Source organism: Mauremys mutica, chromosome 7 (genome assembly GCF_020497125.1).
Source record: "Mauremys mutica isolate MM-2020 ecotype Southern chromosome 7, ASM2049712v1, whole genome shotgun sequence".
Taxonomy (NCBI): domain Eukaryota; kingdom Metazoa; phylum Chordata; order Testudines; family Geoemydidae; genus Mauremys; species Mauremys mutica.
The window spans coordinates 71,232,238-71,376,416 of NC_059078.1; the positions used below are offsets into that span (position 1 = coordinate 71,232,238).

Below are 144,179 nucleotides of genomic sequence, written 5' to 3' on the forward strand. Positions count from 1 at the left end.
AGGTCCTTGACTTTCACGCGGCACTGCATCGCATCCCGGCTGTATCCTTTCTGTGTCATGGCTTGGGGGACCTTCTCGAAGGTCTTTGCATTACGCTTGTTGGAGCGCAGCTCCGACAGCACAGACTCCTCGCCCCACACAGCGATCAGATCCTGGACTTCCCGGTCTGTCCATGCTGGGGATCTCTTTCTATTCTTGCATTGGGCTGACTCCTCTGCTGGAGAGCTCTGCATCGTTGCAGGTGCCGCGGAGCTCGCCCCGATGTTAAAGCAAGAAATGAGATTCTAACTGTCCAGACAGGAAAAGGATTTCAAATTTTCCCGGGTCATTTCCTGTGTGGCTGCTCAGAACATCCAAGCTCGGCCTGCTGTCCAGAGCGTCAACAGAGTGGTGCACTGTGGGATAGCTCCCGGAGCTACTAAGTTCGATTTGCATCCACACCTAGCCTAATTCGAGCTAGCAAGTGCGAATTTAGCATTACTCCACCTGTCGGGGTGGAGTACCAAATTCGAACTAAGGAGCCCCCTAGTTCGAATTAAATGGCTTCCTGGTGTGGACGGTTGAGCGATTAGTTCGAATTAACGCTGCTAAATTCGATTTAAGATCCTAGTGTAGACCAGGCCTAAGTGTGCTGCTGTTTGACTAGAAACATAACATGCTGCTTTAGAAATACTACATGCTTGAAACAGCACAAAAGTCAGTTGCAACCTTTCTTTTAAGGACCATCTATGTGCATAGGGAATATGAAAATGTTCTGTATGGTAGAACTGGATTGAATTAGTTTCCTCATTTTGAGATTAGGTACTTCATAGAAATGGATGTGAGCAGGGCTGGCTCCAGGGTTTTGCCACCCCAAGCAGCAAAAAAAAAAAAAAAAAAAAAAAAAAAAGAAAGGAAAAAAAAGCCACGATTGCGATCTGCAGCTCTACTGCCGCCACTTCAGTCTTCGGCAGCAATTCGACAGCTGGTTCTTAGCTCCGAGAGGGACGTGCTGCCCCTCACTGTTGGCTGCCCCAAGCACCTTCTTGCTGGGCTGGTGCCTGGAGTTGGCCCTGGATGTGAGTGCTTGGAACTGAGTATTTTTGGAATGTACATTTTAAAACAAAAATTCAAAAGCTATTTAAATATAGATCAGTGAGAGGTAATAGAATCAGGTGTAAGGTGAGGAAATGAATAGTTTTGAATTGACTGCCTCTGAGTAAATATTCTTAAATATTCTTAGATTTCAGTTGCTTTAAATTTCATTTATTTGTAGAATTGTGGGATACATGCATAATCTACTCTAACATGAAACTAAGATCATTTGGGAACCTATGTATTTCTTACGTTGATTTTATTTAAAGTCTTAGCAACTTTCTTTTGGTCACATTTTGTACTGTATTAAGGTTCCATTTATAAAGGATTAATAAATAAATGAAAGCTGTTTTAATATATGGTTAATTGCAATAGAGTCCAAAAAATCAACAGATAACTTTATAATCATGGTGCTTAACCAACTACTTGTAGCAATAACAACATACTCCTAACACTACAAATGAAAAAGTCAGAGGGAAGTAAACAAAAATAATGCACTTTTTAAAAAACAAAACTACCATTCATTATGATTTTAAACTTTTAAAAAATTCATTGTAAAACTGAAGTGAAATGTGGAAGGAAAAGAGAGCTGTTCACAATTTCCACCATTGCCAATTTCTACTATCTCTATTTTTATAGCCTTTATTCTATGTAGTCTTTTTTAAGTTTTGTCACTATAATATATGCTTCATCACTAATACAGCAAACTATACAAATTATTTTAAATATTCTCACCTGTGGCAAAGATTTTAAAAATAGCAATTGGAATGTTTTTCATTCTCTAAGTGAATTTAAAAAATCCAACACGTCTATACACCTCTGATCTAGCACTAAAAAGGCTCATTGTCTTATGTATGGAAATTAGAGGTTTCAGAGAGCAAATAGAAGTAATGCTTTCCAGCTATGTATTAAAGTCTTTACACCCTAGTTTATTCTCTTTTCTTCTTGACTTGGGCAGTCCTTTAGTTGACCGTAGACAACCTGGGTCAGATCAGTAGTGCAAAACAAATCTAAATGAAGATTATAGAAGAAAGGTAAGGGGATAAGCCTATTAAGAGTCCCACTAACCTTAAAGTGTTGAGTCTAATTAACTTATCAGGGCTCTTTCCTTAGCTGTGTAATGCAGAGACTGAGGCATCCTGGAGAGGAATGGCATGTATTCCAGAGAGTGGTGCATAGAAATATCTCTAAAGCTATTAAAATCCAATACTAGTTGAGTAATAAAACTCATCACTACTGAATAAAGATTCACAAACATTTAATATGCCAACAAATAATAGATTCATCTTCCTATTTATAATACGCATAATGTTCAGACTTACATTACACTAAAGCTGAATGAATACAGTGACAATTCAATTTGTTATACTCTTTCCATTTTGAGTATGCCCATAAGTAAATTTCAACTTTCCAACTCTAGAGCTTTCCAACAAGTGCTGCTATTTAGTTGTGACTGGTCAGATGAATGAAGGGCATGATATTGCTTCTGTTCTTTGAATAGAAGAGCGTAACTCATCAGGTTTCAAATGTGAAGCAAGTTACAAAATTGATTTCAGGGAGTCTTTGAATATGCAAACTTAAAATTCATCTGTGAGAGTGTTGATGTTAATAAAACTCAGTTGACGACTGTATGGAAAGCCAACATGAAACACATCAAAAGTACTAATTTACAAATTCAAACATATTTTCATAAGTTCTTTTTATTACTTGCCAAGCTCTAGTTTACAGAGAATCTTCACTTCTACTGATCTTTTCTTATCCATAATTACCACCTGATCTTGTAGTTATTTGCATATGCAACTCCTGCTAAAGCATTTTAATATAATTATTTGTCTAGTTTTAATATTTCCTACAAAGTAAACAGGTTAAATTGCTCTTAAGAGGGTTCTGTGCATATTATGACTAATATAATCATAACCAAAGAACCTAGCACTGAAAAATATTGATAATATGTGTATCTGCAGTTTGCCCTAAGAGACCTTTATCCCTTTTAAAGGACATTCCTCTCCAATGTTTCCATTTGTCTATATTCAACAAATGGGGTATCTGAGTTGCTACTTTTAAATTAAAATAGTCTTGGAGAAGGAGGTGGGAGAGAAGAGGCCCTGAAAAATATATATATTAAAAAAAAACCCTAAAACCTTGCTTACATTGACACCAGTCTAGACTCTGGTTCCTTGGTCCCCATGCTGTTTAATTTATTTTGGAATAACATTAAAAAAAACCCAACTTCTTGTTTTAAAGAGACAAGGTGGGATAGGTAATGTCTTTTATTGGTCCAACTTTGGTTGGTGAACAAGACAAGCTTTTGAGCTACACAACTCTTCCTCTTCTTGAGACCTGAAGAAGAGCTCAGTTGGTTCAATAAAAGAGATTACCTAGAATACCTTGTCTCTCTAATATACTGGTACCAACATGACTGCACAAACAACTTTGTGTTTTGTGAGATCTCTAGCAACAAAAGATGATGCTTCAAATAGATTTAAAATAAATTCAGTATAAATGCAATCTACCATCCAATGATACAGACTCTGTGAATGAGAAAATGCCCCTCTCTAGTCTATTTTAGTGATAGCTGGTTTGAGGTATTTTTGGTAAAAGGACATTGAGTTCCCTTATCAATCCTAATATCTTAAATAGAGATTAGCCAGTAGTATAATTCTACTTGTGGGAGAAGAAAGTCAGTGATAAAACACAGCAAAGATAACATTAATCATGAAACCATATGTGAATAGTTTAAATTGTAAGATAGCTAGACCTGACTACTCTCAAATTATATGTCTTGATTTAAGGATTCTGGACATTTTTGTTTTTTTTAAAGTTGTTAAAATGTTATCACCAGTGATAATAGGATAATATAATAGGATAATAGTGATAATAATGTGCTTCCCCTTGTGAATGAACCAGTATGTATTACAGTGAGCTACACAGTCCTCCACTGAGTGTGATCCAAAACATAGAATTTTGTTGTAAGAAATTTATTGGAAGCATGAAGGTAGCAAGCCCCTCATCACCAACAGAGTGAGCTTGGTACATGGAGAAGAGAGATTGATTGGAGGAGCACAAAATAAAACCTTTTGTAGTAAAAGGAAAATAGCCATGGATTTCAGCTTTCCAGAATCCTGGGGCAGATGGTCAGCTACTATAAAGCAGCACAACTTAATTGAGTTAATTGGTTTTACACTAATTTATACCAGCTGAGGATCTGATCCCTGGCATGCAGGCAGAATTTATGTCTTCCTCTCCCAGTGTTACATGGGTGCCTCATGACAAGTGGGGTTGCTTCCTTAGAGCAGGACCTCTGCTAATGAGATGCCTGTGTAAAGCTGTGAGAAGAAATCCCGATTCAGCCTGCACTCCTTGGGCCCCCACTTTGGTACACACCCACCACACCTGTAGCTATTTGCATTAATGAGGCTTGGGCTGGCTGATCACAGTGGTTGCGAGGTAGTTACTGATTGCTTCCACAGCCAGCTTTTCCTCTGGTTGAAATTGGCAAAAAGAAGCCACTTTTTCATCAGGTAAGGTAGAATCATTCCCTATGGTTAAAGATAAGTATCTGAGCAAAGTCTTTCTTATTTCATGTGGTGGGGATTATTAAAATAAGGAGATGGCTTTCAGAGTTCTTTGTGAGGTATTTGTTCCAAGCAGTCTAAGGGGACACCTTTTATTCACCTAAAACCATAATCATCTGTCTTGGCTTGTCCATGGTATATCTGTCAAAGCTGCACCTGTTTAACTTAAGGTGTGTTTTTTAAACTGAACTAATTCAACAGCTACAAAAGGCTGTGTGGACACTTCCATACCTGTTTAAATCTATTCTGGTTTATCTCTAATAATTTAGGAACAGGCTTAGATTAAATAGACATAAGCTACTCTTAGATCAAAAGGGGTCCACACAGGATTTCTTAGCAGTTTAAGCTAAACCAGTTTGCAAATTTGTGTGGAGACAAAACTATAGACCTATAATATGCGGCTGCTTTCAAAATGAGTATTTTTTAACCCTAGCAACATCTACGCTGCTCTTGGAAATAAGCGATCCCCTGGGGCATATATTTCCGTTAAACTTTTATTCTGGTTCCTATAAAATATCTCATTGCAGCAAATTTGTTTAAAAATTGTGAAAAAATATTTTGCAGAGATTTTCAGATCTGGTATATGAACTGTCACTTTTCACAGTCAGATCCTGATCAGCAAAATATATCCAAAGGCTTTGTGTGGAAAATGGGCTGTTACTCCACTGCTGCTGTCACTGAGCCCAGCTGTGCATCAAACTGTCTTTAGATACAATGATTCCTCTTGCTTGTTGTTGCAGAGCTGCTAGATATTTATTTTAATATTAAGATTTCTTTGTAGCCTCTGATCTTTGTTGTGGTTGTCCTGCTACTTCACGTGTCCACATGGTGGCATATGTGTTCTTTCCTACTTCATGTGCTCTTGCTTGTAATAAATGCCTCTTGTTAAATGTATATAGAGGAAGATAAATGAAAACCTCCAGTGGCTTAGCATAACTGCAGTTCAATAATCTTTATGTACCTAGGGTGAAATCCTACTTATTACCACTGAAACCAGCGATGAAGGTCCCTCTGGCTTCAGTGGAAGCAGGATCTTCTGTTTGTTGCTGTTCTGTACTTGGATGTAGAGCACCTAGGAAAAAACTGGGGACTTGACCCTGTGAACAGCAGCATATAGGGGGACCCCTGCACTCATGTGAAGCCTTGCTGAAGTCATCAGTGCTCTGCAACAATACAAGGGTTCCACAGAGTAGTGGAAGCATGATGCAGTGGTTCAGGCACTAGCCTGGGACAAGGTAGAGTTGGGTTCAACCATCTGCTTTGCCACAGAGTCCCTGTGTGCCCTTGGGCATGTCACTCAGTCTCTCCAGGCCTCAGTTTCCTCATCTATACAATAGGGATGGTAGCATTGCCTTACCTCACATGGAAGTTGTGAGGATAAATACATCGAAGAATGTGAGACACTCAGATACTGTGGTGATAAATCGGAACCTAGGCTTCTGTCAGCAAATTGCAGAGTCTCTTATGCTGTTTCATGTGGCATGTTAGGCAATCCCCCCAAATTGGGAAAGGACACATTCCTTGGGGAATTAAGTTGTTAGCTTGGTGTATGAATTCTCTGATTGTTGTTTATAATCCATGACAGAGAGTTACTTGGTTTAATGATTCCAGACTGGTGTATTGGATGCTGGATTCCTGTGAAATTCATTCAGAAAGCCTGTAAATGTGACAATGAGGATACTGGAAGCCTACAGGAGGAGTGAAGCAGGAAGAGAGAGGTACATCAAATAACTTTGCTTTTTTGGGTGTCGGTGGGTTCTGAAAAAATTCAGGAATGTTTTTCCAATTGTTCCAGACAAATCCTTGAAAGCTGAATGAGGGCCTCAATTGACTAGAATATTGAACTGTTATATTCTATTAAATCCTCCTACAGCCACAAATGGTCAAGGCTTTCACCAATTGCATTATTATGTCCTTTATTGTGGTAGGGCAAGAACTGATGCAGTGACCGCTGAATTCTGGTGTCTCAAGGTTAAATCCTGGCTACTAACATGTAGGTTATCAATGAATAGTGATTTGTTCTTAGCACAAAAGCACTTCTCAGCTGGCAGCTCCTGCTTGGACTAAGCTAATGGCGGATGTTCACAGTGCAAAAATGAAGCGTGGTCTCACTGTTTAGAAAGACTGCACAGCCTGCGCCAGACAGTGTTGTTTGTCCTCAAATTCACTTCCATTAAAAATGGAAAATAGCCTCTCTCCATTTCTGTGGTTTTGCAGCCTAGCTATTAAAAAACAGACCAACAAAACATCACCACAATGTTCAAGGTGTAAAGATCCTCTTCCAAACGGGGCTTCCTTTCTCCTTTCACCTCCCTATGATTTAACCACAATATCTCTCTGGCTGTGTCAGTGACAAAGGGTTTAAAAAGACAGACCCACCAGTGTGGTTTTAGTTGTGTGCTTGAAACTCAAAAATGGATTCAGTTCTTTCCGTGATGTTTTACAGCTAAATACATCTGGGCTGTCTTGGATTTAGGTACAAACCTGGAGGTCTCGTGTGAGGTCAATAGATGCACCTACTGCCTTCACCAAAGCTTTACTGGGTTTGGTGTTCATGAAAACCCTTTAACTGCTGGGACTTGAGTCTTCTATCACAGACAGTGCATCTCTTGGGGATCTCTAGCAGGGAGGAATTGGGTGAAGTCTAACAAATGTACCAAATATTTCCCAAAAATGTACCACACAGTATTGGCTCCAGCAGCGGAGTTTGAGCTCCTGGGTGGGACCTGCACAGTAAATAAGTTTTGGCAGTGGCAATGCTGTTCTCCATGCCATCGCTGCCCTCTCCCCGGGACCGGCACCCCCAGAGTTAGCTCCTCAGTATCTCCCTTCCCCATGGCATCTCAAAGCCAGCTCCTCAGCATCCCTCCTCCCGCACGGCATCCCCAGAGCCAGCTCTGAGTCTTCAGCAGTGTGTGGGGACCTCTGGAGAGATAGTGCTGCCCCTGCCAATTGACAGCAGAAGCAGCTTGCTCCTCAACCGTTGCCATTTTCTATGGGCAGAGGGAGGAGACTCACCAGCTTGGCATCAGGATTCCTCTGAGATCATAGAATCATAGATTTTAAGGTCAGAAGGGACCATTGTGATCATCTAGTCTGACATCCTGCACAATGCAGGATACAGAATCTCACCTACCCGCTCCTGTATCAAACCTGTGTCTGAGCTTTGATATCCTCAAATCATGGTTTAAAGACTTCAAGGTGCAGAAAACCTTCCACCAAGTGACCCATGCCCAAGGCTGCACAGGAAGGCGAACCCCACCCCCCAGGGCCTCTGCCAATCTGCCCTGGAGGAAAATTCCTTCCCGACCCCAAATATGGTGATCAGCTAAACCCTGAGCATGTGGGCAAGACTCATCAGCCAGACACCCTGGAAGGAATTCTCTGTAGTAACTCAGATCCCACCCCATCTAACATCCCATCACAAGCCATTGGGCATTGTTTCCGTTGGTAGCCAAAGATGAATTAATTGCCAAAATTAGGCTATCCCATTATACCATCCCCTCCAAAAACTTAGCTTTGATGCCAGATATGTCTTTTGCCCCCCACTATTCCCCTTGGAAGGCTGTTCCAGAACTTCACTCCTCTGATGGTTAGAAACCTTCATCTAATTTCAAGTCTAAACTTCCTGATAGCCAGTTTATATCCATTTGTTCTTGTCCACATTGGTACTGAGCTTAAATAATTCCTCTCCCTCCCTGTTATTTATCCTTCTGATATAATTATAGAGAGCAATCATATCTCCCCTCAATCTTCTTTTGGTTAGGCTAAACAAGCCAAGCTCTTTGAGTCTCCTTTCATAGGTTTTCCATTCCTCAAATGATCCTAGTAGCCTTTCTCTGAACCTGTTCCCGTTTGAATTCATCCTTCTTAAACATGGGAGACCAGAACTGCACACAGTATTCCAGATGAGGTTTCACCAGTGCCTTGTATATCAGTACTAACACTTCCTTATCTCTACTGGAAATACCTCGCCTGATGCATCCCAAAATCTCATTCGCTTTTTTCACAGCCATATCACATTGGTGGCTCATAGTCATCGTGTGATCAACCAATACTCTGAGGTCCTTCTCCTCCTCTGTTACTTCCAACTGATGCCTCCCCAGCTTATAATAATAGTTCTTGTTATTAATCCCTAAATGCCTGACCTTGTACTTTTCACTATTAAATTTCATCCTATTACTATTACTCCAGTTTACAAGGTCATCCAGATCTTCCTGTATGATATCCCGGTCCTTCTCTGTGTTAGCAATACCTCCCAGCTTTGTCTCATCCACAAACTTTATTAGCACATTCCCACTTTTTGTGCCAAGGTCAGTAATAAAAAGATTAAATGAGATTGGTCCCAAAACTGATCGCTCAGGAACTCCACTGGTAACTTCCCTCCAGCCTGACAATTCACCTTTCAGTACGACCCGTTTTAGTCTCCCCTTTAACCAGTTCCTTATCCACCTTTCAATTTTCATATTGATCCCCATCTTTTCCAATTTAGCTAATAATTCCCCGTGTGGAACCGTATCAAATGCCTTACTCAAAGTGAGGTAAATTAGATCCACTGCATTTCCTTTGTCTAAAAAAAATCTGTTTCCTTCTCAAAGTAGGAGATCAGGTTGGTTTGGCACTATCTACCTTTTGTAAACCATGTTGTATTTTGTCCCAATTACCATTGACCTCAATGTCCTTGAGTACTTTTTCCTTCACAACTTTTTCCAAGACCTTGCATACTACAGATGTCAAACTGACAGGCCTGTAGTTGCCCAGATCACGTTTTCCCCCCCTTTCTTAAAGCTAGGAACTAGGTTAGCAATTCTCCAGTCATACGATACAACCCCTGAGTTTACAGATTCATTAAAAATTCTTGCTAATGGGCTTGCAATTTCATGTGCCAGTTCCTTTAATATTCTTGGATGAAGATTATCTGGGCCCCCTGATTTCATCCCATTAAGCTGTTCAGGTTTGGCTTCTGCCTTGGATGTGGTAATATCTACCTCCATATCCTCATTCCTATTTGTCATCCTACCATTATCCCTAAGCTCCTCATTAACCTCATTAAAGACTGAGGCAAAGTAGATCACAGAGATCACAGCAGCAGTACTACCAGCCAGGGCCCAAAATTTTATTGAATGTGTTGGGTTTGGGGGCCTGCCCCCTTGTGGTGCCCTGATCGCAGAACGGTTGCAGCAGGGACACTGGAGATTTCCCCTACTTCCTTCAGTGCTTCCAACTCTTAGCTGTGAAATTTTGAATAACTTGAAATGAGCGTACTTTTTTCTCAGTCTCTTGGCCCAGCTTGTGCGTTGGTACTTAATGCTGCTGGTACGGCTAGAAAGAAACTCTTCTAGGATCTGATCCAAAGCCCACTGAAATCAGTTTCAATGGGCTTAGGACCAGGCATTTGAGCAGCAAAAATTGTACCTCTGCAGCTTACTCTCTCTCTCCCACTTCGGTCCTTGGCTGCTAACAAGGTACTAACTGTGGGGATAGTTTTTGTAATATGCTGGGCACTAGTCTGAGACTAGCAACACATTTCCCTCGTAAGGATTTTTATTGCTTGGATCAACCTGAGCATGGTAAGTGCATTGGCAGGACAGAATAGAACGATTCCAAAGGAATATTACCATCTGTCAGGCAAATATGGATTTTACTGTGCTTAATGGGCTACTGTGAGGGAATGATGCATATTTTAAGGAGAACTAATATGCAGTTTAAAGCTTGGCTGAATACTTGTTCTGTTAGCACAGAGAACTATGCAAATGAAAACAGGGCATTGAAGAATTTCTGGAAATGCACATGCAAAGAATGTCTGGAGAAATTGATAAAAGCCAGGAAATTTAGGGCTAAGCCTTAAATTGTAGTAGCTATAGACAAGGCATATGTCAGAACATTTTCTGAAATAGGACAGTCTGAGTGAAAAATCCTTCCATTTTCCACTGCAAAAAATGATCTATTGTCCAGTGGAAAACCTGTGGAATGCCATAGTTTGCCCACCACCCCAAACTCAGACCTAGTTCATGATTTCCTAGCGAGATATGAATATATTACGTAGCCTAAGTCGGGGTAGTCAATAGGCAGACCGTGGACCAAACCCGGACCACCTGATGCTTTTGAATAGACCCAGAAATCTTTTTATTTACTTATTTAGTATAATCTTTTTTACTATTATGTTTTCTGGAGTCTGGACCTTTACTATACCTTGATCAAGAAATTTGGACCTTGACCAAAAAATGATTGACTACCCCTGGTCTAAGTCATGGGTTTATTCCAAGAGCGGATTGAAAGACCTAGGGACTACAGTGCTCATCAAGCAAAGAAAGTGGTGCCTCTCCTTAATCATTTATAATTCTTTATTTTAAAAAAATGGTATAAAAAATTCAGTGTAATGGGAGTAGACCCTTCCTGTACAACTCCTGTTCTATGTATTAGCCTCATGTGAGGGGACTCTGTCCTTTTTTTTTTTTTTTTTTTTTTTTTTTTTTTATAATTCCACGGGAGGGGAATTGAACAATATTCATTGCAGTTCTTAGAGTGTGTGAATTTAATAAGAAAAGAGTTAATTGTGCCTCAGTATGTTCATATGGGCTAAACTACATTCCATGTAAGTTTCAATGTTCATGGGTGATACATTGTAGCAAATTCTTTTCCGGTTTTCAAGTGTGCAGGGACAGCAGTTTATGGTGAGAGGCTTTTCTGGAATCTGATGAGGCCATTCGTAGGATTTTTCTCGCTTCTGGGAGAATACTTGAACCATTATTAAGGAAACACAAGTGGATTCTCCTCATGAGTTACTATGTTTCTTAAATACTCATGCAATACTAACAGAAATAAACACACACTGATCATCTTTTGGCTGTGGGTGGATAATAAGATTAATCTGAGTTTACCTTTACTCCTACTGCTTTCCAGTTTTTTTTCAGTACCAGGCACAGATTCAGAACATGCATACATCTCACTGACTTCCAGCATCCACTTAAGTGGTTACCTGAAAAAGGCTCATGATACATAATGGGATCCTAATGGAAGACCACTGATAAATCTGACACATTTAATAAAAAATTCTAACCCAAAATAAAGATTAATATCTGAATAGCAAATAACCCAAAGTTCCAGGGGCATCTTGATCTAGGCCAATTTAGAAATATTGGGGCCTCCTTGTGAAGACTATATCTGAGTTCAAATCTCACCTCTTCTTCCTTGTCAAAAAAAAGGTAGGAGTTGTTTGGATCCAGAGTTTTGGTTTGAATTTGGCTCTATTGTATTTTATTATTTTTAATGCTGGAATATTTCCTTCAGATTCAGTAGTGTTGTAGAATCATGACAGGATTTCTCTTAATTTGCCAGTAAATGATGGAAAAAAACAGGTTTTGAATGGACCCCATTATGTAGTTTCAGATCTCCATAGATTTGTCTTGTGAAAGATTTTTTACAAAATTTAAGATGTATAGAATTGTGGTTTTGATTTTTTGATGTTAGTAACACAAGTAAGGAACAGATATTTAATGAAATATCTGATATGCATCTTAAGAACATCCTGGTAGATCAGACACACAAATATTTCCATCCGTTTAGTGTTTAGAAATCTGAAGTGCATGTCAAATATAGGGTGTTTCTCTAGCTTAAGGAAGGGAAGAAATTCACAATCTTTTGAATAGGGCACAAAAGAACTAACTGCAATTTGTATATTAATTGTAATTCACGTTTCCTGGTCTTATGAAAAGATACTTGAGAGCAGAGTATGTTGCATTGCAGTAAGTCATGGTGAGAAAACAAATCTGGTGTCGAGGTACTACTGCCATTAGAAATGCTTACACTGAATTTAGACAGGTTTCAGAGTAGCAGCCGTGTTAGTCTGTATCAGCAAAAAGAATGAGGAATCCTTGTGGCACCTTAGAGACTAACAAATTTATTTGGGCATAAGCTTTTGTGGGCTAAAACCCACTTCATAGCCCACGAAAGCTTATGCTCAAATAAATTTGTTAGTCTCTAAGGTGCCACAAGGACTCCTGTTCTTTTTGCTGAATTTAGACAGGTTTCTTTCCTTTAACGGATCTGAATCATCCCACGAGATAATTAGGTTTCTAACGGTGCCCTCAAAATTACTGCAAATCCTTTTCAGAAAGGTACCCAGAGATTTTATTTCTAACTGTTCTGAGCCTCTAGGCCCATCTCTGAGTGGCTGAGCGAATGAAGTGTCGAGAAGAGGCTCTCAACTTGGAAAGTTTTGTGAATTGCTTTTCCAAATATGATGCATTGTCAGGGCAGCAGTATAGGAGGTCTATTGAGATATGCAGAAACCTCAAAGCATAGCCAGTTATCTCTACCTTTGCAGTGATGCATGTGGGAGGAAGAATTTGAAAACAGCCATTGTTAGTCTGGCTGCTCACTGAGCTAGAAATTCTTCCTAGATAGCCTGCACTAATGGTTTCAGATTAACTATTTCTGCAATTTAATTGTATGGGCGTGATTATCTTGCTGTCCACACCGTCCTGTTTTATGGCTCTCTGCAGCACTAGCAACAGTAGGTTTCTAACCTCTGTGCACAGGCTTTTCTGATTATTTGGGCAGAGCGAGAACAGGCAATCCTGAAAAAATGGAGTAGCTCAGCTGTAGTTTGGATTGCTGAAAGGAAACATCTGTGTCTTAGTCTGTTCTAAACAATAATCAATCCCTCTGAAGAGGACATGAATATCAGTTGGGTTAGTTGACTAGCAAAGTGAATTTTGCTGTTTGGGGGTTGTTTGCTTGAAAATTTTACTCAGAGATTATGTTGATTTATCAAACTATCTTACTTGTATTGTTCAAAAACATCTTATTGGCATTGCATTATTGCTTGTCATATTCACATTGTGTTCAATGGAAGTAAGTGTCTGGAAGGCAATTCTATTGTTTATGCCCATGCCTGTGTTGAGTAAAATAGTAAATTTTATGTTAATGACTGGATGGGAGCATGATTAGAAGGGATTCTCCCGGTATGTAATATTCATGTTCATTTGTGAGGATGAACTGACCATCAGGAAAACACTTGCCAGTTGGTTCCTGTTATTTCTGGTAAACCTCATCTTCTCCAACAAGCTATAATGGGAACTGTTTGTGATGAAAGCTGTATTGCTCTGCTCTGTAAATCCACTATGAAAGTTTGGTTGCTAATACAATCCACTCTGAGTATTTGAGACTGCCACAAATCAACCCCATCAGTTAGTCAGCTCTCTTTTCAAGGATGGAATTGTGGGGTTATGACATTGGTAACTGGCTTGTGCACTTGGATAATGAGGCAGTATAGATAGGGGACGCGCCTGCAATCTAGGAGACTTGGATACACTTGCTTGATGTGTTGCGTGACCGTGGGCAGGTCACTTCTTTCTATCTAATTTGCCCTATCTGTAAAATAGGGCGATATAAAATAGAGTGCTTTGGCAATAGTCTCTGGGTAACAAGAAAATATTCAACAAATTCATTGGAAGCATGAGGAAGGTCAAGGATAAGGTAGGCATGTTACTCAATATGGGTGGCGGGAAACAATAACAGAAAATCTGGAAATGGCAGAAATGCTTAATGACTTTTTTGTTTTGGTTTTCACCAAAAATGTTAATAGCAATTGAACATCTAACATGGTGAATACCAGTGAAAATGAGGCAGGATCAGAGGCTAAAATAGGGAAAGAACAAGTTAAAAATTCCTTAGATGAGTTTGATGTCTTCAACTCACCAGGGCCTGGTGAAATACATTGTTAAGCCTGGTCTACACTAGGCATTTAAATCGGTTTTAGGAGCGTAAAACCGATTTAACGCCACAACCGTCCACACTAGGAGGCACCTTATATCGATTTTAATGGCTCTTTAAATCGGTTTCTGTACTCCTCCCTGACGAGAGGAGTAGCGCTAATATCGGGATTAACATATCGGAATAGGGTTAGTGTGGCCGCAAATCGACGGTATTGGCCTCCGGGCGGTATCCCACAGTGCACCAGTGACCGCTCTGGACAGCATTCTGAACTCGGATGCACTGGCCAGGTAGACAGGAAAAGCCCCGCGAAGTTTTGAAATTCATTTCCTGCTTCCCCAGCGTGGAGAGCTCATCAGCACAGGTGACCACGCACAGCTCATCAGCGCAGGTAACAATGCAGTCTCCTGAGAATCGAAAAAGATCCCCAGCATGGACTGCACGGGAGGTACTGGATCTGATCGCTATCTGGGGAGAGGATTCAGTGCTAACAGAACTGCGTTCCAAAAGACGAAATGAAAAAGTATTTGAAAGAATTTCTAAGGCTATGACGGATAAAGGCCACAGCAGGGACTCAGTGCAGTGCAGAGTGAAAGTTAAGGAGCTCAGACAAGCCTACCAGAAAACCAAAGAAGCAAACGGAAGGTCCGGGGCAGGTCGAAAAACATGCCGCTTCTATGCTGAGCTGCATGCAATTTTAGGGGGCTGTGCCACAAGTACCCCACCCCTGATCGTGGATTCCGAGGTGGGGGTTGTAATCTCTGCCATGGCTGAGGATTATGCAGACGGGGAAGATGAAGATGAAGAAGAGGAGGAAGACCTAGCAGAGAGCACACAGCACTCCGTGAGCCCCAGCAGCCAGGAGCTTTTTATCACCCTGACGGAATTACCCTCCTCCCAGCCCTCACAAGCAACTATCCCAGACAATGACGCCATGGAAGGGAGCTCTGGTGAGTGTACCTTTGCAAATAGCAAACATTGTTTTTTAAGCAAGCCTTTTTTAATGATTGATTTGCCCTGAGGACTTGGGATGCATTCGCAGACAGTATAGTTACTTAGAAAAGTTTAACATGTCCGGGGATTGAGAGGAAATCCTCCAGGGACATCTCGATGAAGCGCTCCTGTAGGTACTCCAGAAGCCTTTGCAGAAGGTTTCTGGGCAAGGCAGCCTTGTTCCGCCCACCATGGTAGGACACTTTACCACGCCATGCATGTAGCAAGTAATCAGGTATCATTGCGTGGCAAAGCATAGTAGCGTATGGTCCCGGTGACTGCTGGCATTCAAGAAGCATCCGCTCTTTATCTTGTTCTGTTATCCTCAGCAAAGTGATATCGTTCAGGATAACCTGGTTAAAAATCAGGAAATTAAGAAAGGGGGGTGGCCATTTTTCTACTGGGTTCATGGACTGCAGCAGCTTAAAAAAAAACCTTTCCTGCACGTAGCGAAGCGGGGGGAGGGGAGGAGTGAAATGCCGATGATCTTTTTTGTGTTTGGTCACCGGCGATCTTCCCCAAGCTACCAGCCACGCAGTGGGTGGGGGTGGGTGGGAAGGTTGTTGATTAGCAGGGAGCTAGCGTGGTATTAGCCATGCGTTGGGGGGGAGGGGTAAATCACTACAGAAGCCGAAAGACAGTGGTTTACCATGGCCGCATGCAAGCTGAATTCTGATGCCTGGACCTGTGTCTGTGAGATCTGTAACTCCAGAGCTGCAAGCACTCACTATTAAGATGAAAAATGAGACCTTGTAGGGAAATCACATGTGCTAGGTGAATAGTGCTGTTCACTGTGAAAGAGTATAACCATTGTTCTGTAAAATGTATCTTTCTAAATATTTATCTCCCTCATGCAGCTGCAAATTTTTCAACCATCCCTCCTCCATCCCAAAGGCTAGCACAGATAAGGCGGAGGAAAAAGAAGACGCGAGATGAGATGTTCTCGGATATTATGGAAGTTACACGCAATGAAAGAGCTCATCTGAATGAGTGGAAGGACGTGGTATCAAATTACAGGAAAGAGGCCAGTGAACGTGAGGACAGGAGGGATGAACGTGAGGACAGGAGGGACAACCGAGATGAGAGGTGGCGGCAGGAAGACCAGCAGGAAAATCAGCGGTGGCGGCAGGAAGATCAGCGGTGGCGGGATGCAACTCTGGGGCTGCTGCGTGATCAAACTGACATGCTCCGGCGTCTGGTGGAGCTTCAGGAATGGCAGCAGGATCACAGAGTGCCGCTGCAGCCCCTGTATAACCACCCTCAACCCGCACCATGTTCCACATCCTCCTCACCCAGACGTGTAAGAACGCGTCGGGGGAGGCTCCGTGCACCCGCCCACTCCACCCCCGTGGACAGCCCAACCAGAAGGCTGTCGTTACTGTGAATTTTTTTTAATGGCCTTCTCCATCCCTCCTATCCTCCTCCCAAACCACACCCTTACTTCTCTCCCTCTTTTTATAATGAATTAATAAAGACTTCATGCTTTTTAAATGAGAGTGACTTTATTTGCATAAGTAAGCTGTACTCGAAGGGGGAGGGGGAGTTGCTTACAGGGACTGAGTCAATCAAGGGGGTTGGGTGTTCATCAACAAACACAGCAGTCACACTGTACCCTGGCCATTGATGAAGCTCGTTTTCAAAGCTTCTCTGATGCACACCGCTTCCTGGTGTGCTCTTCTAATCTCCCTGGTGTCTGGCTGCGCGTAATCAGCGGCCAGGTGATTTGCCTCAGCCTCCCACCCCGCCATAAAGGTCTCCCCCTTACTCTCACAGAGATTGTGGAGAATACAGCAAGCAGCAATAACATAGGGGACATTGGTTTGGCTGAGGTCTGAGCGAGTCAGTAATGTCCGCCAGCGCGCCTTTAAACGGCCAAATGCACATTCCACCACCATTCTGCACTTGCTCAGCCTGTAATTGAACAGATCCTGACCACTGTCCAGGCTGCCTGTGTATGGCTTCATGAGCCATGGCATCAAGGGGTAGGCTGGGTCCCCCAGGATAACGACAGGCATTTCAACATCCCCAACTGTTATTTTCTGGTCTGGGAAGTAAGTCCCTTGCTGCAGCCGTTTAAACAGAGTAGTGCTTCTGAAGACGCGAGCGTCATGAACCCTCTCTGGCCATCCCACGTGGATGTTTGTGAAACGTCCCTTGTGATCTACCAGTGCTTGCAGCACCATTGAAAAGTACCCCTTGCGGTTTACGTACTGGGTGCCCTGGCGCTCCGGTGCCAAGATAGGGATATGGGTTCCATCTATCGCCCCCCCACAGTTAGGGAATCCCAGTGCAGCAAAGCCATCCACTATGGCCTGCACGTTTCCCAGAGTCACAACCTTTCGTAGCAGCAGCTTAGTGATTGCTTTGGCTACTTGCATCACAGCAGCCCCCACAGTAGATTTTCCAACTCCAAATTGATTCCCGACTGACCGGTAGCTGTCTGGCGTTGCAAGCTTCCACAGGGCTATCGCCACTCGCTTCTCTACTGTGAGGGCTGCTCTCATCTTGGTATTATGGCGTTTCAGGGCAGGGGCAAGCAAGTCACAAAGTTCCATGAAAGTGCCCTTACGCATGCGAAAGTTTCGCAGCCACTGGGAATCATCCCACACCTGCAACACAATGCGGTCCCACCAGTCAGTGCTTGTTTCCCGGGCCCAAAATCGGCGTTCAATGGATAGAATCTGCCCCATTACCATCAGGATCTCCAAAGCGCAGGGGCCCGCGGTTTGAGATAATTCTGTCTCTACGTCCTCATCACTGTCATCGCCGCGCTGCCGTATCCGCCTCCTCCTCGCCTCGGTGTGAAGGTCCTGGTTCACCATAGACTGCACGAGAGTGTGCGAGGTGTTTAAAACATTCACGATTGCGGTATTGAGCTGAGCAGGGTCCATGCTTGCTGTGTTATGGCGTCCGCACAGTTCACCAAGCAAAAAAGGCGCGAAACGCTTGTCTGCTGCTTTCAGGGAGGGAGGGGTGAGGCTGTACCAGAACCACCCGCGACAATGATTTTTGCCCCATCAGGCACTGGGATCACAACCTGGAAATTCCAAGGGGCGGGGGAGGCTGCGGGAACTATGGGATAGCTACGGGATAGCTACCCACAGTGCAACGCTCCAGAAATCGACGCTAGCCTTGGACCGTGGACGCAACCCACCGATTTAATGTGTTTAGTGTGGCCGCGCGCAATCGATTTTATACAATCTGTTTTGCTAAACCGGTTTATGTAAAATCGGAATAATCCCGTAGTGTAGACGTACCTTAAAACACACAAGGAGCTGACTGAGGAGATGGCTGAGCCATTAGCAATTATCTTTGACAAGTCATGGCAGACCGGAATAATTCCCGAGAACTGGCACTATATTTGCCCTTTTCTAATCTAGAAAAAAGGGAAATGAGGACAAGCTGGGGAATTACAGAGCAGTCATCTTAACTTCAGTATCCGGAAAGATAATGGAGCATATAATTAAACAATCAATTTACAAAAACCTAGAAGAAGATAAGGTGATAAGTAACTGTATGGATTTGCCAAGAACAAGTAGTGTCAAACCAACCTAATAGCTTTCTTTGACAAAGGATAACAAGCCTTGTGGATGGGAGGAGTGGTAGATTTGGTATATCTTGAATTTAGTAAGGCTTTTGATAATGTCTTGCATGACCTTCTCATAAATAAATGAGGGAAATACATTCTGGATGGAGCTACTACAAGGTGGGTGCAGAATTGGTTGGAAACCATCCCCAGAGAGTAGTTATCAGTGGTTCACAGTCAAGCTGGAAGGGCATATCGAGTGGGGTCCTGCAGGGATCAGTTGTGGGTCCAGTTCTGTTCAATATCTTCCTCAATGATTTAGCTAATGGCATAGAGATTACACTTATAAAGTTTGTGGATGATATCAAGCTGGGAGGGGTTGCACGTTCTTTGGAGGATAGGATTAAAATCCACAATGGTCTGGACAAAGTAGAGAAGTAAACAGGATGAAATTCAATAAGGACAAATGTAACGTACTCCACTTAGGAAGGAACAATCAATACCACACATACAAAATGGGAAATGACTGCCTAGGAAGGAGTACTGCGGAAAGGGATTGGGGGGTCATAGTGGATCACAAGCTAAATATGAATCAACAGTTTAACACTGTTGTGGTGTGTGTTTGTTTTTTAAAATCATTCTGGGATGTATTAGGAGGAGTGTTGTAAGCACGAGATGAGAAGTAATTCTTCCGCTCTAGTTCGTGCTGATTAAGCCTGAACTGGAGCACTGTGTCCAGTTTTGGATGCCACATTTCAGGAAAGATGTGGACAAATTGGAGAGAGTCCAGAAAAGAGCAACAAAATGAATAAACATCTAGAAAACATGACCTATGAGGGAAGATTGCAACAAATGGGTTTGTTTACTCTGAAGAAAGAAGTCTCAGGGGGGACATAACTTTTCAAGTATATAAAAGATTGTTACAAGGAGGAAGAAAAATTATTCTCCTGAACCTCTGAGGATAGGACAAGAAGCAATGGGCTTAAATTGCAGCAAGGGCAGTTTTAGTTGGACATTAAGAAAAACTTCTAGTGCCGCAGTCAGGGTGGTTAAGCACTGGAATAAATTGCCGCGGGAGATTGTGGAATCTCCATTGTTGGAGATTTCTAAGAGCAGGTAAAACACCTGTCATGGATGGTCTAGATAATACTTAGTCCTGCCATCAGTGCAGGGGACTGGAATAGATGGCCCCTTGAGGTCCCTTCCAGTCTTATGATTCTATTCTATTGCTGGAAAGCAATATCTAGGAATTATTGAGGTGCCAGGATTCCTCCTTGAGAGAAACTTTCTAGTGTGCTAAAGCTAGTGTACATCTTTTATGGCTGCCATATAAACAAGATAAAGGATATGGGTGAGAGGAGAAACTCTGGAACTTCACATTCAGGTTATGTGAAGTGTTTTAGGCAGCTAAACTGCCTATCTTCCTGCTTATGTTGGAGCAGCAGTATGCTATTATGTATAGGTATATTTGAATATATAGTTCAATGTGTGTGTAAAAAACATGCTTTGAGCTTAATGCTGCAGTAGATTTTCCTTGCGCATATATATTGAACTCTTCAGGGAGGCATAAGGTAAGATCAGATATCTATAAGCCCAGGCTGAAATTTCAGTCAGCCAGCCGATTCACAAAAAGCAACATTACCTGCCAACGTTGGATCACCTCATTCAGTCCTCAGTTGCAACTTCATCAGATTGCAAGAGAAAAATAACCACAGATAAAGTTTAGCCTGGTTGAAGCAACTTGGTTTTTATTAATGCAAGCACATCCAGTCAAACACAGAATATCCTGCTTTATGGTACAGCTTTATATGTAGCAATGCAGCTCCGAATAGCAGAACACAGTATTTAAGGAATGTATCAAATTGAAGGAGGAAAAAAATTAAAAACAAACCCATGTAGACACTGCACTGATTTCAAGTATATACTGGGACTGATAGACCAGTGAAGTGCACATTCATGTAAAAGCTTTTTTTAATACACATACAGAAAGTGTTCTAAAATTGCATTTCAAATATATACTTTCTTAAATTTTAAGCATCCCTTTTAAAATTTCAATTACATAAACAAAGCTGATATACAATCCCTTTTTATAGTGTCTGACTATATCACTAGCTAGAACTTCTCTGAAAGTGCAAAACACTGTAATAATACAGTATAAATATTCTTACTCTACCCCAGGGCTGAAAATCAGTGCTTCAGCACAGGAAAAATAGCAGCAGATCACAAGAAACAGAGCTATCCTCTCGCTTTCTCTGGGCCGTTGGTGTTCACAGCTAGCATTTGTACTTCCTCCTTCCACTTGAATCAGATTTGTTTGTTTAATGGCAACTATTTAACTTTTGTTTGTTGCTCTTTGATCTCAGTGCTATGAGAACAGCAAAAAGTCCATTCCTTCCCCCTGCAGCCTCCTCTCCTCACCTGATGTATTTACTTTTCATAAGAACAAATATCTAGGGGAAAAAAGCTCTTGTTGGAAACATATTAAGGGCTTAACACTGCAAACGCTTACTGTGGGTAAATGCAAGTGGGACTACTTAAGGTTGTAAACATTCAGTAGGAAGCGTTTGCAGGATTGGAACAGAGAAATTGCTTTAACAGCCCTGACCTGTGGTCCAGCTAGTCCAGCATTCTGTCTCCAACAGAGGTCAGCTCAAGATACATCAGAGGAAGGTACCTGCCCACCTACATGAGTGTACAGCACTAACTTGCTCATAGGCCAAGCTTCTTCCCAACCCCCTCAGTTAGAGATTGGTTAATGCCCTGATATATATGAGGGTTTGTATCCCTTCCAAGCTCTTGATGGCACTGAAACAATCTTTTCTAATGTAACTGTCTGGAGGTTCTCATTATCTAGATACATATCCAACCCTCAGCTCCTAAGAGAACAAGTGTTGGGAAGGAGAACTGACAGTCATGGGTAATAGTAGGTTCATTAAACAAAATCGGAGACTGATTTTTTGGTCTCCCTCCTGGTTCAGACATCATGGGGAACGGGGAGGAAAATCTTTAAATGATGATTAATTTTGTTCTGAAAATGGATAGCCTGAAGTGTAATATGAGCTGCTCAGACACACTGGTTATCATAGTCAAATTATCCTAAAATCAAGAACAGTTAAAAGGAGAAATGAGAAATTGGAAGCATCGTTAGTTTATAGATCATCCCTAATTTGGACCCTGATTTGGGGTTTAAAGGCCTGATCCAGTGCCATTGGATGTTTTTAACTTAACATTAACTTCACTGGGCTGAGGCCTGCAATGATAGCTTGAATATATGCCAGAATAATCAGATGCCATAGATTCTCTTAGTTTTAATTGGTTGTCTTGTCAATTCAGGCTAGCATTTTCAAAGGGACCTAGGGAATTAGATGCCCAAATTGAATGGAAATGGCATGTCTCGCTCCTTTAAGCTTCAAATTTGATGTCCCACTTCATGTCCTCCCTCCCCCTCTCATTTTAAAACTTTATTTTCCAAAAGACATATTACATTCATTTTGTAGAGATTATCTAGATTAGACACCCTTTTCTTTTTAAAATAAATCCCTGATAAAGAAAATGAAAAATATTCTGCACTGAAAACTCAAAGGATAGTTCCCAAAGTGTTAATACTTTTAAAAAAAAATCTAGCAGTTGTCCCGTTTCTTCTCTTCAAAGCACGTAACAAAAATATGTTTTGCTGCACCTTCATTGTTGTAGGCAGGCATACTCTAGTTCATGTGCCATATCTTCCAATTTATTTACAAAGTACGTTGTAGCTGGTTTTTAGACATCCATATTTTTATTTTGCTTGCTTCCAGCCCAGAATCATAGAAGGTACACTGGACAATTTCAGTACCTTGTAAGGCACTATTCTCCGATGTAAGAGAGGAACAGCCTCACTACAGATGTTTAAGGCCCTGGTCCTGCAGACACTGATGCACCTCCTTGACTTGAGCATGCGAGTTGTCCCAGGGATTTGAATGTGACTCTTCATTCCTTCCCTTCAACTCCTAACCTGCTTAAAGTTAAGGAGATGTGTCAGTGTTTGTAGGATTGGGACCTAATGGTGTTGAACCTGTGCAGTGTTTTGGTTGTATTTGGTGTTTGTTTGTATGTTTTGTTTGTTTGTTTAAGGTGGAAGTAATCAAAATAAAGATTTGTATGTCATTACTAAGACCTCACCATGGATACCATGTCCCATGATACACTTCATCTCTGAGAACAGGGCCCTGCCCTTGTGTTTTTAAAATAAAAACCAAAATCCTTCACTTTTAAGTGCCTTAAGGTTGACATGTGAAATATTTACCACATTTTTATTTCATAAAAGGTATTGTATATACAAAACAGACCTCAGCCAGTGAGGTCTTGTTTCTCAATCCAAGACATTAACTATTTAAAAACAAAGTTCTTCCTGTGTGCTTTAGATTCTGCAGGTCAGATCCAAAATCTCAGGCCCTATTAAGCAGAGTTGTCCTAGAAATGAAAAAAAAAATCACATGTATTATAGCAATTCTTCTTCCTACCACAATGAAAGAGGCATTCTTGTTCAAGGTAATGAAGTCGTGTCAGATTCCTTGTTTTTATTGTCAGAATTTTCTTTAAGGGCCAGATCCTAAACTGGTAGATGCTGATTGACACCAGCTGAGAATCTGGCTCTAAATCTTTCCTCCTATCTGATCAGAATGGCGAGTGTGTGAACGATGACTGTGCAGTCTAATGTCAATGCAATTGTAGGGCTTTCACAGGAATCTGAGCATTCAAAGCCCAAGTATAGTGAGCTCCATGGAGTAGTGGACAATGGAAGGAGTCCTCTCCCTGCCCTGACCCTCCACGGGCATCTGTACAGAAAGGGCAGCCATAATTTGGCTTCTTGCACTGTCAACAGTACTGCAGTCCCCAAAGGATGGGTGGGTTCAGGCAAATACTACACTCTTCCCAACACACTGGCTAGTGCTTGGAAGGTAGTGCTGGGTTTAGTGCATGCTACACCTCCTGTACGTAAGTAGCAACTACTGCTCTTGAGCAGGCTCCTCCAAGCATTCCTGGTGGCACTATGCCTTCCTCTGCATTACCCTGGCATAATGTCTCCAGCTATCATCCCAACCATACTTTAACTCTGAGAAATAACACCCTATTATTTCATCTCTCAGCCTCTTCAGGGTCTCCAACTAGGATTGTGGAGTCAAAACTAAATGTTCAAAGAGGTTGAAAATCACTTATAAATAGTCTTGGGACCTAAATTTTAATTTCAATGTGTGGTGTGCACAGCTGAGTAAATCAGTTATTTCTCTTTGTATGCAAATGAAAAGGGGAAATTTCAAAGCTATGTGTCCATCCACACAATACCATGGAACATGCAAATCTGACTGTGTATATGCTGAGTGCACGAAGTGAGTGCATTACAAAAGAGATTGTTTATGGATACAGAAAGGGGCTAGGATTTTGAAAAGATTTTATACCTGAGTGTCTTCCAGCTGTCTTTTTCCATGTGATTTTCTGGACCTTCACTTTCGAAGGATGCTATAAACAGAGCTAGATAATAAAACAAATAAGAGCGATCAAAAATGGATATGTCCAGTTTCCCTTTTCTTAAAGAATCATTAAAATAATCAATGAAATAATGATGTTGGTAGGTGCCAGATTAGTAAAATGTGGGCAGTGGTCGTACAAACTTATCTAAACTGCCATGTCATTTTTCTAATGTGACCTGGAGGGCCAGTTCAGGAAGATTAAAAAAAGTAGGAATGCCATCTTGTTGGGTTTTTTTTGGTTACACATTCCTTAATTTTTCCTTCTCTGGTGCTCTTCCCATGCCTATGCAACAATAGAAGGAAAGACCCACTATAAACGTAAATAAAAGACTGAGAGCTTTTACCTTCTTCACTGTAAATAGGTGCCGTGAGTAGATAACTCTGGATCTTCTTGTCCTTCTCAAAAGGACACTCTACTTGTTTCCATGTTATGAAATCATGAATTAGTCTTGAAATTTCCCAAAATTTCTGCATGAGGCAATAAAAATAACATAATATTAAATAAACATTTTCTTTGGTTTCCTATCAAATTCAGTCAGGCTCCTTGGCCTCAGGTTCAAGGCCCCTTAATCTTGCTCTGGCTGATGTCTCTGCTCATTTTCCTCTACTCCACCTTCTCACTCCCTATCCTGTCTCCTTACTGCTCCTTTTAACCTTCTTTCACTCCTGCTCTTCTGGGGTCCCCTAGACTTGGAACAGTCTGTCTCCATTTGCCAAACAACAAATAGTTCTCTCCTCCTTTATATCCCACGGTCCACCAGCAAGCCTTCCTCTTTCTCCTCTAGAATCACGAGCTGTTGACCCATTTCTTGTTTTGTGTGTGTGATCTCTCCATTGTACTAAAATTTTCAAAGCAGCCCTAAGTATAAGCTCTTCAGAAAAAGGGTCTTAGTTCATTTGTAAATCACACCATAAATTTAAACTATGCAATTTAATAATTTATGTAATCAACAGCTATTTTTTCCACTAAATATTTCCAGGAGCACATTTCTCATATTTGTTAGAATGAATGTGGTTGTGTATGTGGTGTTTCGTTTCTTTTTTAATCAAACATGCTTTTAGGAGTATATTCGGAATATCAGAATGTGTCTGCAATTATTATTCAGGGAGAGAATCCAAGTCTGGTCCAAATTCTGCTATGTAAATCAAATGTAGATTTAAAAAAAAACCTAATAGCAGCAGCCATGGACTGAAGTACTGTTTCTGTTTTGGTCAATGGGAGTTCTCATTGACTTCAAATAGAAGCAGGATTGGGCCCCAGGCCTGTACTGTAAATAAATTCTGTATTTCCTTATTGGATGCATTGTGCGTTGGACATTATTGATGTGAGATACTTGATATTTGAATGACAAGAGAGGAGAATGGTAACTGCTATTCCTAGGTATTAAGATGTATTCTTCATGTTTGCTGTGCAGACGAAATGAGGACTTGAGAATTAGCAGATTCCTTAAAAGGAGTGCATTGGGCTATAGCAATGAATCATTTTGGGCTAGAAAACATGTTTTAGGTGTTTTTGTTTTTTTTAAATCGTCCAAAGTGGGAATTCTAGACATTAGAGTAGGGGTTCTAAAGACAACCATTCTAGAGAGAACTCCACGCCCTACTCTGACTTTTCTCCCAATCTATCACTCCTTGTTAATTTTTTATTAGTGCAGGGCAAGATGGGAACTCCTGGTTCAAGCCCTTTTTTGTGTTAGTACACTGCTCTGAGAGAGTCAGCGTTCTCTCCTGGTGCCATTTAGCAGAGCTGCCGCTTTTGGACATTGTAATCTTTTCCATATATCTAGCAATTCTCTATAAAGACAAAATTCCTATAGGCTCTGACCTTTACTTAGCTTCTGTTCTCTGGAATCTGGATCTGACATTTGACAGATGTTAAAGTAGTGTTGTAACTACTATCCTTCACCACCCACCCTCAATCCTTTCAGGATTCTGAATGCCTTAATGTCACCTATTGCTGCAAGAATATAGACCTAGTGTTGTTAGCTTTTCTATTTAAGTTCTTTAAATAGTTCAGGCTGTCTCACACTATTCTTCCTCTGTAGCAATCTGGTTCCTGAGCAGTCAGCCAGAAATGTGCTTAGAATTCCAAATGTGTCCTCACTAGTCCTCCACATGTACTTGGGAAAGAGTATCTCATGGAAAAGAAAATAGGGTACCCAACTTATGTCATCATTGTTCAACTACTGGAAGTGTCTCTTGTGTGTTCCTTCAGTACATTTATTGGCTTTTTCTGAAGTACCGCTAAATACCATTTGGCTGCAGCATGTGGTTATTCAGCATAGCAGCTCCTACTGACCGTCACAGAATTTGTACAGCTAAACTTACATGTGCTGCTTTCAAGACTTAGGAATTTGTGTTTCTTTACATCTCTCCAGTGCCTTGTGACTCCAAGTTTGATCCCCTCTTTCTGTCTAGTCAGTTTTTTCCAGTGCTTGCTCCATTGCTGGAGCTAAGCTTGATAGACCTATGGTGCAACATCCTCAACCTTGCTTAGATTTGTTTTCAACTTTAGGTGTAACATCCACACTTCTAACCTATTGGTTACTTCTCCTATTTCTAATACCCTCTAAAGATCGTTCTGTTAGTGGTTCAGTACTTCTCTTGGCATTTGAGAAGGAACCATGTCAGGTCTAGCGAATCACCCATCTTCAATAGTCAAATTACTCAGTAGGAGAGAAACTTCAGTAACCTAGTTCTAGCCTATATGAAGCAACAGTGTCCATTAGATGTGTGGGATTTCTAAGGTGAACCAATGAGGTGCACACTAAACTAGCCTGTGTAGACCTTGTTTGAAACAGTACTATATTGATGAGCACTAGGGAACTTTTAGTTTGTGCTAGTAGGGTCTACATGGGCCAATTAGTGCACAACATGTTGATGTGCTTTAGAAATTGCACCCTACTAGTGATCAGTGCTGCTCTTTGTAAACAAGCCTTTAGTGTGAACTTGCTTGAATCGGGATCACTAGATTTGGCCCAGTGTCAACTAATCAACTGTTATCAGCCAAAATACTTTTCTTGTCCTACTCTAGAAAAAACACCTCATTTGTCACAAACTTCCATTTTCCCTTCAGAAGAATGAAACAAAGTTAATTTGTTTTCAGCTGCATCTACCCTTTTATAATCCAGCATGGCTTCTTTTGTGCTTGGAGATTATTTTTTTGTTTTCACAACTTCTGCTATCTTTTAATTTTTCTACACTGGCTCTTTAAAATCATCTTTTGTATACTCGCAATACTATTCTATAAATTCCTCCATCCACCTCCACGTGTGATCTCGTAATTTTTCTCTTTCATGACTTTTCAAGCCTCTTATTATCTGAGCTCCCTTGTTAAGTGTTGTTGAAGGATTTTCCCTTCTTTAAGCATCCTTCATACTAGTGTTTCATCACACTGTATTCTACCCAGCATTTCCCTCTTCTCTGCTGAAATCCTGTCTTCTTTCAATTTGATCTGTCTCATGTGTCACTTTGGTTAACAGAGCCAGTTGATTAAAGTCACCCCTGTTCGCATACTTTCTACATTTTCTTGTGCATTTTGCCTATTCTTTTATATTCAGCTTTTATATATGGTATCACTAGTGTTTTTCAATTGTATTGGAATGATCAGTTACCATAGCTGAATTAAATTTCTGCAGTTTAGATACGTTTGTGTGTGTGTGTGTGTTGTATTTGATCTGTAATCTAGATGTACTAAATCCAGTTCATGCTTTCCAGTGCATTATACTTATAGGAATTAGATATCTAAAGTTCACAGTCCTCCCCATGGAAAACTACTTGCCTCTGTGTATAGATTACAGGCAGGCTGAATAATTTAGGAGACATACTTATACTGGACTATAAGAATTCTCTCTTTACAAATATTTGGGAATTTAAAAATTAATATACAGCATTTGATTATGCTACTTCTATAATTGGAGAGACCTACCTTGAAGTTTATCTGTCCATTTGGCAAGCGGTTTGTGTGCATCTTGTGCAGAAAGTAGATATCTTTAATGAACAGGTTGAAAACGGGGATGACAATTTTTTCCCGATTGCTGTTGGCAGTCTGAGATCTCTGTGCTGCTCCTTGCAGGGCTGTCCGGTAATTACAAAAGTTGCTGGATGGGTCCATGTGATGCTGTTTTAAATACCCCCCCCCCCAAAATACTATTATTACGTTTCTCATAGATATGATCTAATCCAATTATTTTTTTTTAGCAGTTGATCTAATTATACAAAGAGTAACATCTGCTTTTCTTTATTTCTTTTCGGATCCATTCATAATCATTCAAGACAGACCAGTCAATGTATGTAGTTTGGATCTAAGCTTTGGATGCAAGGTACTGGATTGATATTACATTTAATAAACACCTTTTGGTGGCTTAGGGAACATTTTAGGGAAGCGCATTGTTCTCTTTAAAGACACTTAATCTACATTTTTATCTGTCTGTTGATTGTGTTTTGAGAAGTTTCTTAGTGAAAATTTTTTGGTCCCAGATCTCCACTAGATGGAGTACTTTAATTAGAGATCAGGGTAAAAAAGACACATCCATTTAGATCTAGAGGTGGGAAAAATGGTCACTGTTAAAGGAAGTACCTAGGAATATCTTTGGTTTGAGAATTCATTCCACTGTTAGAAAAGTGTCATCTGAAGGGAATTAAAAGAAGAAAATCTATATCAATCTTTTCCCCATGGCAGGGAGAGGACTTCAAGGTCAAGAGAAAGTGCCAACCATCCCCAACTTATATGCATCCACACCTATGCCTAAGGCATTAGTACCTGATTTTTATTAAACAGGGTGTAAATCTTGTATATACCTCTAAAACATCAAATTTTGCTGTTTTGACCTTGGACCAGGTTTTCTTTAGCCGTGCTACAGGACTCAGGTTCATGCCAGCTGAAATGTAAGGGAGAGAGAGATGATTAAAACAAAGTTTGAGTGTACTTTTTTAAAATGTCAGTGTTGCATTTTTACACTCTTGTGCATTTTATTCTCTGGAAGACACTTCACAGCTGAGACTTCCAGCTAACACCCATTGTATTAATCTGTCACAGGTGCATGATACCACAGCAGGGGGTATGCCTACAGATGGAGTCAGTGAAGCTGGAGAATATGTGACCATGTTAATGTTGCTTAGGCTGTCAAGTGTGGTGGTCTTGACTACAAGCCAGCAGCTATGCTGGAGATACTCACAGATAATGGCCATCATTGAGTTGAAGTTTCCGATGTTGAAGCACTCTCGTGCCACATCAATAAAAAATTCCACTATTCTCGTCCGCTGCTTTTTCTTCACAACCTGAAACAAAGAACATGCCTTTTGAAATGAAAGGGAAGGTGTGTGTGAAGGGGGGCAGTGACTGGTAACAGGGCCTCCCAGAGGATTCAGGGGGCCTGGGGCAAAGCGGGGGAGCTGTGGCGCTTGTACTCACCTGGCAGCGGTCTGGGTCTTCGGTGGCATTTCGGCGGCGGGGGGCCCTTCAGTCGCTCCACGTCTTCGGCAGCACTGAAGGGCCTCCTGCTGCTGAAATGCTGTCGAAGACCCGGACTGCCACAGGGCCCCTGCGGGGCCTGGGGCAAATTGCCCCACTTGCCCCACCCTCTGGGCGGCCCTGACTGATGACCTTCCAGAATGTGCTATTGGAATTGGCGTCTCTCCGGGCTGTCTCCACATGAGAGGTCTTATGAGGCAGCCTTAAGGGTATTCTGTCCAGATTCCCTTTTTTATTAAAAAAAAATAGCCACTGGATTTGGGGCTCCTATCAGTTGAGGGGAAGTGCAGTTCTTTGTTCACATATGAGATAAAGGCTTAGGGAATAGCATATAAAGAAACCAAATTCTCTTAAGTAATTTCCTTGTACCAGGGAGGAGGAGGGGAGAGAGAGAGCGTGTGAGAGAATGAAGCTGCCATCAGAATGCCAAAGATGAACCAACAATTCAAACCTCAAAGAAACGAATGCCAAACTTGTGTCCCAGAGGAGCTGTAGGTCTTAATTCCAGGGGGAAATGAAAAGGGGAAGGGGAGAGAGTTTCTCAAGCCTTAGGTGTTTTTCATTTTCACTAAGGAGATTTTACCCAAACTTCTTAATGACACTCGAGGATGATGACAGAATATAAATAATTTTCCTTTACTACAACGATGCTAATGGGTGAGGCTAGTTATCTGCGTTGCATGTTTGCTTTCCTTCCCATCAGATGCAGTGCCGCATGCTGGTTGTGCTTTACCAATGGCTGGCATCCAAAGCCTATTAGTACTAAAATTACTCTCATCCCATTGGCTTAAATTCCTTCGTTAAAACTCTTTTTCCTGCACTCTGACCTGCAGGGCTGGCCTGGCTAATACACATGTGGTCCTCTGTGTCCCTTCCATCATTCATCTTCAGCCGGGAACTATTTTTAAACAGGATATGCTCTGTTATCTCACTGTTGTTTTGCTGATGTCTCATGACAAAAGAAAATGTTTCAGTAGTCACAAGTTTGGCACAATCTTCAGCATGGAGACTAAGAATGTTATTTTGGTTGCTTTAATAAATGTGTTGGTGCTGCCTGACAATCCCAGAGGTTTTTTTGTAATTGAGTATCCATAGTAGCAATCTCTCTCTAGAGACTAGTAATAACCAATGAGATTTCAAGAGGCCACGACTGGCATCTTTGTAGTCAGTCTCAGCAGAGGGTCATAGACTGAGTGGGTGTGGAGACTGAACTGCCCACAGAGCAGATTTTTCATTTCAAAGAGCTGATACATGTCGGTATTGATATTGCCCTTGCAGCTCTACAGACTTAGGGACTGATCCTCAGCTGGTGTAAATCAGCAGTGTCCCACAGACTTCACTGGAGCTATGCTCACTTAACTTGCAGGGCTATTGGTGTTCCTACTCTGAAGTGTTTATTTCTAAGTGGCAACATGCTCCTGGAGCTCCAGATGTGGTGATCAAGTGAAAGGAGAGCTCTTACAACTTGACACAACGGGAATATGTATACAAAAAGAGATTGACTTGGGCAGTACAGTTTTTGTGCATTTTCCCATTATAGAAGATACATTTAGCTTATATGGATTCTCTCTCTCTTCCCTTCCCACCCCCCACTTAGTTTCTTCTCCTTAATCCTGTGTGTACAACAGCAGAAGGTATTCCCATGGCATCCAATGATGTCCCAAAATAAGCAGAATGACTTAATTGCATAATGCTATGGAAGAAGGACAAAGTGAATTTGCAATGCAGCAAAACATTTGTTTTACTACTGGTAGCTTTGGGAATAGCCAAGCGTGCTCTGAAAACACCAAAAAGCTATTGGTGGGAGTTTTTATGGAAGTTCCCCTTCAGTGGGTGTAACTAGCATAAATATGGAAGCTATGCAGAAATATAAACCACGGGGCTTTGAACCTAAAAAACATTGAAACATGTACATAACTTCATGCATGAGTTGTTCTATTGACTTAAGTGGGACTACTCAGGTGCACAAGGAGGTGAATTTACTTAAATTTCTGCAGGATCAGGGTCCCTATGCATAACATCACAATGGTGTGGTTTGTCTTTAAAGGCAGGGTTCCTTGATAGAAGATTTCCCCCAGTACTTACCCTACAAATCTCTGTAGCCACCAGCATGCTGAGGCAGTTGAACCAGTTGTCATAGGCCTCCAAGGTGTAGGTTTTGGTAACATCGCCTCGGCACTAAAGAGAAGAGGCCGTAATATTAATCCCCACTAAACCCGAATAAAGATTACAGTAAATGTATCCTGTCATCACACGTTAACTGTAAACCGGTATCCGGTAATGAGGTAACCTCACTGAACAGCTCTGGGTTATGAGCACACAGAAGGGTGCAGATATTTCTACTCAGTTTTTTTTTCTTTTTCTGCTCAGGTGGGTTGAGAGAGAGAGAAGAGGGCAAGGGTTATAGGTTGTTCAAATTTTCCTGACCTTTACCCATCTTCCTCAAAAGAAATGTGTGTGTTCGTTCTCTCTCTCGCTCTCTCATTTAACATATTACTTTATTATCTGAAGAAAGTTAAGAAAAAAAAGTTGCCTGTGAAATTAGTGTCAATTTTTTAAGGATGCCCCACTAGATTATTAGAAATGATGCTTCAATTAAAACTTTTGATTATTTCTACTTAATCTGTAGAGAGCATCTATAATGTTAATATCTCAGCAGATTTCCCTAGTTCCTGTTCTTACAACAGATTTGCCATTGAGGGCCAAGGGGGAAATGAAGGGGCAATTGCCATCTCTAGCATCTTGCCTTCCAAACTTCTGAACATCCCAATATTAAAGCACCATAAAATATGAGGCAGAGCTGTTTCTTTGTTTTTCTTTCACTCTTTAGCTGTAGCTCCTCCGGCAAAGGGCAAAAAGTAACATAAACCCACAGTTAAAAGCGGCAAAACCAATGCTGGACATTTAGCAGGAGGTATCCTTTTGGACTGTGCCATTTTACTGGTTAAGAGAAGATCTGTTTGTGTTCCACCCTCTGAACTATAATTCAGGTGCAATGGGACAAACCTGTTAGGCTCTCATCTCTGCTGCGTGGATGCCATTCTCAAAAGAGTGAATAACTCTGTATTCCCTGTTCAATATTTAAATAGTTATTCTTTCTTTCCCTATATGTCTGCTTATGTGTTAGCATGTGTCTGGATGGCTGGCTCAAGTTAACATTAGAGAGCACACTAATTTACATCAGGGAACTAGCAATGCTTGATCAACAGCATCAGGATTTAACTAGCCCAGAGTTTCAAGAAGCATGAGGGAGCGGCCAGGTCAGAGTCAGAATGGTTTTCTGAACTGCTATAGCAGCAGGAGTAATTCAGCTTTTCTTTGGTAAAACCAAAGAAAAAGACTATCATAATGATTGTCCCTGAGTATGGTAGAAACACCTGGAAACAGAAACCCAGGTAGTTTCAATACTGCTAAACCAGACTTACTAATTCTGTGGTAGCTGAACTGCCACAGAATTCTGCTACCTCCTAGCCTTTCATGAATCTGGCATACAGACATTTGAACTGCTGAGGCTCTTTACTCCTTACCCACACACGCACCTTGTGGTTATCCAGGGAATCCATGTGACTGACAATCTGCATCAGATCCTCTGCGTAAATGTTGCTCACCCTCTCCTGCATTGGGGGAGTAGGAATTGTCAATGTACAAAGACCAGCATAAACAGGACTCCTGCTGAAAGGTATGCCAATGGGGCCTAAGACATTACCAGTGTGGCCTTCATACCTCTCTCTCTCTTACAAGCTTTGCTCTAATTATCCTGATTGAGCTTAGACACCAACAATGAATTAACTTGCTCTAGCTCTGTTCGTCTGAGACCCCAATAATCCAAGTGTGACCCTCTCTCTAGTACCAGTAGGGAACTAGGAAAGAAGCCTCTACCCTGGCACCAGCTCTCACTCTCCCTCCATTCTTTGTCAGTGGATTGGAAGGAGAGGCCAAACACTGAGGTACCATGTGGTTGCCTTCATAGTAGCTTGACTATAAAGCTGGCCCTGGCTTTTAGAGACCCAACGTTTGGGAGAGTCTTCCTCCTCACCCCTGAAAGCATTGTACCCTCTTTCTTCCCTCACAGATTTACCTGGTTGCTCTCGTGCATTCATCACTTCCCATCTGTTAGATTGGAACACTTTAATTACACTGAAGGCCTGATCTTACTCCCACTGAAGTCAATGGCAAACTCCTGGCCTTGAATATGTTAACTTGCAGTAAATAGAAAACGAAAGGACTAAAATGTGGAAATCCAAATCTCACCAGCTCAATATGAGTTAGCTGCTGCGCCAAGATCAGTGGGTCACAACATATGCTCAGTATGTCCTTCTGGGTCGACTGAGGCTTGTTTTTAAGGATGGTTCCTTTATCAGTAACAGGTTGCCTGAATTTCTCTTTTATCTCCTGGTACTGACTCCTTGCAGAGAGGGTCATCAGTAGATTTTGTGTCATCTGGCTGATGATCTTCTTCACGGTTCCATTTTCCTAAGCGTAAGATGACAGAATCATTGATAAGTAAGAACCTTTACTTTGTACTGTGAGTACAAATATGGGATTTGTATCAGCAAGGAATTTCTGACTGGTTAATAAGGCTGCTTAGCATCTGGTATTTTCTATCCTATCCTATCATCAGATTTTTATGTGCAAATGAGCCCATCTCAGGGTACTTTAAATATCTATGTAGCTTTGCAAATTAACACTTGCACACCCTCCTCCCCAACTTTTCTTTCAACGGCTTAGCAGCCACTGCAGTATCTCTTCTTGGCTCAAAACCCATTTCAAAAGCGACTGGGTCAGTCATTTGGAAGCAGGTGTACTGAAAGGCTGTGGGTCTTCTGCCTTTGCAAGGCTTCTTGTCTCTTTCTGTGTAGGAAGTGACAAAATACTTGCTCCTTAGTCGTGCTACCAATAGTCTGGCTGGCCTGAACAGAGTCATGGGAATTCCCATCCTAGATCACACTAATGAAATGTTCTAGCTCAGCCTGCCTGCCTGCAGCAGTGGTTGGCTATGCACCCTGCAATTCAGAGAAGGCCCAAAATCTCCACAGTGCACTTGGACAACAAAGGTGCCCTACTCTTAAATTTTCCAGAATAGATGTATGAAAAAAGACCTGAAGGAAGAGCATAGACACAAGCTGTTGCACTGACTATATTTCTACTGATTACTCCATTAATATACATGCACTTTCCATATTGCATTTCATTACTAATTTGTAATCTGTGCAAGTTCAATTATTTCTGCTGTGGCTTGGTTGCACATCTCCAGCTTCTTGTGAACATTTGGAGCTGGGGATGCATGACCATAGTGGTCCTTTGAGTCCAGCAGTTGTGCACCTTGCCTCAAAGTGCCAGGGCTCCTCCAGCCAGGGCCGACTCCAGGCACCAGCCGACCAAGCACGCGCTTGGGGCGGCACCTTATAAGGGGCAGCCAATCTTGGTTTGGCGGGGTGGCGCTCTGGGGATTGGGAGTGGTTGATTTTCTTTTTGGTTCTGCGGGGCAGCATTCGGGCGGGGGGGATGGGGGTTGTTTTTGGTTCGTCGGGGCGGTGCTCCGGGGGGGTTTGATTTTCTTTTTGGTTCGGTGGGGCAGCGCTGGGGGGGATGTTTTCAGTGGGGCAGCGCTCCAGGGGGTGGGTGGGTGGGTTGATTTTTTTTCTCTTTGGTTTGGCGGGGCAGCGCTCGGGGTGGGGGTTGTTTTTGGTTCGGTGCTTGGTGGGAGGGTGTTTTTGGTTTGGCGGGGCGGCTTTTTTTTTGTTTGCGCTTGGGGTGGCAAAAAAGTTAGAGCCGGTCCTGTTGGAGTAGGAAGAGACTTATGGGGAGGCTTTTTGTTTTAAATTAATGATGGGGCTAGAATTGGGCACAGTTCAAATACAGTGTGCTTTCCCATGCCTCCCTGTAAGGTGCACTGGGCTCTCATAAAACATTCCTTCCATGTCTGTCTATAACCTAACTGCTTCTGCAATAAAATTAAACCAAGAAGAGCCTTTCAGTCTTAACCCTTAGCATGACTGACTGTTATCCTCCTTGACACATGCTACTGGAAGCAGCACAACCTCTCTCCTGTTCCAGCTGGTGTCTCCCAACAAGCATTTTAACACTTGCTCTCATGTAGACTTCCTCATGACATCTCCCTGAGAAAAACAATTTGATTCCTTCCCAACTGCTTGATCCCGCTGTACCCCTTTAAATACCCTAACTGCCAAACCACAGTCTTCCTAACAAGTGCCCCGACTCTCTCTCTCTTTCAGTTGCCAAATCAATTACTCAGCTTTCCTTCATTAACGATCTGGAGGATGGTGTGGACTGCACCCTTAGCAAGTTTGCAGATGACACTAAACTGGGAGGAGTGGTTGATACGCTGGAGGGTAGGGCTAGGATACAGAGGGACCTAGACAAATTAGAGGATTGGGCCAAAAGAAATATGATGAGGTTCAACAAGGACAAGTGCAGAGTCTTGCACTTAGGACGGAAGAATCCCATGCACTGCTACAGACTAGGGACCGAATGGCTGGGCAGCAGTTCTGCAGAAAAGGACCTATGGGTTACGGTGGATGAAAAGCTGAATGAGAGTCAACAGTGTGCCCTTGTTGCCAAGAAGGCTAATGGCATTTTGGGTTGTATAAGTAGGGGCATTTCCAGCAGATCAAGGGATGTGATCATTCCCCTCTACTCAGCACTGGTGAGGTCTCATTTGGAGTACTGTGTCCAGTTTTGGGCCCCACACTACAAGAAGGATGTGGATAAATTGGAGAGAGTCCAGCGGAGGGCAACAAAAATGATTAGGGGGCTGGAGCACATGACTTATGAGGAGAGGCTGAGGGAACTGGGATTGTTTAGTCTGCAGAAGAGAAGAATGAGGGGGGATTTGATAGCTGCTTTCAACTACCTGAAAGGGGGTTCCAAAGAGGATGGATCTAGACTCTTCTCAGTGGTAGAAGATGACAGAACAAGGAGTAATGGTCTCAAGTTGCAGAGGGGGAGGTTTAGGCTGGATATTAGGAAAAACTTTTTCACTAGTAGGGTGGTGAAGAACTGGAATGGGTTACCTAGGGAGGTGGTGGAATCTCCTTCCTTAGAGGTTTTTAAGGTCAGGCTTGACAAAGCCCTGGCTGGGATGATTTAGTTGGGTTTGGTCCTGCTTTGAGCAGGGGGTTGGACTAGATGACCTCCTGAGGTCCCTTCCAACCCTGAGATTCTATGATTCTATGATTCCTGTATCTTCCTCTTTCCCTATGATCTTTCTCTCCTGGGTTCCCATGCATCAATTTCTTTGAAGTACGGTGGTGCTTTAAGGGTTAATGTTGTTGCTGTCATGTTCTCTGCATCCAGAGTCAATGGGATGCACTGAAGTGGGGTGGAATGGGTCTGTGACTATTCAAGGAAGCCACCAATGTGCAGTGATGACTGAAAACTATGTAGCAGATGCAAAAGACGATGGCTATCAAAAATTTGTCTGTAGTATGCTATAATTAAGCAATAATAGTGTCATACCGTTGCTTTACAAGGCAATAATCTGGCTCCAAAGTGGAATCAAATAAGAAGCTGAAGGCAGCATACTTTATCTTGATGAGGCAACAGGATTATTGCTCAGCAGCAGCAGCTGGCTGGAGCTATTATTGCTATTATGCCACGAAAGCCTAAAATACAAGTTTGTGAGAGTTTCTTTAAGAGTTCTGATTCTACTCAGTTACACTGGGTTTTATACCCTAAATCTATTGACAGTTGATTTACACCTGCATAGATTAGGGGAGAATGGCCCCCTAGCAATGGATTATGTATTTTGCAAGATAAGGGAAGAAAGTTTAAATGTAGGAGAAAGTGAGGGTGGTGGGTTGTTTAGATGTTTGTGTGACTATGGAGAAAGCAGTTGAAATGGGATAAAACTTATGAGTTGCCTACAGTCTACATGGCTCTTGAATTTATAAATCTGAGTCTAAGAGCACAGTCTAAATATTTGCTCATTCCGCCACAAAAATCCGTTATGCTGCCCTCGAGTCTCCAAGTCATTAGCATGACTGCCTTACATCTGTTTCTATTCACTCCTAATATCTTATCTTATACATCCAGAAAAGCAGGGAAGCTGAAAAAGGTGAAAAATTAAAAACTAAACCAAAACAAAAACCAGTAACTTTTTTTTAGACACTGCTAGGTAATTTATTCAAACATAAAAGAACAGGAGACAAACAGTGAAGCTGGGAGCCATTGGCTATTTTTTAGTGTCAAATTACATTTCTAGGGGTCAGACACAGAACTTGACATGTAGCCTTGTTAAAAGGATAAATGCTACGATACTATAATAAACGGACATCACATGAAACCTCAGCAACCGGTGCGCTGAGCCACTCCATAAAGCCAGTGATTTTTCTCCCAACTGGCAATTTATTCTTGTATATAAAGCTAGAGCATGTCCTCTTGTTCCCAATAATAGAGATTTGAAATGCTCCTATCACAATGGCTAAAAGTCTGAACTTGCTATATCAAAGTGGAAAACGTTTAAAAGTGTGTCACCTTTTTATGGCAGGATCCCTGCCAACTACTCTTTTTTTCCTGTTTATAAAGACAACAGGCTATTGTAATCGTAGATCTTTTTCACCTATTAGGACACTGACATTTTCTTAGTAGCATGCAGGTAAACAATACCGCTGACTCAATGAACTGGCGTACTTCCTTTTGACAACAGCTGAAGCAGCTAATTGTATAATGACTTATTGCTGCCTCCTACGATGCTTTCAAACCTGTTGCTCTTCATCCTTCTCTTAAATCAAACAAAGCACATACATAATCCTGTTGTCCTAAAAAGCTAGGGAGGCTTGTCTTTAAATGGATCCAAAACATTAGAAAACATTTTTTTCACTTTAATTCTTATGATCTATTCATTTTACCTTTTTAAACTTCAATTTCTTCAATATAATCTTCCCCCCTACCTGTCCCTCATACTTCCCCACTCCCTGTCCCTCTTTCTGACTCCAGTTTTGTAGTGACTTCCTTTGTCACGCGAGCTTCCTAACTGGTTCACAATAGGATTCTCCATTGCTAGTTTTAGCCACTCTGGATCTACCAAATTGGCAGGTTACTTTGGAGAAAGTTTTCTCCTGTCTTGCTAGACATGAAAGCTCACAACCGTTCAGATTTGTAGCTAGACCAGCGTTGAGAAGGTAAATGTCAGCTTTAAAGATCTTTCTTGGTGCTAGTATTACCGAGCTATGTGGTACTCTTGTTACAGCTGTTGTCATAATTCTCATTGCGGATTGGTCCAGAGGCATTGAGGACTAAAGCAAATGCTTTTATAGCTAGCATGAAAGGTTCTTTTGAAAGTTACAGTCCATGTGGATCAGGCACTGAGGGGGATGCAGAAAATATGCTGTACTGTGTGTTGGAATTGTATTCTACCTTACAATCCTCTTTCTTTCTTCCTCCTCTCACTTCCTATACCATCAGCAGGTGCTGTGTCATCTCCCCCTGGGACTTAGGAAAAACTGGGTGTGTATTGTCAAGTTCAGCTCCTAACCCATATCCAATGGTTGCTCTGACAGCTCAGCAGCTGCTATTCTAACCTGGTTAGGAGGTGTACAGCAATGGTGTGGAGAAAATACGAAGATAATCATACGTGGAAGAGAAACCTAGGAATACAATTTATTACCCCCCTTACCTCATCACATTGTGTGATCCGGTGAGCAATCTCCTTCAGCTCCTTCATGGATTTCTCATCCTGGAAGTCATAGGGGAATGTTTCTGTCCATTCTTTCAGGAGCTGAATGATCTTGGCAGCAAAGGATTTTAGCTTTGCCTATAGAGGAGTAGAGATGGGTTGATTACTGACCCGCGGACCTCTTATTGCTGTGAAGGTGAGTGAATTCTTGATGGAGGAAAGTGCACACCCTGAGCCACAATCAAAAATAATTGAATCAGTAGCAGGTGTGTGCATTTACTAAAATATGTATTCAGTTGTGTTGATGAAATCACACAGAGTGAGCTCCCCAGCTGATGTAAATTAGCCTAGCGCCATTGAAACTGGTTAGCTTTTATTTCTAAACCAAAAGCTTTGAAGATATTTTAAGGCTAGTCATAAATAGCTAGGGAGATGATGGTATTGTACAAGTGTTTTGTTCAACTGAAGTCAATGTTATGTGGCTGACTTACACCAACTGAGGACTAGAGCAATACCTTAATGTCTTAATTGAAATGTACACACAGCTGCCGTGTCATAACCAAGCATCTTTCCGGTGAAGTGCTCATAAAGAATGTCTTCCTTCTGTAGAATTTTTTTTAATTAGGACCCCCAGATTGTGCTTTGTTTGAAATAACCAATCAAATAAATAAATGCTACAAAAGAGGCTGTATGTACTTTCCCTTTTGATTTAGATGTAATGCACTTTGATAATAAAATGTTGGCTCTTGCTCCAAAAGCCCTCAGAGAAAGGAGCTAGCTCTTCACCTCTGTCACCTGACAAATGAATTCTCTAGTGTCATGCACTGAGGCTGTTCCATCATATGGAACTGATTTGGATGCTAATTAATCCAGCTTTGGTGGTGAAAGAGGGTTGTACTGGTAAATTCAAAGGGATGTGGTTATAAGGGGTTTGGAGAGAGTTTTAATAAACAACCCCTCCCCCACCGCACCCCACCAGTCAATGATCACTCTGCAATTTAACCAAGCTGAGTTAATTGGGAAGATGACTCTTTATATGGGCAGTTGTGTACTGTCCATGAAACAGAACAAACTGAGAGTAGTGCTTCACCAGAACCTCAGTAGAGTGTGCACGTTCTCGCTGATTCTGCACAGTACACAGCATCTTGAACAGCACTCTTGGCAAGCAACTGCCTCATTGCACAGGACATGGCAAATCCCATTTAACAAACTAGGCAGCATTATGGGCCATGATCAAGGCGCACACAACTAGGAAGACAGCAAGTATGGAGTGAATTACAGAGGGTCCGCTTGGTAGTCTTAAGACTGGGAAATGATTTTGTTCGGTATTTCCTAGGAGGGTCAAATTCTGCCAACATATATCCTGTACACCCCACTTCCCCCCCGCCCCTCCAATCAGCATAAATCAGTGTGGGCACATGGTGTAAATCAGGGTGGAATTTGACTTTTGACTGTGAGAAGGAAGACTTTCTAATTTTAGTCTTCTTTATATTTAACTTTGGTTAAGAGACTCATTAGCTTCTAAAAGAAGCTTAGTTCTAAGAAAATAAAGAGGAAGTTTTCTCTTTTGTTTACCTTCCCAGCTGAGTCACTGAAAAAGTTCCACTATGCAAAGCGCAGTTCCTCCTCAGCACTGGTTAGGGTACTTCCCTTTGTGATTTCCCCCTCCCACCTCCTGGAATTTACAGCAAGTCAGCTAGCAGGTTCAAGTGTCAGTAGATGAAACAAATGGGTTGGAAAAGAGGATGTTTTGTGAGAACCTGACTGGAATTCCCGCCCCCTCCCTCCAACAGCATGCTCAGTGAGATGAGCAAAATCCCCTCTCTCCAAGACACTTTTGTTAAATAAGCCTCTTGTTTTTATGACTTCTAACAGCTCACTCAAATGTAATCAGTGGGAGAATTAACAATAGCTGCTCTGAATTTAAAATAAAACCATGCAGAGTTTGGACCCTTCAGAAATGAGCCACTAAAAGGATTGTACGGGGTGAGGGAGTGCTACTGGCTTATACAGAAATGTTAACTGTGTGCTGTTTCTAGTTGCATTTTAATACCATTGGAATTCTGTTGGTCTTCCTGGGGACAGATGGATGGAATCCCATCTAAAACTCACCCTTGTACTCTAAGCAGCATCTGGAGGAAGTTCTCGGAATGCAGAACTCTTTTTTGAGAAATGGGTAGCAACTCCAGGTTTTCCTCCCCGCCCCACCAAATTTGGTATCCAGCCCTTACTGAAACCTTTACATTCTCTCCCTGAAAACTCCAGCTGCCAGAATGCCTGATTGACGTCCCAGCTCTGTCACTGAATGACAAATGTATTGTCCCTACATAAACCCAAATGTTTAGGTGTGTGGGAAGGGGGAGGTGCTTTACAAATGACTGGATTTAATCCCGTCCAAGTTTTTTTGGTACAAACTGTGGCATACAGTCTTGGCAGTGGAAAGTCTACTAGGAGAGCAAAATGGCAGATGTGCTCTTTGCTGGAGGCAGGTAGCTAAAAAAGCGGGTGTGTAATTGAATACTTGGGGGGGGCACTGATTCAGCTCATCCTTACTGTAACCTCTGCCAGCGTAGCTTCTGTGGATCCCCTGCTGTAAATTCAAGCTCCTCCCACACCCACTGAGTAAAATAACGAGACAGGGCAGCTGCGGGATTACTGCCTGTCCTTCAATTTCGATCACCTTTTGCCTCTGGGGTATGCAATTTTATATCTCCCTGTGCAGCATGAATTAATTTGGTCCACTGTTAAAAGTGCTGAGTGGTGTAAATCAGTGTAGCAAGCTGGCGGGGCAGATCCTCAACTGGTGTAAATAGGCACAGCTCCACTATCCGTTTTTTCCACCAGGCTTATTTTAATGATGATTACCTTGACTGTACCTTCTTGATTTTGAATTTGGGGAAAATTCAGATTCATTTTCACAGCTATAATGGTCTGCTGCATATGAGCATAGATTTAGAATAATAATGTATTTATTTTGGGGTGTATATTTGTCCATTATGCATGCACCCCCCCACAGGCTGTCAGAATTTGTTTTCCTCACTGCTCAAAGCTAGGAATCTAATGCAAGACAAGCAACATTACCCAGGAAGAATACAAGTGTGACAAAGCTTATCAGTTGCTTTCACTGCCTGATGAAAACAAGATGTTCTTTCTGAATGCAACACTGAAAACCATCAGCCCAGAAAAATGCTAGATTCCTGTTTCATGTTCATGCTGCTAAAACGCAGTTCTGTGTGATGGGTTTGTGATGATGCACACATCTGTGATAACAGATAAAAATCAGAAAATTTGGGCTAGTAATTCCGTGGGAGGCAGCAACTGGCATGTGTGTTTATTGAGCATACAAGAAATGTACCTGCCTATTCTTTTGATAGCTTTACTTCCCTGTTCTTGTCCCTTTACGTCCCTGTTCGAGAGACAATAAGATTTGCAGTATTTTTAATATCCGTAGTAGTAGCCATATTATGGTAATGCACAGTCACCCCATTGAGATCAATACCCTATTGTGCTAAGCATTGTGGGCCAGATTTTTAAAAGGTATTTAGATGCCTAATGCCAACTGAGATCAATGAGAGTTAGACACCTAAATACCTTTGAAAATCTGACCCTGCATGTGCACCTTGGAGGGGGGAGGAGATCCCCTGCAATATGCATCATTTCTCCTGGCTGTCTCTGAAAAGTTCTTATTCCATCACATTCTGTTAGAGCATATAATGGCAGCAACATTTTTTCTCTCTAGATGTCCTCATGTCTCTCTTTTGAGTGTTAACTAATGCGTGGTTCATGCTTATTAAACATAACACTCCAAACATAGCACTGCCAACAGCCCAACTGCTGACCCTTGGTGTCCTGTACCACACAACTGGGGATGAATGACATTCCCTCTTCTTGTCACTTGGCTAGAGTAGCAGGGGTGCTAGTGATCAGCACAATTCAACTGGCAGAGCTTGTGTTGCTTCTATGCTATACCGGGCTCACAGTTCAGCACTGTTATCAGTCCTGGGTTAAGTATTATATTCACAATCTTCTTTTAGAAGAATGCAAATGTCTCTAAGGGTATGTCTTCTCTACCCGCCGGATTGGCAGGCAGCGATCAATCCAGTGGGGATTGATTTATCGTGTCTAGTCTAGATGCAATACATTGACCCCCGAGTGCTCTCCCGTCAACTCTTGTACTCCACTGCCGCAAGAGGTGCAGGTGGAGTCAACTGGGCAGCAGCAGCAGCAGACTCACCGCGGTGAAGACACCATGGTAAGTCGATCTATGTTATTCACATAGCTGAAGTTGAGTAACTTAGATCGATTTCCCCCCCCCCCAGTGTAGACCAGTGCCAAGGGCCCCTTCTCAGCTGGTGAACTAACTTCCAGGAGAACTGCACTGATTTACACTAGATGAGGAACTGGGCCATAGTATCAATCAAATGAGTGAAATATTTTAGAGACACAAGGTAGGTGAGGTAATATATTTTAGTGGATCAACTTCCATTGATGAAAGAGACAGGCTTAGAGCTCAGTAGCTCGAAAGCTTGTCTCTCTCACCAACGGAAGTTGGGCCAATAAAAGGTATTACCTCACCCACCTTGCCTCTCCAATATCCTAGGATCAACATGGCTACAACATTGAAATATTTTACGTATATGCAGTAGATAGAAACACACAATTTTTTCTAAATATTAACCTGCTGTGTTAATATGCTAGCAAGGAGGCAATAAATACTGTAGAGTTGTTTCCCTATAGCAAAACACCACCTCTAGATCTTGGTCCCCTTTTGGAGCTAGCAGGTAGTAATTTCTTGGTACTGTCTAGCTATTGACTTTTGTCTTCTCTATGAAGGGCTTGATCCAAAGTCCTTTGAAGTCAATGGGGTATTTCTACTAACTATAGGCTTTGGATAGGCCCCATAGGAGGACAAAGTTTGAAATCTGAAGCGATGTGAATGTTCAGTGTGTCACCATTATCAGTCCCTTGCTTTCTTGAGCACTGAATTTACTCCCTTTATTTCCTTTTTAAAAAGCAGTATTTCATAATCAAGCTACTATTTAACATTTCAGTGCAAATTTTAATATCTCCTTGGATTTTTAAAACAAGTTAGATTGGTTAAGCTATTTAGGGCTGGCGACTGTTTCATTACTATGCTTGTACAACACCTGTTACAATGGGCCTCTAGTCCCTGTGGCTTTTAGTCACTCTGGATATTACTGCATTTTATTTAAAAAAAAAATCAGGCCATAATAGAAATTGGTGATTTTCCCAGTTAACTAGTAGTTAAAAACCAAAGCTGTCCTTTGAGGCAATATTTTTACCAATATGTTTCACCAGCTGATTTTATCTGTAGGCAGTATTGTACTGCTGCTCTTTGTCTGGGTCAATCACTCTTGGTCTTGCCTAGATCTCATTGGAAAGTTGTTTTTTCATTATTGACAGAGTTAATAAGTGACTGACATATTACACTTGATGTCTTAAAACCTACCAGACTGTCGCTCTTTAAAATTAGCCAGCGGGTTTGAAGATAGCGCAGAGTGTTTGCCTTTTAATCTACCACTTACACCTTGACATACTTTCCCCTTTTTCTGTGCTACTAGGTAGAGACGTCAAAAATGTAGGAATGATAAGCACCATGGTGCATACCCTCAAAGCCTGACCCCCTGCCAGTGTTTCAGCTCATATGCTACCCAGACAACAAGTGAGCCAGCCCTTTATTTTATAATTTGTTTATGCAAATCTCTAATCAGAAAGTGATCAGATCTGTTGTAACTTTTTGTGCCAGCTATTTTCTGCTGTGATAGCACTTAATTAGTAGATGCTGGTGGAACGGATTTTGGCCAGTGATACCCTAATGAGTTATGATTGGGTGTGCATACAGTGACTTCAGTTTAGAAGTTCTATGATGCACATGGAATGAGGTTTTACATTCCTACTTTGCAGCCAAGTAGAGCAAATCATTTGCAAATGCTAATGGGCCAGATTCATCCCTGGTGAATGCAGATGCAATACCAGTGGAAGTCTGTAGGCCAAATTTACATTGGGGCTGGAAGAAGTGCAGAAGTGTAACTTGCATTAATCTGATATTCAGCCGGCATGGAAAACCAAGTGCAATTTACACTGAGGGGGGAAAAAAGGGTCAGGGCCATAGCAAAAAAGCAACTTACAGGAGGGTGCAAAGTAGCTTTCTAAACACACACATTTTCATTTTCACACCTTGCTGTTAACTGATTTTCCTTGATGCCTGTTTCCAACTTATCAACACAAGGGCTGCCAGCGTGGGTGTTCAGAAAGTGAGCTGCTCTATTTTACACCTTCCTGCTAGTTGATTTTCCTGCAACATCATCTCAGTACGGAAGCTACACTTGTTTTGCATACCCATTTAATGCCTACATTGCATGGGTTATATTACCTAACAATTTGCACTCCATGTATAACATACATTGCCATTTAAATTATTTGCTTAGTGCTTATTTGCTAGTGTCTTCTGTTCCGGTGCCCCTGATTTCAAGACTTAAAGTTACAGAGACTTCACCATTTACACTAATTTCAACCTGCAAGTGACCCATGACCCATGCTGCAAAGAAAGGCGAGCCCCCTGCCCCCAGGGTCTCTGCCAATCTGAAAATTTCTTCCTGACCCCAAAATATGATGATCAGTTAGACTCTGAGCATTTCAGCAAGACCCAACAGCCAGACACTTGGGAACAGGGCCGCACAGAGAATTCAGGGGGACTGGGGCAAAGAAATTTTGGGGGCCCCTTCTATAAAAAAAATTGCAATACTATATTCTCCTGGGGGCCCTTGCGGGGCCCACGGCAAATTGCCCCACTTGCTCCCCACATGAGCGGCCCTGGGAAAAATAAACCTTCCGCATTTCAGCACAAACCCAATTTTGAGAAAACATCTTTACAAGGTATCACTGGTTCTCAGCATCAGCTAGTGCTAAAAGGCACTACAGCTCATTAAAAGGGTTGGACAAATATTTTCCATCAAAACTTTTTCTGGATCGAAAACTAGGGGTTTTTGAAAAGCAGAAAAAAATCACGGACAATGTCTGCTTTCCTTCAAAATTTGTTGTGGTTTTTTTTAATTGAAAAGCTGAAATTAGTCTGCCAAAACCTGAATATGGTTTGAGGTTTCAGAAGTGTGTGGCCAAATATTTGCTGTGTTTGATTGTTTAAAGAAACAATAAAAAAATTCTGCTTAAAAAAAATCCAAAACTTTTGAACCACCTCAGCTTGTAACCAAACACCTGAGCCCATCCAGGCAGAGATTTTTCCAGGTTTCTGATACTCTGCTGGCTTCCTTGACTCATATCTGTCTCCATAACTTTGAGTTCATTTAGGTTAGAACATAAGAACAGCCATACTGGGTCAAACCAGAGGCCATCCTGCCCAGTACCCTGTCTACTGACAATGGCCAATGCCAAGTGCTCCAGAGGGAGTGAACCTATCAGATAATGATCAAGTGATCTTGCTCCTGTCATCCATCTCCACTCTCTGACAAACAGAGGCTAGGGACACCATTCCTTACCCATCCTGGCTAATAGCCATTAATGGACTTAACCTCCATGCATTCATCTGTTTCCTAGAGACTGGCTCCATGTGGTCCCTCACAAACTGGAGACGGTTACTGTGGGTTTTTCTTTACTATAGCTTATGTACATACTCCACTAACTGAGCATTTGAGCTTGTTCCAGAATCTGGGATGAGCCTATGTTGTCAAAACTGAAATGCTTAAAATAGCACATGCATGTGAATGGACACAGGGTGCTAAAATTAAATTAATCCAGGGGTTCTCAAACTGGAGGTCAGGACCCCTCAAGGGGTCACGAGGTTATTACTGGGGGTCGAGAGCTGTCAGCCTCCACCTCAAACCCCGCTTTGCCTCCAGCATTTATAATAGTGTTAAATATATAAAAAAGTTTTCAATTTATAAAGGGAGGGGTTGCATCAGAGGTTTGCTATGTGAAAGGGTCACCAGGACAAAAGTTTGAGAACCACTGAATTAACCCCTCTGAAGCCTCAGGGAATGCAGGGGAGGGGGGGTCTCCCTTGGTAGGGTTGGGAAGGATATTGCTCTTCTCATGTGATCCCTCCCCCAGTGGCTAATTTTAAATGAAGCTTCCCTCCCCTGACATTAATCTCCCTATGGCACTGAAATTACATAGACACTATAATTTGGCATTTGAGAAGTGAAAGGGATGGTAGCCCTAATGGAAAAGCTAACAGCTTGGCTCTTCTGCAAGCCTCAAACTGCTGAATGAGCTTCAGGGTAGGGAAGGCTGTGCCTCCCAAACAGCCTAGCCCTGCCCCCTATCCGACCCCCACGACTTCCTGCCCCCCGACTGCCCGCCCCCCTCAGAATCCCTGACCCATCCTGCTCCTTGCCCCCTCACCATCCCCCAGAGACCCACCACCACCACCATGGGATCCCACTCCTGCTCCCTGTCTGCCCCAACCCCTATCCACCACCCCCGCTGAGTCTTGACAGACCCCCCCCAGAACGCCCACAATCCAACTCCCCCCATTCCCTGCCCCCTGACTGCCCCCCCAACCTCTGCCCCCTCCCTGTGCCCTGACTGTCCCCAGAACTCCCTGGCCCCAGCCTCTTACCCCCGGCTCCCTCCTCACCCGGAGCCTCAGCGTGTCGCTGAACAGCTGCAGCATGTCTCCGGCGGGGCCTGAGCCCCGCCCCGCTCAGAGCCGCGAGCTCCACGCCGAGCGGAGGGAGCTGAGCTCAGGCCCCGCTGGAGCTCGCAGCCCCGCCCCCTCACCACGCGGCTCTGAGCGGGGCGGGGCTCAGGGGCCCCGGTGGAGACACGCTGCGGCACTGTCTGAGGATGCCGCTTGATGCGCTAAGGCTCCAGAAGAGGGGCGGAGGCGGGAGCCTCAGCTGTTCTCTTGGGGGCCCCTGTGGCGCCCGGGGCAAATTGCCCCCTTTGCCCCCCCTTCTGGGCAGCCCTGCTTGGGAAAGAATTCTCTGAAGTAACTCAAAGCTCTAGTGTCTCATCGGCCATTGGGGATATTTGCTACTAGCAGTCACAGATCAGCTATGTCTCATCATACCATCCCCTCCATTAACTTATCAAGCTCAGTCTTGAAGCCAGTCAGATCTTTTTGCCCCTATTACTCCCCTTGGAAGGCTGTTCCAGAACTTCACTCCTCTAATGGTTAAGCTAGGCCTCCCAACGTTGGTATACCGCAGAATGATTAGGGGAGCTGGAGTAAGATGGTCAGCTTTGGGAGTAGTGGTGGTGAAATTTGGTGACTCAGGAATGCAGTCTGGGGCTAGGCTGATGCCAGACAAAGAGCAGAAGCCCCTTTGGCATGTTCTCTTCTGTGAATCAAGTTTTGTTTCCTACAGTTCTGACAGACTGACTGTGCCAACACCTACTGCTAGAGAAACACTAATGGAACAGAACCAGCTTGGCAATGGTGGGAAGTTAGGAAATTTTTGAAAAAATGGAACGGAGGTCCAGAAAAGCTTGTTCTTGTGAGATTTCTGTTATAGCCATGGTGGGTTGAGGGGTGGGGGGAGAGAGAGAGAGAGAGAGTTGAGATAAATTAAAAGATGTCAAACTTCTGGATCCGCATTGGAACCTCCACCTGCTTGCTTGCTACCTCTCACCAGTATCCACTAGTGTTACCTGCTCATTGAAACTGAGGTCAGTGGGTGACTAGTGGGAGTTAAGGACTGTAGAATTTGCCTAATGGTAAACTGAAGTCCATGACCCAGAACAGTGCACCTCTATGCTATATACAGTTTTTCAAAGGGTTTAAGAAGCCTATTGTAATTTAATATTCAATACCTCCCACTAGAAAAAGAAGCCACAATGTACCCCCAAGTGATAGAAGGGCCTCAGCCCAATGAGCTAATGGATATCAAGGTTCTATGATTAGCCAAGAATTAACAGTGTTTCAGGGAAAGAGGCTTAAGCATGAAAGTCTTTAGTGAAATACATCTGTCAGAGTATGTTCTATGCACTTTTAGCTTAAAAAAGAAAGGAAAGTAAAATGCACAATAACTTAGTTCAACACAGAAACAAACTGTTCATTTACCTTTTCTGCCTCAGACCCAATCTCAAGCTGCTGCTTCTGCTTAATGCAAATCTGCCCCACTTTTGCCAGGAGCTCGTGTGGGTGGATGAAGACTCGGGAGCTCAGTAGGAAAGTGAAGATGTAAGTCCTCTGCAAGAAAGGTGTGGGGTGGGGATGGGGGGAACAAGTGAGAAACTTGAGCAGAACAACAGATGGAACTTTCCCAAGGTTAAGCTTTCCGCATATCACCTTCCCCAGGGATCAATGCCCCTTCCTAGCTTTACTGGTAACAATAGGAAGAAATACGCTATGTTTCCGAAGCTGTTAATAGAGCTATTTTTTGTGTGATTCCCAAACTATTTGTCACGTCAAGATACCAAACTAATATTTCTAAATAGTTGTCCGTCACCAAAAAGACGAACGACATCTGTCCAATGATGCTAGCAGCCCATTTTGAACACTGTTATTTATGCTGCTTTGTTTCTTTAAGAGCAATTGTTTTTATTTGGCTGCCCAAAACCTATTGCAAGTTAGTTCCAAACCACAGCAGTGTTTTTGTTTCATGTGTGTTTTAACTTTCCAAGCTCTTTCCCACAATCAGTGTTACAGGCTTGGGTTCAATTTGCACTCATATGACAATATTTCAGTTTTAAGCCAGTAAAACTCTTCGCTTCCTTGAGGCCCATTTCAGATCCCTTTGAACTTTTATAGCACTATGTCAATGCTAAGCATGGGTCGTTTCTGTTCTGAGTTTCAGACAGGCAGCTCCACTGATTTGAGCTGGATATATGTTCAAGTGACACAGGGTAACATTTGTCCCATTTGTTTTTCTGAACTCCTAATGCACAAGTTTCATTTGTGACTTGGCTTCTCTACAGGCACATTCAAATGTAGCCTCATGAAGACTGATAACATCTCCCAGCTTATTAAGCAGCACAGTCTAGGTTGCCTTTACTGTTACTCTTTGAATTCTTGACTTTGTGTGGGAATTGGGAAACTGTTCTCAACTTGCTTAAACTTGAGCACGTAAATGACCACATTTGCAATGTTTCTTGTTAATTTTGCATCAGGTTTACAAGTTTATTTAAGGCAGCTAATCAAAAATGTGGCCTTTGTTGTATTAGCTGTCTACTAGACAATCAGATGACCTTGTCTATTTTCTTCAAAGCACGCACATTTTAAATCATGATGGTCTCTTTATCAATCCAAAGAAAAGATGATTTTTCTCTCTAATTACAGGCAAATAGGCTGTTAATACAGACATTTAGTTTCATGATGTCCATTATGCACAGTGTTATAACATTTTTAGCAGAGCAAATCCCTCTGCAGCAAAAGAGAAAAGGAAGCTTTTATGAAAAAATTGAACAGAAAATGACTGTTTCTTGGGAATGAGAGAATTGTAGACTGAATAACATCAGTTACAGAACTGCTTCTATCCCCTCTTGAGGCAGGGGAACAGAGCTAAATTACAAAGGGTGTGCTTTAATAGTTCACTCTGGTTCTAGAGATCTGGTTTTGGTGATGCTCCTATGCTTAGAATGGACAGTTTCACTAGTATCAGTAATATCTGTAGGCCCAGAATGAACTTTTAAAGGTCTGTATCCACTATGGATGGACTAAGGAAGTAAGGAAGACACAGCTGGCTAAATCTGGAGATTTGGGGTCTGATGCTTAACTGCTGTAACACAGAAAAGCTCTGTTGATACCCATGGGCAGCTCTGTCCTGTGATCAGGCTCAAGTGGAAGTTAGCTCAGGTGACTGGATACTCTTCCTGGAGTGAGAGTAGGCTGGTTATAACTTTCTGACATATTGCAGTTCAGGATAGTTTACAGGCCATTCTTGGTTTGGCATTTTGCTGAAGAACTTTTTTTCTTATATTTGCAATGAATTATGGAAGTTGCACATGATTCCTTCACATGCGCCTGGAAATGGTTATTACTCTGCTGCCAATCTGTGATGAAAGTTTATAAGCATAATTCTTTGGCAGTGGGTGCTCTATATTTGAGATAATTTGAAGTTGGAATGAACCCCAACCTTGTCCCACAAATAGGAAAGGAGACTCAACAGAGTTACAAGCCAACGTCTCAGATCTGTCTTCTCATGTTCCATACAGTATAGGCCTAGCAAATGCAACAGGCAGCGGTGCTGAATGTGAGAAATAAACTTCAGAGTGCCAACTCAAAATAGTAACTTGTGAAAGTACTGTATAAGCCATGCATAGTTCGCTTCTATTCCTGTTGTTTTTCCCCCTTACAGACAAATTCTGCACTCACACATGTGATCCCTCTGACTTAAAGCAATGGGCACACCCTAATTGAGGAAAGACTTTAGCATTTGGGTGCAGCTCTTATATTTGTAATTGGACTGTGTATAAATTCTTCTGCAAATGGGTCAAGTCCTTCTTGCTCCACTCCCTCACCTCCCATTCTGTGAATTACTAGAGAAGAGGTGTGAAAGGTTTGACTCTCCAAGTCCCCTGGGTTTTCCACAACTGCACTTTTCTGCGAGGGGAGGAGGGAATACTGTTGAGACTGTCAGGAAAGCTGCCTTTACTAGGTTAGTAGAAGGCAGCTGAAATATAAGCTGCACTGTCCTATCAATGACCTTCGCTCTGATAAGCTAGGCCACATTCTTTGTGGCAAGATATATTTTAGCCTTGCACACTAATTCTAGTCTAGGTCTCTTCCTGAAAGTTTGTGTGCTGTGGGATACTGTTTATCCAGAGTGACTCCGAGATAACCATACTCAGAATACCAGTTCTTTAAAGTCCTGCTGTAGGCTGGGACTAAATCCAAATCATCAGGGCTCTTGTGGTGTTTTTTGTGGTTTATGTTAATACAGTGCTCACAAAAGTGCAGAACTCTTACAGCCAGAAATAGCGCAGGCAATGTATATCTCATTTCTAACTAGCAAGAGCCACACCGTGCCAATCCAGGCCTTCTCCAAAGTTTGGGCTGCCTATTTTTTGATAGGAACAAAATCCCCCATGGCACTGGTTTTGCCCAGTATTTACTGGGACCAGATTCACAACTGGTGTAAAATGGAATAGTTGCATTGATGTCAGTAGAGAGATGCCAGCATACACCAGCTAGGAATCTGGCTCCATTTGTCCAGGCTTCTTGATCTGATTCTGCTGTAATTTACACGAGTGCAAAACAGGAGGAAATACAGTTGAGTAACGAGAGTGCAAAACTGGTGTTTGTGGAAACAGAATTAAGACCCTTCTCTCTCTATTTGAATAATGAGTCTCTAGGGTACGGTCTGGTCACTGCCCACCTCATCCTATTCCATTGTGTGTTAAGTCTAGGTTGAACGAATGAAATGAGTCTTCCCCCCCCTGCCCCCAGTACATACATACTCGCTAGCTGGTACAAATGTCTTAGGCCCTGTCTACGTGGGGGATTTTGGTGATTGTTACAGCTGTGCTAGTTCACACATCCAGTGGAGATGGTCCACACCAGTGTAAACCATGACTCTGACCAGTGAAGCGTACCTCAGCTTTAAAGCCCTTACTAGGTGATCCCACTCCCATTGACTTGAACGGCAGTTGGATCAGACCCCTCAGTCTGTTAAACAGACACAATTGCCCTAAAAGGTGAAAAACCAGTGTGCTGGGGGCTTAGATGAGCTCACCTAATCTTTTTTAGTTTGTGTGTGAGCCATAAACCAGGATTTAAATTGGAGGCCTCTGGAGGGAAAAAGCTGTTGCTTTGAACCAGCTTTATTTAACATACACAGACACACACACACCCATAGGTGCTCCCTCTTTTTTTGATTAAGATGGCTTGGACCAGGAAATTCAGCTATGTAGCTAGCTGGTTTGACAAAGAATGATTTAAAAAATGCTTCCTTAAATGGTGAGGTTGAAAGTTATGCCCCAATACTGGCAGGTATTTGGAAGAAGATGAGGAAAATTCCTCTCAGCACTTTAAAACAACTTAAGCTGACACAAAAGGGGTTTGTGCTTTACAAGAAAAAAAGAAAGCAGATTTCTTTAGTTCCTAAAGTTGTTGCTAAGAGACGTCCTAAACTATAAAAAGGACAAAAAGAGAGAGCAAGACTAAAGAGGCAACTGTTACTTTATGGCCCAAGAATGTACTGATGTCTTCTTGAGGAAAAATATTTTCCTTGTGCTCTTGCTGCTTGACCTGGAACTTCTTATTTGTGAAATAGTTGCTTGAAACTTTCTCCTGCTTGGGCATGAGGATTACAGACCAGTACATTCCATTCCTAACCTCCAGAACGCTGCTGTCTCATGAGCACACATTTTTCTATGCACCAGAGAAGCCTCTGTACACAAACAAGCCTCGCAGGAGCAGCACACAAACATAGGCCCTTATCTCGCTCTCGTCTCCCTCCTGCTGACCTCCATCTACAGCTCTGCCAACATGACAGAGAAGTCTTGTGTTGCTTGAAACCAGAATGGAAAAATACTGTATTTTTTCCCCATCCGGTTTAGGGAAGGATACTGGGATCGTTAGCGTAACGTAGACACAAAGTGGAGTATTTTCCAAGCAATGTGCTTGGGGAAGTTAGTTCAGAGGGTTTGGTGGGAACCAGCTCCTTTTCAGTGATTTACAAATGTGCCACTGCTGAACTCGGAAAATCTATACTGACATAACTGATTGTTGCTTTAAGCCAGTGGTTCTCAATCAGGGGTACGCAGAGGTCTTCCAGGGGATACCTCAACTCACCTAAATATTTGCCTAGTTTTACAACAGGCTACATAAAAAGTAGTTGCAAAGTCAGTACAAACTAAAATTTCATACAGACAATGACTTGTTTATACTGCCGTATATACTATACACTGAAGTATAAGTACAATATTTATATTATAATTGATTTGCCATATAATTATAAAATAAAAATGTGAAAGCAGTTTTTCAGTAATAGAGTACTGGAACACTTTGTATTTTTATGTCTGAGGGTACGTCTTCACTACCCGCCATATTGGCGGGTAGCAATCGATTTCTCGGAGTTCGATATATTGCGTCTCATCTAGACGCGATATATCGAACTCCGAACGTGCTCCCGTCCGACTACGGAACTCCAGCACCGCGAACGGCGGTGGCGGAGTCGATGGGGGAGCCACGGACGTTGATCCCGCGCCGTGAGGACGGGTAAGTAATTCGAACTAAGGTACTTCGACTTCAGCTACGCTATTCGCGTAGCTGAAGTTGCGTACCTTAGATCGAATCCCCCCCCTAGTGTAGACCAGGCCTCGACTTTGTAAGCAAGTAGTTTTTAAGTGAGGTGTAACTTGGGGGTACACAAGACAAATCAGAGTCCTGAAAGGGGTACAGTAGTCTGGAAAGATTGAGAGCCACTGCTCTGAGCAAGGCCGAACTGGCAATCCAAAAACCGCTACCAGTGAAATGGGACTAATGGGCTTGTTCTTTCCTTTCAAGCATCACAGCCAGACAGAGTAAGTGGGCTGTCACTCTGTTCCTTTGTGGCCACTCCTTTAAAAAGTAAAAATAGGTGTGGGTTGAAGTCTAAACCTGTAACCAGCTCCAAATCCAGGCTTTTTGGGAGGCTTGGATTTGGGATGACTTGTATCCAGCCTACTCTTTACACTGTTCAAGCTGTTTTTGTTTTATTATGTAACCCTTTATGCTAAGATCAATTTGCTGTCAGTGATCTGACCTCTCTAAGGGAATGTACCCTCCTGCTGTGGCAAGGTTTTCCCATATCTCTTCCAGGAACTTACTTGGCTGCTTGACAGGTTTTGCATCCCCTGTCACTTGTTTGCTTGTTTATTTGGATCATAAGGTCCTCATGCTGGGCACCTGGATTTAAGTATTTGTAATGCACTTAGCATGCTTGGTGTATTACAGAATCACTGTAACTCCTAAGATCCACAAATCATTGCTAGAACCCCAAAGGTAACATCTGCAATAGGGAGCAAGATTCAAAATAGCCGTGTTATAAATAGACAGCCCCTGACACTAAGGGACTTAAATTAGCAGCTACTTAATGAGCTGCAGGAAGGAACTCAAGCAGCTACTAGCTGTGCCATAGTACGATGTAACAGGTGGAGAATGGATTCTTACAAGGCTTAACTGCAGCAGTGTAATGCTACTTGCCTGGTGTACAAAACCTCACGTTCTCTTCTAGCTCTACCTGCTGCTTTCTTCATCACACTGAGTGTCTTGAAGGAAGGAACAAACCTGTGTCTGCTGTACATGGTGTAATAAAAACTCATAAAAGAATGGAACAAATGGAGGCATTAACACCCAATGGTGGTTAACCCGCTGGGCTTTATGAAGAATTACGTACTCTGTGTGTCTGTTGTCAAATGCAATGCAATTATCGCTGTGTGTGGTAAAATAGAAGCTTTAGGACTGCTTTTGAATTGGAAAGTTGCTACATTCCTTTTTTGTAAAAAGAAACCTAACGTTTCGGTCAAGTCTACTGGTGTTGTGTTCAAAGGAACTACATGTGGGGATGAAAATCTTTTTGTAGTGAGGGATGGTGCATTTTTAAATTGTGACTTCAAAATAATAAATAAAGTACAGATCCAGCTCAGGAAGGCTCCTACTACAAGACATTCCTGGCATGGCCCACAGTAATGTGTGATTTTAATATAGCTAAAGGGTTTGGATTCCTCTACCACTGCTGTGCATTTTCCCAGGGCTTAAACACAGCTTGTGCTATACAATCTTTATGCTTTTCTGCAACCTCCTTAACTAAAACCTTCCACTTATGGGGCTGAGGGGGTCATTTTAAGTAATGTAATAATCTCTGAATAATATCCTAGGTTGGGATGCCTATTGCATACCCGACAGTTACACATAGTGTTTATTTCAGTGGATTGTGGCAAGGATGTTGAAACAGCTGCGAAACCATTCCTAGGTTCAGAAACTTAAATTCTAGCAGAACTGGCCAGTTAAGATGTGCTGAGAAAAAACAGGCTTTTAATTAAAAGTTCTTTGCTTTTCAGCGTACCTAACTAAAAGACACAAAATAAGGGAAAAAAAATTGAGCTGCCCTCAACTCACAGCTGATATCTTTCCCCCTGGCAGAATCCAGTTAGTAGCTAATCTTGGTTGCACTAGAGCAAAGGCAGCTTAGCGGGATCAAAATTTCTTCTGCTAATGCTGCTGTTAATTGGTTTTTAGAGTCCCTGACAGGTTCAGCAGGGCTTGATTTCACTAGCAAATATTGCTGTTCAAAAAGGTAGAGGGGTCCCTCCCAGCTGGGCATCAAAGCAATTAGATCATTAGGCCTGGTTGATCATCTTGGTTATGATGAAGCAATTCTAAAGAAAATTAATGAATAATACCACCTGTGTTGGGATCCTGACTCTGTTTAGATGCCATAGGAATACAAGTTCTGAAATGTCTACTTACATCTGGATAATAGTCCATGGTGGGTACCAGCCGCTCTATCAGGGCCTCCAGTGATCCAGAGACGAGATTCCCATCCTGGTAAACAGGATCTCCACACCTCTCGCCCATGTCTGGCTGCACCTGCCCACTACAACTAGAACCGAGCATGCTGGAAAATATTGGTGTCTGGGGCATAGTTTCCTGCAGGATTGAAGAAAGAAAGAAGGAGGGTTAAAGTTTCTTTGCAGATCTCTATGTGAGTCTTCATGGCTTTTGCAAAGGCATAAATTAGGCACGGATTACATATTGGAGTGAACACAGCATGGGCATTGGGGGAGGGAGATGTGAGCCCAAACTCCCACAGACATGTGGATGGCATTCAGTTTTGAAATTACATGCAACCTATGTTCCTAATTTTTTCACTGTGTAGTGGCTGGCAGGATGCTTCCTCCCGCTCCCCCCCGCCATTACAAATAAGGCTATAGAGCTATCAGCACAAAATACCATGTCAATTGAAGGAGCAATCTCGCACATAGATAACAACTCGTGACCTATTCTACAAACAACCACATTACATGGGCACAGTGTCCTTGTTTAATGTTCTGGGGGGAGATCTTTTAGAGAAAATACTAAACCCTGCTGGATATGTGGCGATAAACTCTCCAGTAATAATCTCTCTTGCTAGGTCTAGCCCAGATCGTGACAGAAGTGCATTTTGTCTTGCACATACTTGGACACACGGACTGCACTGCCAATGATTAGGGATGTACCACCTGAACAAGAATGTCTTATTGTCTAGCATTTGACTGTATGAGTTGGGTGAGCTTGAACAAACACTCCAATATTTGTGCCTGACGTCATAGGAGACTGTTTTACTTTGGAAACATAAAGCAAAGCTGCTGTAGTGACATACAAACCAAATAAGCTTTTTTTTCTCTTGACCACAAGCTACAGTATGTTGTAGTTACCATGTGCAAATAAGTCTTCATGCGCAAAAAAACCCAAACAAACCTGACTACAACTTAAATTTACATTGAAGGCAAAACAAAGCATGTTGCTGAAATATGCAAAGTTTCCCATTTCCTATAGTTAAGGCTACGATTTTGTCACAGAGGACGTGGAAGTCAAGGAATCAGTGACTTCCAAAGATCTCAGTGACATCAGCCGCTGCGGCTGGGAGCTGCAGGGTCCTGCCGCCTTCCGCAGCGGCAGGGAGCTGTGAGGTACCCCCACCATCTGAGGCAACGGGCCCCCAAGCTCCGAACTTCCATGAGCAGCGGGGGTACCTTGCACCTCTCAGCTACTGTAGGCAAAGGGGTACCAGCAGCTCCTGGACACTGTGGGGGACGGAGGATCCTGGCAGCTCCTCAGCCACCACAGGGTGGGGTGGGGTGGGGTAGGGGAACCCCCATAGTCCCCCAGCTGCTGCTGTGTGGCGGGGAGACCCTGGCAGCTCCCCGGTGTGGTGGCTGCTGCAAGGGGACCCTCGTAGCTCCTCGGCTGCCACAGCAGGGCAGGGGGACCCCCTGCAGCACCCCACTGTGGTGGCAGAGGGATTCACATAGCTCCCCACTGCTGGGAAGAGGGGTAGAGGGACCCCACGGCTCCCCTCTGCCATGGGAGGGCAGGAGGACACGAGCTCTGAGCCCCCGTGAGTGGTGCGGGTCCCAGACCTCCCAGCCATCCGCAGCTGCCCAGCCCCTTCCCATTTTGTCATGGATATTTTTAGTAAAAGTCACGATGACAAAATATTAGCCTTACCTACAATGCCAAAGCAAATACCTGTGTGGAAGAATAATACTTCTTCTGTCAGGATCTTTCTCAATAGCTATTGTTTACTATATTGAGCCTTAAAGGGCCACTGTCAAGGTTGATAAGGCTCTTGGGGAGGTAGAGCTCTGTTCCTACTCTATTAACTCGTGTAACCTTGGGTAGTCCTGTCACACTTTGCCTTAGTTTCCCTATTTGTGAATTGGAGAGACTGTCCCACCTTTGTGAAGAACTTTTATGGATGAAAGGTGATAGGAATATTGTTAAAACTGATCTGAAAATGACAGTTGTTCCATGTTCCAGATTTTCTCTTAGACACTAGTTGAATGTCCTTCCCCCTCTGCCTCTCTTTACCCATGTTGCAAGGGCTGGTTCAAAAACTGAAAGCCATATTTATCTTAGGGATTTTTAATGAGCTCTTGCAACAACATGGCATGACTGCTCAGGCAGGTCAAGTCAGCATTTAAGCTCTATACATGATAGTTTCCTTTTAACAGGTCTTGTAAAATCATCAATATTTACTAGCCCAGGCAGAAAACATTTATCCCTAATTTTACTAAGATGGTGGTTTTGGGTAGGGAGTGGGGAACAAAAAGAAGGGGTGAAATCCCAATGTTACTAGTACTTATCCATGAAAACAAGAGTTACTTATCATAAGCAAGCTGGTGAATAGAATTGTGCTTGGCTGCTTTAACCAGGATGCCTTTCTATCTGTGCCAACACAATACATATATTAACTGATCTGAAACTACCTGTGGCTGAAAACATGGCTGCTATTCAACTATGAATATTAGCACTACCCAACAGTTCAGGACACTTCCAGTGTTTGGTTGCTTGAAATTGCAAATAAGCACCTGATTTCAAAACAAAATGTACAGGATCTTGTGGCATACACGTGGCGTAAACTTCTCACTAATGTGTCAAAGTATTTCAGCAATTTAGTCACAAGGCATGTGCTCTGGAGCATGCGAGAGCTTGACAAATGAATACTTCTTTGGGAGTGTGTGACGAAGAAGCCAGCTTAGCTATGCATATTATGTAAGTAGTCAGTAATTTGTTTTTTCCTTTTAAGGCCCACGGCAATAGCTTTGATTGAGTCGCTCAGAGTGCACTAATGTACGGTATGTTCTATCAGGCTAATAAGGGCATGGAGGTGCATGTCCAGCTTTGCAAAGGGATGCTAACTACTAATGAAGCAATCAGCAATAAAGCAGCTGGGGGGAGGGAGAGCATTCTTCTTGTGAATTGTTTCTAGAACCTGTTCAAAATTGTGTGCATGAAGATCTTTTTGGAGGAGAACTAAGATTTTTTTCTTTATTGGACTGGAACTGCAGATAAATTTTTAGCTCTACCTTCCCAGTAGGTAAAAGGGTAGTTTGTAGCTAGCAGCTCTCATGCTTGTTAAAACTTCCCAGAAACAATACATGACTTTAAGCAAATGAATCAAGGGGCATTGTCACCTCTCTAACACTGCTCTTGTGACTGAACTCTGGAACAACAAATTTCTCTGTGGGACATGTTGCTGCACATTACTTAGTATTACATGCTAGTTAAACATACTTTTGAAGACATGGGCAAAGCATTTGTTTTTCCCCAGGCTTGAATGAACCAAATCTCTGTGAAAGTTCACCGTAAGCAAAATATCCCCACAAAATTCAATATAGAAGCTAAATATTGTGTATAAGAACTACCTGGTGGTACTAAAATAAGACAAATTGGCTGCATTGGAGGCAGGCAGGGTTGAAAAGAAGCCCATCAGCTTTAAAAGTTCACTGAATCTATTATTACATAAATTATTAAATGTATCAGTACTTCAGTGCTTCCAGGGTATCTGCCATGGATGCAGAAGGAAGTGCCACAAATACAACCTGAGTGCCTTTCTGGTTTGCCAAGAAAGTGGACATTTAAATCCTGAAGTGGCAGTAATCGTCTTTGATGCCAAGTCCAAAACCCAGCTGCAATCACCAGTCTCCCAACAAATAAAACAGCAGCACTTCTCCCTGGTGGGTTTGTCTGTGACTAATGCAGACACACAGCCAAAGGAATATAACTGTTGACATCCATCTATATCAATCCAAGCAAATGTTTTCACAAGCAGAACACGCTCAAAGGAGCTGTGCTCACTACAGCTGGGGTATACATTTCTTTTTCAACAGCAGACAGTAAACCAAACCATTCAATATTTCTGAATTTATAAAACGTAACCATTCCAGAGTGAGCAAATGAATCCAATTCAAATTAAAACAATATTTTTTTGCTAACAAAGACAATTTAAAATATTATGGGGCAGATTCTGATCTTAGTGATGTTGATGTGCAACAGGAATAATTCCCTTAAAATCAGAGGAGTAGCTGAAGTCATTTTCTAGTATAAATCAGATCAAAATTTAGCTTTGCCATTAACATATGTGCATGTATAAATACACACACCACTACTATATATACATTCACAAAAATCACTGTACCCATAACTGAAAATCTTGAACTCTTACCCTCATTTTTTTCTGTAATATGTACATAAGCTGTGGCAGTCTGTAAGATCCCGATGGCTTTCCCAGAGTATAAAAGTCTCAGCCAGCCATTGCAGCTCCAACCTGCCAGAAAAAAATAGCTCTGGCTTCAGCTTTCCTTCCCGCCAGCTTAGATCTAAACAGCCTCAGGTTCATCTGAGCAAAACCAGAAAGCTCACAGCTTTCCAGGCTGGCTCTGACGTCAGCCCCTGGCTCAGCTTTCTGTTGGCTGAGAGAGAGCTTGTCCAATTCAAAAGAAGCTGAGTTTACTGGGGCTGGCTTTTGTGTGTTCACTGTACAAGCTTTGAAAGAAAAGCCCACCCTCTGCGTTCCTCTATAGAAGCTTTAACACATCCAACAGGTTAGACCGCTTAGTACCTTCTCCCTCCCACCTCTTTTCTCCTTCAGAAATTTAAGAGGCTTGGAAGAACAACAATACTTCAGCCTCTTTTATACTGACTGAAAACAACAACCATATGCTCTGTGTGGGGATGTTCTCTACTTTGGGGCTGCCACGGGGAAGACCAGATAACTGAGCAAAGCGCAAGTGAGGCAGATGGAGTTAGGGCATTTCTGACTTGTGGCATTGTGCTAGCCAAACAAAACTGCTGATTCATTTCTTTGCTCTCGATATAAAAAGATGTGGCTTTTTGGGGGCAGGAAGCGGTGCCCACAATCAACATCTGGATGATATTCAAAAGCAAGCCCTAGCAACGGGCAGACCCATGGCATGGGATATTCAGCAGCACCCAGCCTTGGCTTAATTCTCTTCCCAGTGCCATCAATGGGGGTTTTACCATCAACTTCAATGGAAGCAGAGTCGGGCCAGTCCTGACAGCTGTTTAAAAAACCTTGAGATTTCAAGGTTCAGATGATCATTTCCCTCCTCCCGCCAACTATTTCAATGCAGATCTGAAATTTATCACCTCTGATGGAATGGTGTTTTGGGAAAATGCCCATAGGGGGTGGGCAGGGAGGCAGTGGCCAATCCTCTGTATAACCACTGCAGTCTCTCTCTCTCTCTCTCTCTCTCTCTCTGAAAACCACTCACTTATGGTCTCTTTCCAATACTAATTGGAATATTGGCACTGCTGTCCCAAACTTCAAACCTGTAAATGGCATCTTGAGTCTGCCTGTGCCAGCTCCAGCCCCATGTTTAGGGAAACATAGAATCATAAAAAATGTAGGGCTGAAAGGGACCTCGAGAAATCATCTAGGCCAGCCCGCTGTGCCAAGGCAGCACCAAGTAAACCTAGACCATCCCTGATAGGTGTTTCTCCAACCTGTTTTTAAAAACTTCCAATGACTGGGATTGCACAACCATCCTTGGAAGTCTAGTCCACAACTTACCTATCCTTATAGTTAGAAAGCTTTTCTTAATATGTAGCAAGGGAGATTTTGGTTAGCTATTAAGCCCATTACCTCTTATTCTAGGTTCAGTGGACATGGAGAACATTTGGTCGCTGTCCTCTTTATAACATGCTGGGAGACTGTAAAACTGGTTAAAAGGCAGGGAAAAAAGGGTAGGAATAAATGGTCAGATTTCAGAATGGAAAGCAGTAAATAGTGGTGTCCCTCAGGGATCTGTACTGGGACCAGTGCTGTTCCACATATTCATAAATGATCTGGGTAAAGGGGTAAACAGTGAAGTGGCAAAACTTGCAGAAGATATAAAATTACTCAAGCTAGTTAAGTCCAAAATGGCCTGAGAAGAGTTACAAAAGGATCTCACAAAACTGGGTGAGATCAAATGGCAGATCAAATTCAATGTTGATAAATGCAATGTAATGCACACTGGAAAACATAATCCCAATTATAAATACAAAATGATGGGATCTAAATTAGTTGTTACCACTCAAGAAAGAGATCTTGGAGTCATTGTGGATAGTTCTCTTTAAAAAAAATCCTCTCTAAGTGCAGTGTTATTCAAAAAAGCTAGTAGACTGTTAGGAACCATTAAGAAAGCGCGAGATAATACAGAAAATATCATAATGCCACTCTATAAATCAACAGTATGCCCACACCTTGAATACGACGTGCAGTTCTGGTTTCCCCATCTCAGAAAAGGTATATTAGAAATGGAAAAGGTACAGAGAAGGCCAAAAAAAAAAAATAAAGGATATGAAACAGGGTATACATCTGTATGAGGAGAGATTAAAACAACTTGGGACTGTTCATCTTGGAAAAGAGACCGCTAAAGGGGGGATATGCTAGAGGTTTATAAAATCATGAATGGTGTGGAGAAAGTGTATAAGGAAGCATTGTTTACCCCTTCACATAACACAAGGACACAATTAAATTAATAGGCAGCAAGTTTAAAACAAACAAAATAAAATACTTCTTCACACAACACATAGTCAACCTATGGAACTCGTCGCCTGGGGCTGTGGTGAAAGCCAAAACTATAAAAAGTTCAAAAAAGAACTAGATAAGTTCATGGAGGATAAGTCCATCAATGGCTAAGATGGTCAAGGATGCAATCCCATGCTCTGGGTGTCCCTAAGCTTCTGACTGGCAGAAGCTGGGGCTGGACAATAGGGGATGTATTAGTTGATAACCGCCTTGTTCTTTTCATTCCCTTTGACGCATGTGGCATTGGCCACTGTTGGAGCACAGGATACTGGAATCTATAGACCATTGGTTTGATCCAGTATAGCCACTCTTATGTTTTGTTATCAGGTTACGGCCTGTGTTAAAAGTACGGTGATCAATTGGTATAAAGTGATGCAATTAGGAAGTACAGCTCCAACCTACTTGTGAGCATTCAGCATTGTCTTCTGGTAATGTGGTGAAAGAAAGTAATAGTGCATCAGAATCAAGAGGAGACCCTCCCTCCTAAGTTGTTTGAGTGTGTCATAGTGACCAAAATAATTGTCCCCCCTCCCTCCTCTCAGTTAAAAGAAAGAAGGATAGCTGAGTTGGACTGTGAGCAGGGATGCAGAAAGGTATTTGGCTTTGCTGACTGCTCTGCAACATCCACTCTATTTGTCAGGTTTTATGCTTCCCATTCCAAATATTTTTGCTGCGTGACTGTTTTGGACATGCACTTTTATCCTCCTGTTGAACATTGGACATAAATTGCTGCCAAGAGCAGGATACAAGAAAGTACATGGACCAACAAAGAGCAGTCAAATTATTTCCCTTGGAAAACATTCCTAAGGATGAACCCTCATTGAAGAATCAGTTCAATGGTCAGAGCTACACCCAGTAGTACTAACAAAATAAAAAAGTGAATGCACAAGATTTTTTTTTTCACACCGCGCTTTTGTCCTATGCTAATCCACTCTCCCTTCCTGTGCAAAAGGATGTTGAGACCAAGTACAGTGCTTGCCAGTTAGAATTAGCAAAATGCACCAAGTTAATTAAGCTCCAACAAAAGTTTCAGCTCAATTAATGTTAAAAGCGACTCAGGCTTGCTAATAACATGAGAGATGTGATCAGATCTGGGTTGGAAGGTGGGTAGGGCTCTCATCAGTAAGGAGAATTGTGGCTCAGTGAGGGCAGTGCACAGCTACACAGCCCCAAAGGTACGTGTCCTAGGCTTTGCGCCTTTTAGAGCTTTCCATTGTGCAGGGGGAGGACAGTCACGGCCCCAGTACTACATTAGCACTGAGAGGAAGGGGAAGGGTCTTTGTCTCCCCTCATTTGGGGTGCCTAATGATACTAGCTTCACCTTTGCTCTCTGAGAGCAAGGACTCTGTGCTTGACCTCTGCATGGGTATGCTAGGGGAGGCAGCTGCTCTGGCCTTCTCTCTTCCCGGCACCCCCACCAACTTGCATACCCATGCAGGAACCAGGTGACCTCTGGCCCTAGATGCATAAAACATTCAAGGCAAAATGAGAGCTGGCTTCCTACAAGAGGACAGTAGCTGAGGCATGGTGGTCTGTACTGTAGTGGGTCTTACTCTGTGCTCATCCCCACAGTATCTGGGCACCTTCTCACAAGCTAAATATGAGTCAATAGTGTAACACTCCTGCAAAAACACCAAACATTGTTTTGGGATTTATTAGCAGGAGTGTTGTAAGCAAGACACTAGAAGTAATTCTTCCATGCTACTCTGCGCTGATAAGGCCTCAACTGGAGTATTGTGTCCAGTTCTGGGCACCACATTTCACGAAAGATGTGGACAAATTTGGAGAAAGTCCAGAGGAGAGCAACAAAAACAATTAAAGGCCTAGAAAACATGACTTATGAGGAAAGATTGAAAAAACTGGCTTTGAAGTCTCTTCCAGTCCTACATGGATGATTCTATGCATTAAGCGAGGTGACTAACATCCCGGGGGAGGAGGGGGGGAGAGGACAAGAGCACCATGTGTGCAGTGGAATGTTTGACTTGGAATCTTGTTTTAATATACATGTGTGCAAACACATTGCTATGTATATGTTTAGAGAGGGCAAGGTAGAAGAAATGCACCTTGCATTTAAAGTGGAAGGTAGTGAGGTTTGTGATGATCCTTAAAACCTTATTTCACAGTCTTGGGGTGGCAAGCGAGGAATCTCTGTTTCCAGGCAACAATTGTATTGGGAGATAGGAGACCTAGGTCTCCTATTAGCAGCCCAGCCACTGACCTACTTTGTGCTCTTGGGTAAGTTGCTTCATCCCTCTTTGTAAAATGTGGGTGAGAACACTTACCAGCCTGTATACGGCATTTGTGACCTGCAGATGTAGAAGGCTAGCTAATGCCTAAGTATAATTGTTGTTGTCATTACAGCCATCTTGTTCCTGAACAACCTATAAACTTCTTTACATATGTGTTTCCTAGTGATTGCATCTTGATACTAGTGGCCAGACATGAGAGCAAGGTTGACCAAGAAAGTGGCAGCTAGATTTGTTCTGTGCATGTCCTGCATGTTACCATAAAGGGGACTTGAAGCAGACCCTTCATTTTGTACCAAGCAAGTAAAGGAGGAGCCTCCTGCCTCTGGGTGAGTCAGTAGGAGTGACTCTCTCAGCCAGAAGATACTTTCAGACTATTTTATACTGGCTAATTTCAAAGTGTACAAGAACACAAGTGTTAAGAGGAAGGCTGACCTTGTCATAGAGGCACTGGATTGGGACTCATGGGGCCTGGGTTCATTTCCTGACACTGCCACGTACTTCCCGTGAGAGATGCTTAATTTCTCCGTTCCTCAGTTTCCCACTTGTGAAATGATGATGATGTTTTCTTTCTCCCATTTTTTGTCTGCCTTATCTGTTTAGATTGTAAATTCTTCAGGACAAGGGCTGTCTCTGTGTGTATGTACAGCACCTAACACAATAGGGTCTCAATCTCAGATGTGCCAACTGACATGGAAATAAGAAATAATAACCTCCAAAAGAAAACTTTTGGTAAGAGAGAGCTAGAAGTTGATTCCAAAGCAAAGTTTTTCTTCTTGTACCAGGGTGAATATTTCCCTTTCTGTCCACTTTTAGAAGGGGAAAAATAACCCATCCCAATATAATTGGAAGTCAATGAAGGAAAAGCTTGTGTTTTTTAATAGTCTCATAAAAGATTAAGAGCTGAATTACAGTATGTTGAAAACAATTTACTTAAATGCACTTGAGCGAAAGTACATAAATTGTTCCTACTTCAGAAAAGCAAGTAATTACCAAGAGATCCATTAACAATGATCTTAGGCTACAACCTTAATTACAAGGCAAGTCTCTGAAATATGACATTTAGAGCCTTTCTTGGTTAAACTGTTCAAGTCATTTGTTGGTCACATTCCGCACACAGACTTGTTCAGTAAATAAGTCTGAGTTCATACACCAGCGCACATACACATGGCATAGGGTTACGTCATGTGCCTTGATGGAAGAGAAAGGGGCCAAAGGGGGGGGAGGGCATGCAAAGTGAGCTTGATTGTGCCCAGTTTTCCTTTTTCTGCAAATTGACTTGTAATGGGCCAACCACAAAAGGCTCAGCTCAGCTAAGAAATCACAATCAGGCCCATGGTCTTCTCACACCCTTCAGTGCTTACCCAAGCTGACTCTGTTGTTGTTTTCCTGCTATTCTTTAGTAAGCAGTAAAATATATGCAGCACTCTCCTCTTGTCCCTATTCTTTCCAAGCCAGGAAAACAGTTCAACGATTAGTCTTGTTTCTATGCTCTGCTTTGGTGTTCAGCCAGACTTATTGCTGGACAGGTCTGAGAGGAATGTGACCCAGGGACAATGGATGGAACTGTTAGCTGTCTTGCATGCCCTTGCAATGCTAGAGCATGTCCACTTAGCAAAGTTTATTTTTGAACGACCCATTTTGGTACACACACACATCTCTGACAACCATTGTTGTATCTGTCGGTTCTAGCATTCCAGGAGCACCTTACGCATTTGGTCTAATACTGCTGCTTGGAGCATGGGCTTTTGTTTAACTTGAAAATATGGCATTGCATTGTGGGATGTTAGGGCCTGCACTATTTAAGGCTTTCCATCCACATGGTGGAAAATGGTTGTAGACTACACTGGTTCAACTGAAACAGTTCACATGGTCTTGTTCCGAGAAATGCAATCAACCTCTACAATCAACACTTGCAACATGCCTGGGATGTTGCAGGTTATGTTCTGTGAGGGTGCAAGTTCTTCCATTCTAAGCATATGTTGCAACCAGTGGTTTGTTACAGGGATGTTTTGCCTAAAGCACTGATTCCCAAACATTTCGCTAAGATGACCCACCGACTGCATTTTTGTCTCTTTTTGTGACCCACCTAGGGGTCCACGGTGGGGCGCCCAAAATCATAGGCCAGCATCCTTCTCTTCCGCTGCTGCCTTCTCCTCCTTTGCCCTGCCAAGGGGGCACCAACCACCCACAGCAGCATTTTCCACCCCAGAGCTGCTTCCCTAATCCTGGAACAGTGTTGAAGGAGGTCTGCAGGGGCAAGGCAGGCAGGATAGGAGGGGTTGGAGAATAAGTCCACCCAGCAGTTCCTTTTCTATGGAGCTGTGCATTGCATCCTGGTGCATGAGTCTCTCTCTGGACATTGCAACCTGACTCATGGGCTCACGGTGCCACTAAGGTTTCTCCCGGCCACTCTCCAACCTCCCTTCTCTCCTGGGGCTCCCCTCTACACGGGGCCTGCAACCCACCTTGAACCTTTCCATGACCCACTGTTTGGGAAACACACTGTAAACAGGACTCTGAAGTTAAGAGGCTTATACAAATCTTTGGGGGCATCATCAGGCTTTTTGTTTCATGAGATTCTAGCAATCCCTGGTGCCAACCAAGCTGAAAATACAAGAACAAGTTTTGCTGTGGTTCTTGGCTACTTATGTTTCTCCACCTCAGACTGTACTGGAAACATAGCCATGTGATCATTAAGGCACAGATTTGTTACCTTTTTGGAGGGTGAACAGAATTTCTGCTGGTGGAAGTTCAGTCCTGGAGCCCGACATTCTCTAGTCACAGATCAGTTAAAGGATAAGCAGCCTCAGAACTATCTGCCTCTGATTAGCCACCACTGTGCCTCACCCCTGAATTGGAAGGAAAGGATTTTCTCTAGGGGTCAGAGGTGAATGCTCCTTCAGTGTTTTGCCTCACTCCAAGACAGGTGCCTGCTAATGCTAATTGGTGGATGTTTGTGATCTGGACATGTGGTTTTTAGGAACTGAACTGAGATAAAACCACAGTTCATTTTTCCCCTGAACCTTTTTAAAGGATCTGGATTCAGTTCCATTTGAGTTTGGGCAAAGGGTTGGGTCAGTTCATTCTTCATCTAAACCAGTTCCCCTGCCTTACTATTCACTCTCATTCTAGCAGAGTTGCTTTAAGAAATGAACCACCAATTCTGACTTGGTTACTAAATTTTGCAAATAGCAGTAGCCTCAGGGGCAGCTCTTGGCATTTTGCTGTCCAGCCTGGAAAATGTTTCTGGCCCACAACCCTTCTCCCCGTGAGCGGCCGAGCAGGGAGGGAAGTCAGCTAATTGGGAGCAGAGAGAGAGAGGGAGAAGCCAAGGTGGCATTGCAGTTCGGCCTAGGACACTGCTCTACTCATCTGCCCCTAAAACCGGCCCTAAGTAGCCTTAAGGAATCAAAAGAAATTGCACAGGCTCAGCAAAGGACAAACAAAAAGGATGAAGTTCCTCTTTTTAAAAAATTATGTGGTAGAGAAAAACTAACACAAATGGAATTTCCAGGAGTGGTGCATTCAGCAGGGTTAATTAAGTGCATGTAAGATCAGCCATCTAGTGAGACAGAAGGTAGATGAAAGGGAAAGTTGTCCATGACCATTTTATGGCTTATCCATGTGTTGCTGAAAGGAGCTGCTAAGGCACATCATATACAATAGCACCAATGTGGATTCTTGGGGTAAAGCTAAGCTGCTGCTCCTACTAAAGACATAACTTTTGTTCCATCATTACTCATATGGTATCTATTTTGGAGATAAGTGAGCCTCTCTAAAGGTCTGGTTCGATAATACCCAGAAGATCGTGTGTGAACCCTATCAGAATCATCCAACATTTCTGAACCTGTAAAACTGAGCTGAGAATTTCAAAAGCACACTCATTCTCCCAAGAAAGGGGAGAAATAACACAGAAAGCTGCCCTGGTGCTTTCTGGGGTCTTCTGTTTCTGGTTTTGACTGGAACATGGAAGAACAAGGATATGTTAACTTTAAGATTTTTCAAAACTGACACTGAAAAGATTGGGCCCCACATTGAAAACTGGTTCTAGTTTGTGCTGCAGTGTCATAAGGTCTGACTTTTTCCCAACCAGTTTGCCCTTCACTACCACATTCATGCATCCTCCCCAAAATGAGCCACCCTGCAGAATGTGCAAATCAATTATGACAAGAAGTGAGCACATAAATGCTTCAGCACTTTAGTGGAGGGAGAGGGGCAGCAAAGAGAGAAGTTAATCATCTTGATAATGGTGTTTTTGTAAATGCACATTGGTTGCTATTTTTTAACCTACTCAACAACAAAAACATTTATTTTTAGTTTTACAAGCTGCAGGGAATCACAATTAGCAGATGAAGATTACAAATCTTGCTAATCAAACTCTGCGTAGTAGAAAATACGATACATTCCTACAGGTCTTTGAGATTATTCATTATGTTCAACTAAGTGGTCAATTCTTTATTTTCTTTTGGTCAATTTCATTTGATTTAGCAATTTCCTTTGTGAGAGAGATTATGAGAGATGCCGCTGATACACATGGAGACTGTAGTGCCCTACTTATCCATAGAACAAGTGTAATGCAAGCAGTAGTGATGCGAGTTTCCACTTTTTACCCCACCAATCTGCCTCAATCTTGACTCCCTGGGACTACCTGTAGGGATGAAGAAATAACGCACTCCCAATGCACTTTTACTATTTGGACTTTACTCACACCACCAATGAGGCCAATGACAGTTGTGATGGTAGTTTTTGAATGACCTTGCTTACAGGCCAATTAACAGCTGTTGGATGGTGCCATTGACCAGTCACCAGGATGTATGAGACTCTAAGGGTAAGCAGTAGAGCTGGTTGAAAATTTTGACTTTTTTTCATCCAGAAACTCAGTTTTTGAGAAACCAAGTTTTTGGTTTTGGCAGAAGAAAACTAGAATTTTCCAGAGAAAGCAGACATTTTTCATAAACATTTTCCTTTAGTCAAATCTCAATTTTCTGTCAAAACAGTTTTGACATAAAACTAGCCTTAATGCATGGGTAGTTCACCATCCATGTCCACTCAATACGTGGTTCACTGGTTAGACTGTCAAAATAAGTGCTCATTAGTGTGGTTGTGGCAATGTTCATGATGTGGGCACCTTTCCATAGTCAAGACCAGTCTTACCCAATTTTTCTCTCACAAACATAGACACACACAGAAAAATATATGGCACTTAATACAAATGAATATAAACATCTAGTAGAACAGCCCCACTCTTTCAATTATCTGTTTACACATGGAATCCCCATACATAGTCAGAATTAACAGTGGACAATGTGCATAGGTTCTACTGTTTTATGGCCATCAGCAACAGGGCAATAAACAATACAAAAAACAAAGGGAAAGAGCAAGGCCAACACTTTTCACTTCAAATGTATGGAATAGGAGCTATTCCTTATTAGCTTACATTTTTTTATTGTAGGCAGCTAAAAAAACAAAATGGGTGGATATTTCAGTGCTCATGAAAGGAAGAAATAAAAGCATGCTCTGGAGCGTTAGCTGTGCTTGTCTTGTTGTACAGTCTAGCTTTTCTTGAGCAGTAACTGCCAGTTAGCCCAAATTTTCTGGGTACTTGTTTTTCTAAATCGGGACAAATCTCTACTGGAGGTTGATATAACTGACATTCATTCCTCTTGTAATTTTAGGAGAGATCATCAGAGTCTCAGCTAGTGGACTAACCCACAACAAGGGTAGGATGAGCTGATTAGAAATAGGCCAGATTTAAATTGATCAACAAGGATTATTTGAGGGTGGGGACAAAGATTTATTTTTGCATTTTCCATTACTTGGGGATGATACTGTTACCCTAACACCACATTTTCAGCTGTTTCTGCTGTACGTAGCAAATGACCCTACTCACTCCTGTGTCATCTTGGTTTTGTTGGTCAAACCAGTATCTAATTAGTCCTTCAGGGTCTCACTCAGAAGGTTTGAGTCACCCATCCAAGGAACTAACCTTTCAAAAAGGTAACATGAATTTACATTGATCACCATGCCTCCAGTAAGCCTGACCCCTGCCAGTTTGTTCTTAAAACAACACAGTTGAATTGAGATACATACTGTATGCCACTTCTGCATTTGATTTGGGAGACCATATCCTGTTCTTTAAGGGGGTAAAGTCACTTCATCTCGTCTCTGTGACTACCAACCACACAGGGGCGGCTCTAGGCACCAGCACGCCAAGCGCGTGCTTGGGGCGGCAAGCCACAGGGGCGTACTATACTGGTCGCCGCGAGGGCGGCAGGTAGGCTGCATTTGGCAGCATGCCTGTGGAGGGTCCACTGGTCCCGCGGCTTCGGCGGACCTCCCGCAGGCTGCCGCCGAAGCCGCGAGACCGGGGACCTCCTGCAGGCAAGCTGCTGAAGGCAGCCTGCCTGCCGTGCTTGGGGCGGCAAAATACCTAGAGCCGCCCCTGCAACCGCAAGTACTGTCTAAGCTCCTGTCCTGAGCCTGCAATGAATGCAGAGGTCCATCTGCATGGAGCCCCACTGATTACAAAGACACTGTATGCAGAAGACCACCCACAGATTGCTCATTGTAGGATCAGTTAATAGTTAATAGACCTTGTTTTCATGGGCAACTTGAGTTCTTATTGCTTCAACTGATCCGTCGCTAACCAACGTGAACAGAAAATATTAATAATAGCTAAATAGTCTTTGACAGTTACACAATGCTTTTCATCTCCAAAGATCTTCACCAGCATAGGCCCTGATCCTGTAATGAACTCTGCATATGCCAACCCCTACTTAAATCAGCAGAGCCCTACACAGGCCTCAGGGGTTCCCTAAACAGGGCTGTTTATTGCAGGATTAGGGCCTTAAAGTTAGGTCATAAACATCTCTTGTTCTTCTACTACCCAGCTGCACTGGTGGAGCACAGAAGTAAAGCTGCATAAAAAAGATTATTTATTCAGTCCTTCGTATGCAGCCACTTCTGGGGTGAAATGTATCAGCTTTAGCAGTCAGTCACACCACTACACAATAAGGCTTCACTCTTCAAGGCAGAGCCCTACACAGATCCTAACTGACTTCAGTAGAAAGGGATTCCATGTAGGCACAGGGGTTCATCCACACAGAGCTATTTGCAAGATTGTGGCCTAGGGTAGGACAGAAAGGGGGGGAAAAGATTAACATAACCTGAACTGTAAGGGTAAATTTTTAAATAGATTATGGTCCTGATTCTCTACTGCTGGACTCCAGTTTCATGCCAGTGCAATTCCATTGAAATCAGGAATTTATAAATATAAGAGAACTATAATGAATGTTCGTTTTTTTCCTTAAGTGAAGATGACCTTGTCTTGCATAGCATGGAATCTTACAAAATACCTTAAAATTCCACAGATGGCTGCCTCATTGATGGGCTTCCTGGTTATCACAAGGTGTTGCTGAGAAACACTTGGTATAGACAGAGTTCTCCCTTTAAGAAAGTATTATGGCCTGTTTGCTATAAGAATGTACCTAGAACAGTAAGCTATAGCCTCTCCTATTAGCCCTGAACTCTGCAAATCATTTAATGTCTGCCTACAGAGTGCTTTTCTTGAATTCATCCAATTACGCAGTTACGCTCTCCCCATGGTTAAAAAAACAGTAGGCATCATGAATGAATTTGAAAAGATGGCTGTATAATAAATTGAATGAATTTAAGAAGTTATCCATGAATAGAACCATATATTTTTGCTTCTTTCCCAGGGTCAGGGTTTTAGCTGCTCAGCTCCCACTGATTTTTAATTGGATAGCACAGCTAAAACCCTATACAACGTTTTGAAAGCATAGGAGTTCCTGACTCATCTTTGTTGCACCAAACATTCTTTGGAACTAGTGATGGAAAGAGGTTTGGGGTGAAAACCTGAATTATCCTGTGAAGAGTTCACCTTCAAAAGACCACATTCAGATTTTCAGCAAGAGTTCTCAAGTGGTCGATTAGCACTGCATAGTGCTCAAGTTATTACTATTAAGAGGGGATGACAGGATTGTTATAATATAGCGTCTTTTTAGAAGCGTCTCTTGCACAAACAGTGGGGCAAAAAGATTCATTTCTAAATTACTTCCCTGCAGATAGGTCTTATAAGAAGTGAGTGTGCGGTAGAGCCACACCTCCGTCATAAATGGTAAATCAAAGGAGTGCTGAATGGAATACTTGAGAGACTTGCAATGGGATATAAAGCCTCTTACCTCTAAGCCACTGGCTCAAATCTAGCCCAGAATGGTAGTAACTGACGGTCATTACCATTGAGTGTCTATCTAGTTTTATTTTATTTTATAAAACACCTATCACCATGGTATCCAAGCGACTTCCCTGAGAAGTAAATACAAAAATTTCTTGCAGTCTGCCAGCAGGAACAAGCTTATAGTTATTGATCTGGGTTTTAACAACAGATGGGGGGGGGGGGCAGGGCAGGAAGGAAGGAAGTTGGTGTGTTTTAAGGGGCTAATTTAGGAAAAATTATGTCAAACAGATGGGTTCTGAATATTACAGAGGTTTCATTCTGAATGAGTTGAGGGTGGCAGCCATTCTCCTGAGGGCTGCTTAGTGGTTAAGTGAAATGTGTTTAATGCTGGCAGTTCCTAATGAACAGATATCCATATTGCAACCACTCCCGCCCCCCCAAACACACACACACACTCCACCCCTGCAGTTGTCTTCCTACTGGCAATCTCAGAGAGACAAGGGGACTGGCAAGCTATTAAATATGAACTGCCTTCTCATTCATAGGGATGAGGGAGTGTAGGGAAGCCAACACTGTTCCTTGGACCCATTCTGTAGATAGAGAACTATAGCTTCCAGCACTGCTTAGCTGGCATCTTTCACCAGCATGAAATCTGCTTTTCAGTTTGTTTTCAGATAAAAAATAAGTTACTAAAGGGCACACAGGAAAAAAAAAGTCACCGTTACAGCTCCCTAGCCCTGACGCTAGCTATGGATCAGGGGAAAGTAGAACAGCTCTGAGACTGCTCTAGCCTGTGCCCAGCTGTCTAGGGCCACAAGAGTTATTCTAGTGTGGCTCATCAGGGACACAGGGAACCCCTGCTACACACTGCTTACTCCTAGCAAAGCCTCCTACTCTGCTGGCTGAGATGGGAATTCCAAACATGAATTCCCACATCAGCTCTACACCCATTCAGTGCCCTCCTGTACTGGGGAATCCTCCCCCAGATGCCTAAGGTGACAGTAGCTTTGCACCACTAAAGCCTAACAAAGCAGCCCTAACAGGGCTGAGAATCTGGCACCGTGGTGTTTATTGGGCTGGTGATGTACTCTGGAACTTAACTCTTAAGTCCTTTTTTTACTGACCAGTAGCTGAACAAATGTCCTGTAGTTCTAAAGTTTAAATAAGAAAACTGGGAAAACATCTTTAATATAATATCAGAACAAATCACCTTGACTTGCAAAAACAGAGTGAAGTAAGAACTAGTTCAGTAATAACTGTATCCTATGGACACTTAGAGCATTCCACCTCACTGAATAATAATCTAGAGGCACTGCTACTTGAAACTGCTACAGCTAAGTGTCCCAGAAGGCAATACTAGCAATCAGAGATCGGCGCAATCCTCAGATTTTCAAATGTGGCAGCAGCAAGGACAAGAAAGTTCCAAACATAAGTTGGTTTTCATCAGTTATTTAAATTGTGACTTAATCCGCAAAGAGCACAAGGCAAGAAAATAGAAAAATAGCTGCAGGGCAATACTGAACTTTGCTTGCTTGTGGTACAATTCTGTTTATTTCCTGAAACAGACACTGCTATGCAGGGACTGGCCCAATGTTGAGCTCAACTATGTCAATTCACTTATTGAATTATATCAAAGCTGCTTTAATTTCCCTACAGAAAACACTGTAAATAGCCATTTACCTGGCTTCACCCAGCTGGAGCTAACTCACTAGAAAAGATTCAGTATGGTTTTACCTTTAACAATATTCCATCTAGCAGGTGTGTAGATATATGGCTGGCCTTCAAAACTATTAACTAAGGTTTGTAACCTGTCCTTTAAATCGGCTTCGGTACCCAATGACTGGAAGTTAGCTAATGTAACGCCAATATTTAAAAAGGGCTCTAGGGGTGATCCCGGCAATTACAGACCGGTAAGTCTAACGTCGGTACAGGGCAAATTAGTTGAAACAATAGTAAAGAATAAAATTGTCAGACACATAGAAAAACATAAACTCTTGAGCAATAGTCAACATGGTTTCTGTAAAGGGAAATCGTGTCTTACTAATCTATTAGAGTTCTTTGAAGGGGTCAACAAACATGTGGACAAGGGGGATCCGGTGGACATAGTGTACTTAGATTTCCAGAAAGCCTTTGACAAGGTCCCTCACCAAAGGCTCTTACGTAAATTAAGCTGTCATGGGATAAAAGGGAAGGTCCTTTCATGGATTGAGAACTGGTTAAAGGACAGGGAACAAAGGGTAGGAATTAATGGTAAATTCTGAGAATGGAGAGGGGTAACTAGTGGTGTTCCCCAAGGGTCAGTCCTAGGACCAATCCTATTCAATTTATTCATAAATGATCTGGAGAAAGGGGTAAACAGTGAGGTGGCAAAGTTTGCAGATGATACTAAACTGCTCAAGATAGTTAAGACCAAAGCAGATTGTGAAGAACTTCAAAAAGATCTTACAAAACTAAGTGATTGGGCAACAAAATGGCAAATGAAATTTAATGTGGATAAATGTAAAGTAATGCACATTGGAAAAAATAACCCCAACTATACATACAACATGATGGGGGCTAATTTAGCTACAACGAGTCAGGAAAAAGATCTTGGCGTCATCGTGGATAGTTCTCTGAAGAGGCGGTCAAAAAAGCAAACAGGATGTTAGGAATCATTAAAAAGGGGATAGAGAATAAGACTGAGAATATATTATTGCCTTTATATAAATCCATGGTATGCCCACATCTCGAATACTGTGTACAGATGTGGTCTCCTCACCTCAAAAAAGATATTCTAGCACTAGAAAAGGTTCAGAAAAGGGCAACTAAAATGATTAGGGGTTTAGAGAGGGTCCCATACGAGGAAAGATTAAAGAGGCTAGGACTCTTCAGCTTGGAAAAGAGAAGACTAAGGGGGGACATGATAGAGGTATATAAAATCATGAGTGATGTTGAGAAAGTGGATAAGGAAAAGTTATTTACTTATTCCCATAATACAAGAACTAGGGGTCACCAAAGGAAATTAATAGGCAGCAGGTTTAAAACAAATAAAAGGAAGTTTTTCTTCACGCAGCGCACAGTCAACTTGTGGAACTCCTTACCTGAGGAGGTTGTGAAGGCTAGGACTATAACAATGTTTAAAAGGGGACTGGATAAATTCATGGTGGCTAAGTCCATAAATGGCTATTAGCCAGGATGGGTAAGAATGGTGTCCCTAGCCTCTGTTCATCAGAGGATGGAGATGGATGGCAGGAGAGAGATCACTTGATCATTGCCTGTTAGGTTCACTCCCTCTGGGGCACCTGGCATTGGCCACTGTCAGTAGACAGATACTGGGCTAGATGGACCTTTGGTCTGACCCGGTACGGCCTTTCTTATGTTCTTAAGGTCTATGCTTTTCAGATAGTATTTTGCCAGAGCACATAGCTAATTATGGCTCACATTTTCTATAAATACTGAAGACGAGTGATACATGAACCCTATGTAAGTTCAGCTCTTAGCTTAGGTTTTCATGTGGATTTAGATAATGCTCTGTTATCAATGGAGTGACTGGACCTGGGTGCCTCCCTTCCCCCCAAAAAGGGTAATTTTAAAACTATGTACATAGGTTTGCACGGACCAATGTGCTGAATTTGTATTTGCATTGGTAGCCAACTACTAAGATCAATGAAAACCCACTGCTTTTGTTCTAGCATTAAAAAATATCATGGACAGTAATAGTTAGTAAATATATTATCTTTATAATAAACATTGTTCCATGACTTTGTGCCTGAACTGTGTGTAATTGTTTTGTAGCTCTTAGTGAATCTGTTTCTTGATTAAGTCCTGTTAGTTACTGAAGGCTATGGGGATCTACTGAAAACACTGAGCATCTGAGACTCCTTTATTTAATCCCTTTATCTTCCTGGTTTGCAAATGCTAGCAAATTAAATTGATGTCAAAGTGATGGACAGGCAGTATAGGAATTCAACAAGATGGTAGATAGCAGTGCAGATGTCCACCCAAGAGAGGGGAGTGAATTCAGTGAATATCTATGACCCTCATCAATAAGGTAATGATGAGCTTTGCCTAATAGCCAATCTTGGCCTCACACCAGGAAGCCTTACTTCATATTGCCCACAGTGATAATGAGCTATGAAGCTACAAGAAGGATAATTGAAAGCAGATCTTAGAAAAGGGCACAATAAATAGTTTAAGAAAATCTTAACCAGATGCATCCTCTCTGTCACAGTCTATCCAACCATCTTCCTGTTTTGTGGTCCAGTTTGTGTCACAAAATATACAAAATGCACCACGTGAAGTAGAAAAATTACAATGAAATAAGTATTCTAGCATTTGTTTACCTTGTGTCTACCACTAGAAAAATTATATGGTCAGCAACCTAAGCATTTCTCTTCAGAAGCATGACTATCTTCAGGTGAAACAACCACACTTCTTTCCTTAGACTAAAGCGAATGGGTTCAGTTTTCAGTTGCTACAAATTGGCAAAGCTCCTCTGAAGTCAATGGAGCTACATGGTTTAACACCAGCTGAGGATCTGGCCCATCAGTTTAGCTACTGCCTAGTAGATCTCTCAAGACATGCATCTTTGACAGATGAACTATCAGAACTTTCACTCAAGATGCGCACACTTGTTTCTTCTAATGTGTCACACAGTGAAGTCAGAGGAAGCTTTCCAGACAAACACTGCTCCAGACACTATCCTGAAAACATCACAAATGCATTTGAAAGTCATTTATACTCTGTCTCAAAGCTAGATTTGACATGTGTTTAGTTAACTGAACTACTGGTGATATAGCAAGGCATGTGAAAGCCAGAATACGTCTGTCTGAGCAAGTAGCATTGCTTACCTATTTCGCACGTTCACAACTACCCTAAACTTTTTCATCTTTATTCTGCTCAGCACTGCTGCTTCTGCTCAAACCTAATGCATTATTCATAAGTGCTTCTAATTTTGGCCTAACTTTGAACTGGAGATAATTGGAATGTCTTCAATTGTTGTATATGTTCACACATCAAAGAGCATCTCGCCAGTAATCAGCGTTGTGGTGATGGGGTGTGTGTGTGTGCGCGTGTGCATTTTAAAGTATTAAATTTTTATTTAGTGGCACTGGGACACCTCCCAGGCAGTCTCCCAAAAATTAAATGAAAGAACATGATTTATTTTCATAATAGAAGTTAGAACTAGAAGAGACCTTATAGGTCATCATATTAAACCCTGTGCAACCAGAGCCTGATCCAAAGCCTGGTTAAGAATGGGCTTTGGATCAGGCCCCCAGTAGAGGACAATCCTAAATGTTATCTAATCACTTCTTGGATGTTTTGCCTCTTGGGGTATGTCTACACAACAGTTTGGAGTGAGCTTCCCAGCCAGGGGCAATAGACTTGGGCTAGCGGGGCTTGTGCTAGTGCTATAAAAGTAGCTGTATATACAATGCTTTGAAGTTACAGCTTGGGCTCTGAAGCTTAGGGAGGTGGGGGTTGCTGAGTGGTTTTCCAGATGTTTTCAACACTCCCAGTCATCAACGCTGTGTTTCCTTATTTTCCTTTCCCTCCTCCCCACACTCCACGTCACGTTGATGAGACTCTGCAGAGTGAGGAAGTTATGAAATTAGTATCCAGAGTTGATGGGTGGAAAGCTGTTTGATCTCAATTTTAAGAATGAATGTGTTAAGTTAAGAGGTCATTTACCAGATTAGTAGTCCAAAATAGCAGCTAAGTGCCTAACTCCCAGTGAAACTGACAAACTGGTTTTCAATGGGAATTAGGTACCTAAGTGATATTTGGGGCTTTGAAAAATCTCACTCACTGGCTATAGGTATTTGCACAGTTCATGGACAGGCCTAGGGCCCTAAAGTTCATCTTGTTCTTCAGGCTGACTTTCATTGAAAGACACTGAGTTCCTGGGGACAGGGGTGGTTGGGGTTGTGTTTTTTGTGTTGTTTTTGTTTTTTGTTTTTTAAAAGGAGCACACCTTCTTGTAAATCAAATGGAATTTGGAACCAAGACTGCAATTCTATGTGGGTGAAACCAACTCAACAAATACTTTAATCCTCTTCTGATAATAAAAATAAGTAAACAAACAAACCAACAACTTATGTGCAAACCTACAATAATAAACCAGTATTAAATAAACCAGTATGAAAATGATAGAGAAAATAAGTGTATATTAAATACTGTCATGCATTAAGAACTAAAATGATCTAATAGATATTTTTTAATAAGCCATATCAAGAACCTTTTCAAGTTCAAAGTTGATGATTTTCACTGCTTATGCAGCTCCAATACAACAGCTTCATTTTCATTTCAACTCTATCCCTGGGTGGTGAGATAACAACATTTGACCGTAATGGTCTGATCCTGTACATGCTAAACTTTTAGGATAAATGAGTAGAGCTACTGAAGTGCTGAGCAATGGGAAATTAAAAATCTTGTTTTTTTTTTAAATTAAATTAGTGCATGTAAACCCTGACAATGGGACTATCCACTTGCTTAAATTCAGTATACCTCGACCCCGATATAACGCAATCCGACATAACACAAATTCGGGTATAACTTGGTTAAAGCAGTGTTCGGGGGGGCGGGGGGCTGTGCCCTCTGTTGGATCAAAGCAAGTTCAATATAACGCAGTTTCACCTTTAACACGGAAAGACTTTTTTGGCTCCTGAGGACAGTGTTATATTGAGGTAGAGGTGTATGTACTTAAGTACATTGGATTGGGGCCACAGCGTGCTCAGCACATTCCAAGACTGAGCCTTAAATTACTAGCACATGAAGAATTTAGCTTCACCTTGGTGGTCTCCCATTCAGATGATGATCAGGCTGTCTCTGCTTAACTTATGAGTTAATAGACAAAGCTGTTAGAAGTGCAGGCTGTTAATATCTCCCACTCTGCAGATGAAGCACTAGCAAAATACAGCTGCAACCAGAATCACAAATTGATTGACTTCAATAAGATCTAAGTGCTAACAGCCAGCCAACTATAAATCATCTCATAGCATAGCATTACCAGCCCCCCTTTTTGTCTCTTTTTATTTGTATGTTTCCAATGAAGAATTTTGAGATAGTGCTGAGTTCCTCCCCCCGCCCTCCCCAACAACTACTTAACCCATTCTTGGATAGACAGACAGGCAGCTTGCCTCAGTACCACCCACTCAACTTGTCTTTCTTAGATAAGCAGCCAAAGTCATCAACTCTCTTGAATCCCAGGAAATGTGACTAGCTAGAATAGAACAAAACCTATTGCTGTTTGGATTAAATATTTCTATAGTGCCTGGCATTAGAAAAACTAAAACATGGAAAGAAAAGTGAAGTTTTCATAATATCACAAGGGGAGGAGCTTCTTGTCATGTCCATTGCTGGTCAGGCTTTTAAGATTCAAACATAATACCTAGGACAGGAAACATGGTCCTGGTACAGTAAACACTGAGAAACTGGGCTTCTGGGTTGTACGCTGGCTCTGCCATCAGCTTCACTGTGCCACTAGACAAGTTACTTAGCCCCACATTTTCAAAAGAGGTCATTTATCATTTTTTGCATACCTCAGTTTTTTTGATGGCCAACTTGAGACACTTTGGCTGGATTTTCAGAAGTGCTGAAGACAATGGGATTTGCAGATGCCCAATGGCTCTGAAAATCCAGCCCCTTGTGTCTCATGCTGGTCCTTCAAAATTACTGGCCGATCTTGAAAACTTTGGCTCGGACTGATCCATGCCAGCAGTTATCCAGCTGTAAAATGGATATTTATGTGCCGCATGGGCTTTTATCAGGGTTAGGGCTAGATCCTGCATGTGGCTCTATCTGGTGCTCGTAGGGAGCCCCGAAGAGTAGTGGAGGAACTGTTTTGAGGGTATGTGAATATAACTGCATTTTTTTTCACATACACATTCACAGAGCCTTTAGAATGAGATCAGGACCACCACCACAACCTAATTGTGATCAATAATGTAGCCACATTACAGGTAAAGCAAATTGTATGGCCTATGAATCTCATACAATTCACCCAGTTGTCTTGTAATTAAAGAAGATATGAGCTAGTGGCTTCTGTCAGGTCCTCAAACTGTGGTCTGAACTCCTCTGGCTGGTTCTTGGTAGAATGCAATAGTTTGATAAGCAACTATTGAAGGGCTTTGGGATGGGAGGATGGTCCTTTCGTGCAATTCTCCCCGGTAAAGTGGTCCATAGACTGAAGGAGCTGGTTTCAAAAGGTCTGGCTACAAATGTGATGAGGACACTAGCCTTAACTGCACCACTGCTCTGCTCCTTAATCATGGTAGGGCTTTAAGAATAAACAATTCATCCATTTCAAACCAACTAGGATCAAGTGTGTAAATATCTTTCTAAAGAAAGTGAATTTGCACTGCTATTATTATTATCTGATGCTTAAAAAGGCTAACATACAATATAGGGATCCATGCCCCCTCCCCTTCAATTTGGATATTAATACATGAAGTCTAATTGCAGTGGACTGCAAAGGGGAAAGGAGTCCGGATGAACTCGATTTCTGTCAAAGGTGCTGTCCCTTTAATGCATCATGCACACCAAGGGACTGTTGCTATGTTTCAGCTGCTCTACAACTGAGTACACATGAAAGGTGTGTGTAATATATATCCAAAGAATGTCTGTATGTAAAAAACTGCCTGGACTACCTTTCTAGTGAAAGCTCAAACAAACAAAAAAAAGCCTATTTGGGCTTCTTAACCTACAGACCTAGCAAGGGTTGCACTGCTCAAAGCTGAGAGAGACAGTCAAGCATTCCAATTCCTAGTCACTTGTCAGAGGATCCCTGCATTGCTATGGCAAATGCCCATACCTTATTTGCTTTATATACCTTTAATAATCATCTCCCCCTCAATTTTCAATTGCAAATGGCTAAAGGAATAACATTCGCAGCCCCCACACAGTCTCAGCAGCACTCAGGGTTGTGTATAGTCAGAACAGCCAAGCAGCATGTAGCAGCAGTTTCTGCATATTGCAGCCCAGGCAGTCAGGTTTTATTTATTTAAGTAAGTATTTCCCCCCTCCATTTCCTAAAAATAGATGGCATCCAGTCATGGCCAGTTTGCAAACCAGTGTTAAAAGCATTTATTCTGCTAGCACCTGACCCCTGCTTGAAAATGATGAGGAGGAGGAGGACAGGAGACACATACAAGATTTCCTCCTAAATCATGCGTCTGTGGAACAATCATTTTAAAAAAATCACCACTTACCTTCCAGGCTGTTTAATGCTTCCCACAGATATGTCCTGCAAATCCTGTTGAAGAAGCCCCTATGTTCAGAGGCTGGAGTTTTTGCTACCCATCCTTAGCTCCCACTTCCCTGCACGCTCCCCAGTAACTTCTTATTAAAGGAAAGCTATCAGCAGCTTGTAAATAACAGGCTCATGCTTTCAATCAAGCCAGAGAGCTGAATAATGCCTTTGCTCTTGGTGTGTGTTCGGTGGCTCTGGAGTCAGGGGCCCCTTCATTAATGAGAATGGAATCTGTCTGTCCACCTTCTGAAATCTTTCAGCACTTCCTGAAGCTTGCCTGAGCCATACAACTTACAGAGTTTTCCCCCCTGTGGCCATCGTTCTATTGCTTTCTCTCTTTCTTCCTTTCATCTCTTCAAAAATCAAATATAAAACAAATAATTTCCCTGCCATTGAGGTTGTAGATCCAGGAGTTTCTGATCTTTATTTGCTCATTAGAAGATGCCACTTGTTAGTGGGGATTTTGTTTTGGATGGACAGGGCTGTGAGGAAATGGAAGGGGAGCCTCTTTGAACAAACTAGGTAGGTTTAAAATAAGATACATATAAAAAAGAAAAAAATTTGCATCATGTTTGTCAGGTGCATGTGATTTGGGGGCTCAGACTCTGGTTTTGGTTCTCAAACAACTCAGTAGTTTCCATTCTTAGGCTTTTCACTCAAACCTCTCCTCTTGGTTCACACCCACAGAGTTTTGCTTTGAGTTTTCAGGGGTTGGAATGAACCCCCAAAGCTGAATACGGAACTGCACCAACATAGCTGCTTTTACCTGGCTTGAGTTTTACACACTTTCCACTTCCAATAATCAAATCTTCCCTGACACCTGAAAATTAGCCCAAGTACAATGAAAATCTGATGAACCTGGCACAAGTTTCAGGTTTATAATAAAACATGATGCCTGTTTTGGATTTCACTATAAAATTAACTCTCAGCTCTGTGCCATATGCAAGCAATGCACTTAAAACCACAGGGATAGGTGCACCTTCAGGCCACATGTTTTTAAAGGGGTTGCTACTTAAATGACAAGAGTGGCACAGTGTACAGTGAGTGATTTCAAAAATAAATTGGATACTGTATGCCACGGGGTCTTGAAGGGGGTCAGAGTCAATGGAAACAATTACAGGAAGGACAGCAACAGCCTATTTTCTCTTTAATTGTGCAATATATAACTAACGTCTAGTGGGGCTTCTGACCAAGGAACACAATTGGCTGGTGGCAATTCTGTGGGTGGATTAGTAGTAGCAGTGCCACCAGCAAACTTCACAATCTTTAAAGCAAAATACATGTTCCTACCACAACCACATTCTCAGGCAAACACACAAATCTCTGCCTGGGCAAAGTACAGAGAGAAACTGAGAGTGGCTGTTCTTTTAGGTGTGTGGGTTTTTTTTTTTAAACCTGTGAGATGCTGCTATGTCGAGTGTGGTTTACATGGATGCTGGACTTTGCTTCTAGAACTCAAGCTAGCTGCCATCAGGTTAATTTTGATAGGTGCTTAAAGATAGGACATTTTTTGAGGAAGTCTCAACCAATGGAATTAGCTTTTCTATTGGCTTGTTAGAGCCTGGTCTTTGAGTCCCAATGCAAGGGCTCTCTTCTTCCACGGATGGTGGGGAATGTTCAACAGATGACTGGGGACAGAGGAACTGCAATATGTTGAGATGTGGAAGGCATCTCAGCTTTTGGCCACTGGGCTTTATTTATTGTTGTTTTTATGTCAATTGTACATATGCCCAGGGATCATTGTGCTTAACTGAAATAAACAAAGAACCAGATTTGGGAATCACCCAGAATTCTTGAATAACAAGTGATTGCAGTTTTGGCAGAATTACCCCTTCTCCATAAAAGTTTTGCCATTTCAGTCACAAATGCTCCAATTCCCTAAGCCTCTGATCATTGAAACCCCTGACACTGAGCACTCCAACTTCTCAGGATCAGGGCCTGAATCAGTATCATTCCCTACCTAAGGGTTGGGGATGCGGGATACTAATTTTATTGAAGTTATGGTGAGAAGTGCAAGTTCGGTGGGTGCTGTTGGCTACAAGTTATTTTCTTGTCTCTCAAACAATTTGACATGGGCTTGAAAACAGCTGGGTCTCTGGAGGAGGATGGATGGGAAATTGGCTCTTTACTGGGGTTCAAGAGCATTGCCCTTATTTATCTACGATTGACCTATTGCAGTGGTTACACTGCTTCTAGATAGCTTAACTGTGATTAAATGAGTATCAGGCTTGCTCTGGTTCGGTCTCTGCTTTGAGCTGTTTCTGCATTCTGCGGGGATGATGTAGAACAAGTTTGGCAGAGGAGGTGCTGATAGTGTTTGTGTGTGCTGTGTGGCCAAGTAACAGCCTAGCAGTTTTTCATCTATAAATGTTCCCCGGCTGAGCGGTTCCGTGTGGCACACTGGCTGGACGAGCAGCAGAGGTGATAGCACTCCTTTAGCGGTCAGAGAACCTGTGTAGCTGCTTCTGTGATTGTCCTCATTTGATATTTGCTTGTGTACTCACCCCTTATTTTCAATGGAAGCTCCACAGAGCAGCCAAGATAGTTGCTTCCTGCCCTCCTTGGAATCAGCTTATTATCTTTACCATCTGCTGAAAATTGGCTCCAAGTATGCATGTCTGTTTGACCTCCCCAGTCAGCTTCAGCTTCCACTACCAAGCCTTATTCTAGAAATAGAAACATTTTCCTCTCATCTGGTTGGGAATAGAACAACATACAGTTTTCAGGTGCTACCTCCATGATCTCTGCCCTTCCAATACTCTTAGAAAAACAAGAAATCAGAGCCCTTAAGGTGTAGGTTTTTTGGGGATCAAATAAGATGGTAATTCCTATATTGACACAACCATCCCTTTGGAATCCAACTAATGTTCTTGTGTACTTTTAAGATGCTGCTTGAGCTCAAAGCTGATTCTTACAACCCGCCTGTGAGGTGGTGACATTACTCATTGTTGTTTGTTTGTACTGCAGTACTGCCTAATGGCCCCATTGTGCTAGACACTGTACAAGAGTATAACAAAAACTAGTCCCTGCCCTAGAGAGTTTACAATTTCTCCTCTTTATGTTACTACCCAGAGAGGTGAAAGGATTGTCTTGGGTCACATAATGTGAGTGGCAGAGCTGGGATTAGAACCCAGGTGCCCTGGCTCGCTAATCACTAGATACTCTTTCCTTTCCCCCCGGTCCCCTCTCATTTTTATCATCTCTCCTGGCTTCTTGCTCTTGGAAGCTTTGAGTTCTTCAAGCTACCATGGCGAAGCAAAGTGATTTGTTTTCAGCATTTTCTCGTTAGGTTTGACGTGAAGAGCAAAACTAACAGGAGTAACCGGGGCTCCTGAGGATGAGCAAAGCTGCTCTGGGTACATGGCAGATGGCTCTGGAGCATTGCAAGGCTTGATTGACTGTGAATGGTTCCCTGAAGCTGTCCACAAAAGGGAAGGTTATTTAAGAGATGCTTTTCTATTTCGATTTTGTAATGGAGAAGGAGAAGGCCTGCTATTGAAGTCTATTTCAGAGGCTAAACTACTTTGTATCTGGCTTTCCTATATTCTTATTCATTTAGAGTTGACCAGCAGCCTGTTTACTGTTCAGCTGGCTGCTTTGGGTCTTGATCAGAACCAAGTAAATAATGTTCCTCTGAGTTATTTAAAGTGTTTGTTCAATCAGGTAGCTAGTAACTTGTTTACAGTTTGAAACCTAAGGAAATGGCTGTGGGAGGAAAGGGACCATATTTTTTCACATAAATCCTGTAGACCTAATATCACCACACAGGAAAGATCTTACTTACAGTTTGGGCACTGACAAGATCAGTCTTCTGTTTTCTTATTGTAGGGGTTAATAGGTCAAGGGTCAGGGCATTAATCAGTGACCACAGTGCAGAAAAGAAATGCTAAACTTGAGGTGAAAGGAAAGGTGTCATGGGAACAGAAAGGAAAGCAAAGATTTTTAAAGGAGCCATCCTATGAAAAGCCACCAGCAAAGGGGAAAGCCTGATAATTAAAGCATTGCTCAAAAAGGGTTATTTATTTTTGTGCTGTTTTACTATTAAAATGAGATATTCTTTAAATTCACTATTGACCTGTGTGGCTTTTCCTTATCCTTTAAAAACCACCAACAACAATCTTTTCTGTTTTTTTTTCTAACCTAAAAATTGAAGGACAATATCAGGCTGACTATCAAATGCCAGATGATTGTTACTTGATCTGAAGTGTGGTGGGAAAGCAACAAGTAGGTAGGGAATCTATCACACTTCAAAGAATCTCTGAGACTTTATCTTTGTGGTTAACGAAGCTATTCATCCTTCTTTTTCCAATTCTAGTCTATTATATACAGGTTCTTATACTACAATATCTGAGCACCTTGCAGCAGTGGATTAAGCAATATGGCTACATATCTGTAACCTGTGGCTTGTTCTCTCATCTTCTCCCCAAGGGGAAGCATCTGCAGTGAAGTGTCTTCGTTTGGTACAGCGCAGGGCATGTATGTGTGTATACGTGTATGTTGCTATGCGTTGGAGAAGGCAAGATGGCAAAGTTTGTGATGGTCAGTTCCTTTGAGCTCCTTCTGTCTATCCCTCCACAAAACCAGCTAACAAAGAGGAGTCATTCTGCAGTGTGTAACTTTTGAAAAGAGAACCCTCTTTCGATATAAGGCTTGACACTGCAAAGTGCTGATCAGCCCCATTGGCATGCAGGCATGTTTTGCGAAAGAGGATTGGGCCTGTATAAACATCTCTGTCACTTTCACAGAGCTAAATCACTGCGATTCCTGTGTCCATATAGTTATAACTCTTTAAAATCCATGTATCCCTTTTTCATATCCTCTTGAAGGAATATCCAATGTTTGTTTGTTTATTTGTTAAATGCTTCTGTTTAGTTTGTGATTGGAATGGGAAAAAACATTTTTTATAGAGCAATCTAGCTCCAGTGAGGGATATTTGTTTTTCTTTAAAACACAGGAGGAGTTTCATTTGTCTCCTTCAAAGAGCAGATTCTCCCCTGCAAACTAACAGCTTTCCTCTGTCCACAGGGAGAGCTATTATACTTCCTTAATGTGCTTCCTGGACTATAAGTCACATTGACTATTGTTTGTAAGAGGCAAGGCTTTCAATGCTTATAGTCCAAGCTTTAAATTCAAGCAATTTATTAGTATTATTTTTGTGCTCCCTCACTCATCCTCTTCACCCTGGAAAGAATGAAAAATGGAAAGGGGTGGTATTTTCTTCTTTCAGTGAATATGAATGTATGCTGGAGTCAGAACTCCTCCATCCTAGAGAAAAGGCCTATAGAATGTAAAGTAGAATAACTCTTCAGGGTCAGATTTTTAGCTGGAGTCAAAAAACATTCTACACATCTGAATGTGGGGTAGTACAAAGGTGGGTATGTCTGCATGGTCCAGCCCCTTAGAATAAGTTAGAGAAACCTGAAGGCTGCTCTAATCTGTGCATGATTTCTATGTCTCCAAAAGGGCTTTGTAGCAGCCATGGATAATCAAGGATGCCCTGCCATGCCCACTTCCACCCACTATACCCCCCCACCCCAGGAGGAACTCCTATAGTGTGTCTACATCACCTGAAGATCCCCCATGGATGGGGAAATCCTCCCTTGTGTGGCTGGATGAGCTGATTTTAGGGAGCTTTGCACTGTTGGAATGGCACAGTTACTCAATGAGGACAGGATCTATCCTCTAGAATGTGGTTCTCCCCTCTCCCCACCTGTAGTGGGGCAGATTGCCCCACTCCCTGTGAGAATGGGCTGCAGCAGGCCAGGGCGCCTGCGCAGACAGGGCTTATTATGAGCCAATCAGAGAGGGGCTTATTGTGAGCCAATTAGGGCCCAGTTTAGAGACAGCCAATCAGGGCCAGGCTCAGAGGTATATAAAGCCTGCCCAGAGCTGGAGCAGTCAGTCTGTCCTAGGCCTTCAACAGGGGAAGGTCAGTCTCCAAGGGAGGAGACTAGCACCACAGATACTGCAGTGCTGGCCAGGCTCGGGGAGGCTAGGGAGCTTGAACCCGTAGCCTGCCAGGCTGCAGGCCCTGAAGGGAAGGGCCTAGCGGGTGCACGGGGCCGTAGGGGAAGCGGCCCAGGGAAACAGACAGCGGAAGGGGAGAGAAGGACAGCGAGGCTGACGCCAGAGGGTCCCTGGGCCGGGACCCAGAGTAGAGGGCGGGCCTGGGTCCCCCCTTCACTCCTTGCAGTGCACCCAGCCATTGGCCGTAGGGAGTGGCCATATTGCTACGCCAGATCCCTGACAAGAGGGATTGGACTCAGAGGGTGGTTGGACATAGTGACTGGGGTGTGGGACTGCTGATCACTGACCCCCCCCCCCCGGAAGGGGGTGCAGATGGACTAAGGGGCACTGCCAGAGGGCAATGGCCTCGAAGAGGACGCCGCCGAGCACGTAGCAATGCGGGTCCAAAGACAACAACAGAGGACAGAATGACGGATGGGACACCACCAGGAGGAGGCGCTCCACTGGAAAGAGCTAATTCCCAGAGTCACCAGCAGGAGGTGCCGCAGGGGTGAGTCCTGACCCGTTTACACCACCCTATACGCCTTTTCTCTTTTTCTTTGAACTATCCTACAGAACTGAAAATAAAATATTATTGGGTGCAGAATTCTATTAGATGGCTCAAATATCCTATAGCGAGAGTATAGCCTCTTTATTAAATTCTGTAGCTTCTTAGAATTCAGAGGCCTAAGAGTTTAATTCCTATTAAATTCTATAGGACTGTTCTATGAGGGAGGGAGGGACCTTATTTTGTCTAACAGAGTGCTCATTCCACAACCTCTGCTGCAGTGTCTGTGTGCTGACAAGGATGAGAGTGGATCCCCCAGAGATGAATACCATTTGGCAGGGTGGGTCAGTCTGTCTGGTTAACCTCCTTTACTCTCCTCATCCCCCTGCTGTAGGGACAGCATACAGTAATTAACTGCTCCATTTGTGGGACATCCACAGTTTGTGATAAATGACACTACTCTAAACACCAACCTGCTGCCAAACATTTGAATACATAACATTTGAATATAGAACAACAAAAAGAAGCCATACAATAATTCTTGTTGGATTGGAGCAAGCTATGGAGTAGTTAAAATAAAACTGTTTTGTGTAATTGAGAACCTAACACTGGTCATTGTAGGGTTAAGCTACTTTACTTTGTAGTAAAACAATGCATTCTGCAATTTGGAAGACAGTCCATTAGTCACAAAGAATGAGTAATTCTCTTTTCCTATTCTGGTCAGTGTGGGAGGGCTAATACTCATGCTGATATTAAAGGAATACAATCACAGAAAGCAAATTAGGTTTTAGATGGACTAACCATAGCCTGAATACTCCTAGGTCCTTTCCCTTTGGATAGCTAGTTAAATTGTATTTGTTTGGTTTTTTTATTTTATTTTTAAGGTTCTGTTTCTCTTAAATAAAATACATATCAGAAAATCGATTAATTTTTGACACATTTAGCTATTTTTTGTTGTAATCAAATCTTTGAAAGACTATATTGTGGTAATCTGATTCAGAATATAAATAATGATATATTGTGTGTGAATTTTCTGCTAATGGTATGGTATCCCGTAAGTGCATCATGAGAGTGCAGCCTTTGGTTACTAGCCATCAATCCACATATTTTGGCTTTGTAGGAAATGTACCATGTGATATTAAAGATCTGGTAAAGCATAATATAGTAGAATTTTTCTCCAAGCCCCATGTTTTTCATTGACTAAGTTTCATAACCTACTTTCTTCCTCTGGAGATTCACTTATCTCAACTTTTAAATGCATTTCAGTCAAAGGTAAACACTTCCCCCCCCACCAATCTCTTCTTTCCTTTTTTAATGCTATTCAAGGTGCCAGGTTAAGAGCCCTAGAGACTTAAAACCTCTGTTCAGTCATAGAAATACCAGTACTGCAGACACTGACAGTTGCAAACGTCTTCTCACCTGCCCCACCAGTATTCCTCAACCCTGACCTGGAGACAACTCCTCTGCAGGTAAAAGGGTAATTCAGTCTTCATGTCCATTTAGACCCTGACTTCTCTGGGCTGGTCTACACTACGGGGGAAAATCGATCTAAGATAGGCAACTTCAGCTACGTGAATAACGTAGCTGAAGTTGCGTAAGTATCTTATATCGAATTACCTACCGTCCTCACGGCGCGGGATCGATGTCCACGGCTCCCCATGTCAACTCCGCTACCGCCGTTCGGGTTGGTGTAGTTCCGGAGTTGACAGGAGCGCGTTCAGGGATCGATATATCGCGTCTAGATGAGACACGATATATCGATCCCCGAGAAATCGAATGCTACCCGCCGATACGGCGGGTAGTGAAGACGCACCCTCTGGCTCAGACTGTCAGCATGGAGGCGAGTGGAAACAAGAAATCCACTCTTACACCAAAGTCGTATGATGCCTTCTTTAACATATGCATGTGTGCACATACATTCTCTCTCTCTCTCTCTCTCTGTGGTCTTGTTCTGAAGTTTGCAAGAATGAATGCAATGTGCTAGGAGAACTCCTTAATCTTTGCTGCAGAAGACCTTAAACTCATCAAGTGAAAACAATCATTCCAGTAATTAAAACATCATAATTAAGATGTTTTCTTCTAAAACAGTGGCCCCAGAACTGTAGTCATAGGACTACGCAGACTCCCAGGTGGCCTGCAGAGATTGGGCTTGTCCCTGGTTACAAGATCCCTTGACAGAGAGCCTGGAGTCTTGTTGGGTTGGGTCTTTGTTTCTATAGGCCTCTAGAACTGCTGCTGGCTGGGGGGCTTGTCTAGGTTAGTAGAGGAAAAGAGAACAAAGCAGAAGGAAAGTATGTGCAGGGAGAGAGAAGTAGTAGTGGACCACATGACAGAAGAGCATGGGGTTGCGGAAAAGAGGAACAGAAGAGATGGGAATGAGAAAATGAAACCAGAGAAAATGTAGAAAGTGTGACAAACTCTTAGTTTTAGAGTAACTGCTCTGTTCCCACTTCATGGTCCTTTGAGGTTTCTGGCTACCAGCAGTTACTACTTTTGGGTGGAGACCTGTCTCTCTTCTTCACCAGGGTTTTAACGCTGCACAGCTCCCTGCCTTATGCTGTGATATCCTCACCAATCTGCCTCATGTCCAGAGCCTGTGTGTTGCTTTCTCTCCAAGGGCTATGAAGAATGTATTGCCAGCAATTACAAGTTACCGCACAGCTCTTTCTAAGCAAGCACATATATTCTTAAGGTAAAAGTAGTAAAGGGAAATCTCATAAAAACCCATAAAAGTTCTTATACATTTGCTAAAAGCCTACCAGAGTAACCCACTAGTCTGATGAGCCCCTAGCAGACAAAATATCAGAGGGGTAGCCGTGTTTGTCACCTACTACAGGACAGGCCCAACAAGGAAAATAACAGAACACCACTGGCCATCACATACAACCCCCAGATAAAACCTCTCCAGCGCATCATCAATGATCTACAACCTATTCTGGAAAATGATCCCGCACTCTCACAGGCCTTGGGAGGCAGGCCAGTCCTCACTTACAGACAGCCCCCCAACCTGAAGCAAATACTCACCAGCAACTACACACCACAGAACACTAACCCAGGAACCAATCCCTGTAACAAACCCCGTTGCCTTCTCTGTCCCATGTCTACTCTCATAGGCAGCAGGTTTGTATAATTTTTGGTGGGGCCCAAAATGGTGGGCCCCCCCCCCGCTCCCGCCCTGTAAGCCGATATAAAATGAAGCTACAACGCGTCAGTGCCACAAGATTACAAGGGTCAATTAAAAGTGGAAAGTCAGAAGCAGCACTTGCCTACTTCAATATACAGTATTATATTTTGTTGCACCTGTTGTGATGAATTGGGAATGTTCTTAATATTTTCTCTGAATACTGTGTGGGTGCCTCAGTTTTCCCTGCAAGATGCCAACTGAAGGTGTTGGGGACAAAGAGATCAGGTGGCCTCCCTGTCCGGAAGAGACACAGAGGCCAGAGGAGGGAGTGTCAGTTTGGAGCTGGCTGGGGAAATGGGGAGAGAACCAGAACTTGGTTCTGGGCTCCCCACCCTCCAAGATGGACCTGACAGAGGGGTTCTGTTTTCTGTACCAACAAGCTCTGTTTAAACTGTGTTCCCGTCATCTAATAAACCTTCTGTTTTACTGTCTGGCTGAGAGTCACATCTGACTGCGGAGTTGGGGTGCAGGGACCTCTGGTTGCCCCAGGACCAGCCTGGGCAGACTTGCTGTGGAAAGTGCATCATGTGGAAGGGCATGCTGAATGCTCTGAGGTCAGACCCAGGAAGGTATAAGCTTCTTGCCCTGGAGACAGTATGCTCCAAGAGAGGAGGCTCCCCCAGAGTCCTGACTGGCTTTGTATGGAGTTGTTCCAAAGCATCACAGCATCCCCTTCCACACCGTGCACTTCCCAGAAGTCCACACAGGCACTCCCTCCTCCAGCCTTTGTCTCTTTTCCAGGCGTTAGGAGGCCACCCGGTCTCTCTGTTCTCCAACACCTTCAGTTGGCACCTTGCAGGGGAAACTGATTTGGGAGAAATGAAGTAAAAGCTGCCCAAACCGAGCTTGAGCACTCCTAAATTTTGAGGTGTTCAAATCTGGAAGGCAGGTGCTGGGGGTGGGAGAGGGCTGTGGGCTCCATGGGGGAGCATGGCAGCAACTGTCTGGAGCTGCACGGAGCCAGACACGCTGGTCTGAGTGGCACAGTAAGCAGTTTGGGGGTTGGAGAAGAGGTACAGGGTTCTGGGGGGCAGTCAAGGGACAAGGAGCAGGGGGGGTTGGATGGGGCAAAGGTTCGGAGGGGCAGTCAGGGGACAGGCAGCAATTGGATAGGCATGGGAGTCCAGGAGGTTTATCAGGGGACAGGTAGGAGGGTCCTGGGGGGAAATTGGGTGGGGTCTCAGGAGGGGGCAGTTGGGGACAAGGAGAAGGGAGGCTTAGATAGGGGCTGAGGTCCCAAGGGGCAGTTAGGGGCAGGGGTCTTGGGAGGGGGTAATCGGGGGACAAGGACCAGTGGTGCTTAGATAGGGGGTGGGGGGTCCTGGGGGGCAGTTGGGGCAAGGGTCTGGGGGGGGCAATCAGTGGCCAGGGGCTAGGATTCAAAGGGCTCTGGGCTGCTGACAGCCGTGGTGAGCCCAGAGCCCTTTAAATCCCAGCCGCGTCCGGGAGTCAGAGGGCTCTGGGCTGCCTGCAACCACGGGGAGCCCAGAGCCTTTTAAATCCCAGCCGCGGCCGGGAATCAGAGGGCTCTGCGCTGCCCGCTGCGGCGGGGAGCCCAGAGCCCTTTAAATCCCAGCCGCGGCCGGGAGTCAGAGGGCTCTGGGCTGCCTGCAGCCGCGGGGAGCCCAGAGCCCTTTAAATCCCAGCCACGGCCGGGAGTCAGAGGGCTCTGCGCTGCCCGCTGTGGCGGGGAGCCCAGAGCCCTTTAAATCTCAGCCACGGCTGGGATTTAAGGGCTCTGGGCTCCCCGCCGCAGCGGGCAGCACAGAGCCCTCTGACTCCGGGCCGCGGCTGAGATTTAAAGGGCTCTGGGCTCCCCGCCGCAGCGGGCAGCGCAGAGCCCTCTGATTCCCGGCCGTGGCTGGGATTTAAAAGGCTCTGGGCTCCGGGCGGCTGCCGGCAGCCCAGAGCAGGGGAGAAACCTAGCTCCAAATATTGCTGGAGCAGAGCCCCTGACTGTGAATATTCCTGGGGCTAAAGCCCCAGGAGCCCATATAAGTTGGCGCCCATGTCTACTCTAGCAACACCATCATAGGACCCAGCCAGGCACACCACCAGAGGCTCATTCACCTGCACAGCTACTAATATGATACATGCCATCATGTGCCAGCAATGCTCCTCTGCCATGTACATTGGCCAAACCAGACAGTCTCTATGTAAAAGGATAAATGGACACAAATCAGACATCCGGAATGGTAACATACAAAAGCCAGTAGGAGAACACTTCAATCTCCCTGGGCACTCAATAGCAGATTTAAAAGTAGCCATTCTTCAACAAAAAAAACTTCAAAAACAGACTTCAAAGAGAAACTGCAGAACTACAATTCATTTGCAAATTTAACACCATCAATTTGGGCTTGAATAGGGCTCACTACAAAAGCAATTTTCCCTTTCTTGGTATTGACACCTCCCACATCAGTTATTGGGAGTGGACCACATTCACCCTAACTAAATTGGCCTTCAGCATTGGTTCTCCACTTGTAAGGTTACTCCCTTCTCTTCATGTGCCAATATATATTTATGCCCGTTTCTGTAATTTTCACTCCATGCATCTGAAGAAGTGGTTTTTTTTTTTTAAACTCACAAAAGCTTAGGCCCAGATAAATCTGTTAGTCTTTAAGGTTCTACCAGACTCCTCGTTGTTTTAGCAGACAAAAGACTTTCCAACCCTTCTGCAAGGGTTAGGGCCCCCTTTGAACATAAGGTGCTTTATGTTTGCTGGATCCAAAATCAAGGCCCTGATCAGTTTAAATACAGCCTTTTTATGCCTAAAGCCCTTTATTTGTCTGTTGGCCTCTGGACATCCCAGTTTGAACCAGCGTATGCAAGCCTCCCCAGAATGTGGTACCTCTTTGGAAGTGTTTACCACCTAAGTGATTCAATGGGGTTGCAATATCTGCCACATCTCCCTCTAAGTGAGTATAACTAAAGTGCCTGGCTGGAATCCTAGGGGAACCCATAGGTTTATCCCCTGGGTAGTCTGACAGCCAAAATAAAAAAATTATGGCAATTGACATAATAAACGTTCTGCTAACAAGCTAGTACACATCATAACTACCATCCATACAGTCGTTTGATGACCATCCCATATATTTTCTCTCTTTAGAACCTGTTGGGCAGATCTGTAAGGGGAGTTCTAATGCACCTCCTCTTACCTCTGTCACCCAAACCTTTGGTTGTGAACTTGAGATTTGGTCCTCTGACTCCCACATCCCATCTGTTTTTTTTTTTAGGCAGTGTGTGGTGTCGCTTGGTTCCTCAAGGTGTGAGGAAGCACCTTTTTGGACAAAAGAGTGAAGAAAAGACAAGGCTGGCTCCCTGTGAAGCAGTTCTCAACCAGGTACTGCATCAATAAAATACCCTACACTTTTCCATGTATGTTTGCCACAAGGAAGTTCTGTCATCTCAAAGGGAGGAGAAAAAGGTTCCATGCTTGTGAAGGGATGAGTTTCCCCCATGAAAAGCTCTCCATTAATGTGACCAAATTTTTAGAAATCCTCTGTCCTAGGCAATTCTAAGTATGTATAAATAAATACACTAAAAATCATGTGCATGCTGTTCTGGAGAAAGTGGTGGTCTGCATTTGTTGGCCTGTGGCTGGGGTTTCCTTGACACTTCATGGTTTATAAAATAGTTATAAGAACCACAGCTGCAGAATTGTTTAGTTTGAACTTAATGGGGAAGCAGGTAAGTGACCAAAATAGAGCATAATTTACACAATAGGAGAGTACAGTGTGCAGAATCCAAGAGAGGGTCTGCTGAGTGCCTTGCACAGGCAAGCTCACTTGGAGCCTTTAATACCAATGAAAAACCTAATATTTGTGGCTGACAAGGAAAGCTATTTTTTTTACAGTCGGTAAACAAAGCATAATAGTCAATCCCCCATGCCCTCACTTATTTCCAGGCATTTCTCGAAAGGTCAATTTTCTCAAGGTGTGACCTTTAGTTTTTGGATAGAAAAGATGCTACTCTTATTGGCTCTGAATTGAAATTGTCTGCACGGTAATAACTTGGAGAGGCAAGAATATATATACATCTATATATTTGTACTGAGAAAGAAGATACAGTATTTGAGTTTTTCAGAGCCTACAATAATCTCTAAGGCTACAGACGCATCTCTGCCAAATAGCTGTAAAATTAAGGCAAGTTTAATTGAAATGAATCCATCAATCAATTACTGTATTCCCTTTTTAAGCCTTCTTCCTGTAGAATCTTAAGTACAGTTATCTATCTATTTCTCATTAGTAAAAGCAAGTTACTAAAGCTAGAATTGCATAAAGAAATGAAATCTCTCCTTCCTGTACTTGAAAGGAATGTGACCCCTGTAAGAACAAAGTGAAGGAAAGATATTCTCCAAGCTACTTCTACAGTGGGTAAAACAGTTGCTAAAAGGAAAATCTGAAATATCAAAGTGGCACTACCCAAAGTAAGGGGGAGGATTTTTATAAAAAGTAATAAAATTGCAGATAAAAATTAAATCCCACTATTTTTTTCTTTTAAAAGATTTATGCTCATGGTTTTCTGCCATGAGGTATAGGGAGCAGGAGAACAAGGATTATGTATAATATTCAGTTTGGTGAAACTAAAAGGGAACATGCAAAACTGTTATGCTTCATGTTGCTTTAGCCTTTAATGCATAAAGGGCTGGCACGTTATTGGACGTCGTGGTTCCCAGTCTGTCGCACAGCACACTATCCAGTCATGGCCATGTTACTGAGTGACTGATATACAATTGTTTGCCTAAACATGAGGGTTTATTACTAACTGCTCAGCTGTCATCTTTGTACAGTAGTGTGAAGAAAAGGAGGAGGGGGAGACATTTGGAAGGAAAAAAAACACTCCAAGCCTTAGCACTGAGTTCTTGTGATGTCAAATGAGTAGGAGTGCCATGTGGGAGGCAGAGGTGTATGGATGGGGGCTGACATTTTCAGAATGTGTTGCTTGTGTTCCCGGTATTTCACGTGTGCCCACTCATGGTATTTACAGGGGCAGCCCCTGTGTGATTGGGGGAAAAAACATTTTAAACAAATATCTATTCTCTGAACTGATTAAAGCAAGAACATATTCAGCACTTCACAGTGGTCCTTTATGTAACGGATTTGATAGCTCTGAAAGCACAGAGTGCCACTTCACTGAAATGTGTTCAGTTTCAGTTAGAAGCAAAGTTTATTAAAAATGTGAGCTGCTGAGCCAGTGCATTGGCCTTTCGCTAGTAATCTCTAGAACAAACTACGGACCGCACAGTTCATTCACACACCTCTATCAATGCAGCGTATCAGCTAAAAACAAATATAACGTGGAGGACACTGGATATGCTACAAAACTCACTGGACGATGTGTCTAGCTTTGGTTCACTCTCTTTTTAAATTTGGGGGAGTGGATGGGCAGCTGCATTTTTTTAAACAAAATTAACATGGTTGGAATAAATGTTCAAGTGTTTGACAAAGAAGAAAATGTTTGACTTTTTATGTCCATATTATTGAGATATTAAAACCCTTACTACCAAGAAGAAAATGTAATAACTTAGTGTTAATTTCTAAACTGAAGTGTTAGGGGGCATAGTTAGTAAAATGAGTCCCTGTACATGTCACATGATCTGTATCATCCCCCTGAGTCATAAATCTTTGGAACATCTGTTGTTGTTGTTATACTCATTTTCAGTTATGCTTTCCACTCTCCAGAATTTCCTAGGGGACACAATGGGTCAGTTAGCAACCTGAAAATGGTCCTCAGCCCTAATTTAATCAATGTAGTGGCAAACCTAATAAAATAGGCCATGTCACCTTGAAACCTCAGTACATTTTGGTAGGTACACTCCTAAAGGCTATGACAAGGATGTTAGTTTGGGTATCCTTAGGACATTGTGCAATGGTTTGTAGATGTGGGTAAGAGGCAAAGGATAATCTCAGCTCCATTAAGATGAGAGGTCAAAGTCGATGGTCTCTTTCTTACATATCAAACATCAAATGAATTCTTTAATAGCCCTCCCTCTGCATATAAAATTGAAGCATTTCCAGGAGAACTGCATATGCCTCCATACGTGTTCAGACCTGCCAGCTACAGTACATCATAGCGAATAGTAAAGTAAAATTCCTATTGTTTTGAAATTGGTTCAATGGATTAGAATGCAGACCAAGACTTGATACAGATCATACATATCCAGAAAATAAAACTGTTACCCCAAAGCAGGTCATTCGTAGTGGGGCTTTAGCACGAGATATGTGTTCCAAGCCAAAGCACTTCCACTTTTGATTCCCTGTAATGGCTTTATATTTTATTCTGAATTGCCCCTTCCTAGAAACATATACAAGTAGATCACCTGCTCTACCAGTTAGTGACACTTCTGGAGGTGGAAAGGGAGGCCTTGTAGGATTTATCTACTTACCTAGATAGTTCTTGTGCCCTGTAATGTTTTTTTTTCCTCCTCCTTCTAAGTTTGTGTCTGGCTGAATTTGCTGAGTGGTTGCCTCCGTAGCTGCCTGAGTAGTCTGTTCCATACAACACATAAGGACAAAGCTCTGGTAGTGTGTGGTCTCTCCTTAGTTTTTGTGCCCTTCTCTTTTTGAGGCAATTGCCTTCCTGAAATTTTTAATCTGATGACCACTTTCACTATGCTCAGACTTACTTACAGCAGGTCTGTGTCTTTTCTAATGAGAAAAATTCTAATCATCCTAACTTCTCCATACTGTTGCAATTTTAGAAACCCTTTGTTTGAGCTGTCCTCTTCCAATAGCTTGTCCCAACCTCCAATATTGCTCCTGCAATATGATGCTTCAACCATAACCCAATTTCTTCGCATGATCTCCCCATCTCCTTCCCCTTCAATATACACTTCAGGATGAGTGGGAGCTATGTTGGTGTCAAACCAAAAAACAAAAACAATGTGTGATGTAGACGTCTTAAGGACTTTTAAATTGTTTCTTGGATATTCAGAAATTGTGAGCCTTTTTTGAGGAAGAATTATTGCCATGGCAAAAATATAGTTCAAGAATCTACCACATCCTATTGAAAACCTTCTATTCCCTTTGCTTTGACTGGGAATAAGCTTTCAACTATCTTGAGAAGTTTAACCAGTTCCCCCTCTTCACTCTTGAGCAATTACATCTAAGTCCTTTAACTTAGAACGCTGTTTCTGAATTTCATTTTCAATTACTGAGGTTTTCTGTGTGAGGATTTTCATAAATTGCTCTGGAAATTTAAATAGTAGAGCAAAGCATCTTATTCTGCCTATTAATCCTGCAATTACATGGCTGCAGAGTCTTTTTACTTTTCTTAATATGAAGCTTAAGCCCCCTTTTCTGCCACTCCTCCACATAACCCGTGCACTGAGGATTATGGACATGCCAGTAAAGTCCAGGTTTTTTAAATCTACATTCCAGGCTTTGTAGTTATGTGCAACTACTTTTCACTGCCTCTCTTTAATAAGCTTCAAGCAAAACAATATTTCATTAGTTAATTTGCAAATGGTTTCTCGTGGGATCACATAACTCACATGAATCATGTCCACATCCATCAGTTTAAAGCATAACTAAACCGGGCTGAAAAACTGCTACTCTGTCTCACTCCAGAGTATTTGTATTCCTGATGTGGACTTCATTGCTGAGAACAGAAATGCAGGCTTTGTTTGTTGACTGATGTGACATCTTGGATTGACCATCTTGGTTATAACAGTTTTATACTGATAATATTCCTCAGCCATCTTCCACATTTTCCAGACATGCTAAACCTGACAGGCCTGAAAAATTACAACTCTCACATTCTGGCTGGCTTAACTTTTAGTCTAAAAATAACTACCATGATTTGATCTTACAGAAAACAATAAGAACAATTATTTTGCTGTATGGTCTATCAAAAAAAGGGTATTTCATTGCAATTCAATGCCCCGCTACTAATGACTGTAAAGCCTCCAGTACTTCAGAAATCCACTTTCCTCTTTCTCTCATTCCCTAGGTCTGTATAGACCACAATGGAGCAACTTAGACTGAAACTCAGGTACAGCCATGCTAAACAGCCAGTTCTTCCTCAAACCCAGTTTTATTAAACATCACTCTTCCTAATACTTAGGTTAAATAGGCAGATGATTGCAAAACTCCCCACCTCCCACTGAGCTGTGGGAAAGAGACCACACTCAGTGATAAACCTGCAGCTTTTTACCAGTTAGACATTTTGCTCTTCATTTGTCCACCTCACAGATGCACCATGCTCGAGAGAGGTTCAGACCAAAATCCTGGATCTAAAAGAACTTCTAACTTTGGCCAGGAGGAGGATTTGCAATCTGAAGCTAGATCAAGATACAAATTTTGGAAATAGCTCCCATTTTTGTAATGAACAGACTCCAAAACCTGGATCCAAATACTGCTGGTACCCTGGTGTTCAAAAGTTGAATCTGAATTTTGAAGCCAGGGCATCTCTGTATATCATGTACAATTTCACACCTTATTGGACAACCAAGTACTAGCTCACTCAGTGACTGTAGCTTGCAGATCAGTATTTCTATCTTTTATAGTAATCCAGACAATATATTGACTTCAAGCAAGAAAGAGACTTGTATAAGAATCATAACATAAAATAGACTTGGTTTCCATTTCTTTACAGCAGCTTTGCACGGAGCTTCTGCCATTCAGCCTTTCACATCATTTCATCAGTGCGATTACTCTCCAGTACAACGGGTGAATTAAAAAGTTGCATCACTGATTTTAATTGCACTTCATATGATACGCTATTTAGGTATCCGATATGAATGTTGTACTATCTGCTTGACTGGATAAACGATGGCTGTTGTGCCATCACTGTTGGGAGGATATCTATGGCAACACATTGGTATACTATTTGTATTTGTCTCATAGAACCATAGCAGTATATGACAACAGAAAATACAAAGGCACAACATTGTGTAAAACTTACCGGAGTCTCAAGAAACATTTCTTCTTGTAATCAGGAAACCCAACTGGTTGTCTGTCCCTTCTATCTACTGCCTCAAAATAGATTTTTGTTTTATTTTGCACCCATCTCTCAAATACCCAAAGCGTATCTGGGATTGACTTGAGCCCTTGTTTGTTTCGCTATAATTATAGCCCAGAAAAACTGAAAGTATTGCGTGGGAGGAAACCGTGACAGCCACAAGCTTCCACCACGTAGAGATCACATGCTGCGCTTTGTGGGTAGTAACTGGGAACTTCCAATTCTGTCTCAATGTGCTTGTATTATAAAACAAAATGAAACCACATGTGCTTAACCATTGTGGGAACATGAGAATTGCCATACTGGATTAGACCAGTGGTCCATCTAATCCAGTAACCTGTCTCAGACAGCAACCAGTAGCACAGAGCTATAGGCAGTTATGGGATAACCTGCCCCCAGAGAAGGTTTCCTCCTACCCCAGCGTACTGAGAAGTTGGCTTATGCCCTGAAGCATGGCTGTTTGTATCTTTCCCATCATTCTCATTTGTCTTTTTAGCAGTAGATTTCCCCAAAGTTTGGTTCTGCTTGTTAATTGGGGAAAAAACAAATGCCCCGAAATAAGCTTAATACTTCTCATGGAATTATGGGCGCAAGGGACACAGATTCAGTAACTGTGAACCCCACTGGTATTATCATCAGTTGACCATTATTGTTTTGCTGATGGTAGTGTCCTTAATGTGCTAAGCACTTTCCAGAGATTCAATAATAGATCAGAATCTGAATAAAAACACATAGATTGTAAGCTCTTTGGGGCAGGAACCATTGGTTCATTCTGTGTTTGTACAGCGCTTAGCAGAATGGGATCATGGTCCATTACTAGGTCTCCTGGGAACCATGGTAATATGAATAACAACCACTACTAATAATAAAGAATGGATGGTCTCTGCCTGGAGGAGCTCAGAGTCTAAAGATGGATGGACAGATGAGAGGACAAGTCAGGAAATCAGAATAACAAATCAATAAGACGTACTATGGGCACCACTGCAGAAGTAGGCTTTCAAAAAAGATTTAAAAGTGAATAGGGGGGGAGTGTTTGCAGATAATTTCAGAGAGGGAAAGCAGTCAACCTGAAGCTTGATAAGGGAGCAGAAGAAGGGAGGGATCTATTTACAATCATGTCTTAAAGGAAGTGACCAGTAGATAGTGGATGAGGAGTCAGTGGGAAAGATGTGATCAAAATAATGGACAAGGTATATTTACTTTTAGTGGCAATGTGTGTGTTTGAGAGGCCAGAAATGTGGACATTGAGGTAGCCAGGCCAGGATATAATGAGAGACTGAACAAGAGATTTGGCTGTGGGGATGGAAAGAAAAGGACAGATGGTAAGGAGTGAGAATCAGTAATATGAAATTTCATAGTGAGCTATTGCCAGTCTGCAACATCCATTTTCTGTCTATTCCACACAGCAATCAGTGCCCCCAAAATAGCTCAATATTCTTTCTGTGTCATCCTAAATGTTATCTTAATATCTGAATTCATTTTCAGCCAAGTACATGCTCTCTGTGTGATTCCTTCCCAATCAGTTTCTTATAGCAATCTAGCCCCGTATCAGTAGTTTCAGGTTAGAAAGAAACTTTAACGTAAAATTATAATGTAAAATAATACTTACTTTGCATTTCTTTACAGCAGCATTGCACAGTGGCTCTGCCATCCAGCCTTTCTCAGCAGGTGGACTTCCAGCTATTTCACTCTAAGATTTTTGTCATGAGTCTTGCCTTCTTCCCCTTAAAATGAGGGGTGCAATGGATTACTATTCAGGATACACTATTGTTTTCCACCCACTTCCCTGTAACGGTGGTGTCAGAATTACTTTGAAATGCACAGTTCTTGGGAGCTGAGGGTTACAAGAAAAATGGAGTAGAGAAGCATAAACTCTGGAGGAATGAGGGAAGAAAGGTGTGGAGAGAAGGGCAATGTGGAAGGAGTGGGCTTGGCAGGGGAAAAAGGAACCAAGAATGAAGGTGGGTTTAGAGGGGATCCTACAGCTGATAATATTGGAACAAAAGTAGAATCTAATTTGATGCTGATAGTGGCTACATAGCCAAGCTGTTACACAGCTTGCTGAACTACATCTCACACGAAGCCTTGGACTCTGGAAACTCCCTTAATGAGAGGAAGTATGTTGACAAGGGCAGGGGTAGGATTCATTCTCCTTTCTCCTTGAAAATTGCTATGGATCTTTAAGGAAATCTGGCAGCAGAATCACATCTCATTAGAAAGATGAGTAAATCACTGGATTTCATTTTTGAATTTAAAGGTGTGACACAAAGGAATGAGGCAAACCAAAAACCACTACTTTGACACCTTCCCAAGGTAGAGTCTGACTGAGAAAATGCAAGTCCCACTAGGAACCAATGAAAAATAGATGGTTTCAAAATTGTTAAAAGGTACATTGTAGAGAGAGACAGGGAGAGAATTTACCTTAAAAAAAACAAACCCCAAAACAAACAAAAACATGTTAGAAGTTGTTTGGTTTTCTCTGGTTTCTAATTGGACTTGCCTTATATGCTACCTCTCTAAGATGGAAACCTCCAGAAGGGAGAGGATGAATTTTCTAAATGGAAAAAGTAGTAGGTATTAATTTTTAAAACATGTATTGTGCGTATTTAGTCTTACAGGCTGATTGAACAGATACATAAAAATCAGCATTTGTCTAAGTATGTGAGCAGTCATGTTGTGTTCACCTGCCTAGGTATTTTCAGGATTGTGACTTTTTTCAGTAAATATTTTCTTTGTTCCCGAGGTATTACAGAAAAATCACTGTAGTTTTCCTTTAACTTTCTCTTGTTATCAGAGATAACTGAAGGAATCTCATTTGCTACAATGTCACAATACCCTCCAAATCTAGCCCAGGATAAAAGGCAACAGTTTTTTTAGTTAGCCCACTTTTGAAGGGAATAACAACACCTTCTCATCTTGGTTCACATCTCCAGTAAATTGGAGTAAATATTTTAGTGAGATTTCAGCTGCAATGAGGCATAGTAAGGAAATTTTGTGTCTGACGCTAGCTCAGGGTCAGAAACTGAAATGAAGCATTCTGACCTTCCTCGGCTGCACATGGATTCATTGAGTAAGAGATCTTTTGGAAGTACTCCTCAATCCCCTGCTGTGCCACTGAAATGTGGGTGTGCTCCCTAAAGTCCTGCTTCTGTTACTTTGCCTCCTCCTGCCTGCCACACCCCTTACTGAAGTGTGTTGCATAACCTAGAGCCGTGATTCTCAACCAAGGGTACGTCAACTCATCTAGATCAGTGTTTCTCCACCTAGGGGTTGCAGCCCCCATCAGGGTCACAGGATGGGTTAGGGGAATCGCAAGCGCAGGGCCAGCATTAGGGGGTGGCAAGCAGGACAATTGCCCAAGGCCCCATGCCACAGGGGCTAAATTACATGCTTCAGCCCCTTCACTTGGGGCTCAGGCTTCAGAGAAGGCTCACAAGTGAAAAACAGGCTCACGTATCGCACTGAAATATAAGTACAATATTTATATTCCAATTGATTTATTTTATAATTACACGGTAAAAATGAGACAGTCAGCAATTTTTCAGTAACTGTGTGTTGGGACACTTTTTTTTTATTTTTATGTCTGATTTTGTAAACAAGTAGTTTTTAAGTGAAGTGAAACCTGGGGCATTCCAGACACATCAGATTCCTGAAAGGGGTACAGTGGTCTGGAAAGGTTGAGAAGCTCTGCTTCTGTTCTGGAGCATTGGCCCAGCTGTTCTGCCTGGCTGCAGTTGTTTGGGAGATGGAAATGTTAAATTAATTTGGATCAGATTTTAACCTATAGAAATTTGCTTTCACATAATCTAAGGCAATTAGACATATTACTTCAAAACAAATGAATATCTTGAAGTGTTATAAGCCAAATAGGGCAGTGCTCAGATACCATGCTGTTGAGTAAACCTACAGGCCTGAACACTAAGGCCAAAAAATTCATAGATCCAGTGAGGCCTACATTGTCAAAGTTGACTTGCAATTACTTCCCTTGGGCTTCGTTTTCGGAGGGCAGTTGCTCAGCATTTTCTGGAAAAGCTTTTTGAACATGTCTCCTGTCCAGATGGGTACTCAAAATCATTAGTCACCCTATGGAAAAACCTGAAAGTATAACCCAGGGTAGGTCTGAACTGCAGCTGGGCATGTGCTTTCCAGCCCAGATGGAAAGACTCATTAGCTTTGCTCTATCTAATGCTCTAAAAATAGCAGTGTAGCTGGGGGTAGCACAGGCAGCTACCCAGCAGCTCAGGTTAGCCCCTCAGTACAAACCCACCCAGACTCCCTGGGTACATACTCGAGTGGCTAGCCCGAGTCACCACCCATGCTACCACCGGTTACACAGCTATTTTTAATGTGCTAAAACAGCAGAGCAAGTATATGTCTGTCTACCTAAGCAGGAAAACATGCTGCCAGCGGCAGTGTAGATGTACCCAAACTGACTATATACATAACTGAAACTGACTTCCTTGATTTTCACTGTCCATGCTGAAGGAAATGCAATGAGTAAGTAAAGATCTTAAGAGAGGCAAGTGTAAATTGTGTGTGTGTATATATATATATATATATGTATAAAATATAGCTCTATCACTTTTAATAATGTAAGGTGGTATCAGTAATATAGGTAAAGACATACTTTACAGCACAGGATTTTTAAACTGATAATGTCACTTGAACAGCTGCAGACTATGCATAGTTTGGGTGAAGATGGGTTCCGTAATAGAAAAATTAGAAAATTGTGAGTATAGTCGTGACTGAGAAGAATATCTGTAGTCCACAGGAATTTGGTAGTATTTCTTTAAATAGTCTGGAAATTGTCTAGTGGGCCTCCATCTTCTGTTGCAGAAGGCACCAGAACCTAACAGAAGGGCAGTTTATACATGTAGCTAAGACTTGTATATTAGCATATACTGTGATTTGGAACCAAGTTATGTTCTTGTGGCTTCCTCATATTCTTAATGTTGTGTAGAGAGCAAAGATAAGAACATTATCTCTCTTTAGGAAAGCACTTAAGCACATATTTAAGACTAGAGCTGGTTCAAAATTTTCAGATGAAACAGTTGTTCATCAGATTAATGCAGATTCATTGAAACTGAAACTGTTGGCGAGACAGTGCTGGGTTTGAGGGAACTCCTGACTCTAAACATTTTTGGTTAAAAAAAGTTTTGACGTTGAACTGGAAAGTTTTTTGAAAGCTAAATCCAAACAACTTTGCATTTTAAAATATTAGCAAATGATAAAATATTAGTAAAAGATAAAAATGTTAAAGCAAAAATGTGACAATCGAAATCAAATGACCCAAACTGATTTTTTTTTTCAGTTTATGAACATTTTTGAGATGTTGACCTTTCACCTCAATTCAAGATAGGAAAAGATTTCAAACATCAAAAATTTTCATAGGGTAGTAAACCCGTTTCCACTCAGCTCTATTTGAGACCCATTGAAGGAATCATACTTATACATTTTCCTGAATTGGGGTGGATTTAGGTCCCAATCTAGGATAGAATTTAAGACTGTGACCCAGGAACTCCAATGGCACAACTGCTATTGGCTCCTTCCATGGCAGAATATCATTCTTTTTCCTCCTTCAATTTACCCATGCAGAGTTTATAAGAGGAATAGTTTATAGAGGGGAACAATATTGGATTTGCTTGAGAACCAGAGAACTAGGAATTAGGGACAAATTCTAATCCCAATGAAATCAAAGGGAAAGTTCCTACTGACTTCAGTGAAACCAAGATTTGGCCCATAGGAATTGCTGTGTTGTGGATTACACAAAAAAATGAAGTGAATTCAACAGTTCTTCTGCCACTTTGTACTCCACCTCTTTCAACCACATATCGTGCTTCAAACCCACTGCTTAAGCTGACTGAGCTCAAGTTGTCAGGAAGCAGGCACTGGCCATATAGGGCCGAGCCACAGGGTAACTTAAAAACATACAGGCAGCCAGTTTCTCCTTTTGTTCATAGAACTGTTTCCTGATAGTAGTGATGATGAAATAGACCACTGAGTATTTACGACGGGGGAAAAAAAGCACCCTACATTTTATGTAGTGGAACAGATAAAAATAAAATGGTACTTCTGCTTTGAAGAAGTGGGAAATTACAGTAGACATAAAATTTCTCAGGGTTTTTACACCTTTTAGAGTGTGTGCGCGTGTGTGTGTGTGTGTGTGTGTAAGAGAAATTACAAAAAAACCTACTGAGACCCAAAATAAACTGCTGGATTTGGGGCGATGTTTTTGGTACTATGAATTGACAAGCGTAATTGCTACCAAAGAGTAATTACAGCAGTGATACCTCTTCTGCTGCACTTTTTCTTGTCGAGATGCTAGGCTAACATAAAATTAATGTCACATAATATAGCCTTGTAAATGCACAAGTGGTGTTTATTGTTGAGAGCAGACAGATTTTTTTTTTAAATATCCAGGAACCGTAAATGCCAAAGTTTTAAAATAAAGTACTACATTTCCCCTGAGCACAGTTAAACTGCAGGACTGTAAACCAAATCCAACTCAAGTAGCTTGAGCCATGATTAATACTTCCAGTTGTTAACGGTGAAATAGACTAGTCCTATTTTTCCCCATTTGGTTGGATTTCTCTGCTTTTGAAAGGGACACTGTAAAGGCTGCTTTTTCCTTTGGCTTTCTTTGTTTTCTGGACACTTTGTGAGAGTGGTGAATTATTGGCAAAGGGAGGCTGGTGCATGATGTTACTGATGGCATTGCTGCACTTTACTGTTGGTGGAGTGTTATCATGAAGCTATGCCAAGGGCTCCTATAGAAGATAGACAGGCACCCCCTTTTTTAGCATTTTATTTATTTGGATTTATACAAATGTTTAAACCATATTTTCTTCTTGAAGTTTATAAGCACTCAGAAGCTTGACACAAAAATGTGTTGCTTCAGCGCCAGTATTTCCCCCTGTTAGGCATTGGATCGTTATCGTGGGTTTGCTCATAGGTGGTGGGCTGCTGCCATTGATTCTGTTGTTGTTAATGAAACAGAAAAGCAACACATTTTAGGGAAAAGGGCTGGGGGTGGTGGGGGAGGGGAACAGGAAGGGGAGTCCACACAAAATTTGATAGGATGGGAAAACTTTCTGTGCTAGCTGAGGACCAGTGAGCAATCTGCTGTTATAACACTGACTTAGTGGTAGGCAGCTAGAAGGTCAGCATGGTAGGGACTATCAAAAGCTGAGGAGGCTGACTGGCAGCCAGGAGACTGGAGTGTTGAGGGTATTTTGAGGTGCTTTCCAGTGCTGGCTGGCTGCCTCTGGAGAAGCCGGTGGACTGGGAGTGGCTGCAATATTAAAGACACTGGTGTGTTGGGAGTTTGGCTGTAATACTGTATAAACAGTGATAAAGATGGCAGATTGCTGGTTGCTGAGGGACCAGAACAATGCCTGTGACAACTGTTGTAGATGTGGTTAAAATAACTTGCCAGTCCGAAATACAAGATCTCCCGTGAGCGGGCCTTGCTTTGGCCTTTACAAGGTACTGTTTCCCTGTACTATGGGGGTGCTTTGGTTATGGGCCTTCAATAAGTGCACTGGGATGCACACCTGTGCCCCGGGGTCCTGTTACAGGGCCACATTCAGAGGGTCTAGTGCCAACGATCTGGTTAGATGTTACTATTTTCAGTCAGGAAGCTCCTTTTGCGTACTGTATCCCTTGTGTATAGAGATGTGAGAACGATGTGATGATTACAGAACCAGTGAAAATTTGGACACCATTAAAAATGCTGTTGCTGAAACTAGTGACTGTCTGCAGCAATCTGAGCATCCGTAGCCCGGCTGTATAAAGTGTTGCTCTTAGAAGATGGGTTGTTATCCTGGACATCAAAAGGAGGAGTGGAGGGTCATGAGCACCATACTCTTCCCCAGGGCCGGCTCCAGACCCCAGCGCGCCAAGCGCGTGCTTGGGGCGGCGTGCCGCGGGAGGGCGTGCCTGCGGAGGGTCCGCTGGTCCCGCGGCTTTGGTGGAGCATCCGCAGGCACACCTGTGGGAGGTCCACCGGAGCTGCGGGACTAGCGGACCCTCTGCAAGCACATCTGCAGGAGGTCCACCGGAGCCGTGGGACCGGCGACCGCCAGAGCGTCCCCCGCGGTGTGCCGCCCTGCTTGGGGCGGCGCAATTCCTAGAGCCGCCCCTGCTCTTCCCATATTACTAAATGGGAAAGGAGTCCCTGGCTAGATGCCAGCTAGAAGAGAGAGGAAGTTCTAGGCAGGGCATTCCTGGTAAGGAAAAAGTTGAGAACCTCTGCTTTAGAAAGTGGCTTGTAAGAAGATTTTCAGAAACTGCACTTACATGAACTTTGGTGTTCAAATATATTTACTTTTATTGGCTTAAATTTAGAATAGTTAGATTACTGCAACAAAATAGTGGTGCTTTTGTAATGCACAGGGAATTTTTTTAAACCAATCAGTTATTTACATTTATTTAGTTACATTACTATTTACATTTCCTGGAGAAAGTTTATATTTCTGTTCTCTCTGAGCTATGACCTTCTCATCTGGTCCATGAATCAGATGTGCTTACTTTTACTATTAATTGAAGCGTAATACTAAGAAATAGGAAGTAGCTAAAGGAGGCACCACAACACTGTTACATCTGATTTGGGGCTTCCCAAGGTTAGCCCATGCTCGTCTACCACAGCTTGTTTCGTACCGAATAATCTCACCCAGGAAGGTTGCCACCAGGAAGGGGGAATTTTGTTTTCAGATATAGATTTTTTTTTTTGTACCTGAAAGGAAAATCATTTATTTTTGTACTTAAAACCAAGGATGCTAAAATGGAAACTAAATTTGATCTAGTTGTGTGGGTTAGATGCAACTGAAAATTATTGTACATACAGACTGTGTGTCTTCCTAAAATGAAGTTAAAATTGCTTAAAGCTGTAACTGGTGCATTACTTACAGAGAAGTCTGGCCTGAAAAGGAAAGTGGAAACTCTTGAAAGCAATAGTAGGTAGAATTTTTAAGAGCCTAAGTGATTTAGAAGCATTAATCCCACTGAAAGTCAATGGGATTTGCAGTTTAAGATGCTTAATCACTTTTGACAATCACTCCCAGTAGGTCTAGAAATAGTTCAATTTCAGTTGCATGGAAAGAGCCCTCTGGATTTTAGATCAGACTTAGTTTTCAACATTGGCTACTCTCTGAATGTAGATTTGATTCTCCTCTAGAAAATGTATATCTTATTCCATCTTATTTTAAGTAATGGGATGTTAAAAGTGACTTTGCACTCATTGTAGAGGGGCAGGTTCGGTCAGCTCATCATGGGTTAATCACACTGAAACCATAAGATTAACCATGACCAGCTGAGAAAGTTAAACACCTCCAGCCCCTGTCTATACTGACTACAAAGTCATGTTTAACATCCTGTTTCTTAATGACCTAACTTTCTAGTGCCCGTATGGTCTGACGGTCTGATTTTCAGAGGTTTTGCGTGCCTGCAGTTCCCATTCAGTACCATAGGACTTGGTGATGCTCAACAGTTCTGAAAATCAGCCTCTAGTCTTCCCCTCTCTCTTCCCCTCAGTTTTGCCAGGTGTAAAATGGAGATCAAACATAACAACCTCATACTGCTGTTCTTAAGGTACTTTTGAAATCATGATACAAAAAGTGCCATAGATGTACACAGCAATTGTAAGCCCCAGGGCCTGAAGGCTTAGAGGGTTGCTCTCTGCTTTCTCTATAAAAGGGCTAGCTCTAGCCAGCTTCATTTTAATGAATTATAATGTTGCTTACCCATAAATCTGTCCACCGAGATTTTTGCTGTAGTTGGAATCTGTTTGGATTGTGTAAACACCAAAAAATATTACTGTGCTCATGAAAGGGCACAGGAATTATGCAATATCAGGGCCGCCCAGAGGATTCAGGGGGTCTGGGGTCTGCGGCAGCAGGGGGCTCCCCGCCGCTGAATTGCCGCCAAAGATGCTCCGGGGGCCCGGGCCCCATGAGAGTTTTCTGGGGCCCCCAGAGCGAGTCAAGGACCCTGCTCCAGGGGCCCCAAAAACTCTCGTGGGGGGCCCCTGCGGGGCCCAGGGCCTGGGACAAATTGCCCCACTTGCCCTCCCTCTGGGCAGCCCTATGCAATATATGCCCTCGAGGGAGTGGGTCACTCTGAGTTTAAAGGTGGTGGACTTTGGTTGGTAATGAAATTCATGCTCAACAGAGAGAGGGGAAAGGGGTTCAGTTCTGGAGTCCAGGAGCTCTATCCAGAGGAGCAGGGATTCTGTCCAAGTGTCCTGCTTTGCTCTGGGTTCATTACCTGGAGATTGTGCCCTGTGTCGAGTGGATTGACTGGACCACTGGAGACACAGAGCTGACTTCCCATTCATGCAACAGATGGCAGCAGAAGGGTTGCATGAGTTGACTTCATAGCTCCATGACCCACCAAGCCAGTGGAAGCTGAGCTCATATCACAGAACTGCACCAGGGCTGGGTTGGAGCAGACAGACAGAGAAGCATCCCTTAAAAACTCTTTACTATTACTAGTCTAATTGACCCATGGGTGGGGTTCATGGCGGGACTAAGAGTATTAGACCTCCATAAGTCAGACCTTTATTTGGAACTGTGGGGTAGAGCAAACTCTTGATGCACTGATTTGGGTTTGCTCATTTCTTGTGTGTAAATATGGAGTGTTATCGAGTTCCTTTTAATGGATTTTCTGCCTTCCTCCCCTGCCCAATAAAAAGATACTTGTTTCATGTACCCAAGGATTCTGAGTGCTTGTAATTTTGGGGGAGAGGGGGAGGAGGAGGAGGTACAACCACCTGCAAAGGTGACCAGGAAGGCTGTTATATTTTCCCAGAGCTAGAAATATGGATGTGGCTCTGGGTGAGGGGTTTGAGCCATAATTTCTTTTATTTTAGAAATGATTTGACGGAGATGATGCATGTGGAACTCATTAACAGCAATGAAAATATTGCTCCTCTGAATGCAGAACAGAGAGCAGAATGTTGCCCTTACTGACAGTGTTGACAGACCATGATCCCTCTCCACATAAGAGCTGTAAGAGTTAATGTGCATGAAGTGAGTCCGTAAAAAGAAATTTATTTAACGTTCCACTGGCCACAGGAGGACTTACTGCAGCAGGGCCTATAAAACTTGCAGTGGTGCATTGGTGTACACTAACACTGCAGATATGTGCACTAAATTGATGGTGCTAGAAACCCAGTTAAAACCTCAACTGTCTTGAGAATGATCAAACCAATTCAGTCTTAGACAGTTTTGTGGTTGAGGCACTGGAATGGGACTCAGGAGACCTGGGTTCAGTTCCTCCCTGTACTACACACTCCATGTGTGACCTTGGGTCAGTCACTTAGGCCCATATTTTTAAAGGTATTTTAGTACTGCTGTGCTCTGTGTTGCAACATCTAACTGATTTAGGACCCTAAATCTCATTTTCAAAGGGGATTAGGCACTTGGGAGCCAAAATGCTTTGGGGCAGTTGATAGGCTTTAGGCTCCTAAATCAGTTGGGTGTCGCAACAGAGAGTGCAGAAATGCCTAAATACCTTTAAAATATGGGCCTTAGTCTCTCTGTGCCCCTCTGTAACATTTGTCTTGTCAATTTATCTCCTGCCCTAGAGAGTTTACAATCTGTGCCTTGCCGTGTCTTCTGTAGTAACTAGCACAGTGCAGCCTTGATCTGATTTGGGGCCTTTTGGCGCTATCAATACTGATCATTTAGCTCACCAGCTGCTGGCTGGGATTCAAGGTGTTGGTTTTGACCTTAAAGTCCCGAGTGCTTTGGGTCTGTGTTACCATCTCTGTCTTTATCCCAAACTGACACAGTCTCAAACATCAGAGGTGCTGGATCCCCTCTGACACAGAAGAGTCCTTGTTAATAGTGTTGTTCCATGAGGGGCCCCTCTATACCAGAATTTACTTGTCCACCACCAATTGTTAATTTTCTAGACATGCAAATATTTCTCTGTTTTTGTAAGCATTTGGGGAGGGGCTGAAGATGGGCTGGGGATTGTTTACATGTTAATTGCAGTGTAATGGAGTTGTGGGGTGGAAATGAATGGTGATTGTATGGATGGTTGACAGTGGACTTGATCAGCTCATTATGCTGGCTTATTCTTGTGGCGTAGGTGCATAATGAAGGGGTTGCCTGGAGTATGGCACAGATGCTCCTACTCTGTATGGAGCTGAACAGTTACATAGTCTGGGTTGTTCCATTGCTTGCTGTTTTTTTAAATTCTTTGAGAGCTCCTTGTTACACTGGGCATATTGGTTTGGGCTCTTAGGCTGGATCTGCATCTAATTTGTTTTGATGCACTTCTTTCTATGGGTCAAGAGGGGAATTCCTGGCTGCCGAGAATGGCTGCAGACTTTTCAGGAAATAGATTGTTAATTGGGGATTTCCTTGGTGGAGGAGAACATGACCTTTCCTGTCTTGACACTTTTGGGCTTTGAGATGAATTTAAAGAGGGAGTTCTCAGTTTTGGATTAGCTCCCTAATCTTGGGTATTTACTGCTTCACGTAATATGGGCAGAGTAAGTCTCTTTAAAATACATGTAATCACCAGGAGATCACTTGATATTTGCATGTAAGGTACACGCTTTGTCTGCCACCAAACAGCCAGTAGTATAGGAGTTTTTAAAAAGAAACATTATTTGCTTATTAAAAGGGGTGATTTGGGGGGCTTGTCCATGCAATAGGACTATTCAGTGTGTGATATGATGCCTTACTTTTTTTCAGCTGTCCCAGGGTATGCCTACACTGCACATTAAGCACAGGTCTGTAGGGCTCAAACTTGTGAACTTGGTGTTCCAGGCCTGCTTGAGCATCCACATTGCATTGTAAACTTGGGTTTAAAATTGCTGGTCCCAGGTCTCACAGCCATGCTAATGCATCCATACTGCACTGTACAGACCTTCTGACTTGGGCCTGCAGCTTGGCTTATGTCCACCTTGCAAAATGACTGGGCTTAGACCTCAGTCTCAGCAGGATCTGGGCTCTGACCCACCCTCTTCATAGTGTCCTAGGATCCGGGTGCAGAGTGCGTGCAGAGTCAGATTGATCTGTATGTGGATGGAAGGAGTTGGGCTCAAACCTGAGTCAGAGCTCACATTTAGTGTGCAGTATAGACATGCCTGCGGAATGGAATGTGGTGACCAAAAGGCAATGCATGTGTGTGGCCTCAGCCATTGACACCATGACCAAAGGAGAAACTGCGGGGGAAAATGTCCAACCATCCTTAATTCTATCACTGAATCAGGAAGAAAAAGCAGCACTTTGATTACAAGCACCAGCCTGGGTAACCTTGAAAGCAGTAAACAACTTATCACAGAAACCTTCAGTAACTTACTCACTGGCTCTGAACCTGCTGACTGCACAAGCTACTCTCAATTATTTGCTCAAAAGGCAGTCCACAGGGAGGTTCTTACCCACGGATGACCTGCATCCCTAGTGGAAAAGTTTTAGAAGTGTAAATATTTTGTGAGACCAGCCACCTCAAATCAGCAATGCCTCCTTAGCTCCCTTTCTAGGAAGATGTGTGTGCTAGGCATCCAGGAACAATAGTTATGTTTATGCCTGGGTGATTGCTGGGGTTTTTTGAGTGCCCAGTAATGTCCCGAGTGTGTCATGGAACATGTTGAAGACATGTTGCTGCTTTTTCTTGGGTGTACTTTCTCAATCCAACAAGAGAGAGTTCTGAACAGATTAAAAAAAAAAGGAAGCAGAGCAGGGTGACAATGATAGGACTCTGTGTGGTTACTCAGTGAAGAAAGGACATGTCTTGATGGTCTGTTACCTTTTATTTTAAATGTAGTCTTTCCTCCCATCCAATTATTGTAGGGCCCAGAGCAGATAGGAGTTGGTATAAATGGTGTATCAGGGTGGTGGGATGGTGAACAGTTGGGGGAAGGATGTTCCTGGCATAAGGGGTAGCCAGGGATGCTAGAACAATTTTTATAGTGGGGGTGCTGAGAGCCATTGAACCAAACTATAAACCCTGTATATGATGGAAACCCCTTCAAGCCAGGGAGTATGGCAGCACCCCTCGTTCCAGTACCTATGGTGGAAGCACAGAAGAGGGGACAGAGATGCTTCTGAGAAAAGGGGTGATTAGGCTGGCATCGCTGCTGAGTGGAAGTGGGGGCAAAATGCCAAAGTAGGCTAGTGTGGAGATGCAGGCGAGAGCTGTGTGTTGTGCAGTGTTGAAAGCAAGGCTAAGATGTATGAATTTGACATGAATTTGGGGGAGGGATAGCTCAGTGGTTTGAGCATTGGCCTGCTAAACCCAGGGTTGAGAGTTCAATCCTTGAAGGGGCCACTTAGGGATCTGGGGCAAAAATTGGTCCTGCTAGTGAAGGCAGGGGGCTGGACTCAATGACCTTTCAAGGTCCCTTCCAGTTCTAGGAGATTGGTATGTATATCTCCAATTATTACCTTTATTACATTCCCTCCTACTGATTAGTCAATAGAATATTATTGCCATTCTGATGTGGTCGTGGGAAAGCAATGAGGCAAATCCTGTGTTCGAGTTCAGTGCCAGCAGCGATGTGAACTCTGCTTCTGGAATCAGTCACTAATGTTAGTGACACAGCTTCCTTAGTGGATGCTGAAAGAGACTCTGAGGGACACTGGAGGGAGCTATACCCAGTCCTCTAGTGGCATGAGAGTCACTGAGAGGTAGGGCCTGCAAATAGGGGATCTAAGAGAACATAGGCCTCAGAGGAATCAGCCCCACAACACCCAGGGAAAAATATATAGAAGGAAAAACAGAGCTAGAAAGGCCCACAGATTCCTGATATCATCTCATGGCTGTGAACAACGTATATAAGAATATGATTTTAAGGTATCAGGTCAAGGATGTGTTGGGACAGATCTACAACCAGGGGCTATCCCCAATAGACTGAGGATGTCTGGTTGTTGGCAATGCCATTCCTTTTTTGAGAAGTCAGGTTGCACAGGGTCAGATGCATTTTGCTCATGTTGCTTTGGCATTTTTCTATTTGTATAATCCTGGATTAAATAAAAGTAGCTATGTGCTTCCTTTGCGTGTGCGAATCTTCATGGTATTCTTAGCATCAAGTAGGCCAGTAGGATCAGGGTGAGAAAATACCATTACCAACATGACTTCATAACCTTTAGCAAAAGCTGCTTTTTCCATTCCAAAGAGTCTCCAGAGCAGTATTAATATCAGCACTGTTCAGTGATAGAATTACTGCTGTAACTGGGTCCTTCTAAAATGCAATAAACACACACCACTTGTGGTATTTCGGGGCTGAACTGGTGTTCTCTTGACTTTCTTTTGCAGAAGTTCTGGGCTTGATGCAGGAATTACTGGGTGAAATCTTATGGCCTGTGTTACGTAAGAGATAAGACTAGATGATCATAATGGTCCCTTCTGGCCTTGAAGAAAATGTGACTCTTAATAGGAAATGAAATTCTTGATAGTGCTGGAAGGTAATTATTACCTGACGGCTGTTTGGTGACATTATTTGTTACGTGTTTGTTCGGTTCATTCCAATTCCTCGTGGACTGGTATCTACATCAGTACAAACCAAAATGAGATCACCTTTGTCTTCAGAGCACCCAAGGATATGAGTCAGCTGGAGGAGTGAAAGCCCCTTTGATTCCCAGAGATGAGCCCTCTCGGGCAGGACTGAGGCACATAGGTTGGTGACCTGATGTTGGGGAAGTTTGTACTGCTGCCACCCAGAGTGTAGGTATTTTTTGGATAGAAGGATTTTGGTATCCAAAGCTGTGAATGTGGCACTTTTCATGAATACTGAAGTTGTCTTGAACTACATGCCTGTACAGGGGAGTAAGAAACTCCACCCCCAATCCTTTGCACCTCTGCATGGGCCACCTGGGCATTGGGTTTACACATGCAGGAACAAGGGCTAGGTAATTGGTGGTGCCTTGGCTGCAATGTTCTGGCCAGCACAACTGTGCCAGTGTGGGGGTGTAGCAATTTTCTGTTGAGATAGGCCATTAGTCAATGACTTACATTGGCTTCTCCTACTCATCTTACATATTCTCCAGCATTCAGGGTTGTACCTTAAGTCACAATATAGCCCTTAATTTGTTTAATAAAAAGGCTTTTTAAATGTGCAAAGGTAAAATCTACCTTTGACACCATCCAAGCTCAGAGGCTACAACAGTTAATTTGAAGAATTTTATAGAAAAAGTCAAGTCACCAGTAAAGAGACTCAAGTGACTTGAATTTTTTTGCGTTAATAGCCAGCGGAAAACAGTGCATATTTTTGTTTTGTTTTGTAATTGGTAACCATTGAGCCTTCACAGGCATAATTTCAGTACCATTCTTTTTGCCGTTTCACTTTTTACATACTGAAAAATTGTCTTAACACGTCTGCTCGATTACTATGCACTTGCTAATATTTAGATTGAAAAGGAAAATGTGAGCAAAAAAGATACTCTAGATAATCACAGAGATGAGACACAGTCACCGTTACTAAGACACAGAGCCAAAAGAAAAAGACCAAGGGGAGGGAGAAGAGATTATTAATATTCCAGTGTTTAACGCACATCCGACCCTAGAGGAAAAGACCTACAATTTCATCTATATCTACTGCCTGTTTCACCTTAGCCACCTGACAAAGGAGCCTTTTTTTAGTTGTTCCGCAATATTATAGAGTAATATCTTTTTGTTGCCCCTCCTCCCCTTCATTGTTTTTTTCCATGATACTTGTTCTGCGCCTCTCAGAACATCAGTGAGTCAGATATAGTGAACACTTGGATACCAAGGGAGTGGTTTCCCTAGCAACTGTAACAATGTGAAATGCTCTCAGAACTTCCTCTCTTTCTGTTCATGCCAACTCTCTCATGTGACTTTGCTGCAGAGCTGCAGTGAACTTGTTTGCCAGAGTTGCAAACTGTTAAATAAGCCCCTCCAAGCTTGTCATCTTTTTTCTTTTCTTTCCTTTCCCTTCTTTTCCTTCACAATTTGCCCAACAGACAGTCTTTTTCCAGACACTAAATGTCTCAAGAAAAAGGGTTGGTGCTGAAAAGGCAACAGCCTAATAATGTCTGTTACTAAGCTCTTTCAACATAAAATAAGGTCCTCTCTTTGTCATGTATTTCTCAGGGGGAATGGTATAGTTTTAAGTGTGAATTGAGCTCCCATAGACAGAGCTAGACAGGCAGGAGGGGTGAAGAAATGTGGTTTGGGCACCCTAAACAACACTTGCATTTACCCACATGGTCTCTGGGAGATAATTTTTGGAGTTTTATTTATTTGAATTTTTTGTTCTTGTTGAGGAACCAAGAAGGTATGTGAGGCAGCAGCGAGTGCAAAAATGGCACTTTGAGCAGAGACCAACCAAACTGGGTTAGCCACTCTGAAACTGGTTTGGAAATAGGCCCCCTTTTGGTTGGAGGCCTATGGCATTTATAAATCAGTGTGCTTTGACTATTCTAGTGTGAAAGTCTGCCTCAGTGACCAACTGCCATTTGAGCTCCACAGTCTATGATCAGCTAACAGACAGACGAATACACACTTGTACAGCAACTTGTATGATCGGGGGAGGGGGAGCGGGAGTCAGATTCCTCCATATGTATTTTATAGCAATCTGTACTTGCAAGGCCAACAGATAATTTCAGAGGCTACAGCATCTATAGATGCAAAATATAAGATTAGTGTTCAAAGCCCTCAGTAGAAATTATATTATATCTTTATTTTCAAGTCCCAGCATATGACCATTAGTATAAGGCTTAGTAGAACAATGGGGCAGATTCTCAGTTGGTATAGATTGGCATAGATCCGTTAGTCTCTCTCTCTCTCTCTCTCTCTGTATATATATTAATGACAATAATGGAACACCCTACGATCTAACAAGCACTGTTCCTTACTGGGCTGGAAAGAGTGTTCCTCAATTCGAAGAAGAATGGTCTTGCAGTTAAGGCACTGGCCTAGGTTTCAGGAGGTATGTGTTCAGTTCCCTGCTTTGCCACAAACTTCCTCTGTGACCCTCGGAAAATGGCCTAATCTCGCTCTGTCTCAGTGCCACATTTGTGACATGGATATAATTCCATCAATCCGTCCTAGGTCATAGACTGTCCTATGTGTATGTACAGTTTTCTTTCTATGTGCTAAAGTAAAAACATCATTTTTGCTTTAAATCCTTTTCATTCCCACTTTCTAATAGCATCACTAACAATTTATACGACCTCTTTCCTCTGAGGATTCCAAAATGTTTTACAATCATCAACCAATTACACCTTTTCAATGCTTCTGTGAGAAGTTGAACTTTATCTGGTTATGGTTAAGCAGCTAGTTTTGGCAGATGAAGTGCATTGTATAAATTACTTTACAGAATAAATACTGTGCAAAGTGGTTTAGCAACTTTCTGTTTGTTATATTCCTGCTTTGCCTCTTATAATAGCAAGAGCTATCTAGCACGTCTCACTCATAAATCTTAAAGGTAAGCAAATCACTTTGACAAATAAGAAACCAGAGGCACAGAGTTTAGTATCTTGTCCAGAGTTAATGGAAGAACCTGGTAGAGAATCCAGGTCTCCTGACCCGCAATTCTTTGACCTACTCAGTCAATGTATTAGTACAAAACCCACAAGGAGTTGTAGAGCAATATTTTTCCCTTGTGTTGTCTCTTTTGTTTGACTTTCACCAGTCTTTTGTGTAGGTACATGGCAAAGATCTCATTTGCATGTAGCTTTTCTGTAGAGCTTAATGTTACTTTGTATAATTGCAGTCATTTCAAGAGCCTCTTACCATTCACTGAATGGAAAAGAACTTTCTAATAGGACTTCTGTATAGCTTACTCATAATTAATCTAAGCCCTATTGGAGTAGGTTGTATTTTCTTGATTAGTTGTGGGAAGCCTGCCTAGTCTGTATTCTTACAATATTGAAACAATTCAGTTCACTGATGGTCTAATGCTATGGTAGGGAGGAAAAAAGTATGGAACACTATAAAAGTGGGGTGATTGGTGTGAAATCACTATGGTATCATTGATTGTCACTTTTTGTCACAGGAACCTAATATATCTATAAATTCAACCCAAAGTAAGTTGATAACACTTTTCCTGGTTCTTCTGCTTCTAGGTCTTCTTCCATCCAGCTTTTAGGATGTCATTATAGTACTAAATACTACTCCACCGCTTTCTTTGCTTCTTTGAAGAAGGGGCTTGGTATTGTCCTTTCTTTTTTGGTGCATCTAAAGATGGCGGTGGTGTTCTTGGATTGCCGGATGTAAATCTGGAGTTAATAGTAGAAATCCTCTTCCCCTCAAAGAAAATATTTCCTCTCCATAATTACTGTAACAAAATAATAATGACTGTTCCTTTAATATCAAGGAGGACATTTTTTGGGGGGGATCTTCCTACACAATTGTATTGCTGTCTTTTTGTAGCTTACAGTGCCTTTGAGAAGAGTGTTTGATATCCTTCTAGTTCTTGATTCATTCAGTATATCCAACCATTTCTCTTTCTCTGTTTCAGATTTGTTTATAGAAACACAAGCAAAATACCTTACTAAACAATTAACTTGAGTCTTTCTCACAGTGGTGGTGTTTCCTATTCTCTACTCTTAAGTCTTATAACTCAACCTTATTTTCTTTATTAGTACTTTAGATCAAAGCTTCAACTTTAAGCTAAATCATAGTTTACATTTTCAAAGATATTTAGGTTCCATTTTCATTTTGATCAGTTTTGACACTCCTATTCACCTACATTGGAAATATATCTGCACTCATTGGTAATTTCCTAGAAGCTGAAATTCAGTCTGGTTTCAAATTTAGGTTACGGTACTTATTGTCCAAAGCTATTACTATTTTGATTTCTGAGTTTCTTGGATTCTCTTTTAGAAAGTGTCATTATTTCCAACTTTTACCCACAGATCCATCTGCATTTCTATTATGTTATGGGTGTATAACCCACACACCTCCTGGGTATGGTGTTCTGTCCCATCTAGTGGCACATAAATAAATAAATAAATAAATAAATATATGAGAGAGAGATAGATATCTGCTCTATAACCTTAGCTAACAGGCAGTTGGCTTTTACCTCATGCAGTAGAGGCTCATGCACTAAGCTACAGAGGTCCCCGGTTCGATCCTGCCTGCCAACGACTAGGGTCTGTCAGCATTACAGGTGCACTCAATGGTTTTTACTGTTTCAGAAGATGTTTCCATCTTATGGATAGGGGATACAGCTAGACCCACTAAAAACTAGAGCATCCACTTGTTTTATAGCTATAATTTAGTTAATTAAAATGAACTCTTCTGGACTTTTGTGTTAATTCATTCATGGCATAGATTTATTGACTTCATTGGAATTATGCCAGGGATGAACTTGGCCCAATTATTTAAATGCATCTTTCTTTTGTGGGAGAGCCAAGACAGAGGCCAGAGAGTCAGGTTAGGTTATTCTTTGTAACACTGCATTCAGATGTGGATGTTACTGTTCATAGGCTATAGTTAACACTTCTACAAATCAGGTTGCTAATAGAGCTGTGCTGAGAATGGAAATGGCATTTCAGCAAGGATTTAGGTTTTTTTTTTATTTTGTTCCAGTTTGGAATGAAAACACCAAACTCCATGAAATCTGAAAAAAAATCATGTTGAACAACAAAAATGGTTAATTTTAATAATTATACAATGAAATTCCACCTAGAGGGCTGATGGGGAGCCTGAAAGCCCTGGGAGAACCAAGAGACTCAGAGCTTGGAAGCCAGCTCATGGCCCACCATCAGAGCTGTGCTAGGAGCCAAGAAGCTGTGGCAGTGCTGGCTTAGCCGGAGCTTCCAGGCTCCTGACTCCCTGTCAGCCCAGAGGCCCTGGGAACGCCAGCTGCGTTGGGAACTCTCAGGGCTTCCAGGATCTCAGCTCTCTGTTGGAGCCGTGACTGGGTTCCTTTGGAACTTCATCAAAATCAAATTGCCTCCACCAAAAGACTTCAATTTTGATGAATCTGTGTTCTCTGATGAAGAACTATTCCATCAGAGAATTTCTGACCAGCTCTCGTAGCTAACCAAATGATACCTCCCAAATCCAACCCTGTCCCCTTAGAAACACTCATGAAAGTTAAACCCTGTCTTTCCTGTGACTCATCAGAAGTATAACTAAATTAATTTAAATTCTAAGCAATGTAAAGACTCTCAATCCTAGACTGAGGTTCCTTTTTTAGAGATGCAAGTGGATTGTTACCATAAAAATTAAGGCACTCTCTTCGCTTTAGAGAGCGGTGACCATGTTTAATCATATTTGAAATGTTCTTGGTATAAAAACAGTGTTACACTCATCCCTGATATTTTAGCAGAGTAATCAATATCGTGACTTTTTTGCAAATGTTCAGCATATTAGTTGGATCTTTAATTGCATCTCTGTTTTAAGAAATACAATTTGAAGGGCAGGGAGTGGACAAGGTTTAAATTGAGAGGAAGGATTTTTAGTTGCTACCCTGTAATAATAAACTATTCACAGGATTCTGTGCATGACTGTGTTGCCACATTCAGGAAATCCGAAAGACACAAAAAATAGATAGTGCTTGCTCCAAAAAGTTTGCAATCTACATTGTAAGTTTGACACAATGAGTGAAAGTAGACAAATAGCAAGGCGGAGCTAGACTGAAGAAATATGATGATGACAGCAATCTAATTATGGCCAAGTTGTTGTTTTTAGCTATGAGCACTTCTTGATGTCTATGTTGTATTTTTATAAAATAATAGAAAAGGAAGCTAGTGAGTATTATTAATTTACTTGCATCAATTAAGCAGGGAGTTTTGTGGAAGGATTTTAAAGAGAAAAGGGTTCTGGCTTGGATGACCATCTTAGGGAGGGCACCCTATCTACTGGGGTGGAGTTGGGCCTTATAATGAGCTAGAGACTCATAGCAAGAAGTTCCTTACTCCAGAATTATTCCAATGGAAATTAGAGGGTTATTCAAGGAGCCAAGTGTTACTCAACATGAACAAAAGTTTGTACCAGCATCTGCCCCCTGTAGTTACCCTAACACCGAATGATAACTGTTCTGTAATTACATGAATAACAGCCACCATACTATTAAAGCACTGCTACATATTTGTCTCTTAGGGGTATGTGTGTTTTTGGTTTGTTTTCTCTTTTAACCATTTATTATAAAATGTCAGGCTTCAAAGAAACTGGAAAAATATTCCATATGACGTTTCTGGTGAAATAGTTAACTGATCAGACTTTGCTGTTGTGGTTTATGATGTCACCAGCAACCCACGATGGATCATAATTGCTGCAGCCAATCTGTTATTCTAAATGGGGCCTCATCCTGCTACCATTTAAGTGAATGGGAATTTTGCCATTCATTTCAACAGGGACAGGTTTGCTGTGCCTGGGGAACCCTGACAATTATAATTTCAGCTGCACATTGCAGCTACTAGAGGTTTAGGTAGTTTGAATCAATATTTTAAACTCAACTTTAAAGCCACCATCATGTTTTACTTTACATCTTTCATACACAGCTATGTCTATTTTGGCCCAAAATTTAAGATTTACAAACCTTAGTATAACCGATTCCAATAACGTTTCTCTGTGTGTGCGCACATGCGTGCATTACATACTTAAGAAATCAAATGAATGTCACTTGAAACAGGACAGAAACCTATAACTCTGTCTGCTCATTCACTGTATTGTTTCATAAGTCAATCGATCTCTCCCTACCTTCACCCTCCCCAGACAGTCATCAGGCATTTGTTTACTTCATGAGAATAGCTTATTATAAATGACTCCCCTGACTGCATTAGTTGTAATAAAAGAATTAAGATAAAATATTCCCTTCATTGTAAACTTCTGTTGCATTATGTTTGCAGAAAGAAGTCAGCTGTGTCATTCAATGTCAAATCCACTTTTGACTTTAGCGGATAGACAGTAATGATCAACTTCCTTCTCAGCACTTTACAATTCAGCCATGAAAATATCTGCATTTGTGTTGGACAAAGAAGAGTTTCCATTACATTTTGGAATTTGCATTTGTAAGTAGTCCCTTTCTATTAGTGAAGGAGACCTGGTTACTGTTTCAAAATAGAAAACCATGTGTGCTGAATATCAAACTATAACTGTGGCAAATCTGACTTGAAAGCATTAGTGAGAGGTTCTTCTGAGTTTTGATTTCTTGGACTCTAAATTTTTAAAGTCACTAGAGAGAATTCTTTTGATTTCAAGGGGAACTGGATCAGGCTTTTGGTGGACAAACCATATTAAAGATCACATGCGTAACAGGCTCATGGTTGGTCATAGATCATACAATACCATCAGCTTACCACAATTGTATCATGATTACTAGTGAAGGAGTCACTATTGTGTTTGAAAACTGGGTTGACCCATTGGTCAGCCTTTATCACAAACCATCTCTGTTATTGTCTCTCATTCTGCCAGGTTTGGAAGTAACAGAAATCATTACTGTCCAATAGCTGCATATGGTGGCTTATGTGGAATACATTGGTGGCTTTAGTACAGTTCCTAGAGATCAGATGTCTATAATTAAGGAAACCTACCGACACAATGGGTACTAATTTGTTGGCAACGTTAACAGAAACGCTAAAGATTATTAATAATTAAACCTAATACAGTACTGTGCAAATAGCCATTGAATGAGTTCTGAGGATTGAACTACCCACGTACACCACCCTACTGTGAACCCTTTACCAGAAGTTTGAGGCAAATTGGTAGGGTAGTATGAGGAAGCTTGCATTGCTGCCTCCTCTAGCTTATTGTATCTTTGGATAAACAGAAGATTGTAGTGTCTAGAGTTAAAAATAAACTTGGCACCTTTCATGAGTGTTAAATTCACATTTTCTGCCACTTATCTCTGTCTTTTTGGAGCACTGCATTAATTTACACTTAGTCTATTCTAAATATATCTCACCAGATGGGCAGAATTAGATCTATTGCTTAGTTTAATAAATGTGTAACTGCAATTATGCAGTTACACGCCTCTGTTTCTTTATAAGCCTAGACAAGGGCAGTCCTCCAACTACAGTTACCTTAAATTTATGTTGTGTTTATTCACCTGTTTAAATGTATTCCTGCTAGATATTAACATGTCTTCTTTCAGATAACTTCAGCAGTAGATTATGAATTCACACTTTTCAAAAATCAACTGTGCATCTGTCTGTTAATGTAGTAATGATTGCCTCTAAAGGTAAAAGTGATTACCTCATAAATTGGTTTTTAATCTCTTTTTAGATTAGCTACCCTACTTCTGATTTAGCTCATCAAGACCATATTTTTTTATATTAGATGACAAGTCTACCTTTCTCAGCCATTCATAGTCATTTTGTTGCTATCATGATGGTCATAACTAAACATGCTGAAGAAATCAAAAGGGAAAACATACTTTAGAAACTAGAAGGTTATTTGAATATATTCATTCTTTAACTTATTTCTTGATTACCTGAAGCACTTGAATTAATTTTGTTTGAGCATGTTCTTAAGTGCTTTGCTGAACTGGGACATAAAGGTCATCTAAAATACCACAGGAGTTGATGCAGGATGGCCATTGAATGTTACACCTTGATAAGTGAAATATCACGTCAGACTTCTTAGACTCTCATGCCATGTTTCAGTCAGGAAGCACTACTGCCAAGTGGTCATTTATTTCTAAAGAAAAGTGCTGTAGCACTAAACATTTCTCTATCACATTGTGTTTGGTATACTGGACAAAACTAACCTCCATTACTTTCCCATGTATGTCCTCGATATTCCATCACCATTTCATTGTTATATTAACAGTTCACAGGAATAAACGCATGAACATAAAAATGGCCATACTGGGTCAGACCAAAGAGCCATCCAGCCCAGTATCCTGTCTTCCGACAGTAGGCAATGCCAGGTGCCCCAGAGGGAATGAACAGAACCGGTAACCATCAAGTGATCCATCCCCTGTTGCCCATTCCAAATGCAGCTGCATATACAATAAAACGGAGAGGAGAATCGGCGGCTCTGTCAGCACAGAATGCTGTACCAGTCATCATTTGGTTTTGCAACAGCATTCTGCTTCTCGCTGCTCCATCCAGCAAAAAGTCAGTGAGGACATGAAAAAAGCAATATATGTCATATAGTCATGGATTTAGATGGCCAGCCAAGCTACTGCTGAAATATTAGCCTTTAACAGTCTTGTAGGCATAGCAGTTCGTATACACATTTATCTGAAAAAATTAAAGGTACCTGTTCAATACTGGCCTAAGTCAGGTCAGCTCTCATTGAAATCAGTGGGAGTTCTACCCCATCCTTAACAGATACATATAAAAATAAAATATGTCATAGTGGAGAAAAGGAAGAGCCATAGTTTAAGAGCACCAAAAAGTATACCAAAAATGAATCACATTCCACTGGGTGCACTGCATATTCAGAGCTACCACTGGATGTGAGGGCAATCTAATGGTGCTTCGGCAAATATCTACATAGGAGCAAATCCTGTAGGACTCAAAACAGTTTATTCACTTAAAGATTCATCCTCTCCTTCTGGGCATTCCCTGCCTTTTCCCACCTTTTTGACTGTTTATAAGAAGAGTTGAGAGCTGAGAGTGTAAATCTGTCCCCTTTTCATGAGTAACCTATTGGGATAAATAGGGCAACACAGTAGGCTAGGGAGCGTATTAAACCAGAGAGCCAAGAAAGATAAGAAATATGCCTTTTGCTTTAAACCTGATCTTATTCTACTGAAAACTCTCCCATTGTGGTACTGTTGTGGTCCCATTGTGGTCTCTTGTAATGAGATTTGTACCCTGTAGGCATAAGTCTGGAGAGTTGACAACTTGTTCTATGCTAAATCTGGGGGAACAAAAGATCAAGCCGTGAATTCTTCCTGAATAGTGCACTAAAAAAAATGTATCCAGAATCTGAACTGGGCTCTGTTGTAATTAAGTGCTGTCAACATCAGCCATGCTTCATGTGGAATTTACTAAACGGAAACAGTGCTGATTTTCTAGCAACCATGTACAAGTATATACTCTGCGAGTTCTTGTTTATACAAATGCTCAGTGGCTCATAAGGGTTGTTCAGACTCTAGTCCTTCCTAGCAAAAGAGGAAGCTTGGGGTGGTTACATGCTACAACCACATAGAATTGAAAATAAACAGTTTGGTCAGTCTGGTGAGCCCTTCTGTGTGTGATGGTTCATCAGTGATGTTAAGAATACATCTTTGCTCATGATTTGCCCTAAAAGTTTCTCTGCTTTCTTGTGAGAGCATTTTTGTTTATCAACATATATTAAATATCCTGTATTTTAATGTGGCAAATACACAATAGATAGACAAGACGTGTTCTTGTCTATCTGTTCTGTTACAGCCTATACCGTAACCTGCAGCCAAAGGCAGTGCTGGAGGGTGGACACGAGTGCTGTGCTGCAAAAGGAGCATCCAGGAAGAATGTTTGCTAATGAAGCAGGAATTGTTCTGGGGAACTGTGCACGACAGTAATAAATCCACCGCCTGGCAAGAACGAAGTGCACGCTTCCTGGCTCCTCCATCCCCAGTCAATTCTGCTGAGCAGTGCTTCTGGGGGAGAGTCAGAGCATCACATCTTTACACTTCTTTTGAGGTTGCTAATGCCACCACTGGTACTATCCATATACCAGACACTATGCTCCTCCCTCACAATGGGTGGGGATTCCTCCCGTGCCAAGGGGAGCATTATCACACCCACTTTATAGATAGGGAACTGTGACACATGGCAAATAATGGCCTAAAGTGTACAAAAGGTGTGACTTGGGGGCATTGTGAACCTGGTATTACAGAGCTACCAAACACCCACAACATCAGCAGGAGTAGCTGGAGGTCGGAACCTACACGTTTTAAATCCACCACTCCCAATTTGGGGCACTAGTAAACTGGAGTCTTTTTTGAATGATTTGGCCTAAACAACGTGTCCAAGTCACACAGGAAGGCTGTGGAACAACCATGAGTACAGTCCTGGCCACTGCTTTAAGAGCAAGATGATTCTCCTGTCTTGCATGTGCCTTTTCCCATCCCACCCACCTACACGCCACTACTTACATACCTGCACAAGGCCAGAAACAATTTGGCAGACCTGTCTGTCTGCCATAAACATCCAGAGGAACTGTTGTTATCTTAGGCAAGCCATAACATAATCTGTCATTTTTATAATCACATAAATGCCTTCCTTTGTTAAAAATCATTTTGATGAGCTCTGTATCCTGAATCTTCCATTAAATCTGTATCAGAGGGGTAGCCGTGTTAGTCTGGTTCTGTAGAAGCAGCAAAGAATCCTGTGGCACCTTATAGACTAACAGACGTTTTGCAGCATGAGCTTTCGTGGATGAATACCCACTTCTTCGGTATCCACAGGATTCTTTGCTGCTTCATTAAATCTGTAGGTGCTTTGGAATCTGCCAGTTTAACATGTATGTTCTTCATTACCAACCTTCTTTCAGTTCCCTTTCTTCAGGAATTTTCCTGTTGATAACATCCCAGTTCTTTGGATCAAATAATGTCTAGATCTGATGATGCAGCCAAAATCCTTAATCTCCTGAGCATTTAGCTATTTTTCCAGGCTCATTTCAGCCTTGGGTTACCTTGTTTCAGCATCTGGTGCAATCAGATTGTTACACAGGAATGTAGATAATGAATACTGATCTTTCAAATTCCTTCCTTAATTCATCTGTTAAATCCCCAACATTTTTTCCCTGGATGCACCCAGTTGCACCAATGTAATTCATGAGTATGTGGAACAATACAAAAGGCTTATTGATTTACTTTTGCAATTCTCTCTCTCTCTCTCTCTCTCTCTCTCTCTCTCTCTCCCCCCTTCCCTCGCTGCACTACAGATATTTTTTACTTGGTAACAGGAAAAGGTACAGTGGTTGACTTTGCTAGTATTGCCGATTGCTTTCTTGTCTGTCTGGTAGAGATGGCTATAGTATAGAGCAGGGGTGGCCAAATCCACAGCTCACAAGCTGCATGTGGCTCTTTTACAGTTAAAGTGTGGCTTGCAGAGGCCCCACTCACCTCCCCACATTCTCCGCTTACCAGAGTGTGTGTATGTGGGGGGCAGTTTGGAGTTTCTGTCCTGCGGTGGGGTACTGGGGCTTGAGCGCCAAGACTCCCCTCCCTGTGGGGCTGAAGCCCGAGCCCCAGCAGGTGCACCCAGCTCTTGAACTTCTGAAGATTATCATATGTGGCTAGGAGAGTCAGAAAGTTTGGCCACCCCCAGGTATAGAGCATCATCCTTCCCTTATTCCAGACTGATGAATGTATGACTTCATAATTTATTATTTATTGTAAACCCTAGGAGCCCTAGTCTTGGAATAGGCTCAGCACTGTATAAACACAGAACAAAAAGACAATCACTTCCCCGTAGCCCTTATAGTCTAATATAAGACAAGCCATAACAGGTGGATATAGACAGATGGTGGAGTACAAGGAAACAATGAGACAATATTCATCAGCATAATGAGCAGTGGTCTCAGCACACCAGTGGTCTAACCATTGTCAAAGTTTTTTATAGGTGTCATGGCAAAAGGGAGTTTTAAGGAGGGATTTGAAGGAGAACAATGAAGGGGCTTTGCAAATGTTTATGGGGAGCTCCTTCCAAGCATGAGGGGCAGCAGGGAAGAAAGCACCAAAGTGCCTGTTTGAAAATTTAAAAAGTGGGTGATGGAGTCTAGCAGGATGGGTCGATTGGAGGGGAATTTAAATCAATGATGTTATGGAGATAAGCAATTGGCAGTTAAAACCAATTCCAACACATTGATCGTCATTAAGTGACATGACTCTGATAAAAAAGAATAGAAAAGGATGAGAAATACTGACAAAAGGGCAGCAAAGGAACCGGAGAGGACCAAGGTGCATCTACTATAAATGGCATGAAGACAGGGTGCTGGAACAATTTGTATAGTGGCAGTGCTGAGAGCTTTGAACCAAAATGTAAACCCTGTATATGATGGAAACCACTTCAAGCCAGGAGGTGTGGCAGCCCCCCCCAGCACCCGTAGTTCCATGTGTGGAGCTTTTTGCCAACAGTTCACTGACTAAAATTCTCCCCAGACTAAGGTGACCAGGTGTCCTGTTTTCGACTGGAACACCCGGTTGAAAAGGGACCCTGGCGGCTCTGGTCAGCACTACTGATCGGAGCGTTAAAAGTCCAGTCGGCAGTGCTAGGGAGCTAAGGCAGGCTAGTTCCTACCTATTCTGTCTCCACACTGAGCTCCAGAAACGGCCAGCAGGCCTGGCTCCTAGACAGATGATCATGGGGCTTCACGTGCTGCCTCTGCCCCGAGCACTGGCTCCACGCTCCCATTGGCAGAGAACCACAGCCAATGGGAGCTGCAGGGGCAGTGCCTGGGGGCAAGAGCAGCGTGCAGACCTGCCTGTGCACCTCTGCCTAGGAGCTGGGCCTGCTGGCCGCTTCCTGGGCATAGCGCAGAGTCAGGACTGATAGAAAGCTTGCCTTAGCCCACCCGCTGTGCCACTGGCTGGGAGCTATGGAGGTAAGCCCGTACCCCAACCGCAAGCCCCTGCCCCAGCCCTGAGCTCCCCAAACCAGGAGTCTCCTCCAGCATCCCAAACCCCTCATCCCTGGCCCTCACCCCCCCCTCCCCAGCACACAGCCCCCTCCCTCACCCATAACCCCTCATCTCTGGCCCAACCCTGGGTGGGGCTAGGGTGTTTGGTTTTATGCAATTAGAAAGTTGGGAACCCTACCCCAGACTTATCATGACCAGAACAACGTAAATAATAAAATGAAGTCAAGTGAAGCTTTCTTGATTTCCTGTTTGAGAAACTCAAAACTCAGATTAGGTTTGGCAACAGATTTGCAAAGGTTCAGGGCTTTTTTTTTTTTTTGGGATGGATTTTGGTTTTATGTCAAAACCAGTTGAAATGCAACTGTTTTCAGTGATGAATTTTTGAAATATTCTAATCTGAACCCTCATATGAAATGCAGAGTCTGAAGCTGCACAAACTGAAATCGAAGATGTTTTCAGGAAACCCTTCTAAATGAAACAAACAAGTTTAGGAGAACTGTAATTGTCATTGCATCATACGTTTAGTGATCTTTCTGTAGAGTCCCTGTAATATAGAAATAATACCTCCTGCTTCCTACTCTGGGTCTGTCTTGTCATTCCAGATTATAAACCCTTTGGGGCAGGAACTCTTTCTTCAAATGTGTACATTCAGCACCTAGTACAATGGGGCCGTGACTCATTTGAGAGAGGTAGGCACTACTTTAATACAAATTCATTCATGTAATTAGAGCAATGGGGAAATGTTTTCCAAATGGTGCAGAATTCCCTAAGATTCTCCAAAAGCTTGAGGGAGTTTTCGGTGACTATTTTAAAAAAAAGTGAAAATAAATTGAATAGTAAATGATTTGTATTTTTGAGTAATTTTATGTATAGATTTTATTTCATGTTCTGGTTGTTTTTTTTTTTTTTTTAAATTTTCTGAAATTGATCTGCCAGATCTCCTCCTCCTAGAACTCCCCATTCTCCTCTCCCCAAACATTCTGCAGATTATTCTTTCCCTCCATGTTAGATGTCTGTAGTATAGGAAAATAATAAATCTGATGGAACATTCATTTTATTTGTATCTTTAAAATCTTTCCTCTGTGGATTGTCCTTTCAAATCAATTCAACTACATGCATTAAAGCAAACCAGGTTTGCTGGATTGGTTTTTCCCTATTAAAGTGATCAGCAATGAAAGAGTTGGAAATACCAAGAATGACTTGAAACAATTGTCAGAAGCATTCTTTAAAATAGTTTCAGGTAAGAGCTATGCAGGCCCCCATTCACACAGGCCAGCACAGGTTACCTAAAGAAACCTAGCTTCGAGATGAGTGTGGGACAGTTAAATATTTCCTGGCCAGATCCTCAGCTGGCACAAGTCTGCCACTGACATCAATAGAGCTACACCGATGTTAATTGGGGATTTGGGTCAGACTTTGTCTCAGTCTGCAGACACAAGAAAACATCTTATCAGTTCCTATTGAGAAGGTTTTCCTCATCCAAAAGAGCCCATTTGCCCTCTCTAGTTTGTGCTTTTGTTTGCCTTTTCTGTAGAATCATAGGATCGTAGGACTAGAATGAACCTCAAGAGGTTATCTAATCCAGTCCCCTGCACTCGTGGCAGGACTAAGTATTATCTAGACCATTCCTGACTGGTGTTTGTCTAATCTGCTCTTTAAAATCTCCAATGATGAAGACTCCACAACCTCCCTAGGCAATTTATTCCAGTGCTTAACCACCCTGACAGTTAGGAAGTTTTTCTTAATGTCCAACTTCAACCTCCCTTGCTGAAATTTAAGCCCATTGCTTCTTTTCCTATCCTCAGAGGTTAAGAAAAAAAATATTTTTCTTCCTCCTCCTTGTAACAATCTTTTACATACTTGAAAACTGTTATGTCCCTTCTCAGTCTTCACTTTTCCAGACTAAACAAACCCAATTTTTTCAATCTTCCCTCATAGGTCATGTTTTCTAGACCTTTAATCATTTTTGTTGCTCTTCTCTGGACTATCTCCAATTTCTCCACATGCTTCCTGAAATGTGGTGCCCAGAACTGGACACAATACTCCAGATGAGGCCTAATCAGTGTGGAGTAGAGCGGAAGAATTACTTTTTGTGTATTGCTTAAAACACTCCTGCTAATACATCCCAGAATGACGTTCGCTTTTCTTGCAACAGTGTAACACTGTTGACTGTTCAGCTTGTGGTCTACTCTGACACCCAGACCTCTTTCTGCAGTACTCCTTCCTAGGCAGTCATTTTCCATTTTGTATGCATGAAACTGATTGTTCCTTCCTAAATGGAGTACTTTGCATTTGTCCTTGTTGAATTTCATCCTATTTACTTCAGACCATTTCTCCAGTTTGTCCAGATCATTTTGAATTTTAATACTATCTTCCAAAGCACTTGCAACCCCTCCCAGCTTGGTATCACAAACTTTATAAGTGTGCTCTCCATGCCATTATTGAAATCATTGATGAAGATATTGAACAGAACTGGACCTAGAACTGATCCCTGCGGGACCCCACTTGTTATGCCCTTCCACCATGACTGTGAACCACTGATAGCTACTCCCTGGGAACAGTTTAGGAAAAGAGTTGATTGGGGAAGGTCAGGTCTCAGTTTATGGACACCTTTCCACTAGCGCATCTTGTATAATTGACAAATTAAGACCCTTGTCATAGTTTCAGCAGAGGGGCCTAAGACTGGCTGAGCATAGATATGGATAATACCCTTTCATGCTTAGACGTGATCCTTCCAGGTCAGTGTGAGGGCAGTGTGTGTATGGGAAACTTGCCCTCGGGCTGCCTGTGCTGTGCCTGTCCTTTAGATAAATAAGTGACTCCGTTGATATAGCTGTCAATCAGGTGTTTTAGATCGCTATTAAAATTCACTTTAAAATGAAACAAAACATTATTCTTATTAGATCTGGAAAAGCCAGGAGTCATAAAAGAGACAAAGGTAGAAGATTAGCTAGACATAGTCTGTTATTAAAGCCTGTAACAAAACCGTATCTGATCGATATGTACTACATGCTAATGATTTCTGAATAATTTTAGCAAATGCAAATTAGATTACAACAAGAATCCTCAAAATAATGCTGAGTGTTTTAAACAAAGCCACTCTGCACACTTCTCTAAAATGGTGATATAGAGAATCAAAGCAGTATTTTTATTTCAGGCATGAATGGTTTGTAAACACCATCTTGCATCTACAAGCATTATCCTTAGTTTTATTATTTATGAAGACTCTCTATGGGGAATAATATCCTGTGATCTGTAATAATAAGCACCACAAAGGGAGCCCTAACATCTTAATAAAACCAGTCGCACCTGCATGACGTTGATAATTTAACCCTTTTTGTTGTTTGGCCCTTCTGGAGCCCGAATAGTTCTAAGTTGATGCCAATGATTCTAAATGACGTTGACAATTGTGTGCACGTGCACCTACAACATAATTTGTTGGTTCAACCAAGTTTTGTTCAGTGTGTCATTTTAGGCTGGTGAATCATTATATTTTGCTAAGAGCTAGCAACAAGCCTCCTGCTGGAAAACATTATTATAGCATCTGTAGGCCCCCATTTCCATTAAGTCAAATTCCATTATGAACACATCCCTAATGACATACACTTTGCTGTAGTCTACAAATTGCTTCCCCTCCCCTCTCCCAGCACATCAGATACAAACTGAGGGCGCTCTGGATACATACCCTAAAGTAAGTAAAGGTTGCATGAATTAGTGTGGAAAGGAGATATTTAAGCACCGGAAACTGAATCTTCCTTGCTATTCCCATTATCAACTTCTTTGATTGGAAATCTTACAGACTAAGTCATTAAACTCCAGAGCCATATGGGGGTAATAAAGCATAACAAATACCCCACAAGTTGCATGCAGAGCAGTAATTCAAACAAGAGATAATGCAGAAGTCATAAATCTCAACACCATAAATATCAACAAAACCACCACAGCAAATTATTGACTTACGTCTGCCTTTCAGGATTCTGCTGCTTTTTTGCATAGTTTATTCTTTCCAAAAGAAATAAAATGGAACGGCATTTTATATATGTTAAACACATTGCTGTTTGTGCAGGAAATATGCAAAATTGGAATAAAAACAGATGTTCTTAGAATCTGATTTACTCTGAAGAGAGTGTGATCATTTAAAAAACAAAGCTGCTGTACAGTAAGTGATATGCAATAGTGTACAATGCATGATACTCTGTTTGTACTGTAGGATATCCTCGTGAAAGAACCCTCAGGGATACCTACAAATTGGTCTGGATCTAAACAGCATTACAGTTCATTAGAAACATAGTTCAGACAATGGAAGCAGCGTGTGGCTAGCTGATTATTGTGGTTAGTAGTTCTAGAGAAAGCTGTAGTCAGTAGTTTGAGCGAAGGGCTGAGAATCCGGACATCTAACGTTTCAATCCCTCTGACCTTCAGCAAGTTATTTAATTTAAAAGTGGGGGTAGTATTGACCTACTGCACCTATCCCAATAGGGCTACTTAGCTCATAAGTAATTTGGGACGGGGACTATCTTTCCATTCTGTTTATCCAGCCTATCCCAGTGTGGTGCTGTGGTCCAGAACTGGGGCTCCACGGAGTTATAATACAACTAAATAATAATATAATAATACAATTGTTCCACCCACTACTGAAATGTAACCATTTCTGGGGGGGAAATAGCACTGATGAATTAACAGTGCATAGCAATACCACCCAATGTTTTAGGGCAGGAATTGAAGGAGAGAGCCGCATCCAAATTGAAATTGCAGGGTGAATTTAATAAAGCAGAATGTAACTACTTGGCTTTGGCATTTATTCGGGATACAAGATTAGTGCAATCAGAGGTATGATTGCAGCTACTGTAGACATACCCAAGCTAGCTTTGATCTAGCTAGATTGAATAACAATAGCAGTGAAGCCATAGCAGCACAGACTGTAGACACCTGCCCTGGACCCCAGGTACGTACTCAAGCGGTTAGTCCATGCTTCTGTCTCTTCTGCTACGGGGTTCACTGCTGCTGTTCAAACTAGCTAGACTAGTCACACCTTCGTTTGCAGTGTAGCTGGACCCACATGTACTTGTGAAAAGCGACATGGAATATTTAATGACTATACATGTTCAGAATCTCTGTTTCGATCTCTTGATCGAGACAGCTGCTCCAGACCCTGACATTGTGTTGGATGGGAGACCACTAAGAAGGAGCCAAATACTGGCCAACACTTGCTTTGCATTGCTTGTGACAAGCGATGAGATCACGGCACAAGGTGGCTGAACACAACGTATTACTTTAATTGTAAACAGATTTGACTGTTATAGGGTTTTCAGTTCTGAAACACTATAGCGCCTTGAAGCCTCATAATACTGATAGATTTTAAATGCAAGCTGCTTGGAATCTTGCAAGCTGTCATCAACTAGGAACTTCTCAAAGGTTCTTTGCAAACCGGATATTTAATAAACCATCTCTTTTTCTTATAAGAACCATGTTTAGAATCTTCGTCTAATCAGAGTTTGTTCTGGCAAGGAATAAATCTACAACCAGATAAAAGGAATAAAGAAATAGTTGCCTCTTGAAGCCATGATACATTTATATCTTAAGTCAAAGACAGCGTTATCTTGATTACTTAGCTCTGGGTATGTGTGAGGGGTGAACACACAGTACATCAAGGTTTCAACAGAACTTAAATTGCCTTTCTCTCTCTCCCTAATAATCTTTATTAAAGGCTGTGTTTATTTTTTCCTCATGCATTTTCTTCTTGCATCTAATTATTGGAGCAGAGAGTCCTGTGGCACCTTATAGACTAACAGACGTATTCAAGCATGAGCTTTCATGGGTGAATACCCACTTTGTTGGATGCATGTAGTGGAAACCACTACATGCATCCGACGAAGTCGGTATTCACCCACGAAAGATCATGCTCCAATACGTCTGTTAGTCTGTAAGGTGCCACAGGACTCTTTGCTGCTTTTACAGATCCAGACTAACATGGCTATCCCTCTGATACTTGACATCTAATTATTGTTTCAGTTTATTCTAGATTCTGTCTACATTATGGCTGATGTAGCTGCCTATCAATAAATAATCTCTGTAAGAACAGTCTCTTGTAGGCAGGCTACATATAACTCTCCATAACTAAACCTGTTCTTTGCCAAGTTATTGTTGGACAGTAGCTTTTAAAGATCTGTAGCATTACGAGGCACAGTTCTTAGTACTGCAGAAAGGAACAGATAATTTTTTTTAATAAACAGTGGGTGAGATAATATCTTCTATTGGACCAACTTCTATTTTTGAAAGAGACAAGCTTTCCAGCTTATACAGAACTTACATAGAGCTCTTCTTGAGGGCTGGGAAAAACAAGGCTATAACAATCCTGCAGGCAATTTTCTAACAGTATTCTGCAGAGTTTTTTAAAGCTTGCTCTATTCTCTTGTAAGTCTTCATCTACCAACTTGTTATATACTTGTGGTTTGAAACAGGAACACTTAGAGGTATTTTTGTTTGCCTTTTCGTAGAAATCTATCACATCTGCTTCAGGCGTGCATTTGGTCTCATCTCCTAGAAATCTCTCCTAGTTAAATGTTCTTTGAAGAGTACATGTTGGCACTTTATTTTAAAAATGAAGTTTGGTGAAGGTGTCCTTCTAAACAGAATTTCTGAAAAAGCTAAAGAATATCACTTCAAAAGCTAGAGGGCTTCAGGCTCTGTGGCTATCAGTCCTGTACCTTTTATGAGCACACATTATCATTAGAACAGAATAACAAAAAAGTGCCACAATTTTCCTTAGAATTGCTTGGTTACTCGGTTGCCAGGCAATAGAACATTAGTTCTTCTGCCTTTGTACAGCCTTGGCTAAAGTGACTTCAATCTTTCTGCTTGGAGATTTAACTACTAAAAATATGGACATATGCTAGCAGTTTTTCACTTGGCTAATTTTGCTTTGGTTTAAACAGCTATGAAAATAGGTCCTAATGTGATTAACACTCTTGTTTCCTTTCTCTAGATCACTGCACTGTCTAAAAGGTTATAATACATACCGTAGCAGCAAGTGGCTTACTGCGCTACACTCTATACTCTTGCTGAGAAATGTCCACGTAGATTCTTTACTAGTGAGACAGGATCTGCCCTGAATGGAATTCTAGTGCTTCCTGCCCCAGGGATAACAATCTCTTGAATTGTTGTAATCTAAACACATTCCTTTCCTCTCATTATAATTTCAGATATGTAAACGTATCTTCTGTGAGCTTTTAATATGTAAATATTTTTAAAATGTTTCTCAGATGGCAATAAACAAAGAAAAAGGAATGTGTAAATTGTGCTGCCTAAAAGACAATCTGAAGAACTCCAGGAAAAGATTCAGGCTCTAAAACATTTGCCCTAGATGTACTGATTTATAAGGAGTGATCAAGTTCTAGCTTCTCTGCCTATTTTAACTCCTTAAGTAGCCCCATTAACATAGTATCTGAGTGCTTCACCATTGTCAGTGTGTTTATTATCACATTTCCCCTGTGAGGTAGAGAAATGTTGTTATCCCCATTTTACAGATTGGGAATTGAGGCACAGAGATGCTAAGGGACTTGCCCAAGGTCACATAGGAAGGCTGTAGCAAAGCAGGGACTTGAACCCAGCTCTCCCAAGTCCTAGTGCCTTAACTTTTAGACTATGTGCACAGGGTTGAGTGCTCTCAACATATATTGAATGCCAACAGAAACTTAGGTCCGGATCCTGTAATGACATCCTCCTGGGCAGACCCTATACCCATGAGGAGATCCACTGAGGTGATTGGTGAGAATGTTTTCCAGGACTGGAAAATAAATAAGCAGTCTGATGTAGATGCTAGCTGAATTGGTGCTGAAGTGCCAACACTGCAAATGTACCACCACAATACCCAAAGTACCTGTTGAATCTTCTTGTGACAGGAGCAGAAGTCCTACTTAGTTTCAAATAAGCAGGGAGTTAATGAATCTCTTAGAGGAAATGCAGGAAACTGCACAACACTAGCTACGTCCTCAAGTGTCAGGGAAGCAATGGAGAAGGGAGAGCTCCACTCCTATTAGGGTACGTTGGCACTGCAGCAGGGAGGTGTCATTCCCAGCACAGGTAGACAGACTTGTGCTATCTCTGCTTGAGGACATTACAGCACTGGTGGCAGCTTGGACTAGCTGCCTGAGCTTGGACCCACATGGTTTAGCTGACTTGGACTCGGGCAACTAGCCTGAGCTGCCAGTGTCACAACAGCCACACTGCTGTTTGCAGTGTGCTAGCTTGAGCGAAGCTAGCATGAATCACTCCTCCCAGCTTCAGTGTAGACATATCTGTTCAGTCACAGGGCTGTGGTTTGGCTTTTGTTTGTTTGTTTTTGTCTCTTGGTTATATAGAAATATTTTTGTTTGTTTTTATTATAACCAAAGCAGTCTAAAACATCAGGAAGAAAACACTGAAGAGGAAAATTTGCTCACAGAACTAATGTTAATTTATTATTGCCGCAAGTTGATGCACTCTTCCCACTTTGTTGTCAGCATGTGAAACATTTTGGAAGGGTTGATAGGTTGAAATAAGAGTTATTGCATAAGCATAGAACAAGTTGTGGGATCTCTGCCTTCTCTAACTTCAGTGAAGATGTGGATGACGGGTCAGTTCTGATTTTCTCTGAACTGGTTTGTTGATTTCTATTCAGAGCATCCTCCAAAAAGCATAGAAAGATGGGGAAACGAGTAAAGGAAGAATAAAAAGGAACACAAAAATGAGTAGCTTCAAGATATTTTGTGGTAGACTGAGGTTCTCTCCTTACTCTTAATTCCTTCTGTTTAGTGCAAATGGAAGATCACTGGCACAGCTGACAGCCATAATATTTAGACAATATGAAAAGTTCTAGGAGTCTACATGGAGATGCAGAGGTATTCTGCTGACTCCTCCTCACAACCAGACCAAGCTGGTGTCTTTAGCTCCAACTCAGCAGGGTAAAAGGCGAATCTATTTGAAAGAGGAGGGGGTAGTAGTTGAGATGGGAGGATTTTCTGGGAAAAATCCTAGAAATAACCAGCACAGATAGAAGTTGTGCTCAGGTGTAGCAGTTAAGGCTGAAGTTAATGACTCTGATCCTGCAAGCACAGGGCTGAGGCTAAAGTCTGTTTAAAGATTTTTTTTAAATGCTTGTTTGAAAAATGTTTTACTTGTTTTTGTTACAAGTCATACTTAAGATGGATATAAGAAAACGTGGTTAGAGTGAAGAATAACTCATTGTTGTTTTTGTATTGTGCATTGGACAGAACTTTGTCTAGATTTAGTTTCACTGTTTCTCCTGCATAGTTAGTTCATTTACTCTCTTGTTTAGATAGATCTTTCACATAAGAATAGCAGCAGACAAGGGGAGGGTGTGGTGATTTTAGAAAGAGAAAGCGTGATTAGAGAACCACAAAAATTAGCAGGGGAAACTTAGGGGCAGGTATAGTAACTGAAACTACTTTTAACTCTAACTCTTTTTTTTTTTTTAGTAGACTGGATTTCAAGTTGATGATGTCCCTTTTATGAAGAGAATAAAGAAAAATCTTAGGAAGGTATTAGTGTCCAACACTCAGACACATCCCTCGCCTCCTGTCTCCCATGTGTTTATGCTGTGGTGTTAGCTCAGAGGAGACCTTGCCCTTTCACAGGGACATTTTGGTTGCACAATAAGTAAAAATGAAAAAGAAAAGTCTGCAATGTACCTATTAAAACGAGCCAGGGTATTTCATGGGCATTAATTGCAGAGGTATTTAAGTGTAGTATTTAAATCTACAAAAACTTTATTGGAAGTATTCTAAAAGTGAACTATGGTGAGGAGGGAGCCAGGGGCACCCATTCTGATTTTGTCCCTGCTCCTTCAGTCTGCCTTTCCACCTGTGTTCCTCACCTCCTCCACAGGCAGGGCACAGGGGAGCCAGTTGCTTATGTTGCCTCTTTTCCATGCTTCTGAGAGATTCGTGTTACCGAAGACAAAGCAGAGGAAGCACTGAAAATGTAAGGAGAGAAGCTTCCTGTATTGCTAATGCCATGGCAGCCCCTGGCAGGTGGGTGGGGGAAAGATCTGCCAGGGATTCATTGCAGCAATCCTCCTGCCCAGGTGAATGTGTGAGATCCCAATTATGCTGCAGGCAGGTGTGATGGGGCTGCCAAATACATGGGTGACTGTGTCGCACAGGAGATGGCTGAAACTTAGTGGCCCTGGGAATCATTGGGAAAAGACCACGCATTTCTCATTCATATGTGAAGAAGTGGGAAAGCTAGCAGATTTCCTCTCACATTAATCCTATTCAATAAGCCAAACTAAACCAGGCTGCTACCTACATAGGACTCAGACTAGGTCCTTTTACTACAAGGGGCTCATAATGGCATTAGACTGTCATGTTCTGAAAACAGATTGAGTAAAAATGATGGGGATCTTATGAGCCAGTATAAACAGCTGCACAGTTTTGCAATAAGTTTTGTTAGTTCTATGAATCACAGGAACTATGCTACATATTTAGGGCCCTTCATTTTCAGTTTTTATTTTATTTAATTTAATTTATCAGTATTTATTACCCACAACAAAAACAGGTGCAAGAAACTATTAATACTTTTTCTGGGTGAGTTGAAGAGTCATGAGATTGAAATTGAATACAGGATCCGCTGTGCCAGCACATCCTTTGGAAGACTACTCAAACAAGTCTTCAGTGATAGGGATTTGCGAACAGGCACCAAGATTTTGGTTTACAAGGCATTGTCACCCCCATCCTCTCTATGGGTCTGAAATCTGGGTATCTTACAAATAACATCCCTAGTGGCTGGAGTGGTTCCAGCAGCGCTGCCTCAGGAGCATTCTCAGGATTAGCTGGGAAGAGTGAGGCACTAACATCAGCATTCTCTCTGCAGCCAACATCCGCGGGCCATGAAACCCCAACTCGGCTGGGCTGGCCACTGTGTACGTATGCCTGACACTTGCCTCCTGAAGCAAGTACTCTTCTCTCTGTTAATTCAGGGAAGAAGAGCTCATGGAGGGCAGTGGAAGTGCTTAAAGATTATACTGAAAGTACACCTTAAAAAGGGAGGCATCAACACAACAAACTGGGACTCAGCACGGAACAGAACAAAGCGGCGCCACACCACACACCAAGCCACAGATCGCTTTGAGGAGAACAGACGTGCTCATGAGACACAGAAGTGACAAAGGAGGAAAGAAAGAGCACAACACTCAAGCCAACAACTGTCTCCTCCAAGATTACACCTGTCACTTCTGTGGGAAAATCTTCTCAGCCACCTAAAAACCCACCAATGAACCCCCTTGAAAGACATAATTCTCACATCGAGGGATAGCTGAAGAAGACGATTTTTTTCTGCATAAATATCTGGGTTTATTTTGATGGACAGAAAGATGGGGAAAAGTATTCAGTAGATTAATGTTTTGAATTCCATTAATCAATATGGTTCACTGCAGAACTAAAACAGAACTCAAAATGCAATGCTACCTCTGAGTTTAAGAAAATAAACTCTAATCCCCAAACATAACTTTTCATTTGAATAAACAGTTTACTGTTTTAGACTTAGAACTATTAGCCTATAAATATTTACATTTAGTAACTGGGCCACGCCATTTGCAGCGCATACACTCAACTTTATCTTTTTCTCCTGTATTTTTTTTTGTAAACTTTCGAATACTCTCTTGTGTTCTGAAATGTATTCTGATACAGATTTTCATTTTCTTCCCATTTTAGTGTGTCAAATCTTCAAAGTGTTATCTGCTAACAGCTTAAAATGTGTATGTGGTAGGCGTTAGATTCATCAGTACATTAAGATGTGCATGCACTTCAAAGCTTGCGTGCACATCTGTTTGTTTATTGTGGGTATCTTCTAGACCAATACATAGTCTTACTTTAACAGGCAGCTTTGCATATACTCACAAATTAACGTATTATCATAATATATAGATCATGAAATGTATTGTATTTTCCTAATAAAACAAATTATTTTTATATTTTTGAATGATATAAAAATAGGGTGAAAAATCAGAAAAAATGAATAATACTTTTTGTAAAACCTGGGAATTTTTCGGTAAAATTCTGTTTAAACTGAAAACAAAGGTGCTTATACATATTCTTGACCCTCATCTCCTGGTCCCTTATTTATTCACTATTTACATATATATCGCCATAGAAAACTCTTGTAACAATGGGATCTCCTGCCTGTAGCTTAGTGATTCCACTATCAAACAGGCTTTGTTTTACAAGTTTAACTGTCAGTCCTCCAAACTCAACCCCAGATCTGAGAGTCAAGGTAGTTTCTTTTTTTCACACCTCACCACCGATAGCCAAATTATGCCCTTGTTTATACCTGCAAACTCCCACTGCTTTCAAATTATCTCCTCCTTGACACCTGTGCCTCCCATGGGTTTGCCCAGGAGTTGCTCACTGGAACTTAGCAAACAATCTTGTTGATATTGCACATGAAGGAATAGACTCCAGCTCAGGCTTCTATAGCTGCATTGTCTCTGCAGAGCTAACACACGTACCAAAACCAAACAGATCTCATTCACGCAGGGAGCAAATCAGTCATGTTGAGATGGGGCCATTTTTTACATAGTCGCTTTTCAAAGTAGAATCACATGTCTGTGAAAAGCAATCAGTGTAATTCCAGGATTTGTTAGAGTAATGCCTAGAGGCCTCCAAAAGACTGGGCTGCATTGTGCTAGGAGTTCTACATATGCATAATGAGAGACAGTCTCTGCTCTGAAGAGCTTACAAACTAAATAGACAAGGCAGAAAAGGTTGGGAGGAGAAACAGAATCACATATATAGGTGAAATGATTTGCCAAGGTCACTCAGTGTCTGAGTGAAAGAAACTTGTGTCTCCTGATTCCCAGTCCAGTGCTCTATCCACTGGACCATGATTTACTATTATTTAAAAATAACTAC

General features: G+C 42.2%; 1 protein-coding gene and 1 long non-coding RNA gene across 4 annotated transcripts; one reads left to right on the top strand and one right to left on the bottom strand.

Moving 5' to 3' along the window:
* The first annotated feature begins 4,443 nt into the window (after nt 1–4,443).
* LOC123374448 lies at nt 4,444–29,633 on the top strand. Its single transcript, XR_006581110.1, has 3 exons — nt 4,444–4,595; nt 6,261–6,367; nt 29,431–29,633. It is a non-coding gene; the product is annotated as an uncharacterized LOC123374448 (long non-coding RNA).
* RASGEF1A (RasGEF domain family member 1A) lies at nt 20,618–83,207 on the bottom strand. 3 transcript variants are annotated; one of them, XM_045024449.1, is made up of 14 exons: nt 83,124–83,153; nt 61,120–61,221; nt 56,880–57,059; nt 49,548–49,676; nt 39,503–39,640; nt 34,117–34,338; nt 33,393–33,479; nt 31,951–32,043; nt 29,570–29,672; nt 29,193–29,272; nt 28,321–28,512; nt 24,737–24,860; nt 24,321–24,393; nt 20,618–23,334 (listed from the first exon to the last, which is right to left on the bottom strand). In XM_045024449.1, exons 2-14 carry the CDS (start codon nt 61,144–61,146, stop codon nt 23,310–23,312), a joined length of 1,473 nt encoding a protein of 490 aa, XP_044880384.1. In that variant the 5' UTR covers nt 61,147–61,221; nt 83,124–83,153; the 3' UTR covers nt 20,618–23,309. The 3 variants fall into 3 exon arrangements, with proteins under 3 accessions (XP_044880384.1, XP_044880386.1, XP_044880385.1); XM_045024451.1 differs by lacking the exon at nt 61,120–61,221 and having other exon boundaries at nt 83,124–83,207; XM_045024450.1 differs by lacking the exon at nt 83,124–83,153 and having other exon boundaries at nt 33,405–33,479; nt 61,120–61,296.
* Nucleotides 83,208–144,179: the final 60,972 nt, after the last annotated feature.

Coding starts and splice junctions, on each gene's coding strand:
- RASGEF1A (XM_045024449.1), bottom strand. CDS start 61,146: ATGTACATATTACAGAAAAAAATGAGG. Junction 49,677..56,879: donor CCATGGACTATTATCCAGAT/GTAAGTAGACAT, acceptor CCTTTCTTGCAG/AGGACTTACATCTTCACTTT. Junction 29,673..31,950: donor TGGCTACAGAGATTTGTAGG/GTAAGTACTGGG, acceptor TCTTTGTTTCAG/GTTGTGAAGAAAAAGCAGCG.